This window comes from Coenobita brevimanus, chromosome 76, assembly GCF_032717465.1.
Source record: "Coenobita brevimanus isolate Jiangsu-jjx chromosome 76, ASM3271746v2, whole genome shotgun sequence".
NCBI lineage: Eukaryota > Metazoa > Arthropoda > Malacostraca > Decapoda > Coenobitidae > Coenobita > Coenobita brevimanus.
In genome coordinates this window covers 12,913,631-13,057,809 of record NC_137029.1, presented here as the reverse complement: position 1 = coordinate 13,057,809, position 144,179 = coordinate 12,913,631, and positions in this window count along the sequence as shown.

Below are 144,179 nucleotides of genomic sequence, written 5' to 3'. Positions count from 1 at the left end.
ACAGGGGCAGCTCCCTCTCCGTACATACAGAGGCCGTAGCCGAGGGTCTACTTACCCTGGTACGTACAGTGACCATAGCTGTGGGCCTGCCTGCCCTTCGGGAAGTAACTGAAGGACGTACGGTGCCCGCGCCTTCCCTGTCACGTACGGTGGCTGTGAACGCGGTGTTACTCCCGTAGTAGGAGGAGATAGTGGATGAGGGGCGTACGGTGGCCACTCCCTCCCTGTCAGGTATGGTGGCCGTGATCGCGGTTCCACTACTCCTGTCTCTGCCAGTTGGGGCGCTTTCAATAACTAACGCCCCGAGGCCGTCCCCAGAGGTGACTGTGACTGAAGGGCGTACGGTGGCCACTCCCTCCCCCTCATGTACGGTGGCCGTGATGGCGGTGTCACAGGGGGAAAACAACTGAAGGGCGAACAGTGAACGCTCCTTCCCCGGTACGTATGGTGGCCGTACCGCGATGTTGCCTGGGACTGACTCTGGATCAGTCCCACCCCAAACCTGGTGAAGGCTGCCCCGCTCACAGGGTCATTGTCTCTTCCCGCTTACCTGGTGTTGTGATATTTGTGGGGAAGAGGGACTCAGGACAGGAGTGTCCCGGTGACCCTCTTGTTCTGGGTCACTAACCCCGCCGTGGTGTCCTCCTTGGGTTGTGGTGGGGTGGGGGCTTGGTGGTGGGGTGGGGGCTGGCGGGGTGGGTGGTCCAGCGGCGGCGGGTATTTTAATTTTGCTAACTTTTAGTGGGTATCTCGTATGTGATGTACACATAGAATTCTCTCACACCTACCTTTACAATAGTTGGATTACATAACAGTGATGCCTAATGGCATTTTTGGGGTGTGTGAGTAAATACCGAATCAGCTGTCATTTACCTTATCAGTACTTTTAATTGGAAAACGTTATAATTTTTATCATCATATAGGCTCATACACGCCTAATTATTTGAAGTCCAGTAAAAATTTGGTTTACAGTAATTTAACCCTATCAGGTTTCTGGGCCGGGCAGGTTATGTCTGTGCTAGAGTCAGCCACTCTCACGCTGACCCACATCTTCGCAGCACGATAGTTTTCTTTGATCCCTCTGTGTAAATACAGTTTTCATGATAGAAAGTTGGTTTTGGTATCATTTTAAAGCTGAATAGTTGTACTTTATCATAATATGTTCAAAAATGGAGAACAAAGAAAACAGAAAGTCAAAATGATGATTTGAAGTTAGGCGAAAACCAAAAATTGTATACTTTGCCGTAGAAAAATATTCTTAAAAAAAAAAAAAACTAATAAAGATATGTTAATCTAGTTTAAACCATGCAAAACTATACTAAATTATCTTTACAATGATGTATAGATTATGGTAATGTTTTGCATTTTAATGCACAGTAAAGCGAAAGGAAAGAGATGCACAATTTTATTTTAGTCTCAGCCGCATATTTGCTTTGCGATCTTTTTCTCCGATTGGTCAATGTAAATACACTTTTTATGATAGTATGCTGGTTGTGGTGTTATTTTGAAGCTGAATTGTTGTACTTTATCACAGTATGCACAGTATGAAAAAAGAAAATAAAAGTCAAAGTGACGAGTTGAAGTTACGCAAAAAACAAAACTTTTATACCTTGCAGTAGAAAATATTCGCTAAGAATAAAGTGTTAAAGAAACAAAGCCATGAGTCAGACCAGCTGTGCAGTACCTGCCACACATAGAGCAACCATTCTGTGACGTTGTGCTCGAGCCTCTTTGTTTGACGCATAAATGCGATTTATGGTGAATATTATAAAAAGGTTTCTTAAAATGATGATTAAAAGCATCATCAGAATCTCTGAGGTTGGATTTGAAATGTCGATCAAAATCGTCATTGGAATCTCAAAGGGTTAACTGACTTTGAGCAAATATTGCTAAAGTTAGGAAAGTGTTTTGCACTTAGCATGACAAGTCGCCTTGACATACTTCTTTGTATAAATATTGATTTAATATTCAAACATATACAGCGTATTTGCAGTATAAATCAATTTGTTAAGGAGGGAGGTGAGAAGACAGGAAGAAATCAGTAGGATAGAAGTTGTGGAAGCAATGAAGAAAGTTAAATCGGGGAAAGCCCCAGGAATTGATGGAGTGTGTGGTGAAATGCTGAAGCATGGGGAAGGAATAGTAGTAGAATGGATGTGGAAGATGTGCAGATTGGCCTGGGAGGAAGGTAGAGTCCTGGAGGATTGGAAGTCAGGTATAATTATTCCCTTGTACAAAGGAAAAGGGGAAAAAGAAGTGTGTGTTAATCATAGGGGCATTTGTCTTCGTAGTATAATAGGAAAAGTGTATGGTAGGATACTTATAGACAGAGTTAGAGAAAGAACAGAGAAATTAGTTGGAGAAAAACAGGGAGGCTTTAGCAAGAGAAGAGGTTGTGTAGATCAGATATTCATTCTTAGATCTTTAGTGGAAAAGTTTCTAGAGAAGGGAAAGAAGTTGTATTTGGCTTTCATGGATTTGGAGAAAGCATATGACAGGGTGGATAGACAAGGTTTGTGGAAAGTATTAAGAATATATGGAGTAGATGGGAAGTTGTTGAATGCTGTGAAGAGTACGTACGATGGTGCGAAGGCTGCAGTGCGAGTGGATGGTGAATTAAGTGAATTTTTCTCTTTGAAAGTTGGGTTGAAACAGGGAAGTGTCATGTCTCCATGGTTGTTCATTCTGTACATGGATGGGGTAATAAAAGAGGTACAAGGTAGGGTAGTGGATGTTGGAGTGGCCCTGGTGAGAGAGGATAGTGTTTGGAAACTCCCTGTACTGTTGTTTGCAGATGATACTGTGTTGTTGAGTGAAGACGAAGGAGAGCTGCAAGGCTTGGTGGATGAGTTTGGGAGAGTGTGTAAGAAACGGAATCTAAAGGTGAATGTAGGGAAGAGTAAAGTTGTGGTCTTTGAGAGAGGTGAAGTTAGTGAATGTACAGCGAGGTTGGATGGTGAGGAATTGGAAAATGTGAGTACGTTTAAGTACTTGGGTAGTGTGATGAGTAAGGATGGAGGTTTGGAGGGTGAATTGCTTGAAAGGGTACAGCAGGGAAGAAAGATTGCTGGTTCTTTGAATTAGTGATAAGAAACAGGGAAGTGAGCATGGAAGTGAAAAAGTTACTACATGACAGTATTGTGATACCAACTATAACGTACGGAAGTGAAGCTTGGACGTTGTTGGAAAGACACAAGTCAAGAGTGGGAGCAGTGGAAATGAGTTATTTAAGAGGAGCCTGTGGAGTCACATGGAGAGACAGGCTGACGAATGAGGATATAAAGGAACGTTGTGGTGTGGATGTGATAGTTAGCGTTATGAGGAACACACTGAGGTGGTTTGGCCATGTGGTGAGGATGGAGGGTGAAAGACTGACGAAGAGAGTGTATGTGAGTGAGGTGGAGGGGAGAAGAGGGAGGGGGAGGCCGAGGATGAGATGGAGGGATGGGGTGGAGAGGTATATGAGAGAGGGGGGCATGAGTTGTGAGCAGGGCAGTGAAATGGCGGGGGACAGGGCGATTTGGAGGCGATTTGTTTGTGACCACCCCAAACGGGATTGAGGCGTCTGGCAATAGATAGATAGATAGAAATATTGATTTAATATTCAAACATACATTTGCACTGTAAGTCAATATGTTAAGGCATGTTGGCGATCTGAAGGGGAAATACCTGCTATCTTTAGCATATGTTGTATTTGAATCATGATTTTTTTTTTCTATCTATCTATTGCCAGACGCCTCAATCCCGTTCGGGGTGGCCACAAACAAATCACATCCACGTCGCCCTGTCCCCCGCCATTTCACTGCCCTGCTCCCAACTCACATCCCCCTCTCTCATATACCTCTCCACCCCATCCCTCCATCTCATCCTCGGCCTCCCCCTCCCTCTCCCCCCCTCCACCTCACTCACATACACTCTCTTCGTCAGTCTCTCACCCTCCATCCTCTCCCCATGGCCAAACCACCTCAGTGTATTCCTGCTAATGCTTCCCATCACATCCACATCCACACCATAATGCTCGTTTATATCCTCATTTGTCAGCCTGTCTCTCCATGTGACTCCACAGGCTTCTCTTAAATAACTCATTTCCATTGCTCTCACTCTTGACTTGTGCCCTTCCAACAACGTCCAAGCTTCACTTCCATACATTAGAGTTGGTATCACAATGCTGTCATGTAGTAACTTTTTCACTTCCATGCTCACTTCCCTGTTTCTTATCACTGCTTTCAAGGAACCAGCAACCTTTCTTCCCTGCTGTACCCTTTCAAGCACTTCACCCTCCAAACCTCCATCCTTACTCATCACACTACCCAAGTACTTAAACGTACTCACATTTTCCAATTCCTTACCATCCAACCTCGCTGTACATTCAATGACTTCACCTCTCTCAAAGACCATCACTTTACTCTTCCCTACATTCACCTTTAGATTCCGTTTCTTACACACACTCCCAAACTCATCCACCAAGCCTTGCAGCTCTCCTTCGTCTTCACTCAGCAACACAGTATCGTCTGCAAATAACAGTACAGGGAGTTTCCAAACACTACCCTCTCTCATCAGGGCCACTCCAACATCCACTGCCCTACCTTGTACCTCTTTTATTACCCCATCCATGTACAGATTGAACAACCATGGAGACATGAAACATCCCTGTTTCAACCCATCCTTCAAAGAGAAAAATTCACTCAGGTCACCATCCACACACACTGCAGCCATAGCACCATCATACATACTCTTCAGAGCATTCAGCAACTTCCCATCTACTCCATATATTCTTAATACTTTCCACAATCCTTGTCTACCCACCTTGTCATATGCTTTCTCCAAATCCATGAAAGCCGCATACAACTTCTTTCCCTTCTCTAGAAACTTTTCCACTAAAGATCTAATAATGAATATCTGATCTACACAACCTCTTCTCTTCCTAAAGCCTCCCTGTTCTTCTCTAACTAATTCCTCTGTTATTTCCCTAATTCTGTCAATAAGTATCCTACCCTACACTTTTCCTATTATCCTAAGATGACAAATGCCCCCATGATTACCACACACTTCTTTTTCCCCTTTTCCTTTGTACAAGGGAATAATTATACCTGACTTCCAATCCTCCGGAACTCTACCTTCCTCCCAGGCCAATCTGCACATCTTCCACATCCATTCTATCGCTATCTCTCCCCCATGCTTGAACATTTCACCACACACTCTATCAATTCCTGGGGCTTTCCCCATTTTAATTTTCTTCATTGCTTCCATAGCTTCTGTCCTACTGATTTCTTCCTGTCTTCTCACCCCCCTCCTTCTCCCAGCCATTCCCCAGCCACTTATACTCGCATCACTTCCATCCTCTGTGTTCAACAATTCCTTAAGGTGTTCTCTCCATCTGCTCACTTTTTCTCCCTTCTCCACTAGTAATCTACCATTTTTATCTTTCACTCCCCTGCTAACTTCACTTCCACCCTGTCTTACTCTCTTCACCTCTTTCCAGAACATTTTCTTACAGTCCCTCCACTTTACACTCAAATTCCTTCCAAATTCCTCATCCACTCTCTTCTTACTCTCTCTTACTAATCTTTTTACCTCTTTTTTTCTACATATTGTAGTGCCCGGAAGTGATAATGAGTTGTATCTAGTTAGCTTTATATGACCAAAAGTTCGGTTAAGTGAGAGAGAGTGGCCGAGGCATGGCTGTTATCATGCGGACGTGTCCAGAACATAGATTAATTACCTAGTTGCTAAGTCACTTTTTTTTTTCCTACTGTAATTCACTAGTATTAAGTCTCTTTATAATATAAAATCTCGAGTCGATGGGAACATGTGCCTTTGTTCACATAATCCAGCATAATGTACGCGTCCGCAAAGTGATGTAAAGCACGATAATTTTCATTATTTTTCGATGTAAGGGTATAAAGTGAGAGGTGATGTTGAGTAATTATTGTAACTAGTGAATGTTATTTTTGGGGGGGTAATCGATTGTAAGGGGAAGGACATCACACTGAGTGTATCTCGAACCTGTAATAATTAAAATGTTAAATTCCGTACGCCGTCATCCCCCCCTCCCCTTTGCATCACTCACGCAGTTTTGGCGTCTCACTCTCTTACCAGCCGTGATACATGGCAGTTGGTCGGTACTGTCGTCATCCTCCTCCCCCCCCCCTCCAAGGAATTCTGAGGTGTAACGGTGATGCCATTAGCCTTCGGAGAAGCGAGTCCTGTGTTCCCGCTCACCTCCCTTACATTTTTGAGCTGGATAGTGAGCGGGTCCCAGTGTGGAGGTCGAAGTACCGGAGTGAGTCCAAGTCCAAGTGTGGAGGTCTAAGTACCAGTGAGTCCAAGTCCAGGCATGGAGATCAAGGTCCCAGTGCGGGAGTTGGGGTCCCAGTGTGGAAGTTAAGGTCAGGAGTGGCAGAGGACTGGACCAGTGAAATTTGTGCTCGGGGACGATTATGAGGAAACACATTGGACCGGGACAGAGGAGCTAAGTTTTGTGCATTTGATATTAGGACCATATAGAGATATTTTTTCGAATAATGTGTCAACTGATTCATGTTTAATCTGTAAGCAAGTGGCTGGGGAAGATTTCTACTTTTTGGTCTTGTTAATACACATTCCCTCCCACTTGAGCTTTATTGTTTGTATAACCCTTGAGAACTGGTGGTATAGAGCTTACCTAGTAGTTTATTAACGTGTAACTTAGAAGCATTCTGGGAAACTGCGAAGGTTGGGCTTGGGTTGGCCTAGTTGGAGACTGGCCCCATCATTTTGGCATGCTACCTCTCTTAACTTGGCCACTTGAAATATAATAAATGCAACAGAAGAGGCCGCTAATGGGAGAGAGTCTCCATCAATCTGAGTTCCTGACCGTTCCAGCACACAGTGGTCATCAATAGTGACTTGTTTTCTGCCCCCTTTGACCATGTAAAAGTGTGGATCGCAGAGGTGACAGTACAAGTGGTGGCACAGCGTTGGGATGACCTATTAATGTGAGGGTAATTTAACTTGAAATTAAGGTAATAGCTCATCCCCCAGTTCTGAAAGGTATATGTACTTAGCATTATGTGTAGAATTATACGGTAGGTGTATTTGTTGTGTGTACTATTTTGGTGTTGCAGCTTAGCATTCACCTCCTGGGGTTGCTCAGGTTGCAATTGGGGCATTTTCGTAGTTGAGCATTCACCTCCTGGGGTTGCTTACGTTTGTATAATTCATGATGGAATCCCGTGTTGAAAAATTGATTGAAATTGAAATGCCTGAGGGAGTAGAGGTGAGACAGGAACCCTCTGCAATTGGTGAGTGTTTTGAGCGTATTAGGGCATTGGAGGACATGTTAGGCCCACCCAGACTCACCCCGATCAAGGTTGGAGTTTCTTTCACAGTATACTCCTGTTAAGTCTGGAAATCCATTTAGGCAGTCAACTCCACAGTGGTCAAATTTGCCTGTAGGAGGTATGCAGAGCTATCAGGGAAATTCGGTAGTACTAGAGTGTAAGATCCCGGAGACTGCCTGAGAGGTTGCAGTACACGTAGATGATGAGTGTATGGTGTATATATTGTACTGTATATACTCATTTTTTTTCTTTCTCTGAACACGTCTTGTCCTTGCCTTAACTGGCTGGGAACATGGAGTCAGGTATGCCCTTCCAGGTCTCTCCGGACTGTACCTGCGTATTTATCTTTTTTACCAGTACCTATGAGTTGTAATTTTGGATTAATAGCGTTCAGTAGGTGTTGAGGGTATGTCCAGCTTTTGGAGAGATGAGGTGTGGAAGCTGCGTGTTGTCAGATCGAGTACACCGTGGTGTATAGACCATCGTTCTTGCCTTACCTCGATTCTTTTTTTTCTTTAGGTTAGATTGTTAGGCTTAGTTAGGGATAATGAGATCTCACAGTTAGGACTTTAATATTTTTTTCCCCCCGAGTTAGGGAACTGTACTTGTGAGGGGCAGTTCTACCTGAAGGTCTCCACCTGGAGGTTTCCTACTTGCTTTGAGAACCTCGAGTGCTGAGTGTGTGTAATACCCAAACTGCAGTATAGGATTGCTCAGAGAGAGAGGGGAAGTTTCCAGTTTCTCTATAGGGCTTGGAGAGGTTGAACTATGGGGCTCTCTCATGTTAGGAGAGGTAGGTAGGTTTCGTTCGGTCTCTCTGGACAGAATGTACTGGAGCGGCTCGTGTTACTCTTAGCTAAGCACAAAGTTTCTCCTGGTAGCAGGACATTCTCCTTATGAGTAACATGCCTGGTGAGTGGCATACGTCGTCAGTTGCATATAGTGAGTAGTGGAAGAAAATTTACTCGTGGTAGAGGACTTTTTTTGTGGACATGATAGCCGCCGACTGTTCTTGAGCATGGAGCTTATGTAATAACCCACAGTCGCAGTATAGGACACGTTGGCTGGTGTTTTGGAGGCGTTCAGATTAGTTTCCCCTCACAAGCAAGGAGTGTGTGAAACACCCCACAGTAGCAGTATTGAGGTAGACTGGTCAAGTAGATGAACTTACGTACCGTGTGTGTTAAGTATGGGTACTGGGTATTTCTGAGGAGTATGGGTCCAGTCGCCCGAACTTTTGGTCTTCCCTAACTGTGGGCGGATGTAGTGCCCAGAAGTGATAATGAGTTGTATCTAGTTTATTTTATATGACCAAAAGTTCGGTTAAGTGAGAGAGAGTGGCCGAGGCATGGCCGTTACCATGCGGACGTGTCCAGAACATAGATTAATTACCTAGTTGCTAAGTCACTTTTTTTTTCCTACTGTTATTCACTAGTATTAAGTCAGGTGCGGGTAAGGGGATGGGTCTGTTATGATGTGGCAGGGGTAAACCAGCTCTGCTGTCGGGCCCTGCTGCGGATGTCACTGATTGCATTGTGCAGTTGACCCTTGTGCGGTGTGGTGCGGTGAGGATCTGTCCGTTCTCCCCTTGGGGCTAAGATGCGAATGAATGTGTTTGAATGGATGAGTAAATGGGGAGTGTGTCGTCCTGTCTCGGCTACCTCCTTTTCCTTGGGGGAAGCAGCCTAGATATATAGATAGATAGATAATATAAAATCTCGAGTCAATGGGAACATGTGCCTTTGTTCACATAATCCAGCATAATGTACGCATGCGCAAAGTGATGTAAAGCACGATAATTTTCATTATTTTTCGATGTAAGGGTATAAAGTGAGAGGTGATGTTGAGTAATTATTGTAACTAGAGAATGTTATTTTTTGGGGGGTAATCGATTGTAAGGGGAAGGACATCACACTGAGTCTATCTCGAGCCTGTAATAATTTTTTTCATTCATTCATTGCCAGACGCCATGTATCCCAAACGGGGTGGCCAAGGGCTTAGAGTTAATTGTTTTACAGGGAGGGGCACTAATCCTCCACCAACCCCACTTGACACGTAGGGATGCCAACAGCATCTGGTGTTCCCAGGCGGTCACCCATCCAAGTACTAACCAGACCCAACATTGCTTAAAATGTTAAATTCCGTACGCCGTCATCCCCCCCTCCCCTTTGCATCACTCACGCAGTTTTGGCGTCTCACTCGCTCACCGGCCGTGAGACATGGCAGTTGGTTGGTACTGTCGTCATCCTCCCCCCCCCCTCCAAGGAATTCTGAGGTGTAACAGTGACACCATTAGCCTTTGGAGAAGAGAGTCCTGTGTTCCCGCTCACCTCCCTTACATTTTTGAGCTGGATAGTGAGCGGGTCCCAGTGTGGAGGTTGAAGTACCTGAGTGAGTCCAAGTCCAAGTGTGGAGGTCTAAGTACCAGTGAGTCCAAGTCCAGGCGTGGAGATCAAGGTCCAAGTGCGGGAGTTGGGGTCCCAGTGTGGAAGTTAAGGTTGGGAGTGGCAAAGGACTGGACCAGTGAAATTTGTGCTCGGGGACGATTATGAGGAAACACATTGGACCGGGACTGAGGAGCTAAGTTTTGTGCATTTGATATTAGGACCATATAGAGATATATTTTTTCGAACAATGTGCCAACTGATTCATGTTTAATCTGTAAAGCAAGTAGCTGGGGAAGATTTCTACTTTTTGGTCTTGTTAATACACATTCCCTCCCACTAGAACTTTATTGTTTGTATAACCCTTGAGAACTGGTGGTATAGAGCTTACCTAGTAGTTTATTAACGTGTAACTTAGAAGCATTCTGGGAAACTGCGAAGGTTGGGCTTGGGTTGGCCTAGTTGGAGACTGGCCCCGTCATTTTGGCATGCTACCACTCTTAACTTGGCCACTTGAAATGTAATAAACGCAACCGAAGAGGCCGCTAATGGAGAGAGTCTCCATCAATCTGAGTTCCTGACCGTTCCAGCACACAGTGGTCATCAATAGTGACTTGTTTTCTACCCCTTTTGACCATGTAAAAGTCCGGATCACAGAGGTGACAGTACAATATAACTCTCTCTTCCGCCTCTCAACTTCTTCCATGGCCATATTTCTCATCCATTCATTGTATGCTTTCTTCTTTTGTGCCACAGCCTGTCTCACCTTTTCATTCCACCATGCTGTTCCTTGCACCCCCCCTCCATCTTCTCTTCATCCCACACACCACATCACATGCTGCACACATTTCTTCTGTGAATATCCTGCACACACCTTCCACATCCCCCATCTGCTCCAATTCATATTTGCCCAATCGTTCCTCCACTGCTCTCTTATATTCTGCCTTTCATCTTCGTGTAACCTTTCCACTCTCCTTGCAAATACTCCTTCTTCCTGTCCTTCCCTTCTTTTATTACTCCATCTTATTTGGCTCTTGATTCTGGCCACCACCAAGTAATGGTCAGAAAGTCCACTCCCCCAACCTCTATAAGCTCTTGCATCCATTACACATCTTCGCATCCTTTCATCCACACACACATAATCAATCATTGCCTTCCTTTCATTCAGTTCACCACCCACCCTTCTCATCACTCGCCATGTATACCTGTGGATCATTTTATGCCTGAAGAGGGTATTGGCTATCACCAACCCCATCCCAGCAGAAATGTCCACTAACGCACTGCCATTCTCATCTATCTCAGCAGGCACACCCCACTCACCAACTACTCCATCCACCTTCACATTCCCTACTTTACCATTCATATTACCGATCAAAAACACTCTCATTCCTTCCAAACTTTTCCATGCACACTTCCATATTTGTCCAGAACTCTTCTCTCACTCTGCTTGCATGATCTTGCTTTGGTGCATACACGCACACAATCGCCCACATTTGTATTCCAACTTTCAGTCTTACCCACACAATCGTTGACCCAACTGATCCATACTCTCTTATGTTCTTCTTCCATCTTTTACTCACAACTATACACACCCCTTCTTTTGCCCTCTCATTCTCACCTACTCCTGCACATATGCCCCAACCATACTCCCATTGTCTTACACTCTCACCCCTCCATTTAGTTTCAGTTACTCCACATACATTAACTTTCGCACCCTCAAGCACCTGGACAATCTCTCTCTCTTTCACCTCATCATTCGCACCTCTTACATTCCATGTTCCGATTACCATGTCCTTTGTCCGGTCCTTGGTCGTCATCTTTTGGTCAGTCCTTGTCCGAGGCTACTTATTTGTCTTTTTAGTTAGTTGTTTTCTGGGGAGGGGCACTAACCCTCCGCCAACCCTTTTAGTCACCTTGTACGACAAGCAGGGATACTAAGGGAGTATTCTTGAAAAAAACCCCTACCCCCAGGTTTTTTTTTTTTTATTGAGTTAAAATAAGCAAAAGTTTTTTTTTATCAGATTTCAGATAAATAAGTGGTGGGAAAAAGTTAAAGTATCGTATTATGTTTTTCTAGTAAAGGTGCCGATTCGGTAAATGACCGCTGATTTGGCATTTCATCACATTGCATTTTTTTGTTAAAAGTTGACAGACACTTCCTGAAACCTATTTTAGGCATGCTGAATCCAAATTTGCTTTCTGTCAGGTTGTTGCTTGACCAAGCCAGATGTTGCCAAAACAATATTGCTGCCATAAATTGTTTTTATTGATATTGCTCTGAAAATATTATCATGTGGTGTTTAGTCATACTAAAATGTATTAGGGTCAGTACAGTAATAATAATGCTATGTTCAGAGTGTCCAGTTTATGTGCAGGTGCCTGCACTATTAGCATGTAACCTACACTTGTAACTTCAGGATTCACATCTACAGTATCCTTGTTGAAGTCAGTCATCCAGTCCTTGCACCTTCTTTGTCTTCTGAGGAAGAAAGCTATAGCTGTGGGCATAGCTTTAACTGAAGCCGGATTATCGTCTGTCACATTGAACCACCCCAGCTTGGTTTCTTCAGTGTTGATTCAACCCTTTCTTCTGTTACTCCAGCTGGCAAAAGCTCTTCCATTACCCTTGAAACTGTTAGACTGGTCTTCAATGATAGCACCATATCCTGAAAACCCATGTCAGAGTCAGGTCGTCTTTGCCATCTCTCTGTTTGTGTACCATGGAATGTGTTTTTCCGCATCAAGACTAGAGTTGCTGATGTTAATGTGTTTTTCAGGTGACAGATTATCCTTTTCTACGCACGCTTGTGTGATTGGTTCACACCCATCAAATAATTCAGTGATGGTCTCTTGGTACTTTTACCCATTTCCAATGTTTTACAGTTTTTTTGCATTGTTTCATTTCCCACATCCGACTCCAATCTTGAATCCTATCCAGGTCCTCCTGCAGCATTTTACAGTCTTCTTCGACTTCCACTATCCTCATAATTTTTGCACTGTCAGCAAACAGACGTGCATAACGCTTGATTCCATCTGTCATATGGTATTATTTACTTAAGTCAGGAATATCACAGGCGCTAACACCAAGCCCTGTGGGACTCCACTTGTTATTTCCGTCCATTTAGATATCCTGTCTTTTATTACTGTCCTCATTTGTCTGTCTCACGAGAAGTCTCTCATCCACTCTTAGAGATTCCCCTTCAGTCCTCGTGTGTGTTCCAGTTTCCACATTGGTTGCTTGTGGGGTACCTTGTTAAAGGCTTTCATCATCAATATCCAGACCTTCTTTCCCACCCTAGGGCAGGGTGAGGAGTAGCACATCCAGACAACCTAAATTTGTCAAATTCAATGGGCCACGCTTCCAGTCACTCATCATTTAAGCCCCTGGAATCCTGGCTTTATCTGGTAAGCCACAAACATTCACCACATTCTGTAGCTTCACATAAATGTATCCGATAGAGTCAGTCCGGATACTGTCACGTTAAAAAGGGATGCCAAATCCCTGATCATGTGCTTCTTATAACATTCCTCCAGCCAGCTGAAAATCTTGTCAGTCCCCTAGCCTTACCGACTTCCATACCTCTCTTCCTTGCACACTTATCCACCATATCCTTCCACATTCCCCTTGGCCTATCTCGCCTCCTTCCTCCTTCAAATTCATGCAGATATACCTTTTTCACCAGAATATTGTTATCCATTCTCATGACATGACCATACCATCTCAGTACTCCCTCTTCTCTTCTGGTGTCCACAGACTTACTCACTCCATGTCATTCATGAACCACATTATTTTGTATTTTTTGTATCCTATTCACTCTCTGTACTTTACATACATTCATCAGAAGTCCCATCTCAACTGCTCTTACTCTCGACTTTTCATTTTCATCCACACCATAGTCTCACATCCATATGTTAAAGTTGGCACTAACACTCGTTCACGTAAGCCTTGTGCAGCTGCAACACTCAAGCCTCTGTTTCTTATCAAGGCCTTCATTGCTCTAGCTACTTTCCATCCTTGTGTCTCTCTGCTTTCTAAATCTTTTGCACATTTTCCTCTCTTTTCTATTACTGTACCTAGGTATTTGAACTCTCTCACCAATTCCAGTCTCCCACTGTAACATCACACTGGGATTCACATTCTCTCTCAATAACCATCACTTTACACCTTTCTACATTTACTCTTGAGGCATGATGCTCACAGACATTAGTAAAACTCTGCACTAGCCTATCAAGTTCTTGTGGGGTATTTGCAAGTAGTACTTCATCAATAACATTCAACAAATTTGAGATACTGGGTATTCCATCCATCACCATTCATTACCAGTGCCATCCCTCTCTCCATTACTCTTGTTTTTACCCCTCATCACCCCATCCATATATTGAACAACCATGGGGACATCGCACAACCTTGTTGGATACCCACACTAATTGTGAACTATTCACTTAGATGCCCATTAACCCATACACATGTTTCACGCCCATCAGAAAATCTCTTGATGGCACCTAGCAGCTTACCATCTACACTGTACATATGCAAAACATTCCGCAATCCCTCTCTGTCCACTTTGTTGTATGCCTTTTCCAGATCCATGAATGTCATAAACACTGTATTGTCCTTCTCACAAGCCTTCTCCACTATCTCTCTTACTGCAAATATTTGATCCACACATCCTCTTCCACTCCTTAAGCCACCCTGTTCATCACTTAGTAGGACCTCTGATATCTTTCTTACTTTCTCTATAATAATTCTTCCATATACTTTCCTTACCACACTCAATAAACTTATGCCACGATTATTCTTGCACTCACTTCGCACACTTTTATTTTTGTACAGAGATACAATCACAGCCTTTTTCCACTCTGCAGGCACAGTTTCACTCATCTTTGCGTTTTTACAAATCTCCGACAAGCACTTCATTCCGTTCTCTTCACCAGACTTAATCCATCTCTGCATATACCTCATCAGCCCTAGCTGCTTTCCCATTTTTCAGCATCTTCACACTGTTCTTCACCTGTGCGAATGTCATATTTCCTATCACTGTATTCCTTCTCTGCACACCCCCAAAACCAATATATACTGTTTACAGCCACCCAGCTCTTTGTTCCCATTCATTAGGCTTTCAAAATATTCTTTCCATCTGGGCCATAATTCATCCCCATGTGTTAATAATCTACCACTTACATCCTTTACACTTTTACATTTCTTTCCTCTGTCACTTCTACATTTCCGCACCTCTTTCCAGAATAACTTGCTATTTTCTGTGTAATTTGCATTCGTTTTTCTTCGAAGATATCATTTACCTCCTCCTTTTTCCTCTTCACTAGTCTCTTTTCGTGCTTCTTGCTCTCAGTATATTCAGTTCTTCTTTCAATTGAACCCCTGTCCTGTAAGCACTATAGCTACCCTACTTCTTCCTTTTTTCCTCCACTGCTTTCTCAGCCTCTTCATCCCACCATGCCATAGCTTCCTTCTTTTTTGTTATTCTTGCCAGACCACACACTGCTTTAGCATTCCTGACTAAGCAGTCCCTATATGCATTCCACAGGGTGTTCAGATCCATTTCATTCCAATTCACCGATTCTTACGTCTCTCCTATTTTGATCCTGTATTCATCTGCCATTTCTTTAATCCTCAGCTTCTTGTTTTTCAGTCTTTCTACCTGACTGCTCCTCTCTCTCCTGGTCCACCTCACTCCTTTCAGCTTGATCTTGCATACGGTACCACAATCATATGCTCTGACAGACCTCCACGTCGGCTTCTCATAGCCCTCGTATCAGCAGCCATTCCCAGCATAGACTTCTCTACGAGCACGTAGGCCAATCAATCAGGCTTCTTTCAACATGATCCCCATTCCCTCTATACCATGTATATTTATGTGCATCTTTATGTTTGAAATAAGAACTGCAAATGCACAACCTCCTTTCTTGACACATATTCTTCAGTCGCTTCCCAGTATCATTTTTTCCTGGTACTCCATTACAACCCCAAATAAAAATAACAAATGCACAACCTTCTTTCGTGACACATATCCTTCAGTCGCTTCCCATTATCATTTTTTCCTGGTAGGCTACTCCATTAAAACCCCTTATGTCATCCTCAGGACCAGCGCCTACTTTTCCATCTACATCACTCAATGATCACTTTATAGCTCCTGGGCATTTCTCCCACTGCTTCATCCAGCTCATCCCAAAACCTCTATTTCTCATTATCACTCCTGTCGTCACACGATGCATACGCTACAGTCACAGCTCCTTTCACCTTCTCAAACTTGAACTCAACATACATATATCTGTAGGTGACACATTTGCAATCTCATTTCACTCTGCCACACCTCATTCATCAACAAAACTTCTTCCTTGCATCTTCCTCGCCCATTCATGCCAGATCTCACACACATCCCACACCCTTCCACACGTCCACTTCACACCCTTTCGTCTTTGTTTCAGACAGTGCCATCACGGCATATCTCTCACTCTTGAGCACATTAACCACTTCCACCCTCTTGCATACCTCATTCACACCTCTCACATTTTCCACATGGCCATATGAATCTGCCAGTTTGGTTGGGTATTGGGCCCTCCGAGGTTCTCTGAAACATTTGCCATGATTAAGTTCTTTTAGATATGGGAATCTGGGGGACACTTAACCCGGCCAAAAACCCTGGTTTTATGGTTACCACCCAGCGTAGTAAATAATTTCTTGTGTACAGGAAACCATTTGGCTTGCCACTCAATGTAGAGACCATAAGGGATCCCTACATTTAATGAGTGGATGATGGGCGCTCCCATCTCCAAATCTAAATATGCACAATCCAGCCAAGCATCTCTCTCCTGTAGCATGACTGTCGCCCTTGAGTAGAACCTCAACAAGTTGGAAACACACGACCTTCCACTTCTGAATCCAAACCGACTTTCTGCCAAAATGTCCATCTCCTCCAGATATTTTATCCATCTTTCAGAATTCTCACACAGATTTGCAACCATGCTGGTCAGGGACATTGGTCTGTAGTTCAGGGGTGCTTCCTTGTTCCCTCCCTTACAAATTGGTACCACATTGGCCCTCATCCATTCCTGAGAAACTTTCCCTTCTTCCAGAGAACCTGCAATTAAATTGTCAATCTTATCCACCATTTGTTCTCTGCATTCCTTTAGTATCCAATTAGAGATCCAGTCTGGTCCTGGGGCCTTCCTTGCATCTCGAGTTTCCGAGTAATATGTACCGTATACTTCTTGCATTGCAACCTTTACATCTTTTAACATTTTTCTAGTCTCTCCCTCCTCCTCCACAAAATCACTTTCTCTGCTGAAGACTGATTGGAAGCATTTGTTCATTATTTCAGCTTGCATAGCCACATCTTCAAAGATATTTCTTTCTACGTTCAGCTCATTGATTCCTTCCTTTTGTTTCAGTTTGCCATTAATAAACCTGTAAAACAATTTAGGTTCTTCCTTACATTATACCTTTTTCGAAGTTTCTTCCTCTGTAGGTATTCTTGTACAGTATATTCATTTGTAGTTCATTTGTATTCTTCTTTTGTTCTATCATTACTTCTCTTTTTCCATTTGTTCCAAGCCTTATCCTTTCTTTTCTTGCTGTCATACACCATTTGTTGAACTGGTCATTTCTCCAGTTCTCTTTCCCACTAACTTTTGGAACATAGCTTACTTTTCTACACCTGTATTATAGAATTTAGAAGCATATCCCACTTCTGTATCTCTCTTGTTTCCCACAATTCTCCCCATCTGCTTCTATGAAAAATTTTCTCCATCCTGTAAAGTTTGCTTTCCCAAAGTTGTGTCTTCCATGCCTGTGTAGTTCATCTCATCTCCCAAATTCCTTCTGTTGTTTGGAACTGTATCACTACATGGTCATTTTTCCTATAGGATGCAGATATTTCAGAGATTCATTTCCATTAGGTTTATTGGTTAGAATTAAATCTTGTCTTGCTGGTGTGTCAGCTGCCCTAAATCTTCTCTTCTTTGACCCACTGGGTCATTAAATTATCCATTGCCACATTTAATAGTACAGTAAGACCTCACTATACCAGACTAATTGGGACCCAAACCATTCCGAAAAATGCGAAATTCCGATAAAAGCGACATCCGGACTTCCCCCTGCTAATCCGGACTTTTTCCTATATATTAGCCATCAGTCCAGATAGCATGAATGGTTTATAAACTGTTTTGACTACCATTGTGGTACTGTATTGTGTTATAACTTCACTACATTAATCAAATTATATAATATATATAATAATACTGCACTGTACACTGATAAACATGTCTTGTACAGTATTTACCTTATTGTGGTGAACATAGCTGAAGTGGTCAGGCAGTCCAGACTGCTTCTGGCTTTATGGGACTTTTCCTGATATATAGGAATTTAGTCTGGAAGCTCCTTAAGTCCGATAAAAGCGAATTCCGGTCTATTGAAGTCTGTTACTGGTATATCAAGGTTTTACTGTATACTGCCCCACAACTCTTCAGTACTTTCTGAGTCTCTCTCCTCCCATTTTAGCTACCTCTTTGCAATGGGGAACTTTCAGCGCGTCGTCTGCTACCGAATTCGGTCTAGGCCGCTCCTTCCCAGTTATATACATGTAATATTTGTGGATTATTTTTACTCCCTTGTCGAACTGTGAGATATAGTAATGGCATATATCATTGAGAATAATAAAATACTACTTAGAAAACTCATAACCAATATGAATGATCTTTTTAATTTGTGCAATTTCATGAGTTACGATGGTAGACTCGCTTCTTAAATGTTAGTACTTCACAATTCTCTTTGCATAAATGCTATATTGATTGTTGGAGATTGTAGCTGATCCCATACATACATGAAGTCCTGATCATTATTCATTCTTAACACCGATTTTCGACATGACAGTCATTGTCTTACCTGTAACTTATTAGTTTGTAAATTTTACCTCTTAACATTTCTCCAATACACTCGCGCATACGCACCAGAGGGACAGTCCCGGATTTGAGAAAAGGCCACCGAGAGTATTTACAAAAACAGACGTAGGCTAAACATGACTGGAGAAGAAGTAGAATGTGGTTGGCGAAGGGTCAGGTTCTTAATGTGCTGCTACCTAACGTGTACAGGAAACCATTTGGCTTGTCACTCAGTGTAAAGTCACCCATGGACAGAAGGAAGAGGAAAGAATGAAGGAAAGATAGATAGAAGAGGGAATGTAGTCACCCGTAGACAAAAGTACGAGGAAGGAATGAAGTAAAGAACGACAGAAGAGGAAGGAAAGAAAGAAGGAAGGAGGAAAGGAAAGGATAGACACCCGAGAGCAGCACTGCATTCTGTTACCGAATAAATGCTGAATATTGTTTTCTGTGATAAAAGTGTTCTTTTTATCCATTTCTTTTTTCATAAACTCTTACCATTGTGACTACACAATTATTTTGCAGTTGCTACAGTTTCTACATTTCTTATTCCTAGCTACCTGTTAACCTGTAAGTGCATACTCCCAAGAAAATACACATTCAGACTGGAACAAACTGCCTTCCCGGTGGCATGTATAATATAGACAGAAGTTGTACCAAGTCTCCCGTGCCATTTAGAATCATGTATGTTCCTTAAATTTTTGGAAGGGATGGTAAAATAATTCATAAAATGTGTGCCAAATGATCAGGTAAGCGTCTGAAAGAGAAAGTGATGTCAGAAGTCTAACTTTTTCAGTCCGATGATATACAGTTTTATTCTTGCTGCCAAACGATTTACCATTTAGAATACTCATACTAAAAGGGGTTAATGAAGCTGTATCATCCAGTTCAGTCTTTCCTGAGCTGAACAAAGTCGTCAGAATAAAGAATAAAATTATTTACGTCCTCATAGTGAAGAAAGTAACACGCTCATTTAGCAGCACTACGCTAACTTGTAATTGTCTTTTTTGTATCCTCATTGTATAAATCAAGGTACATCATACGAATCATGCAAATATTGGACTTCAAAACCTTGGTTAATCACCGTAATGGTCTAGTAAATGAACCGTGTACACATCCGCTTTCACCGAGAGCTAGCGAAAAGTGAGCTATGTTTTATCCCGCCATGGGGACGGTCGCCTATGGCATATGAAAACATGTCAAGTGGCGGTATTTGGCAAATATTAAATTTCAGAAAACAGAGTCAATGACAAGCTTCAAGAAAGCACTATTCTTACTCAAAAAGACGATACGAATGTAGATATGAAAGCCAATTCCACTGAACTCGTCAGTAACACAACGAAATGACTGTGTGTGAGGGATTGCCGGATGGAAGCTCAATGTACGCATACACATAATAGCCAGTCAAAAGTATTCATTCATGGGCATGATATTTTTTTTTCAACGAGTATTTTAGTGACTTTAATGGTCTATAGTGTTGCTAACTCTTGTAAGTTTATCCAGACATATAGAATAGTCATAATAGTTATGTTACTTTTCTAGGTGTGGACTGAAATAGGGCTCACCAGCTAGGTAGCAGACGACACCTGAAAGTCCCTCATTGAATTCCCCCATCAGGATTATGTTGTTACTTTTCTCAATCACTTTCAGTAGGTATCTAACCATGTCATACATCTGATATTCCTCCTCATTCCATGCCTTTGTCTTGGAGGGGGACATATGCTACTGTAATGTCTCATGTCTTTCTGTCTGGTTTCTATTATATACCATGTTTATCACTTCAGCCATACCTTCTCCCAGTTCTACACTGTCCACACTTGAGCTGTTTGTCACTGCTATCATCACTCCTCCTCCTGTTTTTTTCTTTTCTATTGGTATCTCTTCTTCATAGTTTGTATCTCCCATTTCCCATTAGGATTTCAATATTCTCTCTTAGCTTGGTCTCTATGAAGCACATAATGTCTGGCTCATGTACTCTCAAGAAATTGTTCATTTCTAGCCTTGCCAAGATTTGACCATCTGCATTAGCACATGCCACTTTCAATCTTTTTGCATTGTTTTTTATTCTGTCCTGCTCTCTCCCTCTTTCCTTCGGTACCACTTCCTCAGTTTCTGATCCATAACTGTCCAATATAACTCTGTCCTCTCCGTTCTCTGGTAATTTTTTTCCTGCGCTGCCTTAGCAGGTTCCTTTATTTTAGCTCCTTCTTCCTCATTTGCATTTCTCCTTATCCAGATATTTTTTTAATCCTTCCTTATCTGCTAATTGCCAAGTCTATCAATCTATCTATTGCCAGACGCCTCAATCCCGTTTGGGGTGGCCACAAACAAATCGCCTCCAAGTCGCCCTGTCCCCTGCCATTTCACTGCCCTGCTCCCAACTCACACACCCCTCTCTCATATACCTCTCCACCCCATCCCTGCATCTCATCCTCGGCCTCCCCCTCCCTCTTCCCCCCTCCACCTCACTCACATACACTCTCTTCGTCAGTCTTTCACCCTCCATCCTCTCCACATGGCCAAACCACCTCAGTGTGTTCCTCATAACGCTTCCTATCACATCCACATCAACACCACAACGCTCCTTTATATCCTCATTCGTCAGCCTGTCTCTCCATGTGACTCCACAGGCTCCTCTTAAATAACTCATTTCCACTGCTCCCACTCTTGACTTGTGTCCTTCCAACAACGTCCAAGCTTCACTTCCGTACGTTAGAGTTGGTATCACAATACTGTCATGTAGTAACTTTTTCACTTCCATGCTCACTTCCCTGTTTCTTATCACTGCTTTCAAAGAACCAGCAACCTTTCTTCCCTGCTGTACTCTTTCAAGCACTTCACCCTCCAAACCTCCATCCTAACTCATCACACTACCCAAGTACTTAAACGTACTCACATTTTCCAATTCCTCACCATCCAACCTCGCTGTACATTCACTGATATCACCTCTCTCAAAGACCATCACTTTACTCTTCCCTACATTCACCTTTAGATTCCGTTTCTTACACACTCTCCCAAACTCATCCACCAAGCCTTGCAACTCTCCTTCGTCTTCACTCAACAACACAGTATCATCTGCAAACAACAGTACAGGGAGTTTCCAAACACTATCCTCTCTCACCAGGGCCACTCCAACATCCACTACCCTACCTTGTACCTCTTTTATTACCCCATCCATGTACAGATTGAACAACCATGGAGACATGACACATCCCTGTTTCAACCCAACTTTTAAAGAGAAAAATTCACTTAGTTCACCATCCACACGCACTGCAGCCTTCGCACCATCGTACATATACAGCATTCAACAATTTCCCATCTACTCCATATATTCTTAACACTTTCCACAATCCTTGTCTATCCACCCTGTCATATGCTTTCTCCAAATCCATGAAAGCCACATACAACTTCTTTCCCTTCTCTAGAAACTTTTCCACTAAAGATCTGAGAATAAATATCTGATCTACACAACCTCTTCCCTTGCTAAACCTCCCTGTTCTTCTCCAACTATTTTCTCTGTTCTTTCTCTAACTCTGTCAATAAGTATCCTACCATACACTTTTCCTATTATACTAAGAAGATAAATGCCCCTATGATTACCACACACTTCTTTTTCCCCTTTTCCTTTGTACAAGGGAATAATTATACCTGACTTCCAATCCTCCAGGACTCTACCTTCCTCCCAGGCCAATCTGCACATCTTCCACATCCATTCAACTACTATCTCTCCCCCATGCTTCAGCATTTCACCACACAATCCATCAACTCCTGGGGCTTTCCCCGATTTAATTTTCTTCACTGCTTCCACAACTTCTATCCTACTGATTTCTTCATGTCTTCTCACCTCCCTCCTTCTCCCAGCCATTCCCCAGCTACTTATACTCGCATTACTTCCATCCTCTACATTCAACAAATCATTAAATTGTTCTCTCCATCTGCTCACTTTTTCTCCCTTCTCCACTAGTAATCTACCATTTTTATCTTTCACTCCCCTGCTAACTTCACTTCCACCCTGTCTTACTCTTTTCACCTCTTTCCAGAACATTTTCTTACAGTCCCTCCACTTTACACTCAAATTCCTTCCAAATTCCTTATCCACTCTCTTCTTACTCTCTTTTACTAATCTTTTCACCTCTCTCTTTCTTTCTACATGTAACTCTCTCCTTCCACATATTTTCCCAGCCTAAACATTTCTTCAATCAACTCTTGAGCTTCCTCCTTTCCTTTCATAACTATTGACACTATTTCCTTCGCCTTTCTCAGCTCTTCCTTTTCTCCCTCAGACGTCACTGACATCGGTTTTTCTTTCAAACCTGAGGTAATCACGCATTTTTTCTTTGCTGCATCTCTGAAAAGTAATTCTTTACTTTTTAGTACCTTCACCACTTCTTCCTTCTCCACCATTTCCTGGTTTTCCCTTTTCTAAGATCTATTTAAGTCTTATTTTATCTTCCTGTAGAGTTTTTTTCCACCTCTTATGGTGTGCTTGGATTTCCTGGATATGTTCCTTGTGCATCTTAGTTTTAGATTCATGCTCATCAAGTTTGCATTTCATCTTGTCCCTTTCCTCCTCCAGCCTCTTATTTTCCCATTTAAGCTGTTTTATTTCACTTGCGGCTGTTTCATTACCCACTTTTAATTCAGACACCTTTCTCTCCTGGTCAATACTGCATGAGCAGATGCTTTGTAACCTTTTTCTCAGCTCTTTTATCTCCCTCTCCTGTTCTGAGGTTCATTCTTGTAGTTCTTTAATTATTGCCCATACCTGTTTTAATTCCTGGACATTTTTCTTAGCCATTTTTCCATGTTTGTTACTCTTGTTTGGTTCAGTTTGATACTTCCCTTGCTCTGCTCATCATTGGAAAACCCCGCTAACTTACTATCACTGGATGTAAACAGTGAACTGCTTCTCTTCGTCATGGCGCAATCATACAAAATTAAAAACCGTCACAGCATTATATTCTTATTTCATTGACAACTCCAGATTAATTTCACTCAGTGAGATGAGACCACCACTTACACATTCAATTCGCATATTCACAGTAGGCAAGCTTCTTTTTCTTCGCCGATGTTGCGTTATTTTCCCACGATCTGCGTGAAGCTCCGCCTCTGATGACGTCCTCGGTGTGGAAATGAGCAGCCTGACCTGACCGTCATACTGAACAGAAGCTAATAACGCTATGCTTATGTGAAGTAAAATTGAAATGAAATTCTTTTTGCATTTGATACATTTATTCCATAAGTTTTATCAACAAAAAACTCATCCATAAAGGCACAGGAACCCCGTGATATCTCAGGTTCCAAGTGTTCTTACCTAATTGTTCTTACCTAATTGTATCTTTACAGGAATGAGTCAAGCTCGTACTGTCCCGTGTCTTAAACCATATTTATTGTACATATCCTTAAATTTGTGAATTGTTTTGGCACACACTATTTCATTCGGTAGTGCATTCCATTGATCAATTGCTCTGTTTGGGAAACTGAATTTCCTTACATCTTTATCACCTCTCTTCTTATGCAGTTTTTTGCAGTGTCCTCTTGCTGATGCTTCTCTATATGTTAAGTAATCATTTATGTCTATTTTCTCCTTCCCTGATGTGCACTTATATAGCATTATCATGTCACCTCTTTTCCTTCGCTCCTGTGGTGTTGGTAGATTCAGTTTATTTAGTCTTTCTTCGTAGCTTAGGTCCCTTAACCCGCCCCATCCCGTCGACGTATGGGTACGTTGCAACGATTTGCATTTGCCAGTCCCGGCGACGTACCAGTACGTCGTGCAATTGCAAGGTCCCTAATTTGCACAATTTTCAATTTTCGCACGTGATTTTTCGTATGTATACATGGGACACCTTCCTCTATTCCTCTACAAGATGCCAAGCAGGGACAATGCATAACCTCCCCCCTCCCCCCCTCATGCCATTTTCTTGGCAAAGGACCTGTTACCAATGACCTGCCTAGTAAAGATATTCAGGGCCAGAGTGATTCCCCAATCGATGACAATGTAGAGGACAATGTTTACATAGCATTAGAAGAAGAAACAGCCAGAAATAATGATCAGGTAATGTGGCAAATAAAGGTCAGGTATGGTGATTAGTTAGTGAGTGAAACAATGCTTATAATGCCTTTATTACTGCTTGAAAACCAATATACTCACACACTACATATACATTCGTACCAAGTAAATAAATAAATACCGTTTATGAGTGGATAAAATAGTTACCCTCCCATAGAACTCGTTTTCTTTGGTGCCAGCATGTTAGAAAACCCACTCAGGTAAGGAGGAACTCCTACCTGGATTGGGCACTTTAAACCTCAGGTGAGCGATTTCTCTATGAATTTTCGATGTTTCTCACCAAAAGCGAAGGTTTTAGCCAAAAAAATTTTTTTCGAAAATACCTCGGGACTGGGGGATGTCGGAGGTGCGGAAAACCTCGGGACGTGACGGGTTAAGCTTGGTATCCATCTTGTAGCGGCCCTTTGAACTTTTTCAATCTTGTCTATGTACTTTTTGAGATAAGGACTCCAGACTACTGATGCATATTCCAGGGTTGGTCTAATGAATGATGTTATTATCCTTCTTAGCATGTCTTCATTTATGTATGTGAATGCTATTCTCTTATTTTGCAAGCAGTGTATACATGTTCCGTACCTTCTCGCTGATATGGTCAGCCGGAGATAGTCTGTTATTGATGATCTCACCTAGGTCTTTCTCTCTTTCTGATGTGTATAGGGTTTTATTTCCTAACTTATAATCTGTCTATCTATCTATTGCCAGATGCCTCAATCCAGTTTGGGGTGGCCACAAACAAATCGCCTCCAAGTCGCCCTGTCCCCCGCCATTTCACTGCCCTGCTCCCAACTCACACCCCCCTCTCTCATATACCTCTCCACCCCATCCCTCCATCTCATCCTCGGCCTCCCCCTACCTCTACCCCCCTCCACCTCACTCACATACACTCTCTTCGTCAGTCTTTCACCCTCCATCCTCTCCACATGGCCAAACCACCTCAGTGTGTTCCTCATAACGCTTCCTATCACATCCACATCCACACCACAACGCTCCTTTATATCCTCATTCGTCAGCCTGTCTCTCCATGTGACTCCACAGGCTCCTCTTAAATAACTCATTTCCACTGCTCTCACTCTTGACCTGTGTCCTTCCAACAATGTCCAAGCTTCACTTCCGTACGTTAGAGTTGGTATCACAATACTGTCATGTAGTAACTTTTTCACTTCCATGCTCACTTCCCTGTTTCTTATCACTGCTTTCAAAGAACCAGCAACCTTTCTTCCCTGCTGTACCCTTTCAAGCACTTCACCCTCCAAAGCTCCATCCTTACTCAACACGCTACCCAAGTACTTAAACGTACTCACATTTTCCAATTCCTCACCATCCAACCTCGCTGTACATTCACTAACTTCACCTCTCTCAAAGCCCATCACTTTACTCTTCCCTACATTCACCTTTAGATTCCGTTTCTTACACACTCTCTCAAACTCATCCACCAAGCCTTGCAGCTCCCCTTCGTCTTCACTTAACAACACAGTATCACCTGCAAACAACAGTACAGGGAGTTTCCAAACACTATCCTCTCTCAGCCACTCCAACATCCACTACCCTACCTTGTACCTCTTTTATTACCCCATCCATGTACAGATTGAACAAGCATGGAGACATGACACATTCCTGTTTCAACCCAACTTTCAAAGAGAAAAAATAATTATACCTGACTTCCAATCCTCCAGGACTCTACCTTCCTCCCAGGCCAATCTGCACATCTTCCACATCCATTCTACTACTATTTCTTCCCCATGCTTCAGCATTTCACCACACACTCCATCAATTCCTGGGGCTTTCCCCGATTTAACTTTCTTCATTGCTTCCACAACTTCTATCCTACTGATTTCTTCCTGTCTTCTCACCTCCCTCCTTCTCCCAGCCATTCCCCAGCCACTTGTACTCGTATTACTTCCATCCTCTACGTTCAACAATTCCTTAAAGTGTTCTCTCCATCTGTTCACTTTTTCTCCCTTCTCCACTAGTAATCTACCATTTTTATCTTTCACTCCCCTGCTAACTTCACTTCCACCCTGTCTTACTCTTTTCACTTCTCTCCAGAACATTTTCTTACAGTCCCTCCACTTTACACTCAAATTCCTTCCAAATTCCTCATCAACTCTCTTCTTACTCTCTCTTACTAATCTTTTCACCTCTCTCTTTCTTTCTACATATAACTCTCTCTTCCGCCTCTCAACTTCTTCCACGCCCCTATTTCTCATGCATTCATTGTATGCTTTCTTCTTTTGTGCCACAGCCTGTTTCACCTCTTCAGTCCACCACGCTGTTCCTTGCACCCCCCTCCGTCTTCACTTCCTTCCACACACCACATCACATGCTGCACATATTTCTTCAGTAAATATCTTACACACACCTTCCACGTCTCCCATCTGCTCCAATTCATATTTGCCCAATCGTTTCTCCACTTCTCTCTTATACTCTGCCTTTTTCTCATCCTCTTGTAACCTTTCCATTCTCCTTGCAACTACTCCTTCCTCTCATCTTTCCCTTCTTGTATTCCTCCATCTTACTTGCATTCTAATTCTGGCCACCACCAAGTAGTGGTCAGAAAGTCCACTCCCTCAACCTCTATACACTCTTGCATCCTTTACACATCTTCGCATCCTTTCATCCACACACACATAATCAATCATTGCCTTCCTTTCATTCAGTTCACCACCCACCCTTCTCATCACTCGCCATGTATACCTGTGGATCATTTTATGCCTGAGGAGGGTATTGGGTATCACCAACCCCCTCCCAGCACAAATGTCCACTAACGCACTCCCATTCTCATCTATCTCAGCAGGCACACCCCACTCACCAACTATTCCATCCACCTTCACATTCCCAACTTTACCATTCATATCACCAGTCAAAAACACTCTCTCATTCCTTCCAAACTTTTCCATGCACACTTCCACATTTGTCCAGAACTCTTCTCTCACTCTTCTAGCACGATCTTGCGTTGGCGCATACACACACACAATCGCCCACATTTGTATTCCAACTTTCAACTTTACCCACACAATCCTTGACCCAACTGATCCATACTGTCTTATGCTCTTCTTCCATCTTTTACTCATAACTATACATACTCCTTCCTTTGCCCTCTCATTCTCACCTACTCCTGCACATATACCCCACCCATACTCCCATTCTCTCACACTTTCTCCTCTCCATTTTGTTTCAGTTATTCCACATACATCCACTTTCGCACCCTCAAGCACCTGGACAATCTCTCTCTCTTTCATCTCATCATTCGCTCCTCTTACATTCTATGTACTCATTACCAAGTCCTTTGTCCGGTCCTGGGTCGTCATCGTTTGGTCAGTCCTTGTCCGAGGCTTCTTGTGTTGTTTTTTTAGTTAGTTGTTTTCCGGGGAGGGGCACTAACCCTCCGCCAACCCTTTTAGTCGCATTTTACGACAAGCAGGGATACTGGGGGAGTATTCTTATAATCCCAATCAGGTCTTTTTCCACTTTTACCAAACTTGATTACATGACACTTTCAACATTGAATTCCATTTGCCATGTACTGCTCCATTCATGAAGTTTATTTAATTCTTCTTGTAGCTCTTTACCAAGTGTGTGTGTGTGTGTGTGTGTGTGTGTGTGTGTGTGTGAGTGTCTTCATTCCAGTACCATATATTTTTCGTTGTTCAGCAACCATCATGAAGAAATAATATATCAGACGGAAATTGTGATACCATGGCACTTGCTCGCTAATCACGCTCACAAAGTGCACTTTACTGGAATATGATGGAACTTCTTGGCAGGAAATCGGCAGTAATTATTTTTAATTACTATATTTCTTGGTGCTGTTTTGTATGAGTGGCAACTGCCACATATCTAGTGTCACATGTTTGACTTATAACCATATCAGTTTTATCATAGCTCATACAGCAGTTACATTAATTTCTGAATTATTGGATTATAAGAGTTTTAGTTGGTCGCTCTTAGCCTAACAGATAGCGTACAATATGATATACCATACTATTTCCTTCTCAAACCAGCTTTTTAGTCGCATGTTCCTTACTCCCTCCTCTCAAGTCCTGTCCCTCTACCTAAAACTATCATAGTGTCCCTTCAGCTCCATCCTATTTCTCCTGTTTTGTGTCACACTGATACTGTAAGTTCCAACAACAGCTTCTTGTCAAACAACTTAATAAAAGTAGAGATGGAAGTATCTCATTAGAATTAAGTAAATATAACCCCCCCCTGGGGTAGGGGGGTTGTTCAAGAATACTCCCCCAGCATCCCTGCTTGTCGTAAAAGGCGACTAAAAGGGTTGGCGGAGGGTTAGTGCCCCTCCCAGGAAAACAACTAACTAAAAAAACAAACAATAAGCCTCGGACAAGGACTGACCAAACGATGACGACCAAGGACCGGACAAAGGACATGGTTATCGGAACCTGGAATGTAAGGGGAGCGAATGATGAGGTGAAAGAGAGAGAGATTGTCCAGGTGCTCGAGGGTGCGAAAGTGGATGTATGTGGAATAACTGAAACAAAATGGAGAGGAGAAAGTGTGAGAGAATGGGAGTATGGATGGGGTATATGTGCAGGAGTAGGTGAGAATGAGAGGGCAAGGGAAGGAGTATGTATAGTTGTGACTAAAAGATGGAAGAAGAGCATAAGACAGTATGGATCAGCTGGGTCAAGGATTGTGTGGGTAAAGTTGAAAGTTGGAATACAAATGTGGGCGATTGTGTGTGTGTATGCACCAATGCAAGATCGTGCTAGAAGAGTGAGACAAGAGTTCTGGACAAATGTAGAAGTGTGCATTGAAAAGTTTGGAAGGAACAAGAGAGTGTTTTTGATCGGTGATATGAATGGTAAAGTTGGGAATGTGAAGGTGGATGGAATAGTTAGTAAGTGGGGTGTGCCTGCGGTGATAGGTGAGAATGGGAGTGCGTTAGTGGACATTTGTGCTGGGAGGGGGTTGGTGATGGCCAATACCCTCTTCAGGCATAAAATGATCCACAGGTATACATGGCGAGTGATGACAAAGGTGGGTGGTGAACTGAATGAAAGGAAGGCAATGATTGATTATGTGTGTGTGGATGAAAGGATGCGAAGATGTGTAAAGGATGCAAGAGCTTATAGAGGTTGGGGGAGTGGACTTTCTGACCACTACTTGGTGGTGGCCAGAATTAGGGTTCAAGTAAGATGGAGGAATAGAAGAAGGGAAAGACGAGAGGAAGGAGTAGTTGCAAGGAGAGTGGAAAGGTTACAAGAGGATGAGAAAAAGGCAGAGTATAAGAGAGAATTGGAGAAATGATTGGGCAAATATGAATTGGAGCAGATGGGAGACATGGAAGGTGTGTGTAGGATATTTACAGAAGAAATATGTGCAGCATGTGATGTGGTGTGTGGAAGGAAGAGAAGACGGAGGGGGGTGCAAGGAACAGCATGGTGGACTGAAGAGGTGAGACAGGCTGTGGCACAAAAGAAGAAACCATACAATGAATGGATGAGAAATAGGGGCGTGGAAGAAGTTGAGAGGCGGAAGAGAGAGTTTTATGTAGAGAGAAAGAGAGAGATGAAAAGATTAGTAAGAGAGAGTAAGAAGAGAGTGAATGAGGAATTTGGAAGGAATTTGAGTGTAAAGTGGAGGGACTGTAAGAAAATGTTCTGGAAAGAGGTGAAAAGAGTAAGACAGGGTGGAAGTGAAGTTAGCAGGGAAGTGAAAGATAAAAATGGTAGATTACTAGTGGAGAAGGGAGAAAAAGTGAGCAGATGGAGAGAACACTTTAAGGAATTGTTGAACATAGGGGATGGAAGTAATGCAAGTATAACTGGCTGGGGAATGGCTGGGAGAAGGAGGGAGGTGAGAAGACAGGAAGAAATCAGTAGGATAGAAGTTGTGGAAGCAATGAAGAAAGTTAAATCGGGGAAAGCCCCAGGAATTGATGGAGTGTGTGGTGAAATGCTGAAGCATGGGGAAGAAATAGTAGTAGAATGGATGTGGAAGATGTGGAGATTGGCCTGGGAGGAAGGTAGAGTCCTGGAGGATTGGAAGTCAGGTATAATTATTCCCTTGTACAAAGGAAAAGGGGAAAAAGAAGTGTGTGGTAATCATAGGGGCATTTGTCTTCTTAGGATAATAGGAAAAGTGTATGGTGGGATACTTATTGACAGAGTTAGAGAAAGAACAGAGAAATTAGTTGGAGAAGAACAGGGAGGCTTTAGCAAGGAAAGAGGTTGTGTAGATTAGATACTCATTCTTAGATCTTTAGTGGAAGAGTTTCTAGAGAAGGGAAAGAAGTTGTATGCGGCTTTCATGGATTTGGAGAAAGCATATGACAGGGTGGATAGACAAGGATTGTGGAAAGTGTTAAGAATATATGGAGTAGATGGGAAGTTGTTGAATGCTGTGAAGAGTATGTACGATGGTGCGAAGGCTGCATTGCGTGTGGATGGTGAACTAAGTGAATTTTTCTCTTTGAAAGTTGGGTTGAAACAGAGATGTGTCATGTCTCCATGGTTGTTCAATCTGTACATGGATGGGGTAATAAAAGAGGTACAAGGTAGGGTAGTGGATGTTGGAGTGGCCCTGGTGAGAGAGGATAGTGTTTGGAAACTCCCTGTACTGTTGTTTGCAGATGATACTGTGTTGTTGAGTGAAGACGAAGGGGAGCTGCAAGGCTTGGTGGATGAGTTTGGGAGAGTGTGTAAGAAACGAAATCTAAAGGTGAATGTAGAGAAGAGTAAAGCGATGGTCTTTGAGAGAGGTGAAGTCAGTGAATGTACAGCGAGGTTGGATGGTGAGGAATTGGAAAATGTGAGTACATTTAAGTTCTTGGGTAGTGTGATGAGTAAGGATGGAGGTTTGGAGGGTGAAGTGCTTGAAGGGTACAGAAGGGAAGAAAGGTTGCTGGTTCCTTGAAAGCAGTGATAAGAAACAGGGAAGTGAGCATGGAAGTGAAAAAGTTACTACATGACAATATTGTGATACCAACTCTAACGTATGGAAGTGAAGCTTGGACGTTGTTGGAAGGACACAAGTCAAGAGTGAGAGCAGTGGAAATGAGTTATTTAAGAGGAGCCTATGGAGTCACATGGAGAGACAGGCTGACAAATGAGGATATAAAGGAGCGTTGTGGTGTGGATGTGGATGTGATAGGAAGTGTTATGAGGAACACACTGAGGTGGTTTGGCCATGTGGAGAGAATGGAGGGTGAAAGACTGATGAAGAGAGTGTATGTGAGTGAGGTGGAGGGGGGAAGAGGGAGGGGGAGGCCGAGGATGAGATGCAGGGATGTGGTGGAGAGGTATATGAGAGAGGGGTGTGTGAGTTGGGAGCAGGGCAGTGAAATGGCAGGGGACAGGGCGACTTGGAGACGATTTGTTTGTGGCCACCCCAAACGGGATTGAGGCGTCTGGCAATGGATAGATAGTATGGAAGTTTAGAAGTCACTGCATGATAGTATTGTGATTCCTACCCTGACGTATGGAAGCGAGGCATGGACCTTGCAAGAGGGGAACAAGTCAAGAGTGAGAGCAGTGGAAGTGAGTTACTTGAGGGGAGCATGTGGTGTGACGTGGAGGGACAGGTTGACGAATGAAGAAGTGAAGGAACGTTGTGGGGTAGATGTGGATGCGGTGTAGATGATTAGGAGAAATACATTGAGGTGGTTTGGTCATGTGGAGAGAATGGAGGATGAAAGACTAAGAGGGTGTATGTAGATGAGGTGGAGGGAGGGAGAGGGAGGGATAGACCGAGGATGAGGTGGAGGGATGGAGTTGAGAGGTACAGTGTGCGTCACCGCAGTGCACGATTCGCCTTGTGTACGAGTGACCAAAAATCATAACCAAAAACCCTTTAATGCGCGAGTTTACCACACAGAACGCGAGACAGAGGCAATGAGTGGCTCAAAAATGCCATTTTCTACTAGTGCGCGACCACCCCTCACAGAGCGCGTCACGTGTCGTCATGTTGATGCGCAGAAATTTCCGTGCATTCTACTGTGCAGCTTGGGGTACAAGGGAACGGGCGCGCCATAACTGTCCCGGCTCGTGCACTGTGCGGATCCGCTCTCTACAGCTAACCTGTCGTGTACAACGTGTGGTGTTTTTTGTGCTGCCTGTACTTCGCCACACCATGGCTCCAACCCCAAGAGTTAAGAAACTTCTGACGCACGCCACCAAGTTAAAGATAATTAAGATGAAGGAGGAGGGTCAAGGAAACACAGCTATCGGGAGAACCCTTGGACTGGCTGAATCTACAGTGAGAACTGTGTGGAAGAACTGCGAAGCCATAAAGGCTGTAGTGAAGACGTACGGTGCCTCTGACCTAGACAGCCATTCGCGGGTGGGAAATCGTGCTATGATACTAATGGAGCGCTATCTTGCCACCTTCATATTGCGGAAAGAAAAGGAAGGTGTTCCATTCAGTGGAAGATTTATTGGGAACCAAGCCCAGCTCTTTTACAAGGCTGCATCGCGAAGGTTAAAAGTGGAAAAACCGTTCAGGGCATCGGTTGGATGGCTGGACCGTTTTCTCAAGTGCAAGGAACTCCATTACGTGAAATTGTCTGGTGAACGTGCCTCTGCCGATGAGCTGGCCGCGAGAGACTATCCTGCAATATTTAAAATGATTATTGAAGAGGGACAGTACATCAAGGACCAAATCTACAACATCGATGAAACGTCCTTACATTACAAGGCCATGCCAAAATCAACTTACATTGCTAAAAGACAGAAACAAGCCCCTGGTCGCAAGCTCCAGAAGTGTAAGATGACTATAATGTTTGCTGTAAACCTGTCTGGGAGCCACAAGATGAGGCCAGTTGTACACACAGCTTCACATCCAAGGTGCTACAAAAACCTCACGAACGTGGATGCAAGTGGCGTGTATTGGTACAAGTCCGTAAATGGTTGGATGACCAGGAACATTATGGCAGACTGGTTAACGAGGCGGTGTGTCCCTGATGCGAGAGCCAAGTGTCAGGAACTGGGCATTCCATTTAAGATGCTCCTTGTGCTTGATAATGCACCAAGTCACCCTCCATACCTGAAAGATCTTCACAAGGATTGTCGTGTTGTGTTTCTGCCGCCCCGCACAATGTCACTACTGCAGCCACTCGATCAAGAACTACTTGCCACAGTGAAGCATTTCTACCATAAGGAAGTGTATGACTACCTACACAGGAAGACTGACACACAAGAGGAGCTTCATGTCCTACAAGAAGATCACGATGAAGACCTTGTTGAGGCATCTGCTCCCGTTCCATCTCCACCAGCACCTGTATCCCGACCTACCACAGATGCCATGACTGTTGAGGCATTTTGGTGTAACTTTACGGTGAAGGACGCAGTTGAATTTCTCCTTCAAGCCTGGCACCAGATTACACCTGCAACGGTGAACCATGCATGGCGAATGCTCGTGCCTCGCCTATGCATCACCCAGGAGATGGCCATTCAACCACTGGCCGATGTTGAGGCAGCAACAATGACAGCAGCACAAGCTGTACCAGGTTTTGAGAACGTTACATTGGCGGACATACAAGAAGTGCACACTGCTACTGAGGAACAGCCTCCCGAGGAAGTGTTGCAACGGATAGATGAGGCTGACGCAGAGCCCGACGCCAGACAGAGTCAAGTTGAGCAGCCTAGCGTGATGGAAGGCAGGACTGAGCTGTGTATGTCAAACATTAGCAAGATCCTTGCTGCCGTGGATAAGCTCAAGGAAGAGGTGAAGGCACAGGAAGTGAGCAACCTAAGAACGGAGGAACTTCTGGTTGGTATCGACAAACTCTTCCGTTTCTACACAGACAGGCACAGTGAAGAAATAAACAGAAAACAGACGCTCATAACAAGCTACACACAGCAGGCTCAAGTTGGTGAAATAGCGGAACCATTGACATCATCTGCTCCTGATCCTGTTGAGGATGAAGAGGATGCAATGTCAGAAGTGTCAGCATTGGACTTTGAAGGGTTTATGGCCGAAGTGAGTGACTTTGATGCTCCTGGGGAAGGTGATCAAGAGGAGTCTGCGGAGGGAAGTGTTGGTGCGGTGGGAGGTGTGGTGGGGAGTGCGGCGCTGTAAGTGTTGTTGTGCCTCGGAACCCCTGTTATTTAAGGTCATCAGGCCTGTTGTCTACTGTTGTTAAGGTGACTACCCTTATTTTTGTTATTGTAGCTATAGCTTTAGTACAATGTCTGAAATATATGACCTTTATTATGTCTCTAAGGGCCAAAAATGTCCAGATATGAGGGGGTACCGCCCATATGTAATTATTCCCAAAAGATTATGTATTCCTAGTACGCGAATTCCCAGTGCGCGAGCTCGTGCACTGCCCAGTCTCTCGCACACTATGTGAGCCCACTGTATATGAGGGAGGGGGGGGGTGAGTTGGGGGGAGGGTAGTCAAATGGTGGGTGACAGAGCGACTTGGAGGTGTTTTGTCTGCGGCCACCCTTTGCGGGATTAAGGTGTCGGGCTATGGATAGATAGATAGATAGACTTTGCTCTACGTGGGATGATATGGATTGTAGAAATTTATTTTGGCTGAGAACATAAAATACCCCAGGATGTTGGTAACACCTCAGCAGAGCTTCAGATTTCTATTTTTAGAGCGTAACTTGGACCTCATGTAAATTTAAAACCTTATGTAATATTGGCATATATCAAAGCTGCGATTATATCGGCATATGCTCCACAGGCAGGATTGGATGTAACTGAGAAAGATAGATTTTGGGATGATTTAATACGTGTAGTGGGTGGTATGTTGGATGATGAGATAGTGATTTTGGGAGGGGACTTAAATGGTCATGAAGGAGTGCATGGAGGATGTGCGTATGGTATAAGGAATGCAGAAGGGGAAAGGATACTCGAGTTTGGGGAGGCAATGGACATGATTGTGTGCAACACATATTTTAGGAAAAGAGACAGTAGGTTAATTACGTATGAGTCTGGGGAAAATAGCAGTCAGATAGATTATTTTCTGGTTAGGAGGGCTGATAGGAGATTAGTGAGGGATGTTAAAGTTATAGGAAGTGAGGAGTGTGTGCAGCAGCACAAACTATTGATTTGTGATATGGTTCTTAAAGAACAGTGATGAAAAAGAGGACTTATGTACCTGGGAGGAAAATATGGAAGCTGAAAAACCAAGTAGTAAGGGATGCCTTCTGTAGCGAGTTGAGGAGAGTGGTGGCTGAACAGGGAGCTGTAGACAGAGGCGTTAATGAACAGTACAGAGCCCTCAAGAACAATATCTTGAGAGTTACTGATGTAACATGCGGTTGGACAAGAGGACCACCAAGACATATAGTAACTTGGTGGTGGGATGAGGGTGTAGAAGCTGCTGTTAAGGAGAAAAGAAGGCTTTTTCGGGAATGGAAGAAAGGTGGTAGCAAAGAGGAATATTTGGCTGCCAAGCGGAGGGCTAGAAGAGAGGTATACAGGGCAAAGTCTGAGTCACAGAGACTATTACTTGATAACCTAAATCATGGGGAAAGGAAAAATATGATATTTATGGTGGCAGGTCAGGTGAAGAGGGATAATCGGGATATTATAGGTGAGCAGTGTGTGAAGAATGATGAAGGAAGGGTAGTGGTGAACAGTGAGGATATTAAAGATGCATGGAGAGAGCATTATAACCGGTTGTTGCATGAGGAGTTTGACTGGGACAGGGCGGGTTTGGAGCCAGCAGATCCAGTGTCTGGCACTTGGCCTTTGATTGATGCTGCTACTGTGTGAGGCAATAGGCAGGATGAAGGTGGGGAAGGCAGCAGGTGTGTCTGGGTTGACTGCCGAAATGTTGAAGGCCTCAGGCGATATATAGTAGGGGTGAGGTTAGTCACTGACCTGATAAATGTGTATAAAGGGAAGGGTGATGCCCTGGAAAGAGGAAATTATAGAAGTATAAAGCTTTTAGATCAGATAATGAAGGTAATGGAGAGAGTTTTAGAAGGTATGATTAGAGTAAGAGTGAATATTGATGAGATGCAGTTTGGGTTTATGCCAGGTAGGGGGGACCACTGATGTATTCATTGTTCGACAGCTTCAGGAAAAATATATTGGTAGGAGAAGGGATCTTTATTTTGTTTTTGTTGATTTGGAAAAGGCCTTTGAAAGAGTTCCTAGAGAGGTGGTGAAGTGGGCAATGAGAAAGCTTGGCTTGGAGGAGTGGCTGGTTAGGGTGGTTATGGCTATGTATGTGGGTGCTCACACCCAGGTAAGAGTGAATGGAGATTTGAGTGATGAGTTTTCCGTGAAGGTTGGTGTGCATCAGGGGTCAGTCTTGAGTCTCATGTTGTTTATCATGGTACTTGAAGCCCTCTTATGCAACTTTAGAAACGGACTCCTGTGGGAGTTGTTGTATGCTGATGAGTTGGTGTTGATTGCAGAGAACGAAAGGGAGGTGGAGGAAAGGTTTAGGAAGTGAAGAGATGGTATGGGGTACAAGGGTTTAAGGGTAAATGCAGATAAAAGTGATGATACCTAGGGTTGGTGTCTGTACTGTCAAAGACAAGGGAGAGTGGCCATGTGCAGTTTGCCACAAGGGTGTGGGAAGTAATTCCATCTTGTGTGGTGTTTGTGATAAATGGGTGCATAAGAGATGTAGTGGTATCAGAGGTAGACTGCGAGAAAATGCTGATTTTATGTGTACGGCGTGTCGGGGTGAGCAGGTGGAGATTGTCAGACGTGAAAGGATTGAACTTGCTGGTGAATCTCTTGAGTGTGTGGAAGAGTTTTGTTACTTGGGAGACATGTTGTGTGCTGGAGGTGGGGCTGGAGCTAGCTCTGTGGCTAGGGTGAGAAGTGGTTGGAAGAAGTTCAGGGAGCTCTTGACTCTCCTGACATTGAGAGGACTCTCCCTACATGCTAAGGGGTTTTTGTATGCAGCATGTGTTAGGAGTGTAATGCTGTATGGTAGTGAGACCTGGGCAGTGAAGGAGGAAGATATTCGCTGCCTCAGATGTACAGAAATGACAATGATTAGGTGGATGTGCAGTGCGTCCCTGCGTCCAAGGCCTGGAGGGGCTGGGTTTACAATGGAAGAGTTGAGAGGTAGGATGGGACTGGAGTGTATTGGTGTTGTGATGAGGAGAGGTAGATTGAGATGATTTGGACATGTGGAGAGGATGGGGGATGATAACTGGGTGAGGAAGGTCTATCTATCTATCTATTGCCAGACGCCTCAATCCCGTTTGGGGTGGCCACAAACAAATCGCCTCCAAGTCGCCCTGTCCCCCACCATTTCACTGCCCTGCTCCCAACTCACACACCCCTCTCTCATATACCTCTCCACCCCATCCCTCCATCTCATCCTCGGCCTCCCTCTCCCTCTTCCCCCCTCCACCTCACTCACATACACTCTCTTCGTCAGTCTTTCACCCTCCATCCTCTCCACATGGCCAAACCACCTCAGTGTGTTCCCCATAACGCTTCCTATCACATCCACATCCACACCACAACGCTCCTTTATATCCTCATTCGTCAGCCTGTCTCTCCATGTGACTCCACAGGCTCCTCTTAAATAACTCATTTCCACTGTTCTCACTCTTGACTTGTGTCCTTCCAACAACGTCCAAGTTTCACTTCCATATGTTAGAGTTGGTATCACAATACTGTCATGTAGTAACTTTTTCACTTCCATGCTCACTTCCCTGTTTCTTATCACTGCTTTCAAAGAACCAGCAACCTTTCTTCCCTGCTGTACCCTTTCAAGCACTTCACCCTCCAAACCTCCATCCTTACTCATCACACTACCCAAGTACTTAAACGTACTCACATTTTCCAATTCCTCACCATCCAACCTCGCTTTACATTCACTGACTTCACCTCTCTCAAAGACCATCACTTTACTCTTCCCTACATTCACCTTTTGATTGCGTTTCGTACACACTCTCCCAAACTCATCCACCAAGCCTTGCAGCTCTCCTTCGTCTTCACTCAACAACACAGTATCATCTGCAAACAACAGTACAGGGAGTTTCCAAACACTATCCTCTCTCACCAGGGCCGCTCCAACATCCACTGCCCTACTTTGTACCTCTTTTATTACCCCATCCATGTACAGATTGAACAACCATGGAGACATGACACATCCCTGTTTCAACCCAACTTTCAAAGAGAAAAATTCACTTAGTTCATCATCCTTACGCACTGCAGCCATCGCACCATCGTACATACTCTTCACATCATTCAACAACTTCCCTTCTACTCCATATATTCTTAACACTTTCCACAATCCTTGTCTATCCATCCTGTCATATAATTTCTCCAAATCCATGAAAGCCGCATACAACTTCTTTCCCTTCTCTAGAAACTTTTCCACTAAAGATCTAAGAATGAATATCTGATCTACGCAACCTCTTCCCTTGCTAAAGCCTCCCTGTTCTGCTCCAACTAATTTCTCTGTTCTTTCTCTAACTCTGTCAATAAGTATCCTACCATACACTTTTCCTGTTATACTAAGAAGACAAATGCCACTATGATTACCACACACTTTTTTTTCCCCTTTTCCTTTGTACAAAGGAGGAAGGTGAGAAGTGTTGATATTGGGGGTGGGGTTATGAGGGGTAGACCGAGAAAGACATGGGACGAGGTCATTAAGTGTGACCTCAGGGTTAAGGGACTGAACTGGGAGGCTGCAATGGATTGTGCAACGTGGAGAGCCGCCATTAGGTGACCAAGGCCGACACATGCAAGCATGTTGGAGCCTTTAAAAATGAAACAAAATGAAATGATCAAAGAACCACCTTAACCCCTCTGGTACACAATTCTCCAGCTTCGACTACCCCCCCAGGATGCAAAAAGAGGCCTATATTTTGACTTTCTCAAAGGTAAAAAGTTTTATGCCTGATTTATAGAGCTCGAATTTACACACTTGAAAATGCAAACCCCACACTCCTGGGCCCAATATTTACTGAGCTATGGCCTGTCAAAGTTGATAATAGTTACCCATCACAGCCTGGGCGAGAATGAAAAATACGCCGGAGGGGGGTAAAGATACTCTTTGCTAGGGTGTGGGGGGGTGGGGTGGGGGGTTGTAAGGCCAGGAAGGTGTGTACCGAGATGGAGGGATGGGAGGAGAACACCAACAGACACAAAGAAGGGCCCCAGTGGAGTACAGGGATGTGGAGGGAAGGTAAGGGGGAAATACCCTCCCCCCAAATAATTGGGGGGGGGGGACATGGTGGGGACCCACATCAGAGGGGTGGAAGATGTGTGAGGAGGGTGTGGGAGGGAGAGTGGAGGACGATGAGGAGGGTCATTCATGAGGAGGAGGGTGGTAAAAACAGAGGGAGGTAGGGTAGTAACAACGTTGTGGGCTAGAGGGAGGTGGGGGTTTATCCCCCACCACCTGGGTACGGGCCTCGATCCTCCCTCCTGCATGTCCAACACTTAGTTCTGATTTGTCAGAAGCCATCTACGTTAGAGCTGGGGTGGAGTAAGCTGCCGCCAATTTTTTGTAAAGTTGCTTGATCGACGTTCCTCGTCCATTTAAAACATTGTGAAAAAAAACTTTGATCATCAAGCTTAGTACTTTAGGGGTTAAAAGTTCCTTAAACAGTATTTTTTACATGTTTACATGTTTATTTATAAAATACAAATGTAAAAATGAAAAAAATCTTGCATCAGTTATTTTTAAAATGTTGAAGCTGAATTAGTTTTCCAAGTTCATTGTGATGATTTTGTTTAAGTTTTTATGGCAGGGTGATGTTGCACTCTTAAGTGCCCTTTGTTAGAATTGCACATTCTGATTGAGTAGCTTGTGATATATCGGTATTGCCAGCATCAGAAGGGTGTACCACTAATAATGTTGAAACGTGTGTTTATACGGTTCGTTTTCACAACAGTTTAACACTAATGGTGTAGACTGTGATCATATGACAGTTTCACAAGGGTTTAACACTAATGCTGTAGACTGTGTTTATATAACATTTTCATAATTGTTTAATGATGGTGTAGACAATTGTCTGGGTAATACTGTATTCAGAAGGGTTTAACACCAATGTAGACAAGTATGTTTATGTGAACATAGATTTTATATTTTAATACTACTTTTCTTTCCATTACAGACCTGCCCCACTGATTGGAGGTGAGATATCTGCTGAGGATGTAATAGCTTACCTGGACATTTGCCCAATGACTGGTCCAAAAGAGAGGGGTAGACCATTTAGGGATATGTCCACTGTTTTCAGCAGTACTATTTTTTTCTTTTTGTAGGCTGATCGAACCTCGTGTTTTTGGTATGTGCACTTTACTTAGAGGAATTAGTTGAACAGGGAGGATTCAGGAAAGGAGGAGGTTGTGTAAATCAGATATTCATCCTAAGATGTTTAGTGGAAATGTTTCTAGAGAAGGGAAAGAAGTTGTATGTGGCCTTCATGGATTCGGAAAAAGTGTATGACAGAGTGGATAGAAAAAGAATGTGGAATTTATTAAGAATATTAGGAGTAAGGAGGAAGTTGCTGAATGCAATGAAGAATATGTATTGTGTATGGGGGACCAGGGCTGCAATGTGTGTGGGTGGTGAACTGAATGAATTTTTCTGTCTGGATGTTGGATTGAAACAGGGATGTGTCATTCATTCATAGTTGTTCAATTTGTATATGAGTGGAGTTATAAAATAGATACAGGTTAGGGCAGTGGCTGTTGTAGCAGCTCAAAGCTAGGCAGTGGTTGGAAAATTCTTGTACTGCTGTTTGCAGGTGATACTCGATTGTTAAGTGAAGATGAATGGGAACTGCAAGGCTTGGTGAATGGGTTTGGGAGAGTATGTAAGAAACTGAATCTAAAGGTGAATGTAGGGAAGAGTAAGGTTGTGGTCTTTGAGAGAAATGAAGTCAGTAAATGCTCCGTGAGGCTGGATGGTGAGTGTATTTAAGTACTTAGGTAGTGTGATGAGTAAAGATGGAAATTTAGAAGATGAAGTGCTTGAATGGGCACAACAGGGAAGAAAGGTTGCTGGTTCATTGAATGGAATGATAAGAAATAAGGAAATAAGCATGGAAATAAGTCGCTGCATGATAGTATTGTGATATCTACTCTAGCATATGGAAACGAAACTGGGATCTTGTTGGAGGACACAAGGCAAGAGTGATAGTAGTGGAAATGAGTTACAGTTTGCCCCTCGCTTTCCAATGCACCCTCTATATGATATTTCGTGTATACGATCGATCTTCTTTAGTACCCTTGGCTCACAATACAATTGCTCGGGTTCACACTTATGATCACACGAGCAGACGGTCCAGGGTTCCTCAGCGCAAGTCAGTAGGCATTTGTTTGGAATTGCGATCGCCATGCCAAGGATGGTGGTGCGGCCACCCATCAAAGCTCGGCCTAGTCTTTCCTGTGCTTCCGTTTGATTCACTAGCTTTGTACTCCTGTTCATTAGCGACGTGATTTTCACTATTTCTTGCCTAACCTCAAGTACAACTTCTGTGATGTCTTCTAAGCAGCCAGCAAACTCCAATATCAAGCATAAGAGAGCCAGGAAGAGCTTAAATTTGGAGTCCAAGCTCAACATCATTAGGCGCCATGAGGGAGGCGAAGGGGTAAACTCCATTGCTCACACCTTCGGTCTGGCCCAGTCTACAGTATGAGCAGTGATTAAGAATGCTACCAACATTAAGAAGGCTGGTGAAATGGGCTTCACTCTTATGGCCAAGACAGCGATGCAGCAATGGTAGCCTATAATGGATGAAATGGAGTGGCTTCTTAAAATTTGGAGTTGACGTCCAGACTTGGCGCAGCATGCCCCTATTAACCTCCCTAGTGACAAGCAAAGCCTTATTCATTTGGGATGACCCCCTGAAGAAGAGCTACACTGTCAGAGGGCACAACAGTTTATGCTAGTAAAGGCTGGTTCGATTGATTTAAGAACCAGGCCGCCCTACATAAAATTAAGTTGACTGTAGAGATGGCTAGTTTGGACCAGCCTGCTGCTGACACCTTCAAGCCTGTGCTCAAGCAGAGGATAGAGGAAGGTGGATTTTCAGCCAAGCAGGTAATTAACTTTCATGAGACTGGGTTTTATTGGAAAAAAATGTCATCAGGGACATTCATTGCCAAGGAAGAGAAGACAGCACTGGGCTTTAAGGCCTCAAAGGATCGCCTAATCCTGCTGCTCGGGGACAGTGCAGCTGGGGATCTGAAACTGAAGTCGATGCTAATTTATCACTCCAAGAACCTCAGGGCCCTTAAGGGCATCTTTAACCCGCTGCGTCCCGGAGACGTGAATTCACGTCCTTACATGATGTGCACTCATATCCCGCAGACGTGAATTAACGCAGCAACATTGCAAGGTCTCTAATTTGCACAATTTTCAATTTTCGCAAGTGATTTTTGGCACGTATACAGGGGACACCTTCCTCTATTCCTGTACAAGATGCCAAGCAGGGACAATGCCTTACACCGCATAACCTCTCCCCCCCCCCTGCACGCCATTGTCTCGGCGATTCACCTGTTACCAGTGACCTGGCCAATAAAGACATTCAGGGCCAGAGTGATTCCCAATTGATGACAATGTGGAGGACAAAGTTTACATAGCATTAGAGGAAGAAACAGTCAGAAATGGTGATCAGGTAATGTGGGAAAAAAAAAAGTCATGAATGGTGATGAGTTAGTGAGTGAAACAATGCTTATAATGCCTGTATTACTGTTTGAAAACCAATATACTCTTGTACTACATATAAATTCGTACCAAGTAAATAAATAAATACTGTTTATGAGTGGATAAAATAGTTACCCTCCCATAGAACTCGTTTTCTTTGGTGCCAGCCTGTTAGAAAACCCAGTCAGGTAAGGAGGTACTCGTACCTAGATCGAGTATTTTAAACCTCAGGTGAGCGATTTCTCTATGAATTCTCAATGTTTCTCACCAAAAGCGGATGTTTGAGCCCCCCCCCCAAAAAGGTCCAAAAATGTCGGGACTGGGGCGTACCACTGCCCAGAAAACGTCGGGATGGGGCGGGTTAAAGATTATCTCCCTGTGTTTTGGAAGGCCAGCAAAAAGGGATGGATGACGACTTCGCTCAGCCAGAGCTATGTGTGTAACTATTTGTCCCCCATCCTTCGTGACTGTGCATCAGAAAACAGTCTCGCTAACCATTTCTTGCTGATTCTAGACAATGCCCCCAGCCATCCCCAGAGCATGGAGGACTGGGCTGATAACATAGAAGTGGTGTTCCTGCCTCCCAACACTACAGCCCTTATTCAGCCGATGGACCAAGGTGTGATTGCTATTTTTAAGGCCTTTTATCATTGTCGCACCATGAAACAACTTGAAGGCACTGACACCCCTGACAAGCCCACTATCAAAGAATTCTGGGTTCTGGAAGGAAGTCACAGAGAAGACAATGAATGCATGTTGGAAGAAGCTCTGGGAGGAAAGTGTCAATGACTTCCCTGGGTTTACTGACATGTCTGCAGTTCGCAGGGACATCGTGAGGCTCTTTCACCAAGCTGAGTTTAATGAGGTGGATGTGGCAGATATCCAGTTGTTGGACTCTCATTATTAACCACTGTCAAATGAGGACCTTACGCAGTTGGAGCAGGAGAGGGCCTTCACTGAGGACAATCATGAGGACGAGGAGGAGGAGCCACAATGAGGCCTTGATTTGAAGACACTCCGTGAGGTGTGCAGTGGCACTGAACGCATCATTGACCTTCTCAAGGAACAGGACCCTAACCCAGCCAGGAGTGGGATGGCTGCCTGTGGTATTTTCCAAGCCCTTGAAGTCTACAAAGAAATCTATGACTCAAAGAAAAAGCTGGCAAAACATCCAACAATCAACAGCTTCTTCAAAAGTTCAGCCAGCTCTTCAACCTCTGACTCATCCTCCTCTGCTCCTGCGGGTCATCCACCTCTACTCCTGCTGAGCTATCCATCTCTGCCCCTGCTGAGCCATCCATCTCTGCCCCTGTTGAGCCATCCATCTCTGCCCCTGCTGAGCCATCAACCTCTGCCCCTGCTGAGCCATCCACCTCTGCTAAGTCCGCTACAATTGCCAGCTTCTTTCAAAGTGTAGCCAAACCTTCGACCTCTAACTCACCTACCTCTGCCCCTGCAACATCCACCTCTACTGTCCCTGACAGCTCTTCACCGCCATCAAGTCAGTCCTCCTTTGTCAAACCTTCCATCAATTGTTTAGTGTTTTGGGTGAAGAGGGAGTGAGGAGTGAGGGCTTACGGTGCCGGGATGAGTTTGTGTGACACATAAGTTTTATGTCAGTGTTTATGAAAATGTTTCAAATTCTAAGTTAGATGTGTGTTTTTCAGAGCGTAACCATTGTTATAATTACAGTACAGTACTTAAAACATCCTTTATTTATAAAATATGTTTTGGGTGAAGAGGGAGTGCGGAGTGAGGGTTTACGGTGCCGGGACGAGTTTGTGTGACACGTAAGTTTTATGTCAGTGTTTATGAAAATGTTTCAAATTCTACGTTAGATGTGTGTTTTTCATAGTTTAGCCATTGTTATAATTAAACATTACACATCTTTTATTTATGAAATATGTTTTGGGTGAAGAGGGAGTGAGGAGTGATTGTTTACGGTGCTGGGACAAGTTTGTGTGGCACGCAAGTTTTATGTCAGTGTTTATGAAAATGTTTCATATTTTAAAATGTGTGTTTTTCATAGCGTAGCCATTGTTATCATTAAAGTACAGCTCATAAAACATTTTTTATTTATAAAATATGTGGTACAGTACAGTTTAAGGGCACATCAATGTGAGTCTAGGAATGCATCCCTATTTTTCTAATGAAACCTCAAGTTCAGTATATGATTGCTTGCTATATGATTGCATATTCAGGAACATAACCCAATCGGATAGCGAGGGCGACCTGTATATGAGGGAAGCACGTGGAGTTACCTGGAGAGACAGACTGACAAATGAAGTGAAGGAGCATTGTGTTGTGCATGTGGATGTGATACCCATAGGAGAAATACATCAAGGTGGTTTGGCCACGTGAAGAGGCCACAGAATGAGAGACTGAAGAGGAAAGTGTATGTGACAGCAGTAGAGGGAGGAGAGGGGGCAGGGAAGACCGAGGATGAGATGGAGTGATGGAGGGGAGAGGTATAAGGGGGGGGGGGATGTAAGTTGGGGGCCGAGCATCGAAATGGCAGGGGGACAGGGCTATGTGGAAGCAATTTACTTGTGACTACCCCTTACAGGATTAGGGCATCTGGCTATAGACAGACTTTACTGGCAGCCTCATGAATTAACTCAAGCAAATTCATGAGTTCATACTGGTCAGTATGTTAATCATCATCATCATCATCATCATCATCCTGTCCGTGCTACCGTAATATATTAAGCTTATATCCAGTCACGTATGGAACATTCCTTAACAGCACCATTTTTTTCAGCACTTACCCATAAACTTCGATGCTCAAACCATTCCAAAGTCTAACCACCCATACCTCGATGTAGGCACTTGCACAGTTATGGAATACTCTTGCAGTCTCTGTACTCAGACATGTTCTCTTATCAAGGCTGTCAAGGCACCAACTACTTTATTCCTTAAGCAGTTCCGATAATCTTTTTTAACATTTATCACTGTCATTGCGCCTAGGTAGTTAGCTTTTTAAATCCTTTACTGCTTCCAGTCTCGCTCCTTTCACCAGTAAATCAGAATTAGTCACTTTTTTTTTTTCTTAGCAGTACTAATATTGTTCTTTATCTACATTTACTTTAAGACTTTCCTGTTCACAGTTACAATTTTGACAAGCAACACAGGATCATCTGCACATATCATGACATAAAATATTCCCTTCATTATCATTAACTCAAGCTTCACTTCCGCATGCGCATTTGTATTAACGTCTCTGATAAATTTTGTATTTGTAACCTAACTCTACAGTGATCTGTCATTGTGATTCGTATACTCTGGTTTCACTCCAGTACTGTTACTCAATCACTCATACACCTACTCATACACAGATTTAGTTGCCGTCGTATATATGCCTCAAAGCATTCACCATTTTTCACTCAACGTTTACTGTATGCACAAGCTTTCTTTCAACATACAGTATACTGTTTTCATAACACCTTCCATCACCTCTGTGTATTCACTCATGCCATAAGCTTTTACCAGGTCCAGTAAGACTATAAATATCATTATTATTCTCATACTTTCGCCACCAATATTCCTAACTGCAGTTACTTGATGTCATCGTCTGTTATTTTGGAAACTACCCATTTCACTTTCCAGATGTTTTGACATTTCTCTTGTTCATGCATACTGTGTACCTTACCCATAGCACTGGATAGACATTATGCACAAAAAAATTTGCACATGCTACAGTTCCCATTACTATGATTAAATAATATATTAACTGCATGTTGCTATGCTAGGGCCATGAATGTGAAGCCTTGTATGACCCTTGCAATGCACAGCAGATTCTTTGGCATAAGCTGATGTTAGGTTTTGTAGCCAATGTTAGACTGTGTGATCCATTCACCTGGAGGTATTAAGGTTACCATATGATTTTTTTTTTTTTTTTAATGCAATTAGGAAGAAACCAAGGGCCAGAAGCCCACAAACTGTTGCTTCCAAAAAAAAAAAAAAACAATACAACAGAGCCAAATTCAAGATCCGTTCATTTCGAGATGTCTGGACACACTGCATTTGAAAACCTGGAGATCATAGGCAATAGGAAAGAAAGAGGAAGACAGTTTTAGAATTGACCCATTGCATAACTGAAGGACTGGAAGTACTGGTTAACTCTTGCATTGGAGAGTTGGACAGTAAAGAGATGAGGGTTTTTTGCTAGACGGATGCTACGTGCGTGTCATAGAGGTGGAGAGATGCTAGCAGACAGTTCAGAGGAGCAGTGACCATTGAAGTAGCGATAGAAAAGAGATAAAGATGCAACAGTGCGGGCGAAGAGACAGAGGTTGAAGGGAGTCAGTAAGTGTAGGAGAGTTAACCCTCTTGTTACCAATCGATGCAGGCTGCGTCCAATTGCAAGCGAGGACAGTCCCGGGCGCCCAAGGCCACACACTTAGGGACACCATCGGTCACTGCCCTATTCCTGTACGCTTGATAGTTCAAAAACAATTTATTCTCACACCCTGATTTATGCTTTGATAATTGTTTTCTTTTTTTTTTTTTCACCGTAATCCTGAATAAATGTACTTGCTTATGGTGTTATAAAAAAGTTTAGCTAAATGTAAATTATGCCTAAATTTTTTTTACTACTGATTCTTCAGTTTTTCTCATAGAAATATAATTTTTATGGTAAGTGTTTCTGAGAAAAAGCTTTAGGGAATTTATTTGGCAACATTTTGGTGTTTAAAAAATTCCTGTAGGTCAATTAGGGCCGATATTATGGGGTGCAAAAGGAAATTATCTTACACTCAAGCAAGATTTGTAGCACACTGACTGGGGCAGTGGTGATGCTGGGTGCTGGGTGCGAAGTGGGTTGAGCACGGTGGAGGGATACACAGGGATGCAAGTAGCACTTTGTTCTCTCCCAGAAATGGATGCAAAGTCATTCCATAACCAAAGAAACAAGGCCATTTTGTTTGACACAACTAGTGTCAAATGGTGATGAGCGGTTGAAATGTGCGCAGTCGCAGCCTGCGTCAAATGGTAACGAGTGTATGAAATTTGCACCACACCCATAAACACCAAAGGGTTAATGAGATGAAAAGCCTGTGAGTCCACCCTACTGAAGAGAGTTATGTGTGGGGAGCCTACCCACACATGGGAGTTATACTCTACACAAGCGAATAAAACCCGTGTATAAAGTCAACAACTGTGCAGGGGTAAAGAAAGTACAGAGTCGGCTCAACACTCCTAGTTTCTTGGAAGCAGATTTTACAAGAGATGTAATATGATCTTTCCAAGATAAATCCCAAGAAAATGAAACTCCAAGTATGTTTAACCTGTTCCGTGCCAGAGCCTTTATCGGCCGTTTACCTTCTTGTGCCAAGGGTGTGGGAGGCTGAGTGACCCCCTGTGCCAGCGATTTTCGACTTTTTTTTTTTTCCCCTGAATGGACCTGGAATGTATGAAAAATTAGCCTAGTGATAATAAAAGTGTTCATCTGGGGTGTTTTCAGGCTGAAAATGTGTTCCTTGTTGTGTGGCTTCCAGCGAACTTTGGTGTTTCGTTCCCCTAGATTTCATCGGCCCCAGCGCTGTGTGATTGAATCAGATGACTGATTTCAGGAACCGTCAGTGATTGATGTGGATAGATAGTCCATTTAGGTGTGGACTGGGTGGATACATGGACTAAACAGTGTTTGAAAGTCCAACCTGGTTGATGTAAAATAGCCACAGTCAGAACTATTACAATATGAAGTTAGGGTTTTGTGCTAGTTTGATGTATTATCACATTCACATTTCATAAGTACCCTCATGTGCAGCACGCGTTAGTCCAGCACGATTCGAGTCCAGCATGGTGAGCAATTAATTAATATTATTTAATACGATTTAATGACTGCAACACGAGTGTGTTAGCATAACACGCACAGAGCTCAGAGAAGTGGGCCAAATCCGCAGAGTTCACTCTAGCACGATCACCCCCGGTCCAACACGGCCATATTGGACATTCCCATGATGATGATAGCCAGTGAAAAACTTCTGATCAAGTAGTCTTCCTCGCCCGCTATCGTGACGTGATCGTGATGCCGCCCAATTAAAAACGCTTCTGGTGTCACGTGATGTTTTGTTTACATTTCTCCTGCCACAGAGCCACTCAGTCGCATAATTGCATTGGAAGGTGCTTTTTTCTTGCTGCATTTTCTGCCCTTGTTACTGCATTTTACCCTGCTCACGATGCCTAGGAAGCCTTCTGAGAACCCCAAAAAGCCTTGGCACCTCCCTCAGGCCACCAAGCTAGAAAGCATCAAGAAGAAAGGGGAGAGGAAAGTTGACATTGCCAAGGCCTACGACATGAATGAAGCCAACGTGATCATAATAAAAAGCTTAAGACAAGATCCTGGCAGCCGAAGGCTATCACACGGCACTTCATACCAGGTTTGCCGAGGATACGATGGTAAATCGGAACGGTAACGTGGTAAAATTGCCGACGATACCACGGGCATTTGGAATTCATCTGGATGGATTCCTGCCGAGCATACGATGGGGAAAACAGTGTGACCAAAACCCAGGCGACTCGACAGAGAATGTATCGTACTACAGCATTGAACATTTAGCCTGACACTGAATACATATTAATGTTTTAGAATAAATATCAATCGTTTTGAAACCCTTCTCATCGGCGTGCGTACCAGTTTATAAGCAAAGTTGCTTCTCCTTATTCTCTACCGAGTCAGCAACAGCAATCACTTTCCACAGTCACGAGACGGGGCTCTGGCAACAGTGTGAGAAGCATGCACTTTGCCGAGGATTACAGGGTTAGGACAGGCAGAAGCAGGACCTTCCATGGCTGTGGACGAAGATAGTGATTCTGAGTGTGATTTCGAAGGATTTATGAGGGAGGTTGAGGAGGAGCAACAGCCATTACCCGCTAGTGACGCCAGCAGCCATCCTCCGGGGACCCAGTAGGACTAACTACAGCCTTGGATACAACCTTCCATTCCCAGCAAGCCCACCAACACTATCCTAAAAGGTTAGTTATCATTCATAGCACAGTACCATTTATTATAATTACAATAGTACGGTACCAATATATGTATAGGTATATGGTAGGTATTTAGGGTGATTTTTCCGAGGCTTGCTGACATAATTCATTTTCCCCCATAACCTCTATTGTTAGTCCAACACGTTTTTGGTCCAACACGTGACCCATGCATGACAATATTACCGTGCTGGACGCGAGGGTACTGTATTACTGTATATTGCTTTAAGGCACTATAAATAGTTGATACAGCACTATACAGGTCTCCCTCGTTTTACGCTGTATCGTTTTACGATATTTCGCATTTACGATCCTTATTCGTTAGTACCAAGTGTTCATTTTACAGTTGAGCTCCCTCGCATTTGCGATTGGACATGTGGAAATCCCGTGCTCACAGGCAGATCAGCTGAGAGTTGCATGGCATACCTGCCCATACCTCCTCCTCCACCACCTCTCATTCTCCTGATTCATGCACCCCTGCCACCCAAACCTCCACCACCCCTGCTTCTTCCCTCTCCACCTCTTGAGTTGACGAGAGATGGGCTTTGGCCCAGGATGTCTCCTAGCATCGGAGGAGACATTACGGCATTACGTCCTCCAGCCTCGGAGGGGACCGACTAAGGGTGGATGGAGCTACAGTACAGTAGGAGGGTACATAACAGTACATTACAGTACAGTACAGCTGTATTTCATGTTGTTTTTGCTATTTCATGTCTTTATGTTTGCAAATGTACATACATATGTGATTCAGATGCACTACAATACATAAAACATCATCATTATTATTGCATATTAGATCACTTGTATGGGTCTTGGGTTCCTTATACATGAGTCCAGGAACGCATCCCTATTTTTCCCATTAAACCTTAATTTTGCTTTACGATATTTCGGTTTACGATTGCCTTTCTAGGAATGCATACCAATTGTAAAACGAGGGAGACCTGTATACACTATTTTTGTACACAGTCACATTATTTACGTTAAATCACTCATTACTTATACTATAAGCCTTACGTTACTTGATATCGTGACTTAATCTGTTTACTGTTCTTACATTTACCTATATTATGTTCGTTATATACATTATTTACACAGTCACACAGTTTTTCAGTACTCTTTCTTTGTTTGATAGTTTGTGAAGCACTGATGTTTGATGCATCAATCAGAGACTGATGCATCAAACATGCGGGACCCCTACCCCCCCTCCCCTGCCACCTATCCCCCTCTTGCTTATACGGAGGGTGGAGCAAGGTGTCTGGTTACATTTTCTGTCAAGAAGTTAGGGTGGACTACAAAAATTCCCAAAAACCGAGTCCGTACCACATACAGACCTGGCATGGCTGGCAGTGTTTGGTTGTCAGTACCAGGTATGGACCTGGCATTGCTCACAGTGTTTGGTTGTCAGTACCAGGTATGGACCTGACGTGGCTGGCAGTGTTAGGTTGTCTGTACCAGGTATGGACTTGGCACTGAATGGGTTAAGGATGATGCAGGATTGAGCTGGATATTATTAAACATTAGTGGGTAACCTGTGGAAGATTATTTCGGGTTGATAGGTGTAAGAAATGAGTCTTTGATGCATTAGAAATAACAAGATTACCCCAGTCAGAGATATGAGCCATGTCAGACATCAGGTGTGCCATAGCCTTGTCTCTTGTTTGTCGAAGTAATAGCTGAGATGGATTTTGGGGGAACCGAATAGTAAAGTGAAGGGTGGACTCATCAGCATATGAGTGGATAGGGTTAGATGTACAACTTAAAAGGTCATTAATGAATAAAAGGAAGAAAGTTGGTGATAGGAACCACTGTTGATAGATCCAGGAGAAGAACGATTGCCGTCCACAACAGCAGCTATAGAACGACCAGACAGGAAGCTAGAGATGAAGGCACAGATAGAAGGATAGAAACCTTAAGAGGGCAGTGTGGAAATCTGAGATTTATGCCAGTCTCGATCGAAAGCCTTTGAGATGTCAAGTGCAATGGCAAAGCTTTTGCCAAACTTCCAAAAGGAGGCTGATCAGGAGTCTGAAAGGTAGGTGAGACGATCGCCAGTGGAGCGTCCCTGACAGAACCCATACTGACGATCAGAAAGAAGGTTGTGATAGGAAAGATATTTTAATATTTTTGTTAACGCCTAAAGACCGCAATTGTTTCAGGCAGGGTACCTCTCACAACGGCAATTTGGGGGTGTGTTGGCGACTTTCACCAAGGGCAAATTGATCATGTTCTGGCTAAAGAGGAAGAATTTTCACACCTGATAATGCAATCAGCACCCCCGTAGGCCTAATGGTTACCGCACAATCGAGCGTCAGAGTTAAAAAAAGAGTTTATGATAGTTACTGCTCGGAAACAATCTAAACCATGAAAATTTTGATAAATACATATTTTTCTTAATGAAACAGGTCATTTCAAATTGTTTTGTCACACCAACCATGAAGACAGGTGTATATAGATGTGGGGAGATTATTAGGCTCTGGGGAGATAAAGTAGGCTGTGGAGAGTAGGCCTATATGTACAGGGGTTGGAAATAACCAGTTTTTCTCATGAAAAGAAAGTGTGTTCTGTAACATCTACCATGAAAACAGGTGTGTATGTAGGTGTGGGGAGATAACTAGTGTGGGGAGTAGGCCTACAAGACCTTGGTGGAACTTGGGGAGATAAATTTCAGCAACAACCAAATTCTCTTGTGGAAACCCTCCATTTCAATGGGATTTGTCATACCAGCCATAAAAACGGGTGTGTATGGTGATAAAACGGGTGTGGGGAGTAGCCCTACAAGGCTTCATAATCACAGGTGTGGGGAGTAACCCTACAAGGCCTCATAATAATTCCAGAACTAACGCAGACACATATAAATGTTTATATCCATCAAGGACATCAAAATAAAGTTGAATAATGCTATAGATGCATGCATAAGAAAGAAAAAAAGAAAGCAATAATTTGTTTCCGACTTCCCTTTTTACTGTCCTAACTTACCATTTACTTTATCAGACTTACCATTACAATTATCACATTATCATTGCACTTCATCACACTTATCATTACAGTTTCGGTAACAACCAAATTCTCTTGTGGAAACTCTCCATTTCAATGGAATTTATCACACCAGCCATGAAAACAGGTGTGTTTATACGTGTGGGGAGATGAAACAGGTGCGGGGAGTAGCCTTACAAGGCCTCATAGTCCTTCGAAAACTAATAGACATATATAAATGTTTATTACCATGAAGGACATCAAAATAAAGTTGAATAATGCTGTACATGCTTGCATATGAAAGCGAGAGAGAGAAAAAAATAAACGCAATAATTTGTTTCCGATATCTTCTTTTACCGTCGTTACTTATCTATCTATCTATCTATCTATTGCCAGACGCCTCAATCCCGTTTGGGGTGGCCACAAACAAATCGCCTCCAAGTCGCCCTGTCCCCCGCCATTTCACTCCCCTGCTCCCAACTCACACCCCCCTCTCTCATGTACCTCTCCACCCCATCTCTCCATCTCATCCTCGGCCTCCCCCTCCCTCTTTCCCCCTCCACCTCACTCACATACACTCTTTTCGGCAGTCTTTCACCCTCCATCCTCTACACATGGCCAAACCACCTCAGTGAGTTCCTCATAACGCTTCCTATCACATCCACATCAACACCACAACGCTCCTTTATATCCTCATTCGTCAGCCTGTCTCTCCATGTGACTCTACAGGCTCCTCTTAAATAACTCATTTCCACTGCTCTCACTCTTGACTTGTGTCCTTTCAACAACGTCCAAGCTTCACTTCCGTACGTTAGAGTTGGTATCACAATACTGTCATGTAGTAACTTTTTCACTTACATGCTCACTTCCCTGTTTCTTATCACTGCTTTCAAAGAACCAGCAACCTTTCTTCCCTGCTGTACCCTTTCAAGCACTTCACCCTCCAAACCTCCATCCTTACTCATCACACTACCCAAGTACTTAAACGTACTCACATTTTCCAATTCCTCATCATCCAACCTCGCTGTACATTCACTGACTTCACCTCTCTCAAAGACCATCACTTTACTCTTCCCTACATTCACCTTTAGATTCCGTTTCTTACACACTCTCTCAAACTCATCCACCAAGCCTTGCAGCTCCCCTTCGTCTTCACTCAACAACACAGTATCATCTGCAAACAACAGTACAGGGAGTTTCCAAACACTATCCTCTCTCACCAGGGCCACTCCAACATCCACTACCCTACCTTGTACCTCTTTTATTACCCCATCCATGTACAGATTGAACAACCATGGAGACATGACACATCCCTGTTTCAACCCAACTTTCAAAGAGAAAAATTCACTTAGTTCACCATCCACACGCACTGCAGCCTTCGCACCATCGTACATACTCTTCACACCATTCAACAACTTCCCATCTACTCCATATATTCTTAACACTTTCCACAATCCTAGTCTATCCACCCTGTCATATGCTTTCTCCAAATCCATGAAAACCGCATACAACTTCTTTCCCTTCTCTAGAAACTTTTCCACTAAAGATCTGAGAATGAATATCTGATCTACACAACCTCTTCCCTTCCTAAAGCCTCCCTGTTCTTCTCCAACTAATTTCTCTGTTCTTTCTCTAACTCTGTCTATAAGTATCCTACCATACACTTTTCCTATTATACTAAGAAGACAAATGCCCCTATGATTACCACAAACTTCTTTTTCCCCTTTTCCTTTGTACAAGGGAATAATTATACCTGACTTCCAATCCTCCGGGACTCTACCTTCCTCCCAGGCCAATCTGCATATCTTCCACATCCATTCTACTACTATCTCTCCCCCATGCTTCAGCATTTCACCACACACTCCATCAATTCCTGGGGCTTTCCCTGATTTAACTTTCTTCATTGCTTCCACAACTTCTATCCTACTGATTTCTTCCTGTCTTCTCACCTCCCTCCTTCTCCCAGCCATTCCCCAGCCACTTATACTCGCATTACTTCCATCCTCCACGTTCAACAATTCCTTAAAGTGTTCTCTCCATCTGCTCACTTTTTCTCCCTTCTCCACTAGTAATCTACCATTTTTATCTTTCACTCCCCTGCTAACTTCACTTCCACCCTGTCTTCCTCTTTTCACCTCTTTCCAGAACATTTTCTTACAGTTCCTCCACTTTACACTCAAATTCCTTCCAAATTCCTCATCCACTCTCTTCTTACTCTCTCTTACTAATCTTTTCACCTCTCTCTTTCTTTCTACATATAACTCTCTCTTCCGCCTCTCAACTTCTTCCACGCCCCTATTTCTCATCCATTCATTGTATGCTTTCTTCTTTTGTGCCACAGCCCGTTTCACCTCTTCAGTCCACCACGCTGTTCCTTGCACCCCCTCCGTCTTCTCTTCCTTCCACACACCACATCACATGCTGCACATATTTCTTCTGTAAATATTCTACACACACCTTCCACGTCCCCCATCTGCTCCAATTCATATTTGCCCAATCGTTCCTCCACTTCTCTCTTATACTCTGCCTTTTTCTCATCCTCTTGTAACCTTTCCACTCTCCTTGCAACTACTCCTTCCTCTCGTCTTTCCCTTCTTCTATTCCTCCATCTTACTTGAACTTTAATTCTGGCCACCACCAAGTAGTGGTCAGAAAGTCCACTCCCCCAACCTCTATAAACTCTTGCATCCAATATACATCTTCGCATCCTTTCATCCACACACACATAATCAATCATTGCCTTCCTTTCACTCAGTTCACCACCCATCCTTCTCATCACTCGCCATGTATACCTGTGGATCATTTTATGCCTGAAGAGGGTATTGGCTATCACCAACCCCCTCCCAGCACAAATGTCCACTAACGCACTCCCAATTTCATCTACCTCAGCAGGCACACCCCACTCACCAACTATTCCATCCACCTTCACATTCCCAACTTTACCATTTATATCACCAATCAAAAACACTCTCTCATTCCTTCCAAACTTTTCCATGCACACTTCTACATTTGTCCAGAACTCTTCTCTCACTCTTCTAGCACGATCTTGCGTTGGCGCATACACACACACAATCGCCCACATTTGTATTCCAACTTTCAACTTTACCCACACAATCCTTGATCCAACTGATCCATACTGTCTTATGCTCCTCTTCCATCTTTTACTCACAACTATACATACTCCTTCCTTTGCCCTCTCATTCTCACCTACTCCTGCACATATACCCCATCCATACTCCCATTCTCTCACACTTTCTCCTTTCCATTTTGTTTCACTTATTCCACATACATCCACTTTCGCATCCTCAAGCACCTGGACAATCTCTCTCTCTTTCACCTCATCATTTGCTCCCCTTACATTCCAAGTTCCAATTGCAATGTCCTTTGTCCGGTCCTTGGTCGTCAACGTTTGGTCAGTCCTTGTCCAAGGCTTCTTGTTTGTTTTTTTAGTTAGTTGTTTTCCGGGGAGGGGCACTAACCCTCCGCCAACCCTTTTAGTCGCCTTTTACGACAAGCAGGGATACTGGGGGAGTATTCTTGAAAAACCCCCCTACCCCCAGGGGTAGGGAGACTAATCAGCGATACTAATTTGGGCAAGTAGGGAGAATGAAAAAAAAAAGGATGCGTTATATGTAGTACAGTACAGTAAAACCTCAATATAACAGACTTCAATAGACCGGAATTTGCTTTTATCGGACTCGAGGAGCTACCGGACTAAATTCCTATATATCGGAAAAAGTCTGATAAAGCCAGAAGCAGTCCTGACTGCCTGACGACTTCAGCTATGTTCATCAATATAAGGTAAATAAAAGACATGTTTATCAGTATACAGTACAGAATTATTATATATATTAAACCACTTGATTAATGTAGTGAACAGTACCAAAGTGGATGTCAGAACAGTTTAAAAAGCGTTGGTGAGATCCGGACTAATGTCTGATATATCAGAAAAAGTCGGAGTTAGCAGGGGGAAGTCCGGATGTTGCTTTTATCGGAATTTCGCATTTTTCGGAATGGCTGGGGCCCCAATTAGTCCGTTATAGTGAGATCGTACTGTATATAGCATTTTCCAACTACGTACTTACGGAAACTGGTAGGTACGACATGAGAAATGAACAGAGTGAGGTGTAATTATATGTAAATTTGGGAAGAAGTAGAAATAATATGAAACAGGTATGTACATCAGGCCTGATAACTCTCGGGGGTTGTGTAGGGGATTGGAAGGGTAGTGAGGGACAAGGAGGGAGGGACAGTGTGGGGTTTGGAGGGGGGGAGACAAGGCTAACAGGGAGGGAGGAGGGGCAAGAGAGGGTGGGAAGGGATGCAGGTGGTGGTGGGAGGAGCGATGTGTGTTACACACACACACACACACACACACGCACGTTTATTTGTACAGCATTGCACCTCGCTCCGAGGCTGCACATCAAACAATAACGTCTCACACGAATTCCGAACATACCATACGGTACGATGACTGGGCCGACCAAAGTTACCGGGTAGTATTACACATTTTATAATAATTTGGTATTTCATTTGGTTTGCATTATGCTTAATTTTACTATTTTATCAATTTCATAAATGAAGCTCATGTTATACTTAATGTAACAGTAATTTTCTAAAAGCAGGACATTTAAGATAATTTGCTTAAAAAGCGGGACATTTAAGTCACAACTGAAAAAGCGGGACAGACTTTAAAAATGCGGGACTCTGGTCACCTTAAGCATGTAGTATGGATGAAATTATTTTTAGCAGAGTGAAGAATGGACTTGGCACAATTCCAGGCAGTAACATAAAAAAGATGTGATTCAGGGGTAGGTTGGCTCTGGTACCTTTTATAGGCGTTCTCCTTGTCGTGGACAGCATTAGAACAAGCGTGATTAAACCAATTTTTTTTTTTACATTAGCCAAAGGATATGAGAATGGAGTGTATGCTTCTATGCCTGGGAGAATAACCTCCGTAATGCGCATGGCACACTCAGATGGCTTCCGGTCTTGGAAGCAATAATCATTGCAGGGAAAATCAAAGAAGTACTGCCTGAGGGCTTCCCAATCAGCAGCTTTAAAGTGTCACAACCAACATTTCTTTGGAGGGTCCACAGGCCATACTGGAGCGATAGAACATGTTATGGTTATAAGGTTGTGATCGGAGGAGCCCAACAGAGAAGAATGATTAACAGCCTAAGCGGAAGGATTAGTTGTAAGGAATAGGTCAAGTATGTTGGAACTCTCTCCTAGGCAGTCAGGGATACGGGTAGGTTACTGTACAAGCCACACTAGGTCATTAAGGATAGGAAAGATGTAGGCTTGTTCACTAGGTGGATCAATGAAAGGAAGAGCCAAAGGTGGTGGTGAACTTTGAAATATCCTAGAATGGAGATTTTAGAGAAAGGAGAAACGGATAAGATGTGTTCCATCTTAGAAGTAAGATAGTCGAAGAATTTTTCATAGTCAGCAGAATTAGGGGATAAGTAAACAGCACATATATATTTAGTTAGAGAATGGCAATAAAACTGAACCCAGAGAGATTCAGAGGAATCAAGTTATGGAACACGAGAGCAAGTTAAGTCGTTGTCAACAAGTACACAATAGCCACCTTTGTCTCTGAAATGAGTATAGAGAAAGTAGGAGGATACAGAGAAGGGATTGCTATCAGTTGCCCGAGACAGCCAAGCCTTGGTTAAGAAGAGAAGGTGAGGTTTAGAGGAGGAGTGGTGGTGCTCAACACAGAGAAAGTTAGAGGAAAGGCAACAAATGTTGCATAAATGAAGTGAGTTAGTGGTTCCAAGCAACTCATTGAGTTGTCACCAGGAGAGGGGCAGATGGTGGAGGCATTTATGGTCCCCCCTCCTCCCCCCCGTGGACTCCGAGGCTTGGTTTAACGACTTTTTTTTTTTTTTTTTTTTTTTTTTTTTTTTAAGGGAGTGTAGTGTGTAGTGTGTAATGTGCATGTAGTTTGGTGTTGACAGGTAGAGAACCTTGTATTGGAGAGCATTATGGCTTACTCTCTGATACTGAAACACTGAAAAAGTTCAGCAAAGGGGGATGGTCAGGAACTAGTTGCAAGGGCTGATGAAACAGGAGCTCCAGCACTCCCTGTCATTAGCTTTCCATCCACCTTGGGAGTACTGTCTTGCTCGACTGGTGCTATAGTCTACTCCCTGTACCACTTTTCATATTTCATACCTTTCTCTTAACCCTCCTGCCAAGCCTACCTGCGCACCTATCATACAGATGGCTACGGTTCCAGCTTTACCCACTAGTTGCAAGAGAGGGGAAATGTGGCAGCACTGCACTTGAGTATGCATGCCTGCATGTGTAACACTGAGCTCTATAATATGGAGAGGCTTTCTCATTGGTAGCGCCACTTAGTTTGTGTGCCAGCCGCCTGGGGACCATGGCGGCGCTGATAATGTTTATGCACTACACCCGCCGACCGTGCCTTTTGACATCAGTCGATGAATTCGGAAAATATAGAGCCATGTCCAGTGCGCGGCTAAGATATAGTGCCATGGCCCATTGCATAGCTTATGTAAGCAACAGCGAAACAGAAACGGCAAGCTAAGAACAGTGTTCCTGTTGCCTTACTAAGGTGGAGGCGACGAGCGTGGGTGTTTCAATGTGGCAGCCAAAGTTACATGCTCGCTGCATAGGCAGCCTCTCTGTACAGAGCTCAGTGGTATGTACCCTAATAACATCTGAATCCCCAATTCGAAAAATAGACTGTGATACCATATCGTTGTTTAATGTAATTATAGGTGATGTGTGTTGCAGGGTTCTCCCTATGTTTTATAAGTCCTTTATGTAATAAATAACGTAGTACTGTACTCTTAAGTTAATGATGTAGTTATTCTTTATGTGTTACGGCAATCCTGAATGTGACAGCTGTAATATATGAAGCTAAAACAATCTGGTTTACATCCTTTTTGAATGAGTAAATAAGTATATTTCATCCAGTGAACATCCTGAGAAACTGAAGCATTATTGAACATTACAGATGAAAAGTTGTTTTTGTAATATATTGCAAACTGTGTAATTATTGTCATCAGTTGAACATGATTATTTCAGTCAACAGTAGTAACAGTTTCGAGTCACTAATGAAGGAGGGCAGGAACACACTTAAGATCAGGTGCCTCATAATCAGTTGAATACTTTCCTTTGGATATCATCATCAGACTGAGTCGGTCCACTACAGAACAAAGGCTTCTCCCATGCTTTTCCACTGACTGACTGGGTGCTCGATTCAGCCCACCCTCGGACACGTATACACCAGAAATACATACACACCAGAATTGTGCGTGTGCAAGCACACACACACACACACACACACACACACACACACACACACACACACACACACACACAATTGGATTGCAGGTGCAAAAGTGGTACATAACCAGGAGGGAATAAAGCGGAAGAAGGTAGTAGACCCAAGTCATGAAAAGTATGTGAACAAAATTATAAGTTGATGTACTCAAATGTAGGGGGCAGGGTTTTTTTTTCAAGAATACTTCCCCAGTATCCGTGCTTGTTGTAAAAGGCGACTAAAAGGGTTGACGGAGGGTTAGTGCCCCTCCCCGGAAAACAACTAACTAAAAAAACAAACAAGAAGCCTCGGACAAGGACTGACCAAACGATGACGACCCAGGACCGGACAAAGGACTTGGTAATGGGTACATGGAATGTAAGAGGAGCGAATGATGAGGTGAAAGAGAGAGTGATTGTCCAGGTGCTTGAGGGTGCGAAAGTGGATGTATGTGGAATAACTGAAACAAAATGGAGAGGAGAAAGTGTGAGAGAATGGGAGTATGGATGAGTTTATGTGCAGGAGTAGGTGAGAATGAGAGGGCAAAGGAAGGAGTATGTATAGTTGTGAGTAAAAGATGGAAGAAGAGCATAAGACAGTATGGATCAGTTGGGTCAAGGATTGTGTGGGTAAAGTTGAAAGTTGGAATACAAATGTGGGCGATTGTGTGTGTGTTTGGGCCAACGCAAGATCGTGCTAGAAGAGTGAGAGAAGAGTTCTGGACAAATGTAGAAGTGTGCATGGAAAAGTTTGGAAGGAACTAGAGAGTGTTTTTGATCGGTGATATGAATGGTAAAGTTGGGAATGTGAAGGTGGATGAAATAGTTGGTGAGTGGGGTGTGCCTGCTGAGATAGATGAGAGTGGGAGTGCGTTAGTGGACATTTGTGTTGGGAGGGGGTTGGTGATAGCCAATACCCTCTTCAGGCATAAAATGATCCACAGGTATACATGGCGAGTGATGAGAAGGGTGGGTGGTGAACTGAATGAAAGGAAGGCAATGATTGATTATGTGTGTGTGGATGAAAGGATGCGAAGATGTGTAAAGGATGCTAGAGCTTATAGAGGTTGGGGGAGTGGACTTTCTGACCACTACTTGGTGGTGGCCAGAATGAGAATTCAAGTAAGATGGAGGAATAGAAGAAGGGAAAGACGAGAGGAAGGAGTAGTTGCAAGGAAAGTGGAAAGGTTACAAGAGGATGAGAAAAAGGCAGAGTATAAGAGAGAATTGGAGAAACGATTGGGCAAATATGAATTGGAGCAGATGGGAGACATGGAAGGTGTGTGTAGGATATTTACAGAAGAAATATGTGCAGCATGTGTTGTGGTGTGTGGAAGGAAGAGAAGACGGAGGGGGGTGCAAGGAACAGCGTGGTGGACTGAAGAGGTGAGACAGGCTGTGGCACAAAAGAAGAAAGCATACAATGAATGGATGAGAAATAGGGACGTGGAAGAAGTTGAGAGGTGGAAGAAAGTTATATGTAGAAAGAAAGAGGTGAAAAGATTAGTAAGAGAGAGTAAGAAGAGAGTGGATGAGGAATTTGGAAGGAATTTGAGTGTAAAGTGGAGAGACTGTAAGAAAATGTTCTGGAAAGAGGTGAAAAGAGTAAGACAGGGTGGAAGTGAAGTTAGCAGGGGAGTGAAAGATAAAAATGGTAGATTGCTAGTGGAGAAGGGAGAAAAAGTGAGGAAATGGAGAGAACACTTTAACCCGCGCCGTCCTGGCGACCTGAATTAACGCGGCAACATTGCAAGGTCCCTAATTTGCACAATTTTCAATTTTCGCGAGTGATTTCGCGATTGTTTTTTGGCACGTATAAACGGGACACCTTCCTCTATTCCTCTACAAGATGGCAAGCAGGAACAATGCCTTACACCGCATAACCTCTTCGACCCCCCCCCCTGCACGCCATTGTCTCGGCAATTCACCTGTTACCAGTGACCTGGCCAATAAAGACATTCAGAGCCAGAGTGATTCCCCAATCGATGACAATGTGGAGGACAAAGTTTAGAGGAAGAAACAGTCAGAAATGATGATCAGGTAATGTGGGGAAAAAAAAGTCATGAATGGTGATGAGTTAGTGAGTGAAACAATGCTTATAATGCCTGTATTACTGTTTGAAAACCAATATACTCTTGAACTACATATAAATTCGTACCAAATAAATAAATAAACACTGATTATGAGTGGATAAAATAGTTACCCTCCCATAGAACTCGTTTTCTTTGGTGCCAGCCTGTTAGAAAACCCAGTCAGGTAAGGAGGTACTCGTACCTAGATCGAGTATTTTAAACCTCAGGTGATCGATTTTTCTATGAATTTTCGATGTTTCTCACCAAAAGTGGATGTTTGAGCCCCAAAAAAAAAAAAAAAAAAAAGGTCCAAAAACGTCGGGATGGGGAGGGTTAAGGAATTGTTGAACATAGAGGATGGAAGTAATACGAGTATAAGTGGCTGAGGAATAGCTGGGAGAAGGAGGGAGGTGAGAAGACAGGAAGAAATCAGTAGGATAGAAGTTGTGGAAGCAATGAAGAAAGTTAAATCGGGGAAAGCCCCAGGAATTGATGGAGTGTGTGGTGAAATGCTGAAGCATGGGGAAGAGCTAGTAGTAGAATGGATGTGGAAGATGTACAGATTGGCCTGGGAGGAAGGTAGAGTCCCGGAGGATTGGAAGTCAGGTATAATTATTCCCTTGTACAAAGGGAAAGGGGAAAAAGAAGTGTGTGGTAATCATAGGGGCATCTGTCTTCTTAGTATAATAGGAAAAGTGTGTGGTAGGATACTTATTGACAGAGTTAGAGAAAGAACAGAGAAATTAGTTGGAGCAGAACAAGGAGGCTTTAGGAAGGGAAGAGGTTGTGTAGATCAGATATTCATTCTTAGATCTTTAGTGGAAAAGTTTCTATAGAAAAGAAAGAAGTTGTATGCGGCTTTCATGGATTTGGAGAAAGCATATGACAGGGTGGATAGACAAGGATTGTGGAAAGTGTTAAGAATATATGGAGTAGATGGGAAGTTGTTGAGTGGTGTGAAGAGTACGTACGATGGTGCGAAGGCTGCAGTGCGTGTGGATGGTGAACTAAGTGAATTTTTCTCTTTGAAAGTTGGGTTGAAACAGGGATGTGTCATGTCTCTATGGTTGTTCAATAGGTACATGGATGGGGTAATAAAAGAGGTACAAGGTAGGGTAGTGGATGTTGGAGTGGCCCTGGTGAGAGAGGATAGTGTTTGGAAACTCCCTGTACTGTTGTTTGCAGATGATACTGTGTTGTTGAGTGAAGACGAAGGAGAGCTGCAAGGCTTGGTGGATGAGTTTGGGAGAGTGTGTAAGAAACGGAATCTAAAGGTGAATGTAGGGAAGAGTAAAGTGATGGTCTTTGAGAGAGGTGAAGTCAGTGAATGTACAGCGAGGTGGGATGGTGAGGAATTGGAAAATGTGAGTACGTTTAAGTACTTGTGTAGTGTGATGAGTAAGGATGGAAGTTTGGAGGGTGAAGTGCTTGAAAGGGTACAGCAGGGAAGAAAGGTTGCTTGTTCTTTGAAAGCAGTGATAAGAAACAGGGAAGTGAGCATGGAAGTGAAAAAGTTACTACATGACAGTATTGTGATACCAACTCTAACATATGGAAGTGAAGCTTGGACGTTGTTGGAAGGACACAAGTCAAGAGTGAGAGCAGTGGAAACGAGTTATTTAAGAGGAGCCTGTGGAGTCACATGGAGAGACAGGATGATGAATGAGGATATAAAGGAGCGTTGTGGTGTGGATGTGGATGTGATAGGAAGCGTTATGAGGAACACACTGAGGTGGTTTGGCCATGTGGAGAGGATGGAGGGTGAGAGACTGATGAAGAGTGTATGTGAGTGAGGTGGAGGGGGGGAGAGGGAGGGGGAGGCCGAGGATGAGAGGGAGGGATGAGGTGGAGAGGTATATGAGAGAGGGGGGTGTGAGTTGGAAGCAGGGCAGTGAAATGGCGGGGGACAGGGCGACTTGGGGCGATTTGTTTGTGGCCACCCCAAACGGGATTGAGGCGTCTGGCGATAGATAGATAGATAGAAATAAACCACATATTTGCCTACAGAAACGAAATTAACACCAAGGATATCAAACAACATCCTGAATCTAGAGGAATACAGTATATTGAGAATACATAAGAACTTAAAAAAAATGGAGGAGGAATTATAATACTAACAAAGAAAAATAAAAAACGCAAAGAAAAAGAAGTAGATACACCTTTGCAAGTAGAAGTGATTGCAGTAGATATTAATACATCTGAAGGGAAAGTAATTGTGGCAAATTTATACATACCACCCAGATCACAGGGAATATGAAGATCTGGCAGAGAGTTCAATTCAGAGTTTAAGAGCATTACTACATAGAATGGAGGCGAAATCTGAAAGAATTAGATTAACTGGAGATTTTACTACAGTGGAGTCTCTTTTACCCGAAAATCATGGGACTCAAAGTTTCGTTCAATCAATTTTTTCGGATAAAAGATACTGTAATAATATATAGGATACAAGGGAACAGTATTGTACTCACCCATCACCAATTTCTGGTGACGTCTATCCCACCTCCACCACCAGCACCCCAAAAGCCACTCAACCATCACCACAACACTTAATACAGTACACTGTAGTAACTACTTATGTAACTGCACTTTTGTAACTGTAATAGAAACTATCAACTTAAATAAATCTTCACTCAAATAAACTTAAATAGACCTTCACCAAAACCATTACGTCATTCCCTATAAGCAATTTGATCAAATAGTCTTAAACGCTCGTTCTAGTGAATAGCGGAGTAACTGTAAACTAATGCTAATGGCGCGAAACAACCCCGCCGTGTTTAAATTTTTGGATAGATTTCAGAGTTTTGCGGTTAATCGAAATGAGAATGTTTTAGTAAAACTTACTGTTAATGGTATATTACAGTTAAAAGGATTTCGGATAAAAGAGACTCCACTGTACAAATATAATTTAGAATACTCTAGATATAAAAAGCCAGGAAAGCTGTTGGGACCAAAAGCTCCTGGATCTAGTCCAGGAGTTTTTCCTAATGCAACATGTAAAGGGCTGTGGCACAAAAGAAGAAAGCATACAATGAATGGATGAGAAATAGGGGCGTGGAAGAAGTTGAGAGGCGGAAGAGAGAGTTATATGCAGAGAGAGAGAGAGGTGAAAACATTAGTGAGAGAGACTAAGAAGAGAGTGGATGAGGAATTTGGAAGGAAAATGAGTGTAAAGTGGAGGGACTGTAAGAAAATGTTCTTGAAAGATGTGAAGAGAGTAAGACAGGGTGGAAGTGAGGTTAGCAGGGGAGTGAAAGATAAAAATGGTAGATTACTAGTGGAGAAGGGAGAAAAAGTGAGCAGATGGAGAGAACACTTTAAGGAATTGTTGAACATAGAGGATGGAAGTAATGCGAGTATAAGTGGCTGGGGAATGGCTGGGAGAAGGAGGGAGGTGGTATGACAGGAAGAAATCAGTAGGATAGAAGTTGTGGAAGCAGTGAAGAAAGTTAAATCGGGGAAAGGCCTAGGAATTGATGGAGTGTGTGGTGAAATGCTGAAGCATGGGGGAGAGGTAGTAGTAGAATGGATGTGGAAGATGTGCAGATTGGCCTGGGAGGAAGGTAGAGTCCCGGAGGATTGGAAGTCAGGTATAATTATTCCCTTGTACAAAGGAAAAGGGGAAAAAGAAGTGTGTGGTAATTATAGGAGCATTTGTCTTCTTAGTATAATAGGAAATGTGTATGGTAGGATACTTATTGACAGAGTTAGAGAAAGAACAGAGAAATTAGTTGGAGAAGAACAGGGAGGATTTAGGAAGGGAAGAGGTTGTGTAGATCAGATATTCATTCTTAGATCTTTAGTGGAAAAGTTTCTAGAGAAGGGAAAGAAGTTGTATGCGGCTTTCATGGATATGGAGAAAACATATGACAGGATGGATAGACAAGGATTGTGGAAAGTATTAAGAATATATGGAGTAGATGGGAAGTTGTTGAATGCTGTGAAGAGTATGTATGATGTTGCTAAAGCTGCAGTGCGTGTGGATGGTGAACTAAGTGAATTTTTCTCTTTGAGGGTTGGGTTGAAACAGGGATGTGTCATGTCTCCATGGTTGTTCAATCTGTACATAGTGGGGTAGTGGATGTTGGAGTGGCCCTGGTGAGAGAGGATAGTGTTTGGAAACTCCCTGTACTGTTGTTTGCAAGTGATACTGTGTTGTTGAGTGAAGACGAAGGGGAGCTGCAAAGCTTGGTGGATGAGTTTGGGAGAGTGTGTAAGAAACGGAATCTAAAGGTGAATGTAGGGAAGAGTAAAGTGATGGTCTTTAGGAGAGGTGAAGTCAGTGAATGTACAGCGAGGTTGGATGGTGAGGAATTGGAAAATGTGAGTACTATTAAGTACTTGTGTAGTGTGATGAGTAAGGATGGAAGTTTGGAGGGTGAAGTGCTTGAAAGGGTACAACAGGGAAGTAAGGTTGCTGGTTCTTTGAAAGTAGTGATAAGAAACAGGGAAGTGAGCATGTAAGTGAAAAAGTTACTACATGACAGTATTGTGATACCAACTCGAACGTTTGGAAGTGAAGCTTGGACGTTGTTGGAAGGACACAAGTCAAGAGTGAGAGCAATGGATATGAGTTATTGAAGAGGAGCCTGTGGAGTCGTGGAGTCACATGGAGAGACAGGCTGACGAATGAGGATATAAAGGAGCGTTGTGGTGTGGATGTGGATGTGATAGGAAGCGTTATGAGGAACACACTGAGGTGGTTTGGCCATGTGGAGAGGATGGAGGGTGAGAGACTGACGAAGAGAGTGTATGTGAGTGAGGTGGAGGGGGGAAGAGGGAGGGGGAGGCCAAGGATGAGATGGAGGATGGGGTGGAGAGGTATATGAGAGAGGGGGGTGTGAGTTGGGAGCAGGGCAGTGAAATGGCGGGGGACAGGGCGACGTGGAGACGATTTGTTTGTGGCCACCCCAAACGGGATTGAGGCGTCTGGCAATAGATAGAACATGTAAAGGAAAGCACCAGAAAAAAGTGGACTTGATGTACCATCAGCATTAGATCTTATATTTACTAGGCAAGAAAACGCTGTTGACAATATAATGTATCACCCTCCACTTGGCAAAAGCGACCATGGAGTACTAAGTTGCAACTTCAGATGGCAAATGGCATGTTTAACAGTATTGAAAGTTGCAAAAAGAACCTAAATTATAAAAAGGGCAACTACCATGACCTAAAGAAGTACTTCTTAGAAATAGATTGGGAAAAGAAGCTTAAAGGACAAGATTTAAATGTTATATATAAGAAATTCTGTGAACTTTATGAAATAGGAGTCGAAAATTACATCCCATTGCATAAAGAAGTAGAAATGAAAATAAAAAAATGGTTTAATACAAACTGTAAATAATCAAAAGCAAAAAGAGACTTGTGGAATACAGAAGACACAATAGTGAGAGCTCATACAAGAACTATAAACAGGCAAAAAACGATTATACAAGAATAAGGAGAGAAGCCCAAAGACAGTGTGAGGAATACATCATAATTAAAAGTAGTGATCAACCGAAACTATTTTACAGCTACATCCGAAGCAAAACCAAAGTGAAAGAGAAAATACAAATCATTACGGATGAGAGGATCATCTGTACACAAGAGAAGGATAAGAATTTCCAATCAGTTTTTACAGAAGAAAATAATTTTGAGAGGGATGATGTGGGACATGCATGCCCACACATATTACCAGACATACAAATATCTGATAAAGAAATACAGGAGAAGTTAAGTAAATTAGACAAAGGAAAGGCAAATGGTCCTGATGAAATTTCATGTTTGGTGCTACATGAATGTGCAGACTAGTTAAGTAGACCATTATCTTAAATATTCAAGGAATCCTTGGGTCAAGGTAAACTACCTGATATTTGGAAGAATGCAAACATTGTTCCCCTATTCAAGAAAGGGAATAGGCAAAATCCACTCAGCTACCGACCAGTATCACTAATCAGTGTTGTAAGATACTTGAAGAGCTGATAAGAAAAGTTGGGGTAAACCATTTAGAAGAACACAATATGATAACAGAAAGGGAAAATCATGTGTTACTAATCTATTAAGCGATTATGACAGTTTCAGAAACATTACAAAAAAGAGAAGGGTGGGTAGACAGTATCTATCTAGATTTCAAGAAAGCATTTGACAGTGTACCGCACCAAAGACTTTTATGGAAACTGTACCTTCAAGGAGGAATCCGAGGCAGACTGTACTGTTGGATGCAAGATTCTCAGAAAAAGGGAAATGAGAACAATATTAAGGGGAAATACTCATCATGAAGAGAAGTGACTAGCGGTGTTCCACAGGGCTGGCACCATTTATGTTTTTAATATATATAAATGACGTAGACAACATTGGAAATGAAAGCTATCTAAATATGTTTCCTGATGATGTAAAAATACGAAGGAGATTTAATAACACAGACTCTTGTAGAGAGCTACAAGAAGAATTAAATAAACTTCATGAACAGAGTAACCAATAGCAAATGGAATTCAGTGTGGACAAGTGTCATGTAATCAAGTTTGGTAAAAATGGAAAAAGACCAGATTGGGATCATAAGTTAGGAAGTAAAACCCTACACATATCAGAAAGAGAGAAGGACTTAGGTGTGATTATCAGTAACACACTATCTCCGGCTGACCACATCAGTGAGAAGATACAGAATATGTACACTGCTTGTAGATATGAGAATAGCATTCACATACATAAATGAAGACATGCTGAGAAAGATAATATCATTCATCAGACCAGCCCTGGTGTATGCATCAGTAGTCTGGAATCCTTATCTCAAGAAACACATAAGACTGAAAAAGTTCAAAGGGCCACTACAAGATGGGTACCAAGCTGAAGGGATCTAAGCTATGAAGAAAGACTTGAAAAACTGAATCTGCCAACACTACAGGAGAGGAGGAAAAGAGGAGACATGATTATGCTATATAAGTGCATATCATGGAAGGAGAAAATAGACAAATGAGTACCAGTATATAACTTATGGGGAAGCATCAGCGAGAGGACACTGCAAAAAGCTCCATAAAAAGAGAGGTGATAAAGATGTAAGGAAATTCTGTTTCCCAAATAGGGCAGTTGATCAGTGGAATGTGCTACCAAATGAGATAGTATGAGCCAAAAAAGTTCATAAATTAAAGGATATGTATGATAAAAATGATTTAAAACAAGGGACAGTACTAGCTTGACTCATTCCTCTAAAGATACAGTTAGGTAAGAACAATTAGGTAGGAACACACACACACACACACACACACACACACACACACACACAATAGTGAAAGAGCATATAACAATTATAAACATGCAAGAAATGATTATACAAGAATAAGGAGGGAAGCCCAAAAACAGTTTGAGGAGGATATCATAAATAAAAGCAGTGATCAGCCGAAGCTATTTTACAGCTACATAAAAGCAAAACCAAAGTCTATCTGTCTATCTGTCTATCTATTGCCAGATGCCTTAATCCCGTACGGGGTGGCCACAAACAAATCGCCTCCACGTCGCCCTGTCCCCCGCCATTTCACTGCCCTGCTCCCAACTCACACCCCCCTCTCTCATATACCTCTCCACCCCATCCCTCCATCTCATCCTCGGCCTTCCCCTCCCTCTTCCCCCCTCCACCTCACTCACATACACTCTCCTCATCAGTCTCTCACGCTCCATCCTCTCCACATGGCCAAACCACCTCAGTGTGTTCCTCCTAATGCTTCCTATCACATCCACATCCACACCACAATGCTCCTTTATATCCTCATTTGTCAGCCTGTCTCTCAATATGACTCCACAGGCTCCTCTTAAGTAACTCATTTCCACTGCTTTCTCTCTTGACTTGTGTCCTTCCAACAACGTCCAAGCTTCACTTCCATGCGTTAGAGGTGGTATCACAATACTGTCATGTAGTAACTTTTTCACTTCCATGCTCACTTCCCTGTTTCTTATCACTGTTTTCAAGGAAACAGCAACTTTTCTTCCTTGTTGTACCCTTTCAAGCACTTCACCCTCCAAACTTCCGTCCTTACTCATCACACTACACAAGTACTTAAACGCACTCACATTCTCCATTTCCTCACCATCCAGCATCACTGTACATTCACTGACTTCACCTCTCTCAAAGACCATCACTTTACTCTTCCCTGCATTCACCTTTAGATTCCGTTTCTTACACACTCTCCCAAACTCATCCACCAAGCCTTGCAGCTCCCCTTCGTCTTCACTCAACAACACAGTATCATGTGCAAACAACAGTACAGGGAGTTTCCAAACACTACCCTCTCTCACCAGGGCCACTCCAACATCCACTACCCTACCTTGTACCTCTCTTATTACCCCCATCCATGTACAGACTGAACAACCATGGAGACATGACACATCCCTGTTTCAACCCAACCTTCAAAGAAAAAAAATCACTCAGTTCACCATCCACAAGCACTGCAGCCTTAGCACCATTATACATACTCTTCACAGCATTCAGAAGCTTCCCATCTACTCCATATATTTTTAATACTTTCCACAATCCTTGTCTATCCACCCTGTCATACGTTTTCTCCAAATCCATGAAAGCCGCATACAACTTCTTTCCCTTCTCTAGAAACTTTTCCACTAAGGATCTAAGAATGAATATCTGATCTACACAACCTCTCCCCTTCCTAAAGCCTCCCTGTTCTTCTCCAACTAATTCCTCTGTTCTTTCCTTAACTCTGTCAATAAGTATCCTACCATACACTTTTCCTATTACACTAAGAAGACAAATGCCCCTGTGATTACCACACACTTCTTTTTCCCCTTTTCCTTTGTACAAGGGAATAATTATACCTGACTTCCAGTCCTCCGTGACTCTACCTTCCTCCCAGGCCAATCTGCACATCGTCCACATCCATTCTACTACTATCTCTCCCCCATGCTTCAGCATTTCACCACACACTTCATCAACTCCTGGGACTTTCCCCAATTTGACTTTCTTCATTGCTTCCATAATTTCTATCCTACTGATTTCTTCCTGTCTTCTCACCTCTCTCCTTCTCCCAGCCATTCCCCAGCCACTTATACTCACATTCCTTCCATCCTCTATGTTCAACAATTTCTTAAAGTGTTCTCTCCATCTGCTCACTTTTTCTCCCTTCTCCACTAGTAATCTACCATTTTTATCTTTCACTCCCCTGCTAACTTCACTTCCACCCTGTCTTACTCTTTTCACCTCTTTCCAGAACATTTTCTTACAGTCTCTCCACTTTACACTCAAATTCCTTCCAAATTCCTCATCCACTCTCTTCTTACTGTCTCTTACTAATCTTTTTACCTCTCTTTCTTTCTACATATAACACTCTCTTCCGCCTCTCAACTTCTTCCACCCCCCTATTTCTCATCCATTCATTGTATGCTTTCTTCTTTTGTGCCACAGCCTGTCTCACCTCTTCTTTCCACCACACTGTTCCTTGCACCCCCTTCGTCTTCTCTTCACCCCACACACCACATCACAAGCTGCACATATTTGTTCTGTAAATATCCTGCACATACTTTCCACGTCCTCCATCTGCTCCAATTCATATTTACTCAATCATTCCGCTATTTTTCTCACATACTCTGCCTTTTTCTCATCCTCTTGTAACCTTTCCACTCTCCTTGCAACTACTCCTTCTTCCCGTCCTTCCCTTCTATTTCTCGATGTTGCTTGGATCTTGATACTGGCCACCACCAAGTAGTGGTCGGAAAGTCCATTCCCCCAACCTCTATAAGCTCTTGCATCCATTACACATCTTCGCATCCTTTCATCCACACACACATAATCAATCATTGCCTTCCTTTCATTTAGTTCACTACCCACTCTTCTCATCACTCGCCATCGATACCTGTGGATCATTTTGTGCCTGAAGAGGGTATTGGCTATCACCAACCCCCTCCCGGAACAAGTGTCCACTAACGCATTGCCATTCTCATCTACCTCAGCAGGCACACCCCACTCACCAACTATTCCATCCACCTTCACATTCCCTACTTTACCATTCATATCACCGATCAAAAACACTCTCTCATTCCTTCCAAACTTTTCCATGCACACTTCCACATTTGTCCAGAAGTCTTCTCTCGCTCTGCTTGCACGATCTTGCGTTGGTGCGTACACGCACACAATCGCCTACATTTGTATTCCAACTTTCAATCTTACCCACACAATCCTTGACCCAAGTGATCCAGTCTCTCCTATGTTCTGCCATCTTTTACTGACAACAATACACACGCCTTCTTTTGCCCTCTTATTCTCGCCTACTCCTGCACATATACCCCATCCATACTCCCATTGTCTCACACTCTCACCTCTCCATTTAGTTTCAGTTACTCCACATACATCCACTTTCGCACCCTCAAGCACCTGGACAATCTCTCTCTCTTTCTCTTCCTCATTCACACTCTTTACATTCCATGTTGCGATCCATACCATGTCCATTGTCCGGTCCTTGGTCGTCATCTTTTGGTCAGTCCTTGTCCAAGGCTTCTTGTTCGTTTTTTTTGGTTAGCTGTTTTCCGGGGTGCGGCACTAACCCTGCCCCAACCCTTTTACTTGCCTCGTACAACAAGTAAAAGATAAAATACAATCCATTACGGACGAAGGAATCACCTATACAGAAGAGAAGGATATTTGTGAAGCCTTAAATAAGAATTTCCAGTCAGTTTTTACAAAAGAAAATAATTTTGAGAGGGAGTATGTGGAACATGTATGGCCACACATACTACCAGATATACAAACATCAGAAAAAGTAATACAGGAGGAGTTAAGTAAATTAGACAAAGGAAAAGCAAATGGTCCTGATGAAATTTCATGTTGGGTGCTACATGAATGTGCAAAAGAGTTAAGTAAACCATTATCTTTAATTTTCAAGAAATCCTTGAGACAAGGTAAACTACCTGATATTTGGAAGAAAGCAAACATTGTTCCCTTGTTCAAGAAAGGGAATAGACAAAATCCACTCAACTATCGACCAGTATCACTAACCAGTGTTGTAAGCAAGGTATTAGAAAAGTTAATAAGAAGAGCTTGGGTAAATCGTTTAGAAGAACACAATATGATAACAGAAAGACAGTTTGGTTTCAGAAAAGGAAAATCATGTGTTACTAATCTGTTGAGCTACTATGACAGAGTAATAGACACATTACAGGAAAGGGAAGGATGGGTTGACAGTATCTATTTAGATTTCAAGAAAGCATTTGACACAGTACCACACCAAAGACTTTTATGGAAACTGTACCATCAAGGAGGAATTTGAGGCAAACTGTATTGTGTGATGCAAGATTTTCTCATAAAAAGAGAAATGAGAACAGTACTAAGGGGAAATTGCTCATCAGGGAGGGAAGTGACTAGCGGAGATCCACAGGGCTGAGTGCTTGCACCAATCATGTTTTTAGCGTATATAAATGATATAGACAGTAACACTGGAAATGAAACCTATCTAAATATGTTTGCAGATGATGCAAAAATACAAAGGAGAATTACTAACACAGACTCTTGTAAAGAGCTACAAGAAGAAATAAATAAACTTCATGAATGGAGTAATACATTGCAAATGGTATTCAATGTGGGTAAGTGTCATGTAATCAAGTTTGGTAAAAGTGGAAAAAGACTTGATTGGGATTATAAGTTAGGAAATAAAACTCTACACACATCAGAAAGAGAGAAGGACCTAGGTATGATTATCAATAACAGACTATCACCGGCTGACCACATCACTGAGAAGGTACGGAACATGTATACTATCTATCTATCTATTGCCAGACGCCTCAATCCCGTTTGGGGTGGCCACAAACAAATCGCCTCCAAGTCGCCCTGTCCCCCGCCATTTCACTCCCCTGCTCCCAACTCACACCCCCCTCTCTCATATACCTCTCCACCCCATCTCTCCATCTCATCCTCGGCCTCCCCCTCCCTCTTTCCCCCTCCACCTCACTCACATACACTCTCTTCGTCAGTCTTTCACCCTCCATCCTCTCCACATGACCAAACCACCTCAGTGTGTTCCTCATAACGCTTCCTATCACATCCACATCAACACCACAACGCTTCTTTATATCCTCATTCGTCAGCCTGTCTCTCCATGTGACTCCACAGGCTCCTCTTAAATAACTCATTTCCATTGCTCTCACTCTTGACTTGTGTCCTTCCAACAACGTCCAAGCTTCACTTCCGTACATTAGAGTTGGTATCACAATACTGTCATGTAGTAACTTTTTCACTTCCATGCTCACTTCCCTGTTTCTTATCACTGCTTTCAAAGAACCAGCAACCTTTCTTCCCTGCTGTACCCTTTCAAGCACTTCACCCTCCAAACCTCCATCCTTACTCATCACACTACCCAAGTACTTAAACGTACTCACATTTTCCAATTCCTCACCATCCAACCTCGCTGCACATTCACTGACTTCACCTCTCTCAAAGACCATCACTTTACTCTTCCCTACATTCACCTTTAGATTCCGTTTCTTACACACTCTCTCAAACTCATCCACCAAGCCTTGCAGCTCCCCTTCGTCTTCACTCAACAGCACAGTATCATCTGCAAACAACAGTACAGGGAGTTTCCAAACACTATCCTCTCTCACCAGGGCCACTCCAACATCCACTACCCTACCTTGTACCTCTTTTATTACCCCATCCATGTACAGATTGAACAGCCATGGAGACATGACACATCCCTGTTTCAACCCAACTTTCAAAGAGAAAAATTCACTTAGTTCACCATCCACACGCACTGCAGCCTTCGCACCATCGTACATACTCTTCACCGCATTCAACAACTTCCCATCTACTCCATATATTCTTAACATGTATACACTGCTTGCAAATATGAGAATGGCGTTCACATACATAAATCAAGACATGCAAAGAAAGATAACACCATCATTCATCAGACCAACCCTGGGGTATGCATCAGTAGTCTGAAGTCCTCATCTCAAAAAACACATAGACAAGATTGAAAAAGTTCAAAGGGGTGCTACAAGATGGGTACCAAGCTGAAGGAATCTAAGCTATGAAGAAAGACTAAAAAATCTGAATTTACCAACACTACAGGAGAGAAGGAAAAGAGGTGACATGATTATGCTTTATAAATGCATATCAGGGAAGGAGAAAATAGACATAAATGATTACTTAACCTATACGGATGAATCAGCAAGAGGACAATGCAAAAAACTGCATAAAAAGAGAGGTGATAAAGACGTAAGGAAATTTAGTTTCCCAAATAGAGCAATTGATCAGTGGAATGCACCACTGAATGAAATAGTGTGTGCCCAAATAATTCACAAATTTAAGGATGTGTATGATAAATACTTGTATGGTTTAAGACACGGGATAGTACGAGCTTGACTCATTCCTGTAAAGATACAATTAGGTAAGAACAATTAGGTAAGAACACACACACACACACACACACACACACACACACACACACACACACACACACACACACACACACCTAATTGCCCCAGGAATTTAAGTACTATATGTGCTTTTAGTTCTGCAAAATGACCACATACTTTAATAAAGGAAATTTGGAAAAGAATAGGGATAAAGGTAGAAAGCAGGATGATGATTTCTACCAAGAATTGCTTGAAATGGAGACTCACAATAAACTGGTGGAACGAGTACACAGATTAGAGATGGCTTTTCAGAATGAGATTGATGAAATTAAGAAACAGATGCACTTACCTAAGGAAGAAATATAAAAATTAGGAAAGGACGTCAACAAGAAAGACACAACCACAGATGAGCTAACATTAGAATTGGGTTCACTTAGGAGGAAAATTAGTGACATGGCAAGTACAGTAGTCAACCACGAGAGTATTGTGGAAGAGTTAAAAAATGATACAGAGACAATTAGGCAAGTAAGCAGTCTGATAGACCAGAGCAGTGATATTGAGAAGATAACACAGGTGAATGAAGCTGTGCAAAGCTCCAAAAATGATGTGGAAACCACTTATGCTGAAATGGTGAAAGTAAAGAAAGACCGAGAAACAAGGGTGGAAGAAAAAAGCATTAAAAAGGAAGTGAAAAGAATAATCCAAAACAAGCCTAAGTTAGTCAGAGATTCAGTAGATATCAACAAATTTCTAGTAATCACTGGTATAGAAGAGGAAGAAGTAAAAAACAAGATCTCAAGAGACAAAAAGGAGATGGCAAATGTAATGAGCATATTGAAAGAAGTATCAGAGGAAATCTGTAGTAAAGACATAGAGGAACACAAAAGGTTAGTGAAATACGAGAGAAGCAAGTCAAGACCCTTAAAGGTAACCTTCCAGAGTGTAAACACTGTGGAGGAGATACCAAAAAATGCAAAGAATATTATGGAAAAAGAGGAGTTCAAAAATGTATGGATAAAAAGATGCCTAACACAAGAGGAATTGGAATTACTGAAAGAGAAGAGGGAGGAAGCAAAAACAAGAAATGAGGGAAGATCAGAGGAGGAGAAGAATACATTTTTTTTACAAAGTAATTGGATTGCAAGTATGAAACTGGTACATAAACAGGAGGGAATAAAAAGGAGGAAGGTAGTAGAACCAAATCATGACAAGTATATAAACTAGATGATTAAGTTGATGTACTCAAATGTGGATGGAATGGTATCTAAATTATTAGAGATGAATGATAATGTCAGAGAAAATGAACCACAAATAATATGCCTAACTGAAACAAAATTAACACCAAGGATATCAAATGACATCCTAAACTTAGAGGAATATAATATATGGAGATGAGATAGGAACTTAAAAAAAGGAGGAGGATTTATAATATTAACTAAGAAAAATCTAAAAGTCAAAGAAATAGAACTAGATATACCCTCACAAGTAGAACTGATTGCAGTACAGATCAATACATCTGAAGGGAAAGTATTTGTAGCCAATTTGTACATGCCACCCAGATCAAACACATGGGAAAGAGACGAATATGAGGACCTGGCGGAGAGTACAATTCAGAGTTTAAGAGCATTGCTACATAAGATGTAAGAGAAATCAGAAAGAATTATACTAACTGGAGGTTTTAATACAAATATAAATTGGAATGCTCTAGATATAATAAGCCAAGAAAGCTGTTGGGACCAAAAGCTCCTGGATCTCATGCAAGAGTTTTTCCTAACGCAACTTGTAAAGGAAAACACCAGAAAAAGAGGACTCGATGTACCCTCAATGCTAGATCTCATATTTACTAGGCAAGAAAACAATATTGACAATTTAATATATCACCTTCCATTCGGCAAAAGCAACCATGCAGTACTAAATTGCAACTTCAGGATTGCATATGACATAGTTAACAGCAATTGAAGTTACAAAAAGAGCCTAAACTATAAAAAGTGAAAGTATCGTGACCTAAAGAAGTACTTCTTAGAAATGGATTGGGAAAAGGAGCTTAGAGAACAAGATTTAAATGCTATATATAAAAAATTCTGTGAAGTTTATGAAATAGGAATCCAGAAGTACATCCCACAGCACAAAGAAGCAGAAAATAAAATAAAGAAATGGTTCAATACAGAATGTAAAAAATAAAAAAAAAAAAGAGATTAGTTGTGGAATAGATACAGAAGACACAATAATGAAAGGGCATATAATAATTACTAACACGCAAGAAACGTTTATACAAGAATAAGGAGGGAAGCCCCAAAACATTTTGAGGAGGATACGAATAAAAGTAGTAATCAACCAAAGCTATTTTACAGCTACATCAGAAGCAAAACCAAAGTAAAAGATAAAATACAATTGATTACTGACGATGGAATCACCTATACACAAGAGAAGGATATTTGTATAGCACTAAACAAGAATTTCCAATCAGTTTTTACATAGAAAAAAAAATTTGAGAGGGATTATGTGGAACATGCATGCCCACACATACTACCACATATACAAACATCAGAAAAAGAAATACAGGAGGAGTTAAGTAAATTAGACAAAGGAAGAGCAAATGGTCCTGATGAAATTTCATGTTGGGTGCTACATGAAAGTGCAAAGGAGTTAAGTAAACCATTATTTTTAATTTTCAAGAAATCCTTAAGTCAAGGTAAACTACCTGATATTTGGAAGAAAGCAAACATTGTTCCCTTATTTAAGAAAGGGAATTGACAAAATCCACTTAACTACCGACCAGTATCACTAACCAGTGTTGTAAGCAAGGTACAGTATTAGAAAAGCTTATAAGAAAAGCTTGGGTAAATCACCTAGAAGAACACAGTTTGATAACAGAAAGACAGTTTGGTTTCAGAAAAGGAAAATCATGTGTTGCTAATCTGTTGAGCTACTATGACAGAGTAAGAGACACATTACAAGAAAGAGAAGGATGGGTGGACAGTATCTATTTAGATTTCAAGAAAGCATTTGACACAGTACCACACCAAAGACTTTTATGGAAACTGTACCATCAAGGAGGAATTCGAGGCAAACTGTTTTGTTGGATGCAAGATTTTCTCATGAAAGAGAAATGAGAACAGTACTAAGGGGAAATTACTCATCATGGAAAGAAGTGACTATTGGAGTACCACAGGGCATCAGTGCTGGCACCAATCATGTTTTTAGTGTATATAAATGATATAGACAGTAACACTGGAAATGAAAGCTATCTAAATATGTTTGTAGATGATGCAAAAATACAGAGGAGAATTACTAACACAGACTCTTGTAAAGAGCTACAAGAAGAATCAAATAAACTTCATGAATGGAGTAACACTTGGCAAATGGAATTCAATGTGGACAAGTGTCATGTAATCAAGTTTGGTAAAAGTGGAAAAAGACCTGATTGGGATTATACGTTAGGAAATAAAACCCTACACACATCAGAAACAGAGAAGGACCTAGGTGTGATTATCAATAACAGACCATCTCTGGCTAACCACATCAGTGAAAAGGTACGGAACATGTATACACTGCTTGCAAATGTGAGAATAGCATTCACATACATAAATGAAGACATGCTAAGAAAGATAATAACATCATTCATCAGACCAACCCTGGAGTATGCATCAGTGTTCTGGAGTCCTCATCTCAAAAAACACATAGACAAGATTGAAAAAGTTCAAAAGGCCGCTACAAGATGGGTACCAAGCTTAAGGGATCTAAGCTATGAAGAAAGACTAAATAAACTGAATCGACTAACATTACAGGAGAGGAGAAGAGGTAACATGATTATGCTATATAAATGCATATCAGGGAAGGAGAAAATAGACATAAATGATTACTTAACCTGTGGGGAAGCATCAGCATGAGGACATTGCGAAAAACTGCATAAGAAGAGAGGAAATTTTGTTTCCCAAATAGAGCAATTGATCAGTGGAATGTACTACCAAATGAAACAGTGTGTGCCAAAACAATTCACAAATTTAAGGATATGTATGATAAATACTTGTATGGTTTAAGACACGGGACAGTACGAGCTTAACTCATTCCTGTAAAGATATAATTAGGTAAGAACAACTAGGTAAGAACACACACACACACACACACACACACACACACACACACACACACACACACACACCGCTCGCTGGTGCAGTGGTAACGTTCCCGCTTGCCAACTGCTGGACGGGAGTTCGCGCCTCGCTCAGGTTGCGAAAAGTTTCACTGACGAAGTGGGTGGTTACTGTCCCCCTGGAGCAAGGGGAGGGGTGTGTGAAGGTCACAGCCTTGCCCTTAAATCGGACTATATGAGCTTTCAGCTCCCTTCTGGGAGGGTAGAAGCTGACGATCACGACCATCAAGTGATCCTGACCGACCCGGTGAATTGCACACACACACACACACACACACACCAGTGGTATTATGACCACGACTTCTATCCCATCTGCCAGTCTCACATGTTAACCAATGCCCACCTCTTTGTATAAATGGCAGGCAGTGCCTTTCATCATTTATGTCTCTCAGTGTAGATTCTATGAACAGTTAATGTAGGATTTTTATAATTATTTGTCACTTTTGGAATACAAATGTGAAAGTTGGAATACAAATGTGGGCGATTGTGTGTGTGTATGCGCCAACGCAAGATCGTGCTAGAAGAGTAAAAGAAGAGTTCTGGACAAATGTAGAAGTGTGCATGGAAAAGTTTGGAAGGAATGAGAGAGTGTTTTTGATCGGTGATATGAATGGTAAAGTTGGGAATGTGAAGGTGGATGGAATAGTTGGTGAGTGGGGTGTGCCTGCTGAGATAGATGAGAATGGGAGTGCGTTAGTGGACATTTGTGCTGGGAGGGGGTTGGTGATAGCCAATACCCTCTTCAGGCATAAAATGATCCACAAGTATACATGGCGAGTGATGAGAAAGGTGGGTGGTGAACTGAATGAAAGGAAGGCAATGATTGATTATGTGTGTGTGGATGAAAGGATGCAAAGATGTGTAATGGATGCAAGAGCTTATAGAGGTTGCGGGAGTGGACTTTCTGACCACTACTTGGTGGTGGCCAGAATTAGAATTCAAGTAAGATGGAGGAATAGAAGAAGGGAAAGACGAGAGGAAGGAGTAGTTGCAAGGAGAGTGGAAAGGTTACAAGAGGATGAGAAAAAGGCAGAGTATAAGAGAGAAGTGGAGGAACGATTGGGCAAATATGAATTGGAGCAGATGGGAGACGTGGAAGGTGTGTGAAGGATATTTACAGAAGAAATATGTGCAGCATGTGATGTGGTGTGTGGAAGGAAGAGAAGCCGGAGGGGGGTGCAAGGAACAGCGTGGTGGACTGAAGAGGTGAGACAGGCTGTGGCACAGAAGAAGAAAGCATACAATGAATGGATGAGAAATAGGGGCGTGGAAGAAGTTGAGAGGCGGAAGAGAGAGTTATATGTAGAAAGAAAGAGAGAGGTGAAAAGATTAGTAAGAGAGAGTAAGAAGAGAGTGGATGAGGAATTTGGAAGGAATTTGAGTGTAAAGTGGAGGGACTGTAAGAAAATGTTCTGCAAAGAGGTGAAAAGAGTAAGACAGGGTGGAAGTGAAGTTAGCAGGGGAGTGAAAGATAAAAATGGTAGATTACTAGTGGAGAAGGGAGAAAAAGTGAGCAGATGGAGAGAACACTTTAAGGAATTGTTGAACATACAAGATGGAAGCAATTCGAGTATAAGTGGCTGGGGAATGGCTGAGAGAAGGAGGGAGGTGAGAAGACATGAAGAAATCAGTAGGATAGAAGTTGTGGAAGCAATGAAGAAAGTTAAATCGGGGAAAGCCCCAGGAATTGATGGAGTGTGTGGTGAAATGCTGAAACATGGGGGAGAGATAGTAGTAGAATGGATGTGGAAGATGTGCAGATTGGCCTGGGAGGAAGGTAGAGTCCTGGAGGATTGGAAGTCAGGTATAATTATTCCCATGTACAAAGGAAAAGGGGAAAAAGAAGTGTGTGGTAATCATAGGGGCATTTGTCTTCTTAGTATAATAGGAAAAGTGTATGGTAGGATACTCATTGACAGAGTTAGAGAAAGAACAGAGAAATTAGTTGGAGAAAAACAGGGAGGTTTTAGGAAGGGAAGAGGTTGTGTAGATCAGATATTCATTCTGAGATCTTTAGTGGAAAAGTTTCTAGAGAAGGGAAAGAAGTTGTATGCGGCTTTCATGGATTTGGAGAAAGCTTATGACAGGGTGGATAGACAAGGATTGTGGAAAGTGTTAAGAATATATGGAGTAGATGGGAAGTTGTTGAATGGTGTGAAGAGTATGTACGATGGTGCGAAGGCTGCAGTGCGTGTGGATGGTGAACTAAGTGAATTTTTCTCTTTGAAAGTTGGGTTGAAACAGGGATGTGTCATGTCTCCATGGTTGTTGAATCTGTACATGGATGGGGTAATAAAAGAGGTACAAGGTAGGGTAGTGGATGTTGGAGTGGCTCTGGTGAGAGAGGATAGTGTTTGGAAACTCCCTGTACTGTTGTTTACACATGATACTGTGTTGTTGAGTGATGACGAAGGGGAGCCGCAAGGCTTGGTGGATGAGTTTGGGAGAGTGTGTAAGAAACAGAATCTAAAGGTGAATGTAGGGAAGAGTAAAGTGATGGTCTTTGAGAGAGGTGAAGTCAGTGAATGTACAGCGAGGTTGGATGGTGAGGAATTGGAAAATGTGAGTACGTTAAATACTTGGGTAGTGTGATGAGTAAGGATTGAGGTTTGAAGGGTGAAGTGCTTGAAGGGGTACAGCAGGGAAGAAAGATTGCGGTTCTTTGAAAGCAGTGATAAGCAACAGGGAAGTGAGCATGGAAGTGAAAAAGTTACTACATGACAGTATTGTGATACCAACTCTAACGTACGGAAGTGAAGCTTGGACATTGTTGGAAGAACACAAGTCAAGAGTGAGAGCAGTGGAAATGAGTTATTTAAGAGGAGCCTGTGGAGTCACATGGAGAGACGGGCTGACGAATGAGGCTATAAAGGAGCGTTGTGGTGTTGATGTGGATGTGATAGGAAGCGTTATGAGGAACACACTGAGATGGTTTGGCCATGTGGAGAGGATGGAAGGTGAAAGACTGACGAAGAGAGTGTATGTGAGTGAGGTGGTGGGAGAAAGAGGGAGGGGGAGGCCGAGGATGAGATGGAGGGATGGGGTGGAGAGGTATATGAGAGAGGGGGGTGTGAGTTGGGAGCAGGGCAGTGAAATGGCGGGGACGGGGCGACTTGGAGGCGATTTGTTTGTGGCCACCCCAAACGGGATTGAGGCGTCTGGCAATAGATAGATAGATAGATCCTCTCCCATTCACAAATTGAGACTGCACATTACTCCTTCTTCTACTCGCAGATTGATATCATATGGTTGTTATATTGTTCTCGGCGTCGTTAATATTAAGTTCTACAGGAATATGCCCATTTTCCAGATTGCTTGTAAACAAATGATTATCAGTAGACATCATCTGAATAGGCTTAACACCACCCCTTTGATGCGATTGATGTCAGTGCAGCAAAGCATGATCGCCAAGGTAATTAGCACAATTGTACAGGTTCTCTAAAATTCATACCTGCTACAGATACAGATACAGAAATGGAAGCATGGTTGGATTTAAATGTTCATTATTGTACTGTGAAGAACTATTCACACTGCTTACCAATGATTGGCTTACAACAGATGTATCTGATACCCACTTTGACCTTTTCCTGTAAGTTTTCTTGCTTACGAAGTGTTTAGAAGGAATCTTTAAATTATTCAGTACCAACAACCCGGATTCTCAACAAATACTTGAAAATATACCGGTATACCATAAACACTATCATTTGGTAGCACATCATCAGGCAACATTGGATATGAAAACATATCAATACCAGGCAACTCAAGATGATTTAACAACTCTCTGACAGATTTCCCAAACCTGGTATTCATGTCTCCTGTTATCATATAACTCTTATGCAAGGAGCTTGACATTACCTTTTCCTGGATGGCAGCAAAGGACTCATGTACAGCGAATGGGCTGGAGGAATGTAACTACCTCCGAATAATCCACTGGGGATACATCAAGGCTGAAACCATCTTTGATCTTTAATACTGAAATCGATATTCATAATTAGTGATTCAAATATTTCTTAGTACCAACACGGTACCACCACTATGTGAGGAGCCTCTCACCTTGCTTTTGTAAGAGACATATCCTGGGAAAGAAACGGGTAGTGGTGTCATAACTTTGTTCAAGCAAATGATATCAAAATTATCACACACACACACACACACTAGCCACGATAGAGGCCAATCTCGGCCTCAAATGGCTATACGTAAAAAGGATCTTTATGTGAGTCAAGGTATGTACTAAGTCCAACTAAATAGTGTTCTAATATAAAAGAGGAAGTTTAAATAAAAGTGTTATTTCAATAACAGAATACAACAAAGTAGTTTATGCGCTGAACAAGCAAACCGGCTGCTTAGTGTTTACTGTTTCGTATGCGCACATAGAGGAATGGAAAACTGTAAGTAGAATCTTTCTTTTAACACCACAAGATGACCACCATCTCTAGCAAAACAAATTTGGAAGGAGTAAAGAAAACTGATAAAGGTAGAAAGCACGATGATGATTTCTACCAGGAATTGGTGGAAATGGAGACATTCAATAAGCTGGTAGAACGAGTGTACAGATTAGAGAAGGCATGTCAGAGTGAAATGGATGAAATTAAGAAACAGTTGCACATGCAGAAGGAGGAAAATGACAAATTAGTAAAGGAGGTAAACAAGAAAGACACAGCAATAGATGAGCTGTTAGTAGAGGTGGGTACACTCAGAAGGAAGATTAGTGAAATGGCAGGCACAGTTGTCAACCATGAGAGTATTATGGAAGAGTTCAGAAGTGATACAGAGACAATAAGGCAGGCAAGCACTCTGATAGATCATAGCAATGATATTGACGAGAAGATGACCCAGGTGAATGAAGCAATGCAGAACTACAAAAATGATGTGGAAACCACGTATGCAGAAATGATGAAAGTAAAGAAAGACATAGAAACAAGAGTCAGAGAAAAGAGTATTAAAAAGGAAGTGAAGAACATAATCCAAAACAATCCAAAATTGGTCAAAGATTCAGCAGACATTAACAAATCTATAGTAATCACTGGTATACAGGAGGAAGAAAAAAAAAAATCAAGAGACAAAAAGGAGATGGCAAATGAGCATATTGAAGGAAGTATCAGAGGAAATCTGTAATAAAGACATAGAGGAACACAAAAAGCTTGGGGAATATGAAATAAATAAATCAAGGCCCCTGAAAGTAACATTCCAGAGTGTAAACACGGTGGAGGAAATACTAAAAAATGCTAACAAATTTATGGAAAAAAGAGAATTTCAAAAATGTATGGATAAAAAGATGCCTAACTCAAGAGGAACTGGGATTACTAAAAGGGAAAAGGGAGGAGGCAAAAACAAAGAATGAGGGAAGATCAGAGGAAGAGAAGAACATTTTTTTACAAATTAATTAGATTGCAGGTACGAAAGTGATGCATAATCAGGAGGGAATAAAAAGCAGGAAAGTAGTAGACCCAAGTCATGACAAGTATGTAAACAAGATGATTAAGTTGATGTACTCTGATGTAGATGGAATGGTTTCTAAATTACTAGAGATGAATGATTACCGTATATCCAAAGAAAAGGAACCACATATTGTTTGCCTGAAACAAAATGAACATCAAGGATATCAAATGATACCCTAAACCTAGAGGAATGCAAGACATGGGGAAGAGATAGGAACTTATAAAAAGGAGGAGGAATTATAATATTAACAAAGAAAAATCTGCAAGTCAAAGAAATAGAATTAGATGTACCCTCACTGGTAGAACCGATCGCAGTAGAGATTAGTACGTTTGAAAGGAAAGTAATTGCGGCAGATTTATACATGCTAAGCAGATCAAACATTTGGGAAGAAAGCAAATATGAAGACCTGGCAGAGAGCACAATTCAAACTTTGAGAGCATTACTACATAGAATGGAGGAGAAATCTGAACGAATTACACTAACTGGAGATTTCAGTACAAATATAAATTGGGTAGATATAAAAAGCCAGGAGAGCTGTTGGGATCAAAAGCTCCTGGACCTCGTGCAGGAGTTTTTCCTAACACAACATGTAAAAGAAAGCACCAGAAAAAGAAGACTTGATATACCATCAATACTAGACCTTATCTTTACAAGGCAAGAAAATGATATTGATAATATTATGTATCATCCTCCATACGGCAAAAGTGGCCATGCGGTATTAAATTGCAACTTCAGGATGGCATATGACATGTTAACAGTAATGAAAGTTACAAAAAGAGCCTTAACTTCAAAATGGCAACTATCATGACCTAAAGAAATACTTCTTAGAAACAGATTGGGAAAAAGAGCTTAGAGGACAAGATATAAATGTTATATATAGAAAATTCTGTGAACTTTATGTTATGAAATAGGAGTCCAAAATTTCATCCCTCAGCACAAAGTAGTAGAAATGAAAATAAGGAAATGGTTTAATAAAGAATGTAAAAAATCAAAAGAAAAAAAAAGAGACATTGTGGAATAGATACAGAAGACACAATAGTGAGAGGGCATATAACAACTATAAACAGGCAAGAAACGAATACACAAGAATAAGGAGAGAAGCCCAAAAACGGTTTAAGGAGGACATCATAAACAAAAGTAGTGATGAACTGAAGCTATTTTATAGCTTCATTCGAAGCAAAACCAAAGTAAAAGAAAAAAGACAATCCACTAGGGATGAAGGGATCCTCTGTACACAAGAGAAAAATATCTTGGAGCACTAAATAAGAATTTCCAATCGGTTTTTACAGAAGAAAATAATTTTGTGATGGATGATATGGAACATCTATGCCTAAACATATTACCAGTTAAACAAATATTAGAAAAAGAAATACAGGAGTTAAGTAAGGTAGACAAAGGAAAAGCTAATGATCCAGACGAAATTTCATGTTCGGTGCCACATGAATGTGCAGAGGAGTTAAGTAGATCATCATCTTTATTCAAGGAATCCTTGGGTCAAGGTAAACTGACCGATATTTGGAAGAAAGCACACATTGTTCCCTTATTCAAGAAAGGGAATAGACAAAATCCACTCAACTAGCGACCAGGATCACTAACCAGTGTTGTAAGTAAGATACTGGAAAAGCTGATAAGAAAAGTTTGGGTAAACCGTCTAGAACACAATATGATAACAGAGAAGCAATTTAGTTTCAAAAAGGGAAAATCATGTGTTACTAATCTATTAAGCTACTATGACAGAGTTGCAGAAACATTACAGAAAACTGAAGGATGGGTGGACAGTATCTATCTAGATTTCAAGAGATCTTTTGACAGAGTACCGCACCAAAGACTTTTATGGAAGCTGTACCATCAAGGAGGAATCCAAGGCAAATGTACTGCTGGATGCAAGATTTTCTCAGGAAAAGGGAAATGAGAACAGTATTAAGAAGAAGCTACTCATCATGGAGGGAAGTGACTAGCGGAGTTCCACAGGGCACAGTGCTGGCACCTATTATGTTTTTAGTGTATATAAATGACATAGTAACTTTAGAAATTAAAGCTATCTAAATATGTTTGCTGATGATGCAAAAATACAAAGCAGAATTACTATCACAGACTTCTGTAAAGAGCTACAAGAAGAATTAAATAAACTTCGTGAATGGAGTAATACATGGCAAATGGAATTCAATGTGGACAAGTTTCATGTAATCAAGTTTGGTAAAAGTGGAAAAAGACCAGATTGGGATTATAAGTTAGGAAGTAAAACCCTGCACATATCAGAAAGAGAGAAGGACTTAGGTGTGATTATCAATAACAGACTATCTCCGGCTGACTGCATAAGTGAGAAGGTACGGAACATGTATACACTGCTTGCAAATATGAGAATAGTATTCACATACATAAATCAAGACATCCTGAGAAAGATAATAACATCATTCATCAGACCAACCCTGGAGTATGAATCAGTAGTCTGGAATCCTCATCTCAAGAAACACATAGATAAGATTGAAAAAGTTCAAAGGGCTGCTACAAGATGGGTACCAAGCTGAAGGGATCTAAGCTATGAAGAAAGACTAGAAAATCTGATTTTGCCAACACTACAGGAGAGAAGGAAAAGCGGAGACATGTTTATGCTATATAAATGTATATCAGGGAAGGAGAAAATAGACGTCAGTGAATATATAACCTATGGGACAGCATTAGCAAGAGGACACTGCAAAAAAACTGCATAAAAAGAGAGGTGATAAAGACGTAAGGAAATTTAGTTTCCCAAATAGGGCAATTGATCAGTGGAATGCACAACCGAATGAAATAGCGTGCCAAAACAATTCATAAATTTAAGAAGATGTATGATAAAAATGGTTTAAGACACTGGACAATACGAGCTTGATTCATTCCTGTAAAGATACAATTAGGTAAGAACAATTAGTTAAGAAAACACACCGCTCGCTGACTCTGTGCTAACGCTCTCGCCTAGCATCTACTAGGATGGGGGTTCGCACCTTGCTCAGGATGCAAAAAGTTTCACCCTGGTGAATTTTACACACACACACACACACACACACTGTCAGCCAGAGTGAACGGACGTGTTTCGACTGGTCTCAACCACCACTGCAAACCTTAAGTAGTTTTCAGGAATTATGTTTGTCCTGTCTCCTATGGTATTGTTTTAAGATTAAAATATTGTAAGTTAATATAGATTACCAAAAATGTAAAGATTTATTGGCAAGAATATACATGAATGTTTGTAGTATTTTTCGGTAACAGCTGTTTTTGGTACTGTAACCGACATCAAACATGGCCGAAAATGTAAACACGGAGAGACTCGAATTTCCAGGATTTGATAGAAATACTGTCATGGATCTGGTTAAAACACAGATTATGAGGATTATTGAACTTGAAAAGAAAGTGGAGAATCTAGTGTTAAAGGACATGTCTGAGAATACGGAGATTACTATACAGAGTCTTATCCAGTCCAATGACACGGCAAATGAGGAGATCAGAAATTTTATGCGTGAAAATATCGAATTGAGGAGAAAACTAGAAGAGAGTACTAATAAAACGGAGAATGTGAGTAGTGTATTAGAAGAGCATAAGGCAAAGTGGGCACACGTAGAAGAAGAACAGAAAGAAGTGGTCAGCTTAAGAGAAATCATCCAGGAAGGGAAGTGAACAAGAAAAAAATGGAAGAAAATGTAGTGAAAATCTATCTGTCTATCTATCTATCTATTGCCAGATGCAATACTGAAAATACTGAAGAAAAAAGAGAAAATAGTGAGAGAAACTGTAGAAAGGAACAGATGCGTGGTAATATTTGGAAACAGGGAAGAGGAAGAAAAGGTTAGGTTCATGAGACTCGAGAGAGACACGAACCTGGTGAGAGGAATATTAGGCAAGATTAACCTCGAAGGAGACAATGTGTAAGAGAAGTTGAGGAATTAAGGAGGATAGGGCCATGTATGAAAGGGGAAACAAGACCAATGAGAGTCAAGTTTACATCAGAAAGTGTAGTAAATGATATACTTAAAGTGACCTGGAAATTAAGCAAAGAGGCAAGGATGAAAAATATTATTATAAGAGAAGATTTGAATGAAGAAGAAAGAGAAGTTTTAAAATCATTGAAAGAACAAGTAAAAGAAAAAAATGATAAGAGGACAGAGGAAGAATGTAATACTTTTTTTTGGAGAGTGATGGATATGAAAGGAAGGAAGTGGTATGTAAGGAAATAAAAGCGAAGGAAACTAAGGGAGATAGCTATGAAAGATCAGAAATTGAGGAAGTCGTACTGACGAAGAGAAGGAGAGAAGAGGGTATAAAAAACATCAAAAATAATTTGAAGGCGATATACACTAATGTTGATGGCTGAATATTAGCAAAGCTTTGAAATTAACGATTTCTTGAGAGAACATGAACCTGATGTCATGTGCTTTGTAGAGACCAAATCAAGAGAAGATATTGATGTTCATTTGGGAGATGGTAAATACAAACTGTAGAGAAGAGACAGAAAAGAAAAAATGGGAGGAGGAGTGATGATAGCAGTGAAGAACAACATAAATGTAGATACCGTGGAAGTGGGAGGAGGCAGGGCTGAAATGATATATATGAAATTAGAAACTGGAGAGAATGTCTGGGGAGATATGGCGGTAGTGTATGTTCCCCCTAAGACGAGAGCATGGAACGATGAGGAATACCAGGAGATGTTGTCAGATATGGCTAGTTATTTACAAAAAATAATTGTGAAAAGCAACAATATAATTTTGGTGGGTGACTTTAACTGTAAAGAGGTGAACTGGGAGGAATGGGACTCAAGAGGCAGCGAGGATTCGTGGGGCACTATATTATTAAATATAATAATGATTAATTTGATGATGCAATGGGTCAAAGAGGAGGCACCGTTCCGAGGTGAGGACACACCAGCACGGGTAGATTTACTGTTTACCAAAGAACCGGATGTAATAGAATCATTGAAATATTTCTGTCCTATAGGAAAAAGTGATCATGTGGTCATTGTGTTCCAGATGATAATAGGGAACATTGAGCCAAGAGACGAGCTTCATAGACAAGGAAGATACAACTTTGGGAGAGCAAATTTCACAGGACTGAGAAAAATTTTTGAAAATACGGATTGGAGAAAATTCAGAGAAACAAGAGAGATACAAAGAAAGTGGGATATCTTTCTAGACCTGTATAATTTGGGAGTGGAAAAATTTGTACCAAGAGTAAGAGGGAAAGAAAACAGGAAAAAGGAGTGGTTTAATAGAAGGTGTGTGATAGCAAAAAAAGAGAGAGATAAGGCGTGGAACAACTGGAGAAAGAGAGGTAACAACAGAACAAAGGAAGAATATAAAAGAACTAGAAATGAATACACAAGAATACGTAGAGAAGAAGAAAGGAATTTCGAAAAAGGTATAATAGACAAATGCAAGGATGAAACCAAACTGTTTTATAGATTTGTTAATGGCACACTGAAACAAAAGGAAGGAATCACCAAATTGAAAGTAAAAGGAGAGGTCTATAAAGATGCAGCAATGCAAGCTGAAATAATAAATGTTTCCAATCGGTTTTCACTAATGAAAATGAGCTTGTGAAAGGGGAGTGAGTGATTAGAAATGTACCGGTGATAAAAGATTTAAAAGTGGAGGTACAGGAAGTGTATAAATTACTGTAAACCCAAGATGTAAGGAAAGCCCCAGGACCTGATGGAATGTCTAATTGAGTACTGAAGGAATGCAGAGAACAACTGGCGGATAAAATTCACAGTTTAATCGTGTGTTCTCTGGGGAAAGTGCCACAAGAATGGAAGAGGGCAAATGTGGTACCAGTTTATAAGGGAGGAAACAGGGAAGAACCCCTGAATTATAGACCAGTGTCTCTAACCAGCATAGTCGCAAAATTGTGCAAGAGAATCCTGAAAGACAGATGGATAAAATATCTAGAAGAGATGAATATTTTGGCTGAATGTCAGTTTGGATTCAGAAGTGGAAGGTCATGTGTTTCTAACTTGTTGAGCTTTTACTTAAGAGCGATTAATGTGGTACAGGAGAGAGATGGTTGGGTGGATTGTGTGTACTTTGACTTAGAGAAGGCCTTTGACAAGGTACCTCATAAGAGACTAATGTGGAAACTAGAATACAGTATATAGGAGGATTGAAGGGGAAACTCCTGGAATGGATGAGAGACTTTTTGAGAGACAGACAAATGAGGCCAGTAATAAAGGATAAGATGTCTGGATGGAGGGATGTGACAAATGGAGTCCCTCAAGGCTCGGTGTTGGCGCCAGTAATGTTCCTGATTTACGGTATGTAAATGATATGGTAGACGGAGTGAACAGTTATGCAAGTCTGTTTGCTGATGATGTAAAGATCTAGAGGAAGTTAGAGGCTGAGGAGGATTGTAAAATGCTGCAGGACGATCTGGATTGGATACATGATTGGAGCCGGACGTGGGAAATGAAATTTAATGTAAAGAAATGTAAAGTATTGTAAATGGATAAAGTACCAGGAGGCCATCACTGAATTATTTGTTGGGTAATGATTTAATCACAAAAATGAGAGAAGAGAAAGATTTGGGAGTGCTGGTCCAAGATAGTTTGTCACCTGAAAAGCACATTAACAAGATAGTTAGAGACATATAAACTCTTGACTAACATAAGAGTAGCATTTAATTATATGGATGAGGAGATGATGAAAAAATTGATAGTGGCCATGATCCGCCCCAGGTTAGAATATGCAGCAGTAGTGTGGTCCCCACACAAAAAGAAAGATATAAACAAGATTGAGAGAATACAAAGAACAGCAGCCAAGATGGTCCCCAGTCTGGCAGATCTGTCATAGAGAGAGAGGCTGGAAAAGCTGGATTTGCCTTCCTTAGAGGAAAGAAGAAAGAGGGGAGACATGATTGCAGTGTTCAGGACCATGGTGGGAGTAGATAAAATTGATCGAGAAGATCTGTTTTTATGGGATAAGAGAGCAACAAGAGGACACGGAATGAAATTGAAAAAGTCAAGCTGCTTGAAGGATATCAAGAAACATAGCTTTCCGTACAGAAGTGTAGACTTATGGAATAGCCTGGAGAAAGAGATCATCCAGTCTAAAAACTTCTATCTATCTATCTATTGCCAGACGCCATAATCCCGTACGGGGTGGCCATTTGACTCTGAGTTATTTGTTTTACAGGTAGGGGCACTAACCCTCCACCAACCCACTTGACACGTAGGGAGCACGTATGGTTGGGTTTAAACGAGTTTAAAGCTAAATTCTACTTACTGAAAAACAGTGATGGGAACCCACGAGCATAGCACATTTCGTGTGTATCACAATTAGGTACATTGGGTAAATACATAAGTATTTGGAACGACTTAGACGAAAAGATGGTGCAGGAAAAAAACATTCATGTGTGTAAAGTTAGACTAGATAAATGTGGATATGGAGACAGGACAACCCAAGCATCGCTCAATTCCTGTATACTACAAATAGGTAAATACACACACACACACACACACCATGTGGACGTACCAGTGCTTAGCTCGACTCTGTGCATACCTTATCGAATCTTTAAATAAGTCAAGCTTGTTATTAGCCTAAATTAAGTGATGATTCAACATAGAAGAGTAAGCAGTAGCAAAAAAGTGTAATGTACAGAGCACAACGAAAGTGAGTGTGCTAAGGAATTCAATGAAGTAGCAAAACAGGTCTAACCAAGCTGGCGGACGTGACGAGGTGATGCCAGATTTTTAAGTAAGAAGTATCATTCTGCAAGATGAGTACTTTATTTGGAGAAGTGACTATGGAAGGAGTTAAGAAAAGGGATATAAGTAGAAAAAAGAATGATGATTTCTACCTAGAACTGGTTGAAATGGAAACACATGATAAACGAGTAGAGAAAAAGAATAAATTGGTGAAAACTTTTCAAATTTAAATAGATGAAATTAAACTGGAGCTATGCATGCAGAAGGAAGATAATGAAAAATTAGTAAAGGAATTAACAAGACAACAATAGATGAGCTCTCAGTTGAGGTAGTTTCACTGGGAAAGAAGACTAATGAAATGGCGAGTACTGTTGTCAGCCATGAGAATATTATGGAGGAGTTCAGAAATGACAGACATTTAGGCAACAAGCAGTCTGATAGACCAAAGCAGTGACATTATAGAGTAGATAACTCAGGTGAAAGAAATTATGAGAAACTGCGAAGATGGAGTATAAACTACTTATGCTGAAATGGTGCAAGTAAAGAAAGATTTAGAAACAAAAGATGAAGAAAAAAGCATTAGAAAGGAAGTGAAAGATATCATTAAAAACAACCCAAAACTGGTCAAACAATCGGCAGATATCAGCAAATTTATAGTTATCACTGGTATAGATGAAAAAAATAAGAAACAGAAAATCAAGAGACAAAAAAGGAGATGGTAAATATAATGAACATATTGAAGGAAGTATCAGAGAACATCTGTAATAAAGATATAGGGGAACACAAAAGGCTAGGGAAATATGAAACAAATAAGTCAAGGCCCTAGAAAATAACCTTCCATAGTGTGAACACTGTAGTGGAAATATTAAAAACTGCTAACAAACTCATGGAAAAGGAGGAATTAAAAAAAAAAGCGTGGATAAAAAGATGCTTAACTCAGAAGGAATGGGGATTACTGAAGGAGAAGAGGGAAGAAGAAGAAACAAAAAATGACAAAAGATCAGAGGAAGAGAGTAGCAAATTGTTTTGTTACAAAATAGTGGGATTTCAAGGAAGAAAGTGGTACATAAACAACAGTGACTAAGAAAAAGGAAGGTAGTAGACTCAGACTATGTCAGATAAGTAAACAATCCTAAGTTGATGTACTCATATGTAGATGGAAGGAATCCAAATTATTAGAGATAAAAGATTGTACCAAATAAATGGAACCTCATATTATTTGCCTAACTGAAACAAAAATAACCCCAAGGATATCAAACGACACCCTAAGCTTTGAGGATTATGATATACGAAGAATCAATAGAAGTTTGAAACGAGGAGTTTTGGTATTAACAAAGAAAAATATACACGTGAAAGAGACAAAACTAGGTATACTCTCACAAGTAGAGCTGATTGAATTAGAGATTGACAAATCTGAAGGGAATATAATTGTGGCAAATATATACATGCCACCCAAAACAAACACTTGGAAGAAAGGCGAATATGAAGACCTGGCAGAAAGTACAGTTCAGAGTTCAAAAGCCCTACTACATAGAATGGAAGAGAAGTCTGAAAGAATTATATTAACTGGAGATTTCAATACTAATATAAATTGGAATACTCTGGATGTAAGAAGCTATGAGAGCTATTGAGATCAAAAGCTCCTGGATCCCGTACAGGAGTTTTTCCTAACACAACATGTAAAGGAAAACACCAGAAAAAGAGGACTAGTTGATCCATCACCACTAAATCTTATATTTACCGGGCAGGATAATGATACTGACAACATAATGTATCACCCTCCATTTGGCAAAGTGACCATGCATTATGAAATTCCAACTTCAGGATTGCATGTGAAATAGCAGTAATGAAAGTTACAAAAAGAGCCAAAACTACAAAAGGGGAAACTACCATGACCTAAAGAAATACTTCAGTGATTGGAAAAGGGAGCTTAGAGGATTAGACATAAAGGGTACCGTATTTGCCGGTGTATAGGGCGACTCTTGAACCTCATTATAAAATGCCCAAAATTGGGGGTCGTCCTAAACACCAGGTATAAAAGCCTAACCTCTACATTCTGTGGTTATGGGATCCATATGCGTGATAGGGGACAATGCCAAACACTCACCTTGACACTTGTTTCCCTGAATATAGTACGTATACTCTCAAAAACTTAAATTACAAACGTCATCATCAAAAACAACTTGTTTTTTATATGATGGCAAATTTTTATAAAAAATATCTACGTGGATACAGTCATGAGGACATAAAAAGAAAATGAGTAACCTGCTGAGCCCACACCATGAACACCATCATGTTTCTTTGCAGTGACTGGGTGGGTTGTTTTCAAATTACCAATGAGTGCAGGGTTCCCAGATCTCAGGGAGGGCTCATTACCAGCAGTGATAAAGAACAGTGACATTGCTGTTATTCCTGGTGGATTAACTTCAGTCCTACAACCACTTGATGTCTGTGTGAACAAACCATTCAAAGACCATATCCTTCAGACAAGTGGATGATCAGTGGTAAAAAGTTGTATACAAGTGGTGGGAATATGTGTACACCAGGTTTGAATGTGCTGTGACATTTTATTATCAAGGCATGGAATGACATTTCTGTGGAAATAGTCATCAACCCTTTCAAGAAATGTGGAATATTCAATTCAGTGGATGGCATAGAAGATGACACTTAGTGGGCGGATGAGGAAAAGGAAACCGATGCTGAAGCTACACCTTTGAATTCAGAGTTTGATCCTTACGACGAAAAACTGCAAACTTTAACCCACCACGTGCCAGTGCCGTTTTAAAACAGTCTGACATAATTCTGTGGCCAGTGCCAGTGCCATTTTTAAACGGTTTAAAATAAAAAACTTCACTGTGACCGCATTTTTCAAGATTCGCGGGTAAAAATTGGCAGGCACGTAAGGTAACTGTTCCTCTACCATCCCCCAGGCTGTCAAGGCTATACACTCACTCGCTTGCCCCCCTCACGCTCACTCTGCCTCACTCTGCCTGTGTGCCTCACCCAGTGCTGTACATAGTGAAGGCATTTTTTGAATACCTGTATTTTCATGTAAGTGTAAGTTGTAAATATTTTCTTGTAAGTGTAAGGAATATATAGTGAAGTCAAGTTGTAAAAACCTTCTTGTAAGTGCCAGGACTGTATGTAATGAAGTCAGGTTGTACCTATCTTCAAGTAAGTGTAATATAATGCATTCACAGTGAGAAAGACATGCAAATTGTGATAGATGCTGAAGCAATAAATAATCAGAAAAGTATAGGGAACATTGCTATACCTTCCCAGCATAAATACCTGAGTATACCTTACATAGAAAATGGCTTTTTCTCACGTACGTGGTGAGCGTGAGAGAGCGCTATACCTGTCCACGAGTATGCAGGACTCAATGAAACTCATTTCCGAGCTGCAATGAGCATTTTAATGGCGAAATTCGTTGTTTCCACATCAAAATTTATCATTTTAGCCCCCCTCCCAAAAAAAAGGCCGAAAAATGGCCGGCACTGGGGTGACCCATAGAACTAAAAATAGCCGGCACACGGCAGGTTAACCTAGGATGAAGTTGATGAACTGATGATGTCAGTTGTGGATGATATTGATTTTGAAGGTTTTTAATCACTGACAGTTGATGTGATGACTTTAATAAAATGTAACTTTAACCTGTTGTATAAAATTCTCGGTAACCTGATTTTAAGTTTTTAATGCAGTATGAATTTATACTCGAATATTAAACGTATAATCCATTTTGATATTGGAGGTGGCACAAGCAGCATACATAGCCTGTAAAACCTATAGAAGAAACTGGTTTAAACTAAAACCAGTTAATCTTTCCAAGCATGTTTGGCAGCACTGTTCCCCCTGAGATTCTGATTGGCTGGAGGTGTTTGTTCAATTTTGTTGTTGTTTAAACCGATACTCTCTTTATTATCAGATGTGATACTTGGTTTTTGAACAATACAATTCCCAAACGCAATATGAGATCCGATATATACTTATCTATCTATCTATCTATCTATTGCCAGACGCCTCAATCCCGTTTGGGGTGGCCACAAACAAATCGCCTCCAAGTCGCCCTGTCCCCCACCATCTCACTGCCCTGCTCCCAACTCACATCCCCCTCTCTCATATACCTCTCCACCCCATCCCTCCATCTCATCCTCAGCCTCCTCCTCCCTCTTCCCCCCTCCACCTCACTCATATACACTCTTCGTCAGTCTTTCACCCTCCATCCTCTCCACATGGCCAAACCACCTCAGTGTGTTCCTCATAACGCTTCCTATCACATCCACATCAACACCACAACGCTCCTTTATAGCCTCATTCGTCAGCCCGTCTCTCCATGTGACTCCACAGGCTCCTCTTAAATAACTCATTTCCACTGCTCTCACTCTTGACTTGGGTCCTTCCAACAACGTCCAAGCTTCACTTCCGTACGTTAGAGTTGGTATCACAATACTGTCATGTAGTAACTTTTTCACTTCCATGCTCACTTCCCTGTTTCTTATCACTGCTTTCAAAGAACCAGCAACCTTTCTTCCCTGCTGTACCCTTTCACGCACTTCACCCTCCAAACCTCCATCCTTACTCATCACATTACCCAAGTACTTAAACGTACTCACATTTTCCAATTCCTCACCATCGAATCTCGCTGTACATTCACTGACTTCACCTCTCTCAAAGACCATCACTTTACTCTTCCCTACATTCACCTTTAGATTCCGTTTCTTACACACTCTCCCAAACTCATCCACCAAGCCTTGCAGCTCCCCTTCGTCTTCACTCAACAGCACAGTATCATCTGCAAACAATAGTACAGGGAGTTTCCAAACACTATCCTCTCTCACCAGGGCCACTCCAACATCCACTACCCTACCTTGTACCTCTTTTATTACCCCATCCATGTACTGATTGAACAACCATGGAGACATGACACATCCCTGTTTCAACCCAACTTTCAAAGAGAAAAATTCACTTAGTTCACCATCCACACGCACTGCAGCCTTCGCACCATCGTACATACTCTTCACAGCATTCAACAACTTCCCATCTACTCCATATATTCTTAACACTTTCCACAATCCTTGTCTATCCACCCTGTCATATGCTTTCTCCAAATCCATGAAAGCCGCATACAACTTCTTTCCCTTCTCTAGAAACTTTTCCACTAAAGATCTAAGAATGAATATCTGATCTACACAACCTCTTCCCTTCCTAAAGCCTCCCTGTTCTTCTCCAACTAATTTCTCTGTTCTTTCTCTAACTCTGTCAATAAGTATCCTACCATACACTTTTCCTATTATACTAAGAAGACAAATGCCCCTATGATTACCACACACTTCTTTTTCCCCTTTTCCTTTGTACAAGGGAATAATTATACCTGACTTCCAATCCTCGGGGACTCTGCCTTCCTCCCAGGCCAATCTGCACATCTTCCACATCCATTCTACTACTATCTCTCCCCCATGCTTCAGCATTTCATCACACACTCCATCAATTCCTGGGGCTTTCCCCAATGTAACTTTCTTCATTGCTTCCACAACTTCTATCCTACTGATTTCTTCATGTCTTCTCACCTCCCTCCTTCTCCCAGCCACTTATACTCGCATTACTTCCATCCTGTATGTTCAACAAATCCTTAAAGTGTTCTCTCCATCTGCTCACTTTTTCTCCCTTCTCCACTAGTAATCTACCATTTTTATCTTTCACTCCTCTGGTAACTTCACTTTCACCCTGTCTTACTCTTTTCACCTCTTTGCAGAACATTTTCTTACAGTCCCTCCACTTTACACTCAAATTCCTTCCAAATTCCTCATCCACTCTCTTCTTACTCTCTCTTACTAATCTTTTCACCTCTCTTTCTTTCTACATATAACTCTCTCTTCCGCCTCTCAGCTTCTTCCATGCCCCTATTTCTCATCCATTCATTGTATGTTTTCTTCTTTTGTGCCACAGCCTGTCTCACCTCTTCAGTCCACCATGCTGTTCCTTGCACCCCCCTCCGTCTTCTCTTCCTTCCACACACCACATCACATGCTGCACATACTTCTTCTGTAAATATCCTACACACACCTTCCACGTCTCCCATCTGCTCCAATTCATATTTGCCCAATAGTTCCTCCACTTCTCTCTTATACCCTGCCTTTTTCTCATCCTCTTGTAACCTTTCCACTCTCCTTGCAACTACTCCTTCCTCTCGTCTTTCTCTTACTTCTATTCCTCCATCTTACTTGAATTCTAATTCTGGCCACCACCAAGTAGTGGTCAGAAAGTCCACTCCCCCAACCTCTATGAGCTCTTGCATCCATTACACATCTTCGCATCCTTTCATCCACACACACATAATCAATCATTGCCTTCCTTTCATTCAGTTCACCACCCACCCTTCTCATCACTCGCCATGTACACCTGTGGATCATTTTATGCCTGAAGAGGGTATTGGCTATCACCAACCCCCTCCCAGCACAAATGACCACTAACGCACTCCCATTCTCATCTATCTCAGCAGCCACACCCCACTCACCAACTATTCCATCCACCTTCACATTCCCAACTTTACCATTCATATCACCAATCAAAAACACTCTCTCATTCCTTCCAAACTTTTCCATGCACACTTCTACATTTGTCCAGAACTCTTCTTATCAACAGTAAAATTTTCGTGGTAAGATAGAGATATGAGTCAACAAAGTATTATAATACAGTCCAAGCTAAGGTCAGCGTGCAAACAATTCCTTTACGTCCCCAGCACTCCATAATATATAGAAAATTAAGGAAACCTGCTTAATCGAAGTGTTGGTATGACACACATTTAACCTGCCGTGTCCCGATAGCATATGGATATGATGCAATGTTTTGTCATGCTTAGAACCAGTAACGTGTCCAAACGTTTTGCAATTGCGAGGTCCGTCATTTGCATATTTTTCAAAATTCGTGCGTTATTTTTGGTACGTATACACAGGACACCTTGCTCTACCCGCCACCACATGATCCCCCCCCCCCACATGCAGTTGTCTTGGCAACTCACCTGTCAGCAGTGACCTGGCCAGTAAAGACATGTTGCTCCACAGTATGAAATTCAAGGCGAGAGTGATTCCCCAATCGATGACGATGTGGAAGACAAAGATTAAGTGGCACCAGAGGAAGAAACGAGCAGAAGTGATGAGGAGGTAATGTTGCCAAGGAAGTTGCGGTATGTTCATGTGTTCAGTGAGTGAAACAACACTTACATCGCCTATATTATTGTGTGAAAACCAATATATTCTTGTACTACATATAAATTTGTACCAAATGAATAAATGTCTACGTATTCTGAGTGGTTTGCAATATTTACTGCTACCATAGAAAACATGACACCCGCAGCGCGGCTTCAGAGAACATGGTACCAGGTGTGCGGAGGGTCACTTGTTTATACCACTTCTAAGCTCAGGTGAGCACTTTTTCTCTGAATTGCCATTGTTTCTCACAAATAGCAGAGGTTTGAGCCCCCCCCCCTAAAAAAAAAATCCATAATTGGTCGGGATTGGGAGTGGTCAGTGGTGAAAAATCGGTCGGGATGCAGCGGGTTGAATTATAAGATCAGTTCGCACTCTTAAATCGTGCTACAACTCTGAATAATTACAAATTCTAATGAAAAGACGAGTTCTGCGGGGAGGGAGGCAGTTCAATCAAACAGCCACTGAGTGACAGCTGAGTGAAGCGGGCTATTTAAACTTCAAAGAGCCCTTAACCTGACTGGTTATCAGAATGTAATAAGTAGTTTACCCTCGCACGTACAAATTATATTAAGTTTTCTGGTTATTTACTCTTTAGATACTTTATTACTTGATTAATTTAGATAATATGAGGATGCAAAAGATGCAGAAAATTTGTTCTTTCTGAACTACTTCATGAAGTGATAGGCTATACCATTCCTTTAATTTTTATGTCGTATTCAATGTAAGTCCAGTGCTTCCATAATTAAAATGTAAAATATTTTTTTGTTAACTGTTTACTAAAATTCACTACAGGATATTTCCACTTATTATTACTCATGAGTTTAATAACATATATTTTACTATCCAGTCTATGTGCAAGTCTTTGTACAATACAACAGTCATGTCCACCTTCACCTTCATCCCCTTCTTTTTTGTTTCTCTCTCTCTCTCTCTCTCAAAGGACACACACACACACACACACACACACACACACACACACACACACACACACACACACACACACACACACACACACACACACACGAAGCTACAGACATAATAGGTTTAAAAAAAAAAAGTGAGCATGTTTTTATTGGGTGTTCTGAGAGAATGTGTAAGCTATGTACTAGTGCTCGGTATTAAGCTTTTCTCCATGTGCATCATCTTCACTTTCATTCATGTCACTTGTATCAGAAATTATGTTAATAACAAATTCCTCAAACAAATGGTCTTGAGCGATGTCTTTGGCATGGTATTCGTCATCGATTTTCTTCATGTGGCTGATGCATCTATGCCAAGTTTCAGGGGTTATCCTGTTCATGGCCTCGTGAGTAATTTCCTCAGCTCTCTTCAGGGATTGATATCCGTTTGAGTTTCTTCACTTGCTCTTCAGCTGTGCCTATTTTAATTCAATAGGATTGAACATACAGTAGTAAGGAAGCAGTCTGAGTATCATATGTCCCTATTCCATGGCCATTTGGTCTGTCTCATATTCTTGTTTGCCTTTATGTTGTTTTCAGACAAAATACAGTTCCTTCTTTGTTTGAGATGGATCAGATGTGATATTGGCAGATAGCCATTCAATTGTATCGCCTTTCTTACTGCTGGTTGTTGGCATTTTATTGATGGTTTTTGAGTGATAGGAAGCATTATCCATTATGATAAGGGATCTTTCTGGGATGTTTGGAAGTAATTGTTCCTCAAACCACTGCTTAAATCGTTGATGGTCCATTGACTCGTGGTAATCCCTCTTTGCTCCATTCTTAGATTGAAACGTCAAGAACCCTCCTGGCACAAAACCACTTTGGCCACCAGCATGTAGGATGATGAATTGAGCTCCTTTCCCTGTCTTAAGTTTAGGCCCAACTACCCCATCACCATCAGTCCAGCATCGCTCAGTGCATATATTCTGGTTAATCCAAGTCTCATCTAGGTAGATTTCAGGGCGAGGATGAGAACTATCTCTGCTGCCTTTTATTTTTCTCAGATATCATTTCTTGCAGCTACGATATCTTCTCTTTCCATTAATATCCTTCTCCCACGTCCTGCTTTTTTTTTTTTTTAAATCTGAAATCCATCTGCCTCACAACTCTGTGTAGAGAAGTCCATGATCCACTGAAGGATATGAGTGATGTCTTGACCCTCTCCAGTAGTTCCGTCAATAATGGAAGTGCACCTCGCTCGTAAACCGAAAGTAATTCTCTCCTGATACAGTCCTTTTGAAAGTCATCTGTCTGTCCTACCTCAGTGGAGAGTCTTGAATGTGGAGGTGGTGTGTATATAATTCCATCTGGTGACATCAAAACTTCACTCTTAATCCTCCTGACAGTTCTTTCAGAGGCCCCAGTTGTGTCTGATGTTTTCTCAGTGGCACGTGTAGTAGTTAGACATGATCCATCACTTTCAAAATACTGGTGGACATTGTGGATGATATTCCTGGTTTGAGTTAAGTACTTGGTGGGCGCATACCGATGCCTAACTCTGACTCTGCCCTTTGATGCCGGTCTGTCTTTGCCAGGTATACTGTCACTGCCATGCTGGATTGTGCCCATACATACCTCCCAACAAACCAAAATATAAGTAAACTCAAAAACATAATCATAACCTTTTCGATATGATGTTATTTAAAATAATTATGATCAAGAGAAGTAATTTTTGAAGCAAAGTAGCGATGTAATAGTTAAAAGGTAAAAAATATCTAGCCTGTTTACCCGCCTCCATATTATACCCCTACACGTCCATCTTTACTTGAACAAAATTGTCCATAGATAGTCTGAACTAAGTTAAGAAAGGCAGCATCACACTGAAGGATTTAATAATGGCTCCTCTCAGGATAGACACAAAATCAATTTATTTCAGTTTGAAAAAACTGCAAAAATCAAAGTAGACTAAAGGAAAACTATTTCATTAAAACTCCTCTATTTTCACAGTATATAAAAGCTGAAATGCCTATTATATAAACATTTACATTGACTAAAAGATGAGAGAGCATGCTGTCATAAGGGAAGGGGGTAATGGGCTCTCCATGCTAAAAGAAAGAAAAAAAAAAAACGCATAAAAAACTTTTGTGTCCTGCCTTCTCTCAGCTGTCATTCAGTGGCTGTTCGATTGAGCTGCCTCCCTCCCCGCAGAACTTGTCCTTTGATTAGAATTTTTAATTATTCAGAGTTTTGGCACGATTTAAGTGTGCGGACAGATCTTATAATTTAAGTGTGTGTCATACCAATGCTTAGATTTAGCAGGTTTTCTCAATTTTCCGTTATATTACAGAGTGCCAGGGATGTAAAGGAATTGTTCAAATACTGACTTTGACTTGGACTGTAATACGTATAATACTTTGTTGACTCATATCTATATTTCTACGAAAATTTCATTGTTGCTAAGTATATACAGTAACGGGTATCATATTGCTTTTGACGATTGTACTGTTGAAAAACTCGGTATCACATCTGATAATAAAGAGAGTATTTTAAGCAATAACAAAATCAAATAAACACCTCCAGCCAATCAGAATCTCAGGGGGAACAGTGTCGCCATACATGCCTGGCCAGATTAATTGATATGAGATACAGTATCACTTCACAGGTCAGTGGGAAGAATGATAAAGGACTGGGGTTACTGGAGCTGCAAGCTCCCAGTGTTTAAAGAGTTGGGGCTCGTCTTAAGCACAGAGTATACCTCTAAACCCACAGTTTGTATGGAAATATTGGGAGTAGTATAATACATAGGTCGGCCTTGTACACTGGGAAATACGGTATATATAGAAAATTATGTGAATTTTATGAAAGACGAGTCCAGAATTATATCACTCGGCATAAAGAAACAAAAATAAGGATAAAGAAGGCGCTTAACAGAATGTAAAAAATCAAGAGAGAAAAGAGACTTGCTGGGGAAGAGATGCAGCAGATACAATAGTGAGAGAGCATATAACAACTATAAACAGGCTAGAAATTATTATACATGGATAAGGAGAGAAACTCAAAGACTGCTTGAGGAAGATATTATAAATAAAAGTAGTGATGAACCAAAGCCTTTTTACAAGTACATCTGAAACAAAACCAAAGTTAAAGATAATATTCAGTCCATTATGGATCAGGGGATAACCTATATCCAAGAAATGTTTGCAAAGTTCTTAACAAAAATTTCCAATCAGTTTTTACAAACGAGAATAATTTTGAGAGATGATAAGGAACATCCATGCCCACACATACAGTATTACCAGATATATGAATATTGGAACAAGAGGTACAGGAAGAGTTAAGTAAATTAGACAAAGGAAAAGCAAATGGTCCTGACGAAATTTCAGGTTGGGTGCTGCATGAATGTGTAGAAGAATTAAGCAGATCAGCATATTTAATATTCAAGGAGTCCTTAAGTCAAGGTAAACTACCTGTTACGTGGAAGTAAGCAAACATTGTTCCCCTATTCAAGAAAGGAAATAGACAGCATCCACACACCTACCGACTAGTATCCCAGACCAGTGTTGTAAGGAAGGTACTAGAAAAGCCAATAAGAAAAATTTGGGTAAATCATCTGGAAATATACAATATGATAACAGACAGTTTGATTTAAGAAAAGGAAAATCTTGTGTTACAAATCTATTAAGCTACTATGATAGAGTTGCAGAAACACTACAGAAAAGAGAAGGGTGGGTAGACAGTATCAATTTAGATTTCCAGAAAGCATTTGGCAAAGTACCGCACCAAAGACTTTTATGGAAACTGTACCATCAAGTAGGAATCCAAGGAAATCTATTTTGCTGGATGCAGGATTTTTTCATAAAAAGGGAGATGAGAACGGTACTAAGGGGGAATTACTCATCTTGGAGGGAAGTGACTAGCAGAGTTCCACACAGCTCAGTGCTGGCACCAATTATATTTTTAGTATATATAGATGATATAGACAGGAACATGGGAAATGAAAGCTCTTTAAATATGTTTGCTGGTGATGCCAAAAATACAAAGAAGAATTACAAATACAGACTTGCAGAGAGCTACAAGAAGAATTAAATAAGCTTCCTGAATGGAGCAATAGATGGCAAATGGAATTCAATGTGGAGAAATGCCATATAATTAAGTTGGTAAAAGTGGAAAAAGACCAGATTGGGATTATAAGCTAGGAAGTTCAATCCTGTACATATCAGGAAAGGAGAAGGACCAAGGAGTGATTATCAATAACTGACTATTTCCGGCTGACCACATAAATTAGAAGGTACGGAACATGCCCACATGGCTTGCTAATATGAGAATAGCATTCACATATATAAGTGAAGACATCCTGAGAAAGATAATAAAATCATTCATCAGACCAGCCCTGTAATATGCATCATTAGTCTGGAATCCTCATCTCAAAAAACACATGGATAATATTGAAACCGTACAAAGGGCCACAACAAGATGGGTACCAGACTTAAAGGATCTAAGTTATGAAGGAAGACTAGAAAAACTAAACCTACCAACATTACAAGTGAAGGAAAAGAGGAAACATGATTACGCTTTATAAATGCATCCCAGGGAAAGAGAAAATAGATGTCAGTGAGTACTGTATATAACCATATAACCTATGGCAAAGCATCAGCAAGAGGACACTGCAAAAAACTGCATATATAGAGAGGTGACAAAGACTTAAGGAAATTCAGATTCCCAATTAGGGCAAATGATCAGTGAAATGCACTACCGAATGAAATGATGTGTGCCAAACCTATTGATAAAGATGGTTTATTACACTGGACAGTACGAGCTTGACTCATTCTGTGCTTACACCCTGCCTAGGCAAACTCTTTCGCCTTTGTCTGTCAACTTGTACCTTTCCTTCTTGCTGGAAGTTTGCTCTCATTCAGCCAGTCCCAAAGAAGGGTGACCACTCCCAACCCTCCAACTATCGTCCAATTGCTTTAACGTCCTGTATTTCAAAAGTTTTTGAGTCAATTCTCAATAGAAAAGTTTTAAGGCATCTTTCCTATCACAACCTTCTTTCCGATCGTCTATACGGGTTCCGTCAGGGACGCTCCACTGGCGATCTTCTCGCCTACCTTTCAGACTCCTGGTCATCCTCCTTTCGGGACTTTGGCGAAAGCTTTCCCATTGCACTTGACATCTTAAAGGCTTTCGATCGAGTCTGGCATAAATCTTTAATTTCCAAACTGCCCTCCTAAGGTTTCTATCCTTCTATCTGTGCCTTCATCGCTAGCTTCCTTTCTGGTCGTTCTATAGCCGCTGTTGTAGACGGCCATCGTTCTTCTAGATCTATCAACAGTGGTGTTCCTCAGGGCTCTGTCCTATCACCAACTCTCTTCCTTTTATTCATCAATGATCTTCTAAGCTGTACATCTAACCCTATCCACTCATACGCTGATGACTCCACCCTTCACCTTTCCATTCGGTTCCCGCAACGCCCATCTCAGCAGTTACTTCAACACACAAGGGTTGAGGCTATGGCACACCTAATGTCTGACTTGGCTCGTATCTCTGACTGAGGTAAAAATAATGTGGTTGTTTTTAATGCATCTAAGACTCAGTTCTTACACCTATCAACCCGACAAAATCTTCCACAGGTATACCCACTAATGTTTAATAATATTCAGCTTAATCCTGCATCATCCTTGAACATGCTTGGGGTTTCATTGCTCAGGACTTATCTTGGAAAGATCATATTACATCTCTTGTAAGATCTGCTTCCAAGAGATTGGGTGTGCTAAGCCGACTCCGCTCTTTCTTTACCCCTGCACAATTGTTGACTCTATACAGAGGTTTTATCCGCCCCTGTGTGGAGTACAACTCTCATGTGTGGGGAGGCTCCCCACATACAGCTCTTCTCAATAGGGTGGAGTCAAAGGCTTTTCGTCTCATTAACTCTCCTCCTCTTACTGACTCCCTTCAACCTCTGTCTCTTCGCCGCACTGTTGCATCTTTATCTCTTTTCTATCGCCACTTTAATGGTCACTGCTCCTCTGAACTGTCTGCTTGCATTCCTCCACCTCTACGACGGGCGCGTAGCACCCGTCTGGCAGCAAACTTTCATCCCTTTTCTGTCCAACTCTCTAATGCAAGAGTTAACCGTTACTCCCAGTCTTTCATTTATGCTACAGGTCAGCTCTGGAACTGTCTCCCTCTGTCTGTATTTCCTGCTGCCTATGATCTCCAGTCTTTCAAACGCAGTGTGTCCAGGCATCTCAAAATGATCGGATCTTGAATTTGGCTCTCTATTGTATTTTGTTTTTCTCTTGGAGGGAACTGTTACTGTGGGCTCATGGCCTTTGGTTCCTTCTTCCTCACATAAAAAAAAAAAAACACACAGTCACCCAAAACCACTCACTAATAATTCACTTAGTCATTTCTGGTAGATGGGGGCACCCATCATCCACGCACTTAGTGTAGTGTTGCTCTGTTTTTAGGGTAACTCTATACTGAGTGGGAAGCCAAATGTTTTCCTGTAAACCAGGAAAACATTTACAACGCTGGATGGTAACCTTATAACCAGCAACACCTTTTCCCTATATGACAACAAGTGGGTTGGCGGAGGGTTAGTGCCCCTCCCTGGAAAACAAGTATCTAAAAATACGAACAAGAAGCCTCGGACCAGGACTGACCAAAAGGTGACGACTAAGGACCAAACAATGGACTTGGTACAGATAGCAACGTGGAATGTAAGGGGTGCAAATGATGAGATGAGAGAGAGATTGTCCAGGTTCATGAGGGTGTAAGTGGATGTATGTGGATTAACTGAAACTAAACAGTGAGGTGAGAGTGTGAGAGAATGAGAGTATGGATGGGGTAAATGTGTGGGAGTAGGTGAGAATGTGAAGGCAAAAGAAGGAGTGTGTATTATTGTGTTTAACAGATGGAAGGAGAATACAGTAAAACCTCTACAACTCGGCATAATACATGTGCAAGCCTTGCCGAGTTAACTTATGTGCTGAGTTGTAGGGATGAACTTTAAGATCCCCCCCAGCACATACACACACAAAAAAGGAAAAAATGGAAAAAAATTAAAAGTTTTTACAACAAAGAGTAAAAGCTGCCTTACCATGATTCCATGCAGTTGTAGGGTGTATTCCAGGCATGGAAGAGGACTTTTGGTAGTTTTTGGAGGTGTTAGGGAGGCTCAAGATCACTTTTGGGCACACCTTTACTGTACTGTACTTGACACTGTACACTATGTAAAGCACAGTTAACACTATAAAGGCCATTACTGTAATGTATTTATCACTTGTACTATACAGGACTGGGGAACTAAACACTAAACACTTAAACATTACTGTACAACTCGGCATCTTACCAAGTTGGGGGATTTTTGCCGACTCTATTCCTCTCACATGCGCATTTTTGGGAATTTTTTAATTTTGATTTTTTAAATTAATATTTTGGAGCCTTCCCGAGTTGTAGAGGTTTCCGACTTGAAGGATGACGAATTGTAGAGGTTTTACTATATGAGAGAGTATGGATCAGTTGGCTCAAGGATTGTAATGGGTAAGATTGAAAGTTGGACTACAAATGTGGGCGATTGTGTGCTTCTGTGCGCCAATGCAAGATTGTGCAAGTAGAGTAAGAGAAGAGTTCTGGACAAATGTGGAAGTGTGCATGGAAAAGTTTGAAAGGAATGAGAGAGTGTTTTTGATTGGAGGTATGAATGGAAAAGTAGGGACTGTGAAGGTGGATGTAGTAGTTGGTGAGTGGGGTGTGCCTGCAGAGATGGATGAGAATGGCAATGCTTTAATGGACATTTGTACTGGGAGGGGGTTGGCGATAGCCAATACCCACTTCAGGCACAAAATGATCCACAGGTATACATGTCGAGTGATGAGAAGGGTGGATGGTGAATTGAATGAAAGAAGGCAATGACTGATTATGTATGAATGACAAGATGAGAAGGTGTGTACTGGATGCAAGAGTACACTCAAACCTGGAGTACCGCGGGCAATAGGGACTGGACAAGGACCGTGGTACTCAAATCTGCGTCACTCAGACAATATGTTTACATGTATAATGGTACAATGTGTTCTGGCAACTTTCCAAAACTCTCACTTTTACCCCTTCTTACCACCTAACCTCACATAAATTACCCCCACATGCACCCACCATCAGGTAAAACATTGAAAGAGATATAACTGTTGTAACTAAAAACATCAATGGTATTAAAAATAGCATTAACAAAAACAGAAGTTGGGCTGCGTACCCTTTTGTTGATACGTAGCCCCCTGGTATTTTCCTCCCACCTCCCAACCCCAATGTTGTTGTCAAAGTTTCGCCTTCTCTCATATCATGTGGCTTTCAGGAGAACCTTAGGCCATATGGTTAGACGAAAATTTGTGGGTCAGGCAGCTGTAGTAGACAAAATAGAAAGAAATTTTGTGCTAATCAGAAAAGATTACTTTCATCCATGTGTTCTCGTGAGTTAGCGTTCAGTTTCACATTTTTCGTTTGATATCGCGTTTCCCAACACATTTCTGACAGACTAAGCATATGGCTAAACTACTCAATCAGTCCGAATTGTGTTGAGAAGAGCGATACCGAACGAAGAATGTGAAACGGAACGCTAACTCAGGAGAACACATGGATGAAAGAGTACCTTTTTTCTGGTTTGCAAACATTTTCGCTCCATTTCGTTCCCTAAAACAGCCAGACCTGTAAATTTTAGTCTAACTATATGGCCTAACGTCTCTTCCGAAGGCCACATGATACGAGAAGGCGAAATTTTGACAACATTGGGATTGGGGGGTGGGACGAAAATACCGTGGAACTACGTATCAACAAAATGGTACCCATGGAGATGGTGTTGACCCAGTCCAAGTTCTGTTTTTGTTAATGCTATTTTTAATACCACTGATGTTTTTAATTACAACAGTTATATCTCTTTCAGTGTTTTACCTGATGGTGCATATAGGTGGAGGTAAAGTATGTGGGGTAAGGTGATAAAAAAGGATAAAAGTGAGAGTTTCCTTGCTCTGACGCTCCACATAACGCCCTATAAGCTTCTCAGTCAGTTTCAGGACAACATATAAACTTTCACAGCTGCCAGGTTTGCATCACTTCCTACGCACGATCTTTATCTTCTCCCGGTCCTTCCAAATCGTTATGATGGTGCTTTCTTTATTTTATGCTTTTTTTTTTTTTTTTTTTTTTTTTTTTTGCCATTTCGGTAAATGTACGTTTTACTTAAAGCAGTGGAAGAACCTTACCAATTCAGTTCATATTCCTCCAGTTTGTTTTCTGTATTTTTCTGACTATTTTCAGGGTGGTAAATTACTTTTGCCTGATGAAAAATTTCCCACATTTTATCATCACGTTCCTTAAGCCATAACACGATTGTTTTGATGTACTCAAATGTGGTTTTCGTCTCCCACGTCCCAACTGGATGTTAGGTTAGGTTAGGTTAAATTATAAGGTATAGTTAAGCTAGGTTAGGTCAAGTTTAAACACTTAGGTTAGGACAGGCCCTAATTTCACCGTAACCCTGACGTGTCAAACAAGTTGACAGCGGAACACACCTTAAAACAACGGGGGAAACAGATTTAGCATGAAGCATTTAATTACCTCCCAGAAGTAATCCGACAAACATAAGACTATCAGGAAGAAGATGAATGAAGAATGTGGAACTGAATGCTCACTTACAACAGCACATGGATGGATTTTTTTTTTTTTTTTTTTTTTTTTTTTTTTTTTAGCGATTAGCAAACATTTTCGTTCAGTTTCATCCCCTAAAACTCGAAACCCACTTGACTGTGAGGTAGAGTCTGAGACGCGAGAAAGGACTTGATAGCCGTATGTTCAGTCGGTCCTAAATGTGTTGGGAAGCCAAAAATGTGGAACTGAACACTAACAAGAACACACAGACGAAAGTATTTTTTTCTAATTAGCAGATATTTTCGTTCCATTTTGTCCCCTAAAACTGCAAAACCCATTATGAGTGTGGGGTAGAACTAGGTGAGGCACCAGAAAGGATTGATAACCGTATGCTCAGTTAGTTGGAAATGTGTTGGGAAGCACGAAATCGAACGAAGAATGTGGAACTGAACGCTAACTTACGAGAACACATGGATGAAAGAGTAATGTTTCCTCTAATTAGCAAACATTTTCTTTCCATTTCGTCCCTTAAAACTGCAAAATTCATGATAAGTGTGGGAAAGAACTAGGTGAGGCATGAGAATGGACTGATAACCATATGTCCAGTTGGTCCAAAATGTGTTGGGGAGCATGAAATCAAACGAAGAAAGTGGAACTGAACTCTAACTTATGAGAATGCATGGATTTTTTTTTTTTTTTTCCTGATTAGCATACATTGTCGTTACATTTGGTCCCCTGAAATTGCGAAACCCATAAAACCATTCGGCCTTGAGTGTGCCTGGGAAGCATATTTCCATTCTGTATGCGTATTCATAAAAACCACTAGGAACCCTCAGCCAGGAACAACGCTCGCCCAGTCATTTCAAAACTAACCATAGGTTTTTCATGAAAATATGTTCATGTGCTTCCCAGGCAAAATTTCTACAACCTAACCTACCCTAACCTATCCCATCTCACTAGGGCTGTTTGGCTGAGGTGGCTGGCTGTGGTACAGAGATAAATACCCATACAGAATGGAAATATGCGCCCAGGAAATGTACCCAAAGTTTAGAGGGTGAAGTCATAGCGCACGACTTTCAAATTTCGTCCCCAGGCCAGCTGACTTCCCGCATGAGCTTGAGTTTTTCCGCGTGTTGACATTGACTTATCTCATTATGCTGACCGCGTTAGAACAAAAACGTGTTACTCAACCACGTGTTACTCAAGGATTGAGTGTATAATTATAGAGGTTGGGGGAGTGGACTCTCTGAGCACCACTTGATGATGGTCAGAATCAGTGTCCAAATGAAATGGAGAAATAGAAGAAGGGAAGGACAGGAGGAAGTAGCTCATACAAGGAGGATGGAAAGGTTACAAGAGGATGGAAGAACGACAAAATGTAAGGGGGAAGTGGAGGTCCGACTGGGTAAATATGGACTGGAGCAGATGGGGGACGTAGAAGGTGTGTGCAAGATATTCACGGAAGAAATCTGTGCAGCATGTGAGGTGGTGTGTTGCGTGAAGAGAAGACGAAAGGGATTGCAGGGAACAGCACGGTGGAATGAAGAGGTGAGAAAGACTATGACACAAAAGAAGAAAGCATACAATGAGTGGCTGAGAAACAGGGGCATGGAAGAAGTTGAGAGATGGAAGAGAGAGTTGTATGTAGAGAGGAAGAGAGAGGTGAAAATATTAGTAAGAGAGAGGAAGAAGGGAGTGGATGAAGAATTTGGAAGGAATTTGAGTTTAAATTGGAGGGAATGTAAGAAAATTTTCTGGAACGAGGTAAAGAGAGTTAGACAGGGTGCCAAAGAAGTTAGTTAAGGTGTGAATGATAAAAATGGTAGATTACTAGTGGAGAAAGGAGAAAAAGTGAATAGATGGAGAGAACACTTTAACGAATTGTTGAACATAGAGAATGAAAGTAATGCGAGTATAAGTGGCAGGGGAATGACTGGGAGACAGAAGGATGTGAGAAGAGAGGAAGAAATCAGTAGGGTGGAAGTTGTGGAAGCGATGAAGAAAATTTAAAGTGGAAAAGCCCCAGGAATTCATGCAGTGTGTGGTGAAATGCTGAAGCATAGGGGAGAGATAGCGGTAGAATGGATGTGGAAGATGTGCAGATTGGCCTGGGAGGAAGGTAGAGTTCCGGATGATTGAGAGTCAGGTATAATTATTCCCCTGTACAAATGGAAAGGGGAAAAAGAAGTATGTGGTAATCATAGGGGCATTTGTCTTCTTAGTGTAATAGGAAAAGTATATGGTAGGATATTTATTAACAGAGTTAAGGAAATAACAGAGGAATTAGTTGGAGAAGAACAGGGAGGTTTTAGGAAGGGAAGAGGTTGTGTAGATCAGATATTCATTCTTAGATCTTTAGTGGAAAAGTTTCTAGGGAAGGGAAAGAAGTTGTATGCAGTCTTCATGGATTTGAAGAAAGCATATGACAGGGTGGATAGACAAGGATTGTGGAAAGTATTAAGAATTATGGAGTAGATGGGAAGTTGTTGAATGCCGTGAAGAGTATGTTTGCCGGTGCTAAGGCTGCAGTGCGTGTGGATAGTGAAGTGAGTGAATTTTTCTATTTGAAGGTTGGATTGAAACCAGGATGTGTCATGTCTCCATGGTTGTTCAATCTGTATATGGATCGGGTTATAAAAGAGATAAAAGGTAGGGCAGTGGATGTTGGAGTGACCGTAATGAGAGAGGGCAGTGTTTGGAAACTCCCTGTACTGTTGTTTGCAGATGATTCTGTGTTGTTAAGTGAAGATGAAGGGGAGCTGCAAGGCTTGGTGGATGAGTTTGGGAGAGTATGTAAGAAACGGAATCTAAAGGTGAATGTACGGAAGAGGAAAGCTATGGTGTTCGAGGGAGGTGAAGTCAGTGAATGTACAATGAGGTTGGATGAGGAAATGGGAAATGTGAGTGCATTTAAGTACTTTGGTAGTGTGATGAGTAAGGATGGAAGTGTAGAGGGTGAAGTGCTTGACAGGGTACAACAAGGAAGAAAGATTGCTGGCTCCTTGAAAGCAGTGATAAGAAACAGGGAAGTGAGCATGGAAGTGAAAGTGTTAAAGTAGACCTATTTATCCATGAGGGTTAGGTTCCAAAGACCCCCACGGAAGGCAAATTCCGTGGATACTCAAATCATCATCATAAAATGGCATATTATTTCCGCATAAGCTAAGCACATCCCTGAAAAAAATAAAAACATGCTTTAAAATATTACAGATACATATTAACACTCACCAAAAGACTGTATGTTCTCTTCATAACATTCGTACAGTGATGACGATTGGTATATGATGATGATGATTGCTGTATAGATGACGATGATTGCTGTATGATGACGATGTGATGAGGCGACGAGATGTGTGGCGGCACTGTAGGTAAGCTGTGAGTCTAGTCTGACCCTTCTGACAGGAAGCCAGATAACACCTTACACTCTCTCTTTGGCTTAGAAGGATTGCTTTTATCCTTTGCTTTTTTCTTGGGAGCCATTTTTCACTTACACAATGAAGTACAGTAGACTTGTAAACACGAGAAGGGCGACGACGAAGTAAGTAACAATCTGATTGGTGTTTACAATAAGACTGAAGGAATGGCGGGAATGCCCTTGGGTGCGAGTATGCTAACTGTGGTGACAAAAGAAGTGCACGTTGTGCGCCAATTTCAAATTAAATTACAGTGTATTGTACAGTATTAAAAAAGGTTTGAACTGTGGAAACTTAAATCCGCAGATGCAAATTCCGCGGATAAATAGGGTCTACTGTATATATATATATATATATATATATATATATATATATATATATATATATATACGGGTAATCCCTTAATTCACACGAACTTTTTTCATGCGATTTCGGTGATCCAAAAATTTTTCATACAGTAATTAAAACATAAAATTATAGTATTCAAATAAATAATTTTAATATACGAGAGAAATAAATAAAATAAAAAAATGCCTACTTGCTGCCCTTGTGCATACATATATGTGTGTGTCGGGGGGGGGGGAGGTCGGTCTACCACACACCACACAGTCAGTTTGAATTCGACGGTTGAACCATGTGTGACTCGCGAATCGTTATTTGTGGCTTATTTTTCTGCCTTCCAGTGATTGCTTGCCTTGTTTGTCAACATGGGGCCTAAGCGTTGTGCTAGTGATGCATGTGGTAACACACCAAAATGGACTCGTAGAGTGATGTTGCTGACAGAGAAAGTTAAAGTGTTGGAAAAACTTAGGGGAAGGAATGTCGGCGACAATTCGCCGTCAGGATGATTCCCCATCATTTATGTACATACCAGTTTATTTAGCAAGTACAGTACACTAGTTTTTTACTTATAAGAGTTTTAGAATCCCTCTGAAAATTAGTTATTAAAGTACAATATTTATAACTCAATGATAAGTATATTTATAGAATGATGGGGAATCGTCCATGTTTTGACGGTGAATTGACTTAATGGTGAATTGTCTCAGAACCGTATGTTTGGGGTGAGTGAGTCAACTGTTCGTACAATAAAGAAGGCAGAACAAAGCATACGGGAGGCAGTGAGGGCTAGTGCACCAGACTGTGCTAAAGTGTCTCCACCTACGCCTGTGAATTGTCTCGGAACCGTATGTTTGGGGTGAATGAGTCAACTGTTTATACATTAAAGAAGGCAAAATGTAGCATACTGGAGGCAGTGAGGGCTAGTGCACCAGACTGCTAAAGTGTCTCCACCTACGCCTGTGCTTGTCAGCTTTCAGAGTTAAATTTCTTACATTTTTGTTGTTTTTCATACTTTATGCTAGTTTATAAAGTGTATGTAGTTCATAGACAGTATTATTCAGATGTAATATACTTAATACACATGCTTAATTACGTGCACACGTGGCAGAATGTATACGCAAATTTACCACATACTCGAAGGGTCTGGGAATGTAACCCTCGCGTGAATTAAGGGATTACTGTATACAGTATATATATATATATATATATATATATATATATATATATATATATATACAGTAAGATCTCACTATAATGGACTAATTGGGTCCCAAACCATTCCGAAAAATGCGAAATTCCAATAAAGCGACATCTGGACTTCCCCCTGCTGATCCGGACTTTTTCCAGTATATCAGATATTAAGTCCAGGTCGCATGAATGATTTTTAAACTGTTTTGACTGCCATTGTGGTACTGTACTGTGTTATAACTTCAGTACATTAATCAAATGGTATAATATATATATATATATATATATATATATATATATATATATATATATAATAATACTGTACTGTACACTGATAAACATATCTTTCATTCAGCGTATTGTGGTGAACACAGCTGAAGTGGTCAGACAGTCCAGACTGCTTGTGGCTTTATCGGACTTTTTCCGATATATAGGAATTTAGTCTGGTAGCTCCTCGAGTCCGATAAAAGCAAATTCCAGTCTACTGAAGTGCGTTATATCGAGGTTTTACTGTATGTATATATCTATATGTATGTATATATATATATATATATATATATATATATATATATATATATATATATATATACATACAGTTTTTCCTCATACTTTGACGGAGGTATGTTCTGCCAAAACAGAGCTGTGGAAATGAGTTATTTGAGAGGAGCATGTGGAGTCACATGGAGAGACAGATTGACAAATGAGGAAGTGAAGGATCATTGTGATGTGGATGTGGATGTGATAGGAAGCATTAGTAGAAACACATTGAGGTGGTTTGGCCATGTGGAAAGTGAGAGACTAAAGAGAAGAGTGTATGTGAATGAGATGGAGGGGGGGGAGAGGGAGGAGGAGGAGGCCAACGATGAGATGGAGTGGAGGGGTATATGAGAGAGGGGGTGTGTGAACTGGGAGCAGGGCAGTGAAATGGCATTGGACAGGGCAACATGGAGGTGATTTGTTTGTGGCCACCCCTTATGGGATTAAGGCATCTGGTAATATATAAATAGATTTCTGTAGAAACACACACACACACACACACACACACACATACACACACACACACACACACACACACACACACACACACACACACACACACACACACACACACACACACACTTCTGGAACACGGGACAGAGCAGACGTGTGTCATTGCACTGTGCGCTCTGCTCAGTTGCAAAATACCTAAGTGTATCAAATAATAAGTCAAGCTTGGTACTGATCTAAATTATAGATTATGGTAGATTAAGTAGAAGTGAAAAAGTGCTGTCCAAAAAAGTATATCAAATAGTCAGAGTCCTGAGGAGTTTGCTGTGTTAGTAGACAACAGGCGCTGTGTCGGTTAAACAGACGAGCCCTGGGTAAATCCAACACTGATGGAATGGGGATGCTAAACTGTAAGTAGAAAGTATACTTCCATAAGATGGCGTACTTTCAAGAAGTGCAATTAGGTAAGAGGAAGGGAAGCAGTAAAAAACAAAATGATGACCACACGGACCTCGTGGAACTGATTACACGTAATAAATTAACAAAGAAAGTGAACAAATTGGAGGAAACTTTCAAACTGGAATTAGATGAAATAAGGAAGGAACTGTACCAACAAAAGGAAAAAAAAAATGAGGAAGTGGTAAAGGAAGTGAAACAGAAAAGATGCAACAATAGGTGAGCTACAGACTTACAATAGGTAGACATTCTGAGGAAGAAAATGAACGAAATGGGAAATACAGTAGTCACCCATGAAAGCTTTGAAGGAGTACAATAATAATAAAGACATAATTAAACAAGCAGGTAATTTGATAGAGCAAAGTAGAGACATTGATGAGAAGGTAACTTAGGCAAATGAAATGGTGGGAAACCACAGAGGAAGTACAAAATACATGGGCAGAAGTAGCCAAAACAAGTCAAGATCTAAAAAACAGGGCTGAAGCAAAAGACATGACAAGAGAGGTGAAAGACATCATAAGGAAGAACCCAAGGCTGGTAAAGGAAACAGCTGTGATTAACAAATCTGTAGTCATCAATGGTAATGATGAAGAAGAAATAAGGAATAGAGTCACGAGAGATAACAAGATGGTAAACATAATGAACATATTGAAAGTAGTATCGGACGACATCTGTGAGAATGATGTAGAGAAATTTAAGAGATAAGAGAAATATGAGAGAAACAAGTCATGTCCGCTGAAAGTAACCTTCCAAAGTGTGAACACCGTCAAAGAGGTATTAAAAAATGCTAACAAACTTAAGGAATCAGAGGAGTACAAAGAAGTGTGAATAAAATGGTGCCTAACTCAAAAGGAATGGTGATTACTAAAGGAAAAGAGGGAAGAAACAAAAAGAAAGAATGATGCAAGATCAGATGAAAAGTAATTTTTTTTTTCAAAGTTCAGTAGGTACCGGTACGCACAGTATGCGAATCGCATAGTACACGAGGACCTATTTTTTATTGAATTTTAGTGTATTTTTTAAAAGTACGTGAATTGAACTCGTAATAGGTGAGACGGCAGCGAAGAGTGGCCCAAATCTGAGGTTACCCCAAGCACGTGACATTGCCGCCCCAAGACGCGCCAAGGGTTGCCTCATCACCTGTTACCTGCGGCCTCAAGAAAGTGAGGAATCACTCCCTCCAACATCAGAAGAGCCATTTTCTGGGGAGGATCAAGAGGATGATGCGATGTCTGAGGTGTCAGAAATAGACTTTGAAGGGTTTATGAACGAAGTGAGTGCATTAGCTAGTGAAAGTGCTGAAAGCGCTGGTGATGAGAGTGGTGAGGAAGGTGGTGTGTCGGATGGTGTGGCGGGTGGTGCAGGAGGTGCACACTACGTGCCTCACCCTGCCTCAGATCCCCTTCTTACGTCTGTCACGCCTGTTGTCCTCTTGGGTTAAGGTGAGCTGCCATATTCTTGTTGTTTTAGTTAAACCATATCCTTGTTGATTTAGTAAAGCCATAATCATGTTGGTTTACTTTATCTTAGGTAATATGTCTTAGATAGTTTCCCTGCACAGTACAATACTTAGGTCTGAAAGGAGTCTCAAGGGTTACCGATGAAGTGGGGTGCTGCCCATATGTAATTTTTCCCATAAATTTATGTATTCACAGTACATGAAATCCTAGTAGGCGACCTCCTCTGCCACCCATAAACTCGCGTACTGTGCGTACCTACTGTAGTAGGATTGCAAGTAAAAAAATTGCACATAAACAGCAGGGACAAAATAAAAGCAAGATAGTAGATTCAGCCATTGTCAAATATGTGAACAATATGGATAAGTTAATGTACTCAAACGTAGATGGAATGGTATCCAAACTATTAGAGGTAAAAGATTGTATCATAGAAAATGAGCATCATATTATTTGTCTAAGAGAAACAGCATTAACTTCAAGGATATCAAACCACTCTTTAAAAATGGATGAATACAATATTTGATGAAGAGGCAGAAATTTAGAAAAAGGAGGAGGAGTTGATACTAACAGAGAAAAGACTCCAAATAAAAGAGATAGAAATAGACATACTGTCATAAGTAGAATTAGTTGCAGTAGAGATTACTACATCAGAAGAGATAATAATTGTGACAGATTTTATATATGCCACCCAAGACAAACACATGGGACGGAGATGAATACGAAGACCTAGCAGAAAGGACAGTTCAGAGTTTAAGAACCCTACTATAAAGAATTGAAGAAAAATCTGAAAGAATTATACTAACGGGAGACTTTAATACAAATAGAAACTGGAAAACTCTAGATGTATAAAGCCATGAAAGTTGCTGGAATCAAAAGCTCCTGGATCTTATATTGGAATTTTTTGTAGCACAACATGTAAAGAACACCAGAAAAAGAGGACCAGAAGACCCCTCATTATTAGATCTCATATTTAATAGGCAAGAAAATGAATATGACTGTATAATCTGTCACCCCCCATTCGACAAAAGCGACCATGCAGTACTAGATTATAGTTTCCGGGTAGCATATAATTTAGTTAGAGGTAATGGAATTAATAAAAAGAGGCTGAACTACAAAAAAGGCAACTTTCATGACCTAAAGAAGTATGTCAGCGATATCGATTGGGAAAAGGAGCTAAGAGGACAAGACATAAATGTTATGTATAACAAATTTGTAAATTTTATGAAACATGAGTCCATAATTATGTCCCAGTGCACAAAGACACAGAATTATGGATAAAGAACTGGATTAATACTGATTGTAAAAATGCTGAAGAGAAAATAGATTTGCTTTGGATCAGATACAGATGACATAAAAGTGAGAGAGCATATAACAACCACAAGCAGGCAAGAAATGATTATATAAGGATAAGGAGAGAAGCTCAAAGGCAGTTTGAGGAAGACATTGTAAACATAAGCACTGATCAGTCGAAGTTGTTTTACAGCTACATATGAAGCAAAGAAAAGTTAAAGATAAAATACAATCCATCTTGGATGAGGAGAAAATCTGTATCAATAAGATATTTGTGAAGTACTGTACTAAACAAAAATTTTCAATCAGTTTTTACCAAAGAACGTAGATTTGCGAGAGATGAAAACGAACATGCATGCCCTTACATATTAACAAATATAACAGAAGAAGAGGTCCAGGAAGAGATGAGAAAATTAAACAGGGGAAAAGCCAATGGCCCTGAAGAGATTTTGTGTTGGGTATTATAAGAATGTGCAAAAGAGCTAAGCAGTCCATTACAGTTAATATTCAGAGAATCCTCCAGACAAGGAAAACTACCTGATATTTGGAAGAAAACAAACATTGTGCCCCATTTTAAGAAAGGAAATAGACAAAATCCACCTAACTTTTTTTTTTTTTTTTTTTTTATGCGAGGAAGAAGGAACCAAAGGCCATGGCCCGCAGTAACAGTTCCCTCCAAGAGAAAAACAAAATACAATAGAGAGCCAAATTCAAGATCCGATCATTTTGAGATGCCTGGACACACTGCGTTTGAAAGACTGGAGATCATAGGCAGCAGGAAATACAGACAGAGGGAGACAGTTCCAGAGTTGACCTGTTGCATAAATGAAAGACTGGGAGTAACGGTTAACTCTTGCATTAGAGAGTTGGACAGAAAAGGGATGAGAGTTTGCTGCCAGACGGGTGCTACGCGCCCGTCGTAGAGGTGGAGGAATGCAAGCAGACAGTTCAGAGGAGCAGTGACCATTAAAGTAGCGATAGAAAAGAGATAAAGATGCAACAGTGCGGCGAAGAGACAGAGGTTGAAGGGAGTCAGTAAGAGGAGGAGAGTTAATGAGACGAAAAGCCTTTGACTCCACCCTATTGAGAAGAGCTGTATGTGGGGAGCCTCCCCACACATGAGAGTTGTACTCCACACAGGGGCGGATAAAACCTCTGTATAGAGTCAACAATTGTGCAGGGGTAAAGAAAGAGCGGAGTCGGCTTAGCACACCCAATCTCTTAGAAGCAGATTTTACAAGAGATGTAATATGATCTTTCCAAGATAAGTCCCGAGTAAATGAAACCCCAAGCATGTTCAAGGATGATGCAGGATTAAGCTGAATATTATTAAACATTAATGGGTATACCTGTGGAAGATTTTGTCGGGTTGATAGGTGTAAGAACTGAGTCTTAGATGCATTAAAGACAACCATATTATTTTTACCCCAGTCAGCGATACGAGCCAAGTCAGACATTAGGTGTGCCATAGCCTCATCCCTTGTTTCTTGAAGCAACTGTTGAGATGGGCGTTGCGGGAACCGAATGGAAAGGTGAAGGGTGGAGTCATCAGCGTATGAGTGGATAGGATTAGATGTACAGCTTAGAAGATCATTGATGAATAAAAGGAAGAGAGTTGGTGATAGGACAGAGCCCTGAGGAACACCACTGTTGATAGATCTAGGAGAAGAACGATGGCCGTCTACAACAGCGGCTATAGAACGACCAGAAAGGAAGCTAGCGATAAAGGCACAGATAGAAGGATAGAAACCGTAGGAGGGCAGTTTGGAAATTAAAGATTTATGCCAGACTCGATCGAAAGCCTTTGAGATGTCAAGTGCAATGGCAAAGCTTTCGCCAAAGTCCCGAAAGGAGGATGACCAGGAGTCTGAAAGGTAGGTGAGAAGATCGCCCGTGGAGCGTCCCTGACGGAACCCATACTGACGATCGGGAAGAAGGTTGTGATAGGAAAGATGCCTTAAAATTTTTCTATTAAGAATTGACTCGAAAACTTTTGAAATACAGGACGTTAAAGCAATTGGACGATAGTTGGAGGGTTGGGAGTGGTCACCCTTCTTTGGGACTGGCTGAATGAGAGCAAACTTCCAGCAAGAAGGAAAGGTACAAGTTGACAGACAAAGGCGAAAGAGTTTGCCTAGGCAGGGTGTAAGCACAGAAGCACAGTTCTTGAGAACAACAGGAGGGACCCCATCAGGCCCATATGCCTTGTTAGTACTGAGGCCAGTGATGGCAGAAAATACATCAACTGAAGAAATTTTAATGTCAGCCATGAGGAAGTCAGAGGGGAGAAGTGATGGAGGAACAGCACCGGAATCGTCTAAGGTGGAATTGGAGGAGAAAGTCTGTGCGAAGAGATCTGCTTTATCAGTAGAAGAAATAGCTACAGAACCATCAGAGTAGAAAAGAGGAGGGAAGGATGATGAGGTAAAGTTGTTAGAAAGATTTTTGGCAAGGTGCCAGAAGGAGCGGGAAGAATTCAAGTTGGAGAGTTGAGAGCATTTAGTATGGATGAAATTATTTTTAGTAGAGCGAAGAACAGACTTAGCACGATTCCGGGCAGAAACGTAAAGATGATGTGATTCAGGTGTGGGTTGGCTCCGGTACCTTTTGTAGGCCCTCTCCTTGTTGCGGACAGCATTAGAACAAGCGTGATTAAACCAAGGCTTTCTTGCGTTAGTCAAAGGATATGAGAAAGGAATGTATGCTTCCATGCCCGAGAGAATAACCTCCGTAATGCGCGAGGCACACTCAGATGGCTCCCGGCCATGGAAGCAATAATCATTCCAGGGAAAATCAAAGAAGTACTGCCTGAGGGCCTCCCAGTTCGCGGCTCCAAAGTGCCACAGACGACGTTTCCCTGGAGGGTCCACAGGCCGTACCGGAGTGATAGGACAGGTTAAGGTAATAAGGTTGTGATCGGAGGAGCCCAACGGAGAGAAAAGATTAACAGAGTAAGCAGAAGGATTAGTTGTGAGGAAGAGGTCAAGTATGTTGGAGCTCTCTCCAAGGCGGTCAGGGATACGGGTAGGGTGCTGTACAAGCTGCTCTAGGTCATTAAGGATAGAAAAGATGTAGGCTTGTTCACCAGGTGGATCCGTGAAAGGAGAGGAGAGCCAAAGGTGGTGGTGAACATTGAAATCTCCAAGAATGGAGATTTCAGAGAAAGGAGAAATGGACAGAATGTGTTCCATCGTAGAAGTAAGATAGTCAAAGAATTTTTGATAGTCAGTAGAATTAGGGGATAAGTAAACAGCACAGATATATTTAGTCAGAGAATGACAGGAAAGCCGAAGCCAGAGTGTGGAGAATTCAGAAGAATCAAGTTCAGGAACACGAGAGCAAGATAAGTCGTTGCGTATGTATACACAACAGCCACCTTTGGCTTTGAAATGAGTATAGAGAAAGTAGGAGGATACAGAAAAGGGTTTGCTGTCGGTTGCCTCAGACAGCTGAGTCTCCGTCAGAAAAAGAAGGTGAGGTTTAGAGGAGGAGAGGTGGTGCTCAACAGAGCGAAAGTTAGATGAAAGGCCGCGAATGTTGCAGAAATGAAGAAGAAGAGAGTCAGACAGTGGTTCCAGGCACCTCGAGTCGTCACCGGGAGAGGGGCAGATGGCGGGGGCATTTATGGTCCCCCCCCCTGGGGACTCCGAGGCTTGATTAATAGACGCCATTTGTATTGATTTTTGAAAAGGAAGTGTAGCGTGTACTGTGCATGTAGTTTGGTGAAGATAGTTAGAGAAATTTGTACTGGAGAGCATGCTGGCCTACTCTCTGTGTAACTGAGACACTGAAAAAGTTCAGCAAAGGGGGATGGTCAGGAACTAGTCCTGAGGGCTGATGAAACGGGAGCTCCAGCACTCCCTGTCATCAGCTTTCCATCCACCTCGGGAGTACTGCCCTGCTCGACTGGTGCTACAGTCTACTCCTCACTAGCTCTATGTAAGAGTCTGTGTTTGTAATATCCCTTTGTATTTTTGCATCATCAGCAAACATATTTAGGTAGCTTCCACTTCCAATGTTGCTGTCTGTGTCATTTATATATCCTAAAAACATAACTGGTGACAGCACCGAGCCCTGTGGAACTCCACTTGTCACTTCTTTCCATGATGAGTAATTTCCCCTTAGCACTGTTAATTCCCTTTTACTGAGAAAATCTTGCATCCAGTCATACAGATTACCTTGGATTCCTCCTTGACTGTACAGTTTCCATGAAACCAACCAATATCACTGACCTGCGACCAATATCACTGACCTGCGTTGTCAGCAAGATGTTAGAAAAACTGATATGAAGAATTTTGGTAAATCATCTGGAAAAAAACAATATGATAACAGAAAAACAATTTGGTTTTAGAATTGGAAAATCATGTGTTACTAACCTATTAAGTTACTATGATAGCGTTGCAGAAATAATACAGGAAAGATATGGCTGGGTAGACAGCGTATATTTGGATTTGAAGAAGGCATTTGACAGAGTACCACACAAAAGACTTTCATGGAAACTGTACAGTCAAGGAGGAATCCAAGGTAATCTGTATGACTGGATGCAAGATTTTCTCAGTAAAAGGGAATTAACAGTGCTAAGGGGAAATTACTCATCATGGAAAGAAGTGACAAGTGGAGTTCCACAGGGCTCGGTGCTGTCACCAGTTATGTTTTTAGGATATATAAATGACACAGACAGCAACATTGGAAGTGGAAGCTACCTAAATATGTTTGCTGATGATGCAAAAATACAAAGGGATATTACAAACACAGACTCTTACATAGAGCTACAAGAGGAATTAAATAAGCTTCATGAATGGAGCAATAGATGACAGCTGGAATTCTTTATCTATCTATCTATTGCCAGACGCCTTAATCCCGTAAGGGGTGGCCACAAACAAATCGCCTCCATGTCACCCTTTCCCCCGCCATTTTGTAATAACCGATATGAAACTTAACAAATTAATCACTGTCCTGGCCGAGATTTGATCTCAGGTCCTCGCGCTTGATATGTGCGCACGTTACCACTGAGCCAAAGAAAGGATCTCCACTTTGCCTCTAGGCAACGTGGGCTTTTATACATCCCATTACACCCCTCTATTCTCCCCTTGGTGATTAATTTGGTGAGTTTCGAACACACAAGGTAGCATAAGCATCGGAGGGCACCATGGGGAGGCTGCGGACCACACCAAAACAGCCCATCCCCAGGATGAGGGCAGGGACGCTGTCAGCTAACCAAGGACCAACATCAAATTGCCAACCAAGCCCTGCCAAACATCCCACACCGCAGCCAACATATGTAATAACCGATATGAAACTTAACAAATTAATCACTGTCCTGGCCGAGATTCGATCTCGGGTCCTCGTGCTTGATACGCTCGCACGTTACCACTGAGCCAAAGAGAGGACCCCCACTTTACCTCTAGGCAATGCGGGCTTTTATACACCCCATTACAATTTCACTGCCTTGCTCCCAGCTCACACCCCAATCTTTCATATACCTCCCCACTCTATCCCTCCATCTCATCCTTTGCCTGCCCCTCCCTCACCCTCCCTCCATATCACTCACATACAGTACACTCTCCTCATCAGTCTATCACTCTTCATCCTCTCCACATGGCCAAACCACCTCAGTGTGTTTCTCCTAACGCTGCCTATCATATCCACACCCACACCACAATGCTCCTTCACTTCCTTATTTGTCAGTCTATCTCTCCATGTGACTCCACATGCTCCTCTCAAATAACTCATTTCCACTACTGTCACTCTTGACTTCTATCCCTCCAACAAGGTCCAAGCTTCACTTCCATACGTTAGAGTTGGTATCACAATACTGTCATGTAACTTTTTCACTTCCATGCTCACTCCTCTGTTTCTTATCACTGCTTTCAAGGGACCAGCAACCTTTCTTCCTTGTTGTATCCTTTCAAGCACTTCATCCTCCAAACGTCCATCCTTACTTATCACACTACCCAAGTACTTAGATGCACTCACATTTTCCATTTCCTCCCCATCCAGTCTCACTGTACATTCACTGACTTCACTTCTCTCGAAGACCATAACTTTAATCTACCCTACATTCATCATTACCTTCCATTTCATACACACTCTCCCAAACTCATCCAGGAAGCATTGCAGCTTCCCTTCGTCTTCATTTAACAACACGTATATCATCAGCAAACAACAGTACAGGGAGTTTCCAAACACTACCCTCCCTCATTAGGACTGCTCCAACATCTGACCCCATCCATATACAGATTGAACAACCATTGAGACATGACTGTATGCTTTCTTCAGATCCATGAAGGCCGTATACAACTTCGTTTCCCTTCTCGAGAAACTTTTCTAATAAGGATTCATTGTGGACAAATGTCATGTATTAAAACTTGGTAAAAGTGACAGGCTGACAAATGAGGATATAAAGGAGCATTGTGGTGTGGAATACACTGAGGTGTTTTGGCCATGTGGAGAGGATGGAGGGTGAAAGATTGACGAAGAGAGTGTATATGAGTGAGGTGGAGGGGGGGAGAGGGAGGGGGAGGCCGAGGATGAGATGGAGGAACGGGGTGGAGAGGTATATGAGAGAGGGGGGTGTGAGTTGGGAGCAGGGCAGTGAAAAGGCAGGGGACAGGGCGACGTGGAGGCGATTTGTTTGTGGCCACCTCGAACAGGATTGAGGCATCTGGCAATAGGTAGATAGATAGAAAAGTGAAAAGAGACCAGAGTGGGACTAAAAGTTAGGAATTTCAACCCTACACACAACAGAAAAGGAAAAGTATTTTGGAGTGATTATCAGTAACATGCTATCACCAGCTGACCACATAAATGAAAAAGTAAGGAACATGTACACACTGCTTGCTAATATGAGGGTAGCATTAACATATGTAAATGAAGACATGCTGAGAAAGATAATAACATCATTCATCAGACCATCTTTGGAGTATGCATCAGTAGTCTGGAATCTGCATCTCAAAAAATACATATGTAATGAGTCAAAAAGCTGCCTTCCCAGCTCCAAGGCCCGCCTGTAGTACCATTAGTGACTAATGACATAAAAAAATGGTACCTCCTGCTAGGGTGCAAGGAAACATTGTGTCTAGCCACAGTGTACACTTACAAAATTATAAATAGTGTCTCTTTTTTGTCTCAGCAAATGCAAGTTCACATTTCTCCCAAAAATCCAATACCTGTCACTGTATTCAACCCATATAAAAAACACAACTTTATTCACTAATCACTTATGTCAATACCTAGCACTGTATCCAACCCACATAAAAACACTTTCCTGAGTTCACTAATTACATGTGTCTCATAACATACACAAGTCCACTTATCTCCCCAACCCAATACCAACCACTGTATCCAACCCACATAAAAACATTTCCTGGGTTCACTAATTACCAGTACATATGTCTCATAACATACCCAAGTCCATGTATCTCCCAAAGACCCAATACCCACCACTGTATCCAAGCCACATAAAAACACGTTCTTCAGTTCACTAATTACATGTCTCGAAACACACAGGTCCATTTATCTCTTATACTTGTGCAGACTTCCACCTCGTTGGCACACTGCAACAGGTACCCAAACCAGAGTGGTTCCAGGCTCACAGAGGTCGGTGTAACAGGCACCACACTCCACTGGCAGGATCACCACAAAACCGTCTCCCAGAACTGCCATGCCAGAGTCACCACTGGATGCCTCCTCAACTTCCAGACAACTCCTTGTACTCCAGACAATTCCTGCTATGCACGAAAACAGAGCCCTCCAAGCTGTCTGGCCTGTGTTCCCCCCTCCCTTTTGCCACCATCCACGTGTCGCCCCCCAAACAAGAACACTTGTTTTCCTCTCTACCTAGCCAGCGAGCCTACTAGCCATGAAACTCAAACATCATATCTCACCTTCTCACACTCCCTCCCTCAAAAGTTGTGCATGCTGAAATGCACACATTCACCACAACCAATACATTTTGATTCTCCTCCATTTTTCAGCTCATCAACTCTCCGCGAGTTGTGTCGTCTCTGTTACCTCTTTCTCGACTAAGCCAGTATCATTACCTTCTCCGATCCCTGACCTGAGGTCCGAGGTTCCTCCACCTGCACATAACCTGCTGACCTTTCCTGCTCTGTCAGAGGCCACTCCATTCTCCAGTGATGGCTCGTCATCTGCAAAGCCAAACTGCCTCAACACCTCCCATATCTGGCATTTCCACTTCTTCACTCTCATCGACTCCACCTCAGCAATGTCATCCTCCATTCCTCCTCATGGATGCTGGTTACTGCGATGCAGTACTTTATCCCGGCCATGCTCACCCACAGGTCTGATTTTATACATGCCAGTAATTCCATCCAACACCTCCACAATCTCCCACACCTCTGCTGCTAACTTAGGTTGAATCTTGTTTCTCCCTAACTAAATGGTCCCTCAGCGATACCCTCTGTCCCAGATTCAGTGGCTCTGCTCTGCCTTGTTCTCGACGCTTCCAACGATTTCTGTCATGGTACTGCTTGACGTTAGCCTTCGCTGCTTTTCAAGCAGCCTCCTGTGTCTGTTTGAGCTACCTGATCCACTGATGATGGTTGGAAGCAGCATCCTCAGTGCTCCCTGTGAACCTATCTAAGGTCAAATGGGGTTCCATCCCAAACAATAGATAATGGGGGGGAGAATCCCGTGACAACGTGGGGAGTGCTGTTATAAATGGCATTTAGGCTGGACAAGTGCCTGGGCCAATGCTTCCTTTGTTCCCTACCTAGGGTAGCCAACATCCCATGCAGTGTGCGATTGAATCTCTCACAGACCCCATTTCCCTGTGGGTGGTATGGAATAGTCGGAGACTTTGATGCATGATAGTACTTGCACAGTTCTTGCACTGACTGTCCCTCAAAGTTCCTACCATGATCACTGTGCAACACATCCAAACCAGTGGAAAATCTCCCGTCACTGATATCTTTACCATCGTGCTTTTTTGTGGAGAAGGCCAAGGCAAACTTGCTGAACACATCTGTCACCACCAGTACATTTTCCTTCCCATCCTTAGCAGGATCTAACAGGGTGAAGTCACCAGCCAACACTTCCCATGGTTGGTTAGCTTCCACGGTGCCCAGCTTAGTTTTTGCCCGCACACCTTCCTCCTTTCCTATGGCACACACTTTGTACTCTGCTATCTTTACATCCTCATGTAATCCAGGTCATGCAAACCTGTCCTTCACCAATGAAGTTGTCCGAGCAACACCTTGATGACCCCATTCATCATGAGCTGCCTTCAGTACCTCCTTCCTTTGGCACACTGGTAACAACCACCTTCCACATGCTACGATCTGGCATGTTTCCCCGCCAGTAAATCACCCCGTATCTCATATTTAGAGACTTTCTCACTCCCCACAACTGTTTAAATTCTTCTGATTGTAACAGTTCTCTTATTTTTCCACTACTCAATTTTCCAATCATTTGCTTCTACAGCATACCTAGCACTGGGCACGACTTCTGCATATCCCTTATCTGCTCCTCACCAACTTTGTTCCACACCCTCATCACTGCCACTCCTTTCTCAACTGCTGTTTCTGGAACTGTCTCCCATATCTCCCTCACCACCTTTCCTTCATCTTCATTCAATTCCTGAGGTCTCCGAGACAATCCATCGACATTGCCATTCTCCTTCCCGGTCTATACTTCACCACAAAATTAAACCTGCCCAAATCTCCAAACTGTCTACTCTCAACTGCTCCAAATTTGGCGGTCGTCAAATGTGCCAAAAGATTATTGTCAGTCAGCACCACAAACTGTCCTCCCACCAAGTAGGTCTTAAATTGCTTCGTCACTGCCCATTTCAATGCCAACAGCTTCAACTTCCTGGAACTATAATTGCTCATGTTACGTTCCGACTTCTTGAGGCCCCTACTTGCAAAAGCCACAGGATGTAATTTCCCCTCATGCTCCTGAGACAGGACTACTCCCAGTCCTTCAGCACTGGCATCAACCTCCACCACAAACTGCTTGCCATAGTGTCACGTCGAGCCAACAGACAAAGGGTTCAGTTCAGTGCAATTCTTGCAAGAACTGGACCCATTACACCTGCACAACACTTGCATCCAGAAAACATTACACAAACACCTGGACCTGCTCCTTATGCTCCTTCCCCCCACCCACCAACCCCCCTACCAATCCTGCTCCTACATCCTTCACACCTCCACAGCCAAACCCACCGATCCTTCCGACACCATCCAGTCCCCCAACGCCTCCCATTCCAACCCATCCTAATCCACCTCAACCCTTACCTCCATCACAACCTCCTCCTACCCCTTCCCCTCCACCCACACCTCCTCCCCCCCGTGCTGCAGCAGCCAACACACATCGCCCACACAACATAAACATCCTTCAGTTAAAAATAGATGGCATAAACACAAAAAAACAAGAACTCACACAATTCATCAAACAACAGAACATATACATTGCCATCTTACTAGAAACAAAAACTACACAGAGCACAGAAAACACCGACATTTCATAACTTCACCACCATTCGACGAGACCGGGCCGACCACAGTGTAGAGACTCAAACAGTGTGCTCATCTCTGGACCAAAATAAGGTCGGTTTTGCGCAGGTCATCTATGATTGGTGGCCTTGACCCGTGACGTCACTTGGATGGCTGTCTCGCTCACAGGGGCAGGACAACAGTGTGTTTTTACCAGCCATTTGTGATGCATAGCCTGCTTTATTTTATACGTTTCATCAAGTTAAAATATTTTTCACGATGTGCAGTGTGGTTGGGTGTTCAGGGAAGACATCTGATGGCAAGTTTCTGAGACGCTTTCGCATGCCAAATGATAAAATCAACAGGCAAAAGTGGATACATTTGTGTGGACGGAAGGACAAGGTTTCTCCCACTGGCTGTGTCTGTGAAAGGCATTTCAGGTCGCAACAGTAAGCAAAAGATCTGCAAAGCAAGTTGCTGGGGACACCACCACCAATCAGAAAAAGACTGCTAAATTCTGGAGCAGTCCCTGATCAAAATCTGCCTAATAAACAAGGTACGCAGTGAGTGAATAGTTTTATGGTGAAAAATAACTGACAACACTAAGATTAATAATTGTTAGGGGATTTATTTTCAAGTATGAACATCAAATGTTCATGTAAGATGCTTAAAGGATTTTCTTGTCCCTACGCAATGCATTATCACCAAGAACCCAAGGGGTGTGTGTAACAAGCTAAATAAATGAATGTGGATCCAGTCATGACAAACGTACCTCTAGGGCTTTATCAGTGCACCATAACTATATTTTCATTTAACGTACAATTATTTATACAATTTCCATGATGAAATGGTGATAGGTTCATTGTAATATGAGTAAGCGGTTAGGTATAACGAAACAGTTTGTGAATGCAACGAAATATTAATGCTACAGACCTATATATTTGACAATAATTCTTGTAATTACTTTAAATTAATTGACACCCGTGTAAATACCGACTGAAAAAAAAGGAATGTTAGAAAATTAGAGAGAGAGAGAGTATTCCCCTGAGACAAGCATGGTAAATACCCGCAGGTAAAACAGATGCAGCCTCTCTCTCTCTCTCTCACGCATGCATGCAAACATAGCTTTACACACACACACACACACACACACACACACACACACACACACACACACACACACAAACACAAGATATGGAGACAGGACAACACGAGCTAAGCTCAATACCTGTATACTACAAATTGGTAAATACATACTGTACACACACACACACACACACACACACACACACACACACACACAAAGGAGTTAAGTAAACCATTATTTATAATTTTCAAGAAATCCTTGAGTCAAGGTAAACTACCTGATATTTGGAAAAAAGCAAATATTGTCCCCTTATTCAAGAAAGGAAATAGACAAAATCCACTCAACTACCGACCAGTATCACTGACCAGTGTTGTAAGCAAGGTATTAGAAAAACTTATAAGAAAAGCTTGGGTAAATCATCTAGAAGAACACAGTATGATAACAGAAAGACAGTTTGGTTTCAGAAAAGGAAAATCATGTGTTACTAATCTGTTGAGCTACTATGACAGAGTAACAAACACAATACAGGAAAGGGAAGGATGGGTGGACAGTATCTATTTAGATTTCAAGAAAGCTTTTGACACAGTACCACACCAAAGACTTTTATGGAAACTGTACCATCACAGTATGAGAACAGAAAGACAGTTTGGTTTCAGAAAAGGAAAATCATGTGTTACTAATCTGTTGAGCTACTATGACAGAGTAACAAACACAATACAGGAAAGGGAAGGATGGGTGGACAGTATCTATTTAGATTTCAAGAAAGCTTTTGACACAGTACCACACCAAAGACTTCTATGGAAACTGTACTATCAAGGAGGAATTCGAGGCAAACTGTTTTGTTGGATGCAAGACTTTCTCATAAAAAGAGAAATGAGGACAGTACTAAGAGGAAACTACTCATCATGGAAAGAAGTGACTAGTGGAGTACCACAGGGTTCAGTGCTGGCACCAATCATGTTTTTAGTGTATATAAATGATATAAACAGTAACACTGGAAATGAGAGCTATCTGAATATGTTTGCAGATGATGCAAAAATACAAAGGAGAATTACTAACACAGACTCTTGCAAAGAGCTACAAGAAGAATTAAATAAACTTCATGAATGGAGTAGTACATGGCAAATGGAATTCAATGTGGACAATTGTCATGTAATCAAGTTTGGTAAAAGTGGAAAAAGACCTGATTGGGATTATAAGTTTGGAAATAAAACCCTATACACATCAGAAAGAGAGAAAGACCTAGGTGTGATTATCAATAACAGACTATCTCCGGCTGACCACATCAGCGAGAAGGTACGGAACATGTATACACTGCTTGCAAATATGAGAATAGCATTCACATACATAAATGAAGACATGCTAAGAAGGATAATAACATCATTCATTAGACCAACCCTGGAATATGCATCAGTAGTCTGGAGTCCTCATCTCAAAAAGCATATAGACAAGATTGAAAAAGTTCAAAGGGACGCTGCAAGATGGATACCAAGCTTAAGGGACCTAAGCTACGAAGAAAGACTAAATAAACTGAATCTACCAACTTTACAGGAGAGAAGGAAAAGGGGTGACATGATAATGCTATATAAGTGCATATCAGGAAAGGAGAAAATAGACATAAATGATTACTTAACATATGGAGAAGCATCAGCAAGAAGACACTGCAAAAAACTGCATAAGAAGAGAGGTGATAAAGACGTAAGGAAATTCAGTTTCCCAAACAGAGCAATTGATCAAAGGAATGCACTACCGAATGAAATAGTGTGTGCCAATACAATTCACAAATTTAAGGATATGTACGATAAATATGGTTTAACACACGGGACAGTACGTGCTTGACTCATTCCTGTAAAGATACAATTAGGTAAGAACAATTAGGTAAGAACACACACACACACACACACACACACACACACACACACACACACACACACACACACACACACACACACACACACACACAAAGAGCCTAAACTATAAAAAGGGAAATTATCAAGACCTAAAGAAGTATTTCTTAAAAGTTGATTGGGAAAATAAGCTTAGAGGACAAGATTTAAATGCTGTATATAAAAAATTCTGTGAATTTTATGAAATAGGAGTCCAGAAGTACATCCCACAGCACAAAGAAGCAGATAAGAAAATACAGAAATGGTTCAATACAGAATGTAAAAAATAAAGAGAAAGAAGAGATTTGTTGTGGAATAGATACAGAAGACACAATAGTGAAAGGGCGTATAATAATTACAAACAGGCAAGAAACGATTATACAAGAATAAGGAGGGAAGCCCAAAAATAGTTTGAGGAGGATATAATAAATAAAAGTAGTGATCAACCAAAGCTGTTTTACAGCTACATCAGAAGCAAAACTAATGTAAAAGATATAATACAATCCATTACGGACGAGGGAATCACTTATGCACAAGAGAAAGATATTTGTGAAGCACTAAATAAGAATTTCCAATTAGTTTCTACAGAAGAAAAAAATTTTGAGAGGGACTATGTGGAACATGCATGTCCACACATACTACCAGATATACAAATAGCAGAAAAAGTAATACAGGAGGAGTTAAGTAGATTAGACAGAGGAAAAGCAAGTGGTCCTGATGAAATTTCATGTTGGGTACTACGAGAATGTGCAAAGGAGTTAAGTAAACCATTATTTTTAATTTTCAAGAAATCCTTGAGTCAAGGTAAACTACCTGATATTTGGAAAAAAGCAAATATTGTCCCCTTATTCAAGAAAGGAAATAGACAAAATCCACTCAACTACCGACCAGTATCACTGACCAGTGTTGTAAGCAAGGTATTAGAAAAACTTATAAGAAAAGCTTGAGTAAATCATCTAGAAGAACACAGTATGATAACAGAAAGACAGTTTGGTTTCAGAAAAGGAAAATCATGCGTTACTAATCTGTTGAGCTACTATGACAGAGTAACAAACACAATACAGGAAAGGGAAGGATGGGTGGACAGTATATATTTAGATTTCAAGAAAGCTTTTGACACAGTACCACACCAAAGACTTTTATGGAAACTGTACCATCAAGGAGGAATTCGAGGCAAACTGTTTTGTTGGATGCAAGACTTTCTCATAAAAAGAGAAATGAGAACAGTACTAAGAGGAAGCTACTCATCATGGAAAGAAGTTACTAGTGGAGTACCACAGGGTTCAGTGCTGGCACCAATCATCTTTTTAGTGTATATAAATGATATAAACAGTAACACTGGAAATGAGAGCTATCTGAATATGTTTGCAGATGATGCAAAAATACAAAGGAGAATTACTAACACAGACTCTTGTAAAGAGCTACAAGAAGAATTAAATATACTTCATGAATGGAGTAGTACATGGCAAATGGAATTCAATGTGGACAAGTGTCCTGTAATCAAGTTTGGTAAAAGTGGAAAAAGACCTGATTGGGATTATAAATTAGGAAATAAAACCCTATACACATCAGAAAGAGAGAAAGACCTAGGTGTGATTATTAATAACAGACTATCTCCGGCTGACCACATCAGCGAGAAGGTACGGAACATGTATACACTGCTTGCAAATATGAGAATAGCATTCACATACATAAATGAAGACATGCTAAGAAGGATAATAACATCATTCATTAGACCAACCCTGGAATATGCATCAGTAGTCTGGAGTCCTCATCTAAAAAAGCACATAGACAAGATTGAAAAAGTTCAAAGGGCCGCTACAAGATGGATACCAAGCTTAAGGGACCTAAGCTACGAAGAAAGACTAAATAAACTGAATCTACCAACACTACAGGAGAGAAGGAAAAGAGGTGACATGATATTGCTATATAAGTGCATATCAGGGAAGGAGAAAATAGACATAAATGATTACTTAACATATGGAGAAGCATCAGCAAGAGGACACTGCAAAAAACTGCATAAGAAGAGAGGTGATAAAGATGTAAGGAAATTCAGTTTCCCAAACAGAGCAATTGATCAATGGAATGCACTACGGAATGAAATAGTGTGTGCCAAAATAATTCACAAATTTAAGGATATGTACGATAAATATGGTTTAAGACACGGGACAGTACGAGCTTGACTCATTCCTGTAAAGATATAATTAGGTAAGGTAAGAAAATATATATATATATATATATATATATATATATATATATATATATATATATATATATATATATATATCGAGAACTATAAGAGAGTGGGAGGAGGCGGAATGTCACCTGAGACCGTGAGACAGAATCAGTTTCCAAGTGACGTAGACACTAAGAAAAGTAGGAGGAGCCATATTCTGGGGGCGGAGTAAGCTGCGTATGAGCACACTGTTTGAGTCTCTACACTGTGGGGCTGACGGCTGTGGCGGTGGACTCATCACCCTGGTACATAAATCCATCAACTTTGCAGATACCAGTGCATACACAAAGTCACTTCTCCCCCCACATGACGCCACAACAGAAATACAATCAGTTAAAATACCCACTGGTAACAAAGCACACATAACAATCGCCAACACATACATTCCCCCCCAATCGTCCCCCATAGTACCACACAATTATTCCCCACAGATACACCACATCACTAACATACCCAGCATCATCCTGGGTGGTGATTTCAACGCCAAGTCATCACCCTGGCATGTCAACAACCCTGACACAGACAGAGGGCTGGTACTACAATCCCAGACAGATCATCTTTTCATACTGAGCAATCTAGACCAACATACCCATATCCCACACACTTTCTGCTCCCAAAACCTCGCCCCCACTATATCATGGAGAGTGGTCAAAACCCTAGGTTCTGATCACCTCCCAATCATCATCACTACCAAAACCAGAATCACTGCAGCTGGCCACAAACACACATTCACTAATTATAAGAGAGCCAACTGGGAGGCCTTTGTAACTGAAACAGAACAACATTTCGAAACACTAAACAATACACCCATCACAAACATCCAGTGCTGGGCAGGTGCGCAAACACTTGCGCAAAGCACAATTGCGCACCCTTGCGCTCCTGTGATATTGTTTGTGCACTGCGCACCGCACGAGACCGTGCGCAATTTTGCGCTTGCACACATGAAAAGGCAGGTGCGCAAGCACAAACTTAGTTGTGCTTGCACAACTAAATTTGCGCTTGTGCACCTGCCTTGCACACCTGCCCTTTGGATTGCACACTGCGCAATCCAAGGGACACGTGGCCTTCCAGGGGACACGTGGTCTTGGGAGCTTCCCGCATGGCTGGACAATGGATGGGGGAGGCTGGGGCGGGTCGCGAGGGTGGGTTGGTGGGTGGAGGCGGAAGGGATGGGGGTAGTAGCATTTCTTAATATGCTTCAACAGAGATAATGTATTTTTAATATTTTTAAAATTATTAGTAGTAGTTAATAATAATAAATGTACATTATTTATTAAGATTAGCATATGCAATTCCTTACAAAAACCATTAAAACATATTATTTAAATCAAATATCCACAGCCTAATAATTTATTAGGCTGTGGATATTTGATTTAAATACTCTGTTTTCATGATTTTTTATTTTTTGTAACGAATTACATATGCTATTGTATATCTATATTGAATTATTAAATAAATTGTCTTGACAAGACAAGAGAGAGAGATAAAGAGCATTATTCTGAGAGAGAGAGAGAGAGAGAGAGAGAGAGAGATAAAGAGCATTATTATGAGAGAGAAAGAGAGAGAGAGAGAGAGAGAGAGAGAGAGAGAGAGAATAAATACGGGAATGGGAAAGGAGCGTCCCTTTGAGTGTGGAGATAAGGCATAAACTTGGTCCCTCTTCTCTCTCTTATTCTCCATTCCTTCCCTCCTCTCTCTCTTATTCTCCATTCCCTCCCTTCTCTGTCGGAGAGAGAGAGAGAGAGTTGATGATACAGTAATCATGTGATCTTTGTCAATGCCTTGGTAAATATAGGCTGTTTTTCCCGGACAATGACCTACTGTACCTCAGTCACCATGGGTGGTGAGCAGGTTGCTAATTTAGTAATTTATTTAATTATACCAATATATATTTTACAGTAATTCCCTTAAATATATGCAAATGATTTGCGCTAGTGCTTTGCGACATTGCACAAGCTAAATATTAGATTGCGCACTTGCGCAAATTACAAATAATAGAAAATAATAATAATAAATAAAAGTAAGTAAGCAGGTAAGCTGTTTTATTTAAATATCTCAATATTTTTCAGTAATTCACAAAAATATATCCAAATGGTTTGCGCTTGTGCTTTGCGACATTGTGCAAGCTAAATATTTCTCAGATTGCGCTTTTGCGCTTGCGCAAGGTTATGAATTGTGGATTGCGCTTGCACAAGGTCCTTCTTCATTCGTGCTGCCCACCATTGCAAACATCAACACCGCTGTGCACACTTTCAATACAATTATACAAAACGCAGGCAAAAGACACATCCCTAGGGGCAACAGAAAGAGACAACCCCAACTTCACACCAGAAATTCAAGGCTTCATCAGACAACGGAACACTCTGCGACACTCCCCAACACCCCATACACAAGACACTGTACAACAAATACATGAACTCAACACTAATATAAACAATAAAATATCAGAACAGCAAACACTAAACTGGAAAAATTACCTCCAAACACTTGACCACAAAACAAACATCAGCAAACTCTACAAAACACTAAACAGCATCACACTTTCCAACAGCAACACCAGACAATCACACGCTGCCATCACAACAACAGACACCATACCCTCAAACAAACAACAAGCAAACACTCTCATCAATCACTTTACACAAGTCAGCCATCTAAACCCCCATCCCGAAGACCGACGTACCATCCGACGTAACAGACAGTTCCCCACAGACCCAGACTACGCACCTTTCACTTACAACCAGACGAAGCACATCATTAACAACCTCAAGCACTCATATGGCTGTGGACCAGACAACATAAGCAACATTAAACACCTTGGACTACGAGACATACAAGCACTCACCAACATATCAAACTACAGCTACTCACACAACAAAATACCCAACATCTGGAAGCATGACATTATCATCACTATCCCTGAACCCAACAAAGACCCCACGTTACCCTTCTCACACCGCCCCATCACACTCCTCTGCACCCCCTCTAAAGTCACTGAATGATTGGTACTACAACTAGTCACACCTCACATTCCCTTAGCCCAGTCACAACATGGCTTTAGGCCACTACACTCTACAAACACCCTTCTTACATACCTTACACAGAGAGTTTTCGATGGCATGAATTCAGCTAGGCCACCGTACTGAACACTCCTAATCACACGAGACATTAGCAAAGCTTTTGATGCCATCCCCCGCCACAACCTCACAAACAAAACAACATAAACATGCACAATAACACAAAAAGATGGATGGCAAACTACTTAGCAGGCAGATATGCACACGTAACATTTGCTGGTCAGTCTTCTAACATCAGAAACTTCGCAAATGGCGTCCCCCAAGGATCTGTTTTGTCCCCAACACTCTTTAACCTATACATGCGTGACATACCCACACACCACAGATACACATAGCTTCCTACGCAGATGATATAAAACTTACATGTACGCACCAAAATGCAAATACAGCTGCACACATCATTCAACCTTACCTCAACACACTACACGAATGGTTCACCACAAACAGGCTCAAATTAGCCCCAGCCAAATCTACAGTGACCCACCTCACAAACTGGACAGCAGAACACATTCACATCCCACACCTCACCATAAACATCACTCCCCTACCACACACACACACACACACACACACACACACACACACACACACACACACACACACACACACACACACACACACAAAATCCATGGTGTAACATACAATACATCAATGTCATTTAAACAACACATCACAAACATTAAAAATAAAATAACACCAAGACTCAATGCTTTGAGGTCACTTGTCCATACAACATTCAGACACAACAAAGGAACCATCACCACAGTATACTGTATAAACAATACATACGTTCAGTGATGAATTATGCAAGCCCTGCCTGGGCGTCTCACCAAAACACACTACAACACTCTACAGACCATACAGAACAAGGCCCTAAAAACAATCCCAGGCTGCACAGCTACTACACCCACAGATTACCTACATCAAGAAACCAAAGTCCTCAAAGTCAAGGATCACCTAGACATGAGAGGCACCCAGTTTCTTGCTGCAGCCTCCACAAACCCACAACATCCACTATATTACATGGCAGTACATCCACCCACACCAAGGAACATCAAAACAACACCCAGTGCATGATACCATACACAAATACTGTCATCTCTCCCCCCTCGCCCACCTCAGACCAGCTTCCAGAAGCATATCCACGCTCAGATCACTCGCCGCTCCATTCAGTCACTTAAAGACAACACACAGCGGCATGCACGGCCTCCTGACATCCACCCTTCTGAATCCTATTATCCTCGTGAGGACAGGGTCCACCTGGCCAGGCTGAGATGTGGGCACCATCCAGCCCTCTAAAGCCACCAGAAGAGGCTGGATGACTCCGTCGCTGATGCCTGTCCAGGATGAAACACAGCACCCCATACTATTAAGCACATTATGGAAGACTGCATTGCACACAATCACCTACGCCAACAACACAAGATACACTCTTTGAGAGCTCTATGGGAAAGCCTGGTCTCGGCCATGGCCTTCCTAGGGGACTCGGGGCTGTTCGGCCAGACTGCCTAGGGAACAACTACTACTACTGCTCAAAACCTATCACGTCGAGCCGACAGACAAAGGGTTCAGTTCAGTGCAATTCCTGCAAGAACTGCACCTATTACACCTGCACAGCACTTGGATCTAAAAAACATTACACAAACACCTGGACCTGCTCCTTATGCTCCTTCCCCCCTTCCCCCCACCCATCAACCCCCCTTCCAATCCTACTCCTACTTCCTTCACACCTCCACAGCCAAACCCACCGACCCTTTCCACACCATGCAGTCCCCCAACTCCTCCCATTCCAACCCATCCTAATCCACCTCAACCCTTACCTCCATCACAACCTCCTCCTACCCCTTCCCCTCCACCCACACCACCTCCCCCCCATGCTGCAGCAGCCAACACACATCGCACACACAACATAAACATCCTTCAGTTAAACATAGATGGGATAAACACTAAAAAACATGAACTCACAATTCATCAAACAACAGAACATATACATTTCCATCTTACAAGAAACAAAACTACACAGAGCACAGAAAACACCGACATTTCATAACTTCACCACCTTCAACAAGACCGGGCCGACAGCGGTGGCGGTGGACTCATCACCCTGATACACAAATCCATCAACTTTGCAGATACCAATGCACACACAAAGTCACTTCTCCCCCCACATGACACCACAACAGAAATACAATCAAGTGAAATACGCACTGGTAACAAATCACATATAACAATCGCTAACACTTACTTTCCCCCCCAGTCGTCCCCCACAGTACCACACAGTTACTCTTCACAGATACACCACATCACTAACATACCCAACATCAACCTGGGTGGTGATTTCAACGCAAGTCGTCGGCCTGGCATGTCAACAACCTTGACACAGACAGAGGGCTGGTAATACAATCCCTGACAGATCATCTTTTCATACTAAACAGTCTAGACCAACATACCCATATCCCACACCAAGCCCTCTTCCTCCTATTATCTCCAGACATCACCTTCTGCTCCCCAAACCTCGCCCCCACTACATCATGGAGAGTGGTCAGAACCCTAGGTTCTGATCACCTCCCAATCATCATCACTACCAAAACCAGAATCACCCCAGCTGGCCACAAACACACATACACTAATTATAAGAGAGCCAACTGGGAGGCCTTTGTAACTGAAACAGAACAACATCTCGAAACACTAAACAGTACACCCATCACAAACATCAACACCGCTGTGCACACTTTCAATACAATTATACAAAACGCAGACAAAAGACACATCCCTAGAGGCAACAGAAAGAGACACAACCCCAACTTCACACCAGAAATTCAAGGCCTCATCAGACAACGGAACACACTGTGACACTCCCCAACACCCCATACACAAGACACCATACAACAAATACAAGAACTCAACACTGAGATAAACACTAAAATATCAGAACAGCAAACACTAAACTGTAAAAATTTCCTCCAAACACTTGACCACAAAACAAACATCAGCAAACTCTACAAGACGCTAAACAGCATCACACTTCCCAACAGCAACACCACACAATCACACGCTGCCATCACAACAACAGACACAATACCCTCAAACAAACAACAAGCAAACACTCTCATCAATCACTTTTCACAAGTCAGCCATCTAAACCCCCATCCCGAAGACCGACTTATCATCCGATGCAAGAGACAGTTCCCCACAGACCCAGACTATGCACCTTTCACTTACAACCAGACGAAGCACATCATTAACAGCCTCAAGCACTCATCTGCTTGTGGACCAGACAACATAAGCAACATTCACCTTAAACACTAGGACCACAAGGCATACAAGCACTCACCAACATATCAAATTACAGCTGCTCACACAACATAATACCCAGCATCTGGAAGCATGGCAATATCATCACTATCCCTAAACCCAACAAAGACCCCACATTACCCTCCTCACATCGCCCCATCACACTCCTCTGTACCCACTCTAAAGTCACTGAACGACTGGTACTACAACTAGTCACCTCACATTCCCCTAGCCCAGTCACAACATTGTTTTAGGCCACTACACTCCACAAACACCCTTCTTACAGACCTTACATAGAGAGTTTTCTATGGCATAAATTCAGCTACGCAACCACACAGAACACTCCTAATCACACTAGACATTAGCCATCCCCTGCCACAACCTCACAAACAAAATACTCAACACAAACATGCACAATAACACAAAAAGATGGATGGCAAACTACTTAGCAGGCAGATCGGTCAATCTTCTAACATCAGAAACTTCACAAACGGCGTCCCCCAAGGATCTGTTTTGTCCCCTACACTCTTCAACCTATACATGCACGACATACCCACACCCCACACACCACAGATACACATAGCTTCCTATGCAGATGATATAACACTTACTTGCACGCACCAAAACGCAAAAACAGCTGCACACATCATTCAACCTTACCTCAACACACTACACAAATGGTTCACCACAAACAGGCTCAAAATAGCTCCAGCCAAATCTACAGTGACTCTTCTCACAAACTGGACAGCAGAACACAGTCACATCCCACACCTCACCATAAACAACACTCCCCTACCACACACACACACACACACACACACACACCCAAAATCCTTGGTGTAACATACAATACATCAATGTCATTTAAACAACACATCACAAACATTAAAAATAAAATAACACCAAGACTCAGTGCTTTGAGGTCACTTGCCCATACAACATTCGGACACAACAATGAAACTACCACCACAGAATACAAACAATACATACGTTCAGTGATGAATTATGCAAGCCCTGCCTGGGCTTCTAACCTCACCAAAACACACTACAACACTCTACAGACCATACAGAACAAGGCCCTAAAAATAATCACAGGCTGCACAGCTACTACATCCACAGACCACCTACATCAAGAAACCAAAGTCCTCAAAGTCAAGGATCACCTAGACATGAGAGGCACCCAGTTTCTTGCTGCAGCCTCCACAGACCCACAACATCCACTACAGTACATGGCAGCACATCCACCCACACCAAGGAACGTCAAAACAACACCCAGTACATGATACCATACACAAATACTGTCATCTCTCCCCCCTCGCCCACCTCAGACCAGCTTTCAGAAGCATATCCACGCTCAGATCACGCGCCGCTCCATTCAGTCACTTAAAGACAACACATAGCTGCATGCATGGCCTCCTGACATCCACCCTTCTGAATCCTATTATCCTCTTGAGGACAGGGTCCACCTGGCCAGGCTGAGATGTGGGCACCATCCAGCCCTCTTAAGCTACCAGAAGAGGCTGGATGACTCTGTCGCTGATGCCTGTCCAGGATGCAGCACAGCACCTCATACTATTAAGCACATTATGAAAGACTGCATTGCACACAATCACCTACGCCAACAACACAACATACACTCTTTGAGAGTGCTGTGGGAAAGCCCAGTCTCGGCCATGGCCTTCCTTAGGGACTCGGGGCTGTTCGGCCAGACTGCCTAGGGAACAACTACTACTACTACTACTACCACTACTGCTTGCCATAGTTGGCACTCCTCAACACCGGTGCATAACTCAACCTGTCTTTCAGCTGCGCAAAAGCCTTTGCTTCAGTCTCCTCCCAGTACTTGGTCACATCTGCCCTGGACTTCCCACTCATCAGCACATGCAGTGGTGCAGCTACTTGAGCAGAATCCTTTACAAATCTCCTGTAAAATGAACAAAAAGCTACAAATCCCCTGACATCCTTAACAGTACGTGGAGTGGGCCACTTCAGCACGGCATGAATTTTCTCTGGGTCCGTGTTGATCCCGTCCCCAGATATGGTAAACCCAAGGCACTTGACCTGAGGCTCTAAGGTGTGACACCTGGATGGCTTCAGCTTCAATCCATGTTT